The following is a 144,179-nucleotide window of genomic DNA, read 5'->3' on the forward strand; positions in this document are numbered from 1 at the left end:
AAAACCAATAACTATGTATTATGGAATTCATAGCAAATATAGATGTAAACTGTATGCCAACAATAGCACGAAGGACAGAGGAAGGTTAGTAGAATTATACTGCAAGGCGTTGACATTGTACATGAAGTCGTAAAGCACTAATTCAAGGTAGGCTGTGGGGAGTAAAGAATTCATATTGTAATCTCTAGAGTACCAACTTTAAAAATGTGGTACAAAAATGTAAACTTTTCCAGGATGATGATAATGTCTATTTAGGTTGTACTGGTACATGGATATATTAAAAACAAAATAAAAAACTAGAAAAGTTATAGTGTTTTTCCTTTCTCCCCAGTTTATCTTCCTCTGGCTGAACCAGAAGAGAATCCAACTCTTTCACTCTGATTGCCTCACCTAGTTCACCCCAGACATGAGCCCCTAGGTCCCTCTAACCCAACTTCTCCTAAGTCCCCACCTTCCTCTAATAACATATAGTTCACCAGGAGTTTCCGCTGTGAAAACAGCAAGAGAGGGAGTATCGGGCAGTGGGGGTGGAGGGAAGGGGTCTGAGAAAGGCTTGTTCTCTCCAATTGCATCGTTAGCCATCCACATGTTTGGGCAATAGGCTTGCAAGGACCTTAACGTTGACATTCGAGTTGATCATACCCATGGGAAGTTGGGCACAAGTTGTTTACAACTCATCCACATATCCACGTATTTTGCTTGTATAGTTCTCACATAGCCTTTTTTAGGCTGTTATATTTTTGTCCTTTTTCACATGAGGAAAAGGAAGCTCAGGAAGCTTAAACAGTATGCTCAAAGTCACACGGTAAATCCCAAACTGAACCCATTCTTCTGAGTCTGAACTGCACTGCCTGTCTACCTTCTTAGACGCTATCTCTAAATGACCTGGGCACCAGAAACCCCCAAGAGGGCTGGTCCATAAACTTCTGTCGGAGAAAAATGACAAATTTATTTCTGATAACCTCTAATTGAAATGTAGCATTTCCTTCAATTGTGAATGTGGGCAACAGAGCACAGCAGCGTTAGCAGCATCTGTGACTTTGTCTCCAGTAGAAACCACAGATATTTTCATATCTATGCTGTTGTTGCAAATGTCTCAAAATACTGTTTACACTTATGGGAACATCAAAAATTATGGTTATTATTAGGTTCCTGCAGGATCTTGTTATATAATGCATTACTGAAAAAGTACATGTATTACTATGGTACCGTGTTAATTTTTTTGTTTGTTTGCTTGTTTGTTTTGAGACAGGGTCTTGCTATGTTGCTCAGGCTGGTCACAAACTCCTGGCCTCAAGTGAATCCTCTTGCCTCAGTCTCCCAGGTAGCTGGGACTACAGGCATGTGCCAATACGCCTGGCATTTTAATATTTTAATAACTGTAATTTGATGCCATTGGTTTCTTTTGTAATGCTATTATTTGATGCATTTAAAAACATTATTCTGAGAAAGGATCCATAGGTTTCACATGACTGCCCAAGGGGTATATGAAGTGTACACACACACACACACACACACACTTACAAGGTTGAGAGTTACTGATCTAAAGGATGTATGACATGGTCAGGAACTGTCCACAACTTGTTCCTGTTCACCATATTGTATTACAGATATTTATGTCATTCTTTCCTTGCTAGCCTATGAGTTCTTACAGGGCTGGAATGGTGTCTTATATTAGTATTTGTTTGGGTCCTCAGTGCCTAGAACAGGGCTTGGCATTCACTGAACAATTGTTTATAGAGTATCGATTGTGTATAAGGCTCAGGTGCTATTGGGGAAGGCAGAAGAATGGAGAGATTCAGAGGAAAGCAATAATTCATTCATGTGCTGATTTGAGTATTCATTCATTCCTTCATTTAGAGAACTGTCCAATGGGTACCCAATGCCAGCCACTGTTGTAGGCTGGGGATAGTCGAAAGAATGAGACCCAAGTCTTTATTCTCCTGGAGTACCTAGTTAATGGGAAAAGAGAAAGGATTTCTTTCTTTTTTTTTTTTTTTTCTTTGAGACAGAGTCTCACTCTATTGCCTGGGCTGGAGTGCCGTGGTGTCAGCCTAGCTCACAGCAACCTCAAACTCCTGGGGTCAAGCGATCCTACTGCCTCAGCCTCCCGGGTAGCTGGGACTACAGGCATGTGCCACCATGCCCGGCTAATTTTTTTTTCTATACGTATTTTTAGAAATATATATAGCTAAATATATATAGCTAAATTCTTTCTATTTTTTTTTTTAGTAGAGACTTGCTGCTCTTGCTCAGGCTGGTCTTGAACTCCTGAGCTCAAACGATCCTCCCACCTCAGCCTCCCAGAGTGCTAGGATTACAGGCATGAGCCACCACACACAGTGAGAAAAGATTTCTTCCTTTTATTATTATTATTATTATTATTATTTTTTTTTTTTGAGACAGAGTCTCACTCAGTCACCCTGGGTAGAATGCAGTGGCACCAGCCTAGCTCACTGAAACCTCAAACTCCTGGGGTCAAGCAATCCTCCCACCTCAGCTCCCAAGCCACAACACCCAGCTAATTTTTCTGTTTTTAGTAGAGACAGGGGTCTTGCTCTTGCTCAGGCTGGTCTTGAACTTGTGAACTCAATCAATTCTCCTGCCTCAGCCTCCCAGAGTACTAGGATTACAGGTGTGAGCCACCACTGCCAGCCAAGAGAAAAGATTTCTGAAGAAAGACAAATGGAAATGAAGTCACTTGTTCTGGAGAAACAGAGGCACGGGGAAAATCTAGTTCTTAAATGAAATCTATATTCATCAGCTCTTTGTGGGCAAAAGTTTACTGGGAGAAAGTACCAACAGAGCTAGACATTGTAGACAAAGTTACCCTTCTTAAGAGGAACAGTCTTTGGGGTTCTCATGAGGACAGTTTACCTTGTATGGTTGCTGGTCTTGCCTAGTAAACTTTGAGGAGAGGTTAACCCTCCATCACCCCAGCTGTTTTAGGGGCTGCCCATCCAAAGATGGCAAGAGAGATGTGTGCCCTCTTTGGAATTCCAGTTCTTGTCTAAGGATTCTGTGATGCCATCATTTAGTCAGAATGCACAAGTTGCCTAGATACCTTGGGCTCCCGTTTTTTTTTTTTTGTTTTTTTTTTAATAAGAGACCAGAGCTGGGAGAGAAGCAGGCTAGGTAACCTCCTCTAACCTGCCAAACATGTGCAGAGTGAAAGACCAGGTCATGGGAGAACTTGGTGGTCCAGCAACCTGAAATCTCTGGGTCAGCTCACCTGTCAGGAAGAATGGCAAAGAGAGAGACCCCCAGCAGAAGCAGGGCAGAAAGGGACCAGAAGCTGAGGGTGTCGTACCAAGGAATGGGAGACCCGGGGAGAGATAAGGAAGGTTTTCGGTTGACTAAGACAAAATCTGATAAGGTGAAACATTTCTCCACAGAGACATAAGCTCAAAATACAAAAAGATAAATTTAATAAATCCATAAAACATTTCTCCAGAGAAGTATAACCTTCAAATATAAAAACGATTAATTTTGGTAAATCTAAGACCTGCTCACAGTAGTATCATCATACATGCTTACTGAATGTGTGAAAAAATATTTCCCAGGGAGCTGCTTCATCTGTCCCCAGCCCTGGCTGGCCTCTCTCTCACCCTTTAGACTCAGCCTCCTCTATTCTGTCTGGACGTCCTGCTTCAGCAAATGGTGACACTTAGAGCTGGGAATCACAGCCTTATGGAGAGGCAGCCAACAACCCCGTGTGGACTTGAAGTTGTGTATAATTAAGTATATAATTAAGCACATAAGTCAAAACGAAATCAACCTGGATGATCTGGAATATAATTTAGTTTGTTTCCCACAATAATGGTCTATACTTTTTCCAGGGAAAGTTCTTTTAAAAAGTTCTATTTTTCAATCATGCCTCCTCCATAAGTATTTAATAAGAATGGCATGGGGCTGAGTCCACTCGGGCAATACAAAAATGTGTCTGACAAAGAGTTTAGTAATCTACATGGCCAGATAAGAAACTCATACAGATATCTGTGTGACAAAACAGAAAGTCACAGGAAGTTCAGATAAAGGAGCAGATGAAAAGAGAGAGAAAGAGAAAGGATGTCTGCTGGAGAAATGGCCAGGAACAATGTGGAATGGAGACTGCGGGGTGTGTGGCAGGGACCAAGTTCCAAGGAAACAGAGGTCAGTTCGAAGGTCAAAAGGACTCCGGTCAACTCCAGCTGTCCAAAAGGGGTCACATGGTGAATGCCCAGTTACTGAAGTACTCAAATGAAATTTGGATAATCTGTTAGGGAAATTGTAGAAAATATTCCGTACACTCCCCGCTGTTGGTAGGAAGTTTGGACTAGAGATATGCTCAAGCTCCTTCTCACTCTACACATCCTTTATTCCACCAACAGAGCGTGGAGTTGCCACGTGGGCCTCCCAGAAGAAATTTCAGCACCTCATACAAAGTTTCTTGGAAAATCAATATTTTTTTATTAATTTACTGAATTTCAAATACCTAACAGTCCTTGAAACAACTGTCAACAGCAGCAACACAAGCACTTGTGAAATGAAAAACAGATGCCCCAAATAGCACCCTGGCCCATGGCACACACTCCTGAAGGAACAAGATCCTACAGGGCGCTGGCATAACTCACTGTAAGCATGGAAAGATTCCCACAGGCCTCCCTGGCAATCAACCTCTCTGCACCCTGGGGCTGGGCAGGCCAAAGTCTTTGTTCTCTCTTCGGATTTGAAGGCAACGTGACAAGTTAGATGAGATTCCTCCTAATTAATTACATGAGTCCTTCTTCCTCTCAAATGTTCACCCACAAGTAGAGGGCCCAACCTACTGTAAGAGACGGCTTAAACGTCCCGGTGGGGAAGTCAGCCAGACAGGCCCACACGACCAGACTCTATATGCTTCCAAGTCCAGAAGCCACAAGCCCTAAAGCCACCGAGAACTGACAGCTCAGGCCTCAACTGAAAAATTTGCTAAAAGGGGATCTCTCAGGACAGACACTTTGATTTTACAAGTCGGTCCGTCTTTGGCCCAAATACACCAAATAGAGATGTCATGTAATGCCACTGCAAAGCCAGTAACAAGATGCTAAGAGTAGCTAAGAACCTGGGCTTCTCTTTCAGCCACCCAGAAGGTGAAGTCGGCCAGGAGTTTGCCTGTTGGTCTCTGACCGACTCATCTGCTATTGGGAAGGCTGGGCAGTGTCCAGGGCACCAGGCCCAGCCCTGGGGCTCCTAGTTCTCATTCCATGGCTGCTGTAACCTCTTGGCCACGGCGGTGATCAGAGCTGCTCCCTTCCCACTGCCATCTTCCGACAGTATGAATGCCACGTCGCACCGAGGGGCGAGCTCTTTCACAGTTTCCTGCAATATCCGAGAAAAGCTACAAAAAAGACAGAGAAATATCATCAGCCCTTACGTGTGGGATCAGCATGTTTATAAATGATTGTGATCTAGTTTCTTCCTCCCAGCTTGATTCTCAATGCTCTAAACAGCTTCTTTTACTCAAAAATGTTTTAAAATTTGTTGCATTTATTTTTTAGAGATGGGGTCTCATTATGTTGCCCAGGCTGGACTTGAACTCCTGGGCTCAAGCGATCCTCCTGCCTCAGCCTCCCCAGTAGCTGGGACTATAGGCATGAGCCACCATGCCCAGTCTTTTAAAAAAAATACATGAATGTTATTGTGCATATTTGAGGTTTACAAACATGCTGCTATGAGATACATATCGATAGTAAAATGGTCACTATAGTGAAGCAGATTAACATACCTGTTATCTCACATAGTTACTTTTTTCTGACAAGAGCAGCTAAAACCTACTTATTTAACAAAAATCCCAAATACAATACAATATTATTACTTACAGTCCCCATGTTGCACATTAGATCTCTAGACCTGTTCATCCTGCGTATCTGCTACTTTGTATCCTCTGACCTGCAATCTCCCCATTTCCTCCAACGTATATCCTTGGTAACCACCGTTTCATTCCCTATCTGTGTGTGTGTGTGTGTGTGTGTGTCTGGGTGTGCGTTTAGATTCCTTAGGGTTTTCTATGTGCAAAATTATGTCATCTACAAATAAAGATAGTTTTACTTTTGCCTTTCCAATATGATGTCTTTTATTTCTTTATCTTGCCTAATTGCCCTGACTAGATTTGCTCTTGATTTTTCCCTTGGGATCATATATTTTTGGTCTGCTTCCTACAAGCCTCTCCCTTGAATTAAGACTTTACTGAGAGGCCAGGCACCTGTAATCCTAGCACTGTGGGAGGCCAAGGTGAGAGGATTGCTTGAGGTCAGGAGTTTCAGATCAGCCTGAGTGAAAGTGAGACCCTGTCTCTACTAAAAATAGAAAAAATTAGCCAGGCCTGGTGGTGAGCACTTGTAGTCCCAGCTACTTGGGAGGCTGAGGCAGGAGGATCACTTGAGCCCAGGAGTTTGAGGTTGCTGTGAGCTATCATGACACTACTGCAGTCTGGCCCGGGCAACAGAGGAAGACTCTGTCTCTAAGAAAAAAAAAAAAAGACTTGACTAAGGGATAAAAACCAAGTGATGATCTGGAGGCAGTACTAGAGGCAGTACAATGTTGAGCAGCGGTGGTGAGAGTGGACATCCTTATCTTCTTGATTTTAAGAGAAAAGCACCCACTCCCCACTATTTCACCAGTAAGTAGGATGTTAGCTGAGGGTTCTGAGATGCCCTTTATCAGCTTAAGGAAATTCCCTTATTCCTAGTTTAAGGAGTGTTTTTATCATGAAAGGGCATTGGATTTTATCAAATGCTTTGTCTGCACCTGTTGAAATAATCATGTGGTTTTCTTTATCCCTTGGTCAGGTCTTGGTTCAAGGGAGAGTCTTATAGGAACCAGACCAAAAATACGTGGCCCCAAGGGAAAAACCAAGAGAAAATACCACTCGGTTATTTTGAACAATTAGTCTGCAGCGCACGAAGGGCTAAGGATTAAGGATTGCAATAATGGTAAGCTCATGAATACAATTCAGCACAATTGGAAATGTGTATATTTTTTCTCTTCACCAAAATAAAATGTAAAAAATTGAATAAAAATAAAAGCTTTCATTATTGATGCTTTTGTGAAGTGCCACACACTCTACAGATACTGTTTAACTTTTAATCCTCACAACAGCCCATGAAATAGATATAATTTTTGTTCTCGTTTTAGAGGAAGAGGAAAAGAACTGAGGCTCAAAGATGGCGAGAAACTGGCCCTGGGCCCCCAGCCTCTAAGTGGTGGAGCCAGGATTCAAGTTTACACTGCCTGCCAGGGCTCTTAATCCTTCTGTCCACATCAAGGCCAAACTCGGAAAATTATAACAAGCTTAGACTTGACAAATGCTTTGTGCTGTGCAAAATAATCAAGTCTCATTACTACCCTGTGAGGTTGGTTGGGAATATGATAACAATAATAATAATAACCTGTATTTCTTGAGCTCTGCATGAGCACTTTACATAGATTAACGCATTTAATCCTCATGCATTTAGCTCCAGGAGGGAGGGATTATCACCGCTGGCCTTTTACAGATGCGGAACCCAGGGTGCAGAGCTGGCTAATATTCCCACATTGTGCACTCCTTTCCCATAAAAGGACAGGGACACATCTTCCCATTCTGTAGCTGGGGAGGCCATGCCACGTCCACACTTGGCCCCCGGCACCTCCCCTGCCCCCCACCCCCCACCCCGCCTCTTGTGGGCACTTACTGAGGGTGCAGCTTGTACAGGGTGCCGTCCACACCCACGGTGATCCTCAGGTGCTCGAGCCCCTGGTCTTCCCTCCGTTTTTCCACCACGGCAGCCAGGCCAGCACCACAGAGCTGGGCCGCCCGCCGGGACACCGCTCCGCACACCTCCTTCACCACAATGCTGTCCTCACACGTGCTGTCCAGGCCCAGCTGCTGCAGGATCCTCCTGACCTGGAGGAGGGCCAGCCGGTCGCTGCGGGCAGCAGAGCAGCACGTCAGGACCTGCTTCCTGGGGCCCCGGAGCCTGCTCAGCATGACTCACAGCCTCCCCAGTCTCAGACACCCTTGCAGGAGGGAGGAAAAATGACCCAGGCAATGGCTAAGCTGGAGCAGAATGCCTTAGAAGCTGAAACTCAAGAAGGTTCACCACCCCAGGAAGTTCCATCTTCTTTAAAAAATAAAGTGTGAGCTCCTCTTGTATTAGGCACGTTCATATCTATCATCTTACTAGAAGCTATATTAGAATCAGCAACCAATATGCCGGGTACCCATTTTCAGAAGAGAAGTCTGAGGTTCAGAGTGCTAGAGCCTGGCCCTCCCAGACAGTAGAGAGCCGGGGTTTGAACACAAGCCTTCTCACACGAGCTGTAGCACTTTCTCACAAATCACGCCAGCTCCTGTACTCTGGCCCCATTCAATTGGAGGCCAACGTTCCTTCTATTTCACTTTTTTCTGATTCTCTGATTTTTCTTCCCTTTTTCTGATTTCTCTGCTCTTTGAGGGTGAGACTATATTTTCAATAGTAGCCAACATAGCCTGGGTACATTCAATGGGCAAGTGAATAAATCAGTATATAAAATACAATCAGCACCTGAGAGAATGGGAACCGGTAGGAGCATAAACACACGCACAGAAACACCCGTCATGGGGATAGGCTGGCCTCAAGTCTAGTCCCTGATCATCTCACAGTGAGCCAGTGGTACTTAACAGAGCTCTGACTCCAGAGCTAAACAATATGAAATTATATCCTTGACTGTCTCAGGTAAAACTTAGGGAAGAAGAGTGTTATCAAGCACGAACAACTGAGAAACAACAACAGTCATATAGGGGATTTGGCGGGTAAATAGTAGTATAGCCAGAGGATAGAATTCTTTGTAGACCTTAAAGATGAGTTTGCATGAGAATATTTCATGCCATGGAAAATGTTCATGATGTAAATGTTCATGTGAAAAGAGAGATTATAAAATCCTATGTGCTGTGTGATCTTGGTTTTTTATTTGTTTATTTTCACGTTTGTCCTCGCACGGAAAAAAAAAAGGCAGAAGATAATCTATTCAGATGTTGGTAGGTTCTTATTATCTTATCTTATACAGGGAAACCTTATTTTCTTCCTTTTGCTTATGTGTATTTTTTTAGACTTTTTAAAATGAATGAGTAATAAAAAAAGGTTTCTTATTGGTGTGTAGAAAGAGGAAACCTGTGATTCCTTCCAGGGCCCAGACTTCACAGTTTACCCAGTTCTTTCCTGGACATTCCCCTACTCAATTCTCAAAGCAATCCTGGGGGTTAAGCAACAGAGCAGTTATTTATCTCCTAAGGAAGGACACCGAGGTCGAAATAGGTGAAGCAACCTGTTCCAGGCCACACGGCACAAACAGGTTAAGCAATAGACAAAAAGCTTGAACTCAAGATCTGAGACTGTAAACTCAGGGCTCCCCCTGAGAATCACTATCCCACCCACCAGACGGCTTGCTTTGAAATGGCCCACGGTCAGCACCTGCACCTACCACTTTCCAATTGGCACTAGGTGAATGTGATTTCCTTTTTATTTCATGAAGGTTTTATTTGTTTTTTAAAAAAGCCCTGGCCGGGCGCGGTGGCTCACGCCTGTAATCCCAGCACCCTGGGAGGCTGAGGTGGGAGGATCGCTTGAGGTCAGGAGTTCGAGACCAGCCTGAGCAAGAGTAAGATCCCCATCTCTACCAAAAAATAGAAAAAATTAACCAGGCAACTAAAAATATATAGAAAAAATTAGCTGGGCATGGTGGTGCATGCCTGTAGTCCCAGCTACTCTGGAGGCTGAGGCAGGAGAATCACTTGAGCTCAGGAGTTTGAGGTTGCTGTGAACTAGGCTGACGCCATGGGCACTGTAGCCGGGCAACAGAGTGAGACTCTGTCTCAAAATAAATAAATAAATAAATAAATAAAATGCCCTGTAGAAATCAAAGCATCTAAAGAGGATACCTCGGTTGGTCGGTTGGTCGAGTGCAGTGGTGTTTACAACTAATTGATCACAACCAGTTACAGGTTCCTTTGTTCCTTCTCCACTCCCACTGCTTCACTTGACCAGCCTTAAAAACAACAACAACAACAACAACAACAACGAAGAGGATACCTGTTGTGCAATAGAAGCAAATATTCTTGGAGGCATATGGGTGTTGCCACCTTGCACTTGCCCAGGAACTACTTTCTTTGTATTCAGGTGAAAAAACAAAATACAAAAACCCAAGGCAAAGATAAGTAAACTTGCTTATCTGTTGCACAGGAGGGAGAAGCTGTTTTCTTTGGCAAAAAAGGATCCATCTGGTCACCGAAGGTGATAACTTTTAACCTGTTTGTTCAGATCTGATGGGTTGAAGACTAGACAGAAGGAGGCTGAACCCCTGCTAATCAACACTTCAAAAACACAAAATGGCTGCTGCTGTTATTGATCCTGCCCCATCTCCTCAGAAGAGAACTCCTCTGCTACAGCCTGTCTGATTGCCCTCATTAAGCACACGGTTTCATTTAAAAAGTGTTTTTTTTCCCTATGCAAAGTGATTTTTTGCTTGTGGGCATCTGACCGTAAAGACCAGGAGAATTACATGAATGAATGCAAATTGAGAGAAAAATCCAAACACAAAACATCAGATAACTTTTAGTGTTAGTACAAAAGGCAATGAAACTGACACATTTGTACCTAATTAGTGGGTTAGAAACTGGACTGCCTTTTTATTTATTCATTCATTTATTTATTTTTGGAGACAGGGTCTCACTCTGTTGCCTGGGCTAGAGTGCGGTAGTGTCACCGTAGCTCACAGCAACCTCAAACTTCTGGGGTAAAGCGATCCTCCTGCCTCAACCTCTGGAAGTACCTGGGACTACAGGCCCACGCCACCATGCCTGGATGATTTTTCTATTCTTTGTAGAGATGGGGATCTCACTATATTGCTCAGGCTGGTGTTGAACTTCTGGCCTTGAGCGATCCTCCTGCCTTAACCTCCCAAAGTGCTAGATTATAGGCATGAGCCACTGTGTCTGGCCTGGAACTACCTTTTTGAAAAATAGAGCATCCATAGGGAAATGCTTCTTTTAATCAAATGTTTCTACCACTAAGGAAATAATTCACAATATGCAAATGAGTATGTGTATAAAAAGAATAACTGGTGTTACTCAGGATAGTGGAAATTTATAAATTACAAGCTAGACATCCTATACTGAAGTGAAAGTTTAGTAAATTATAGTATGGGAACATAATGTAACATTATGCGACCATTCAAAATGACAATTACATCAAAGAGTTGAAAAGGATATGTCCCCCTTTCTAAAGGTATCCAGCTAATAAATGCATAGTGATGGCATTAAATCATCACCATTTTACAATCTCTAGTGAAATAACAGATCTAGGCAATATGCACCGATGACTGAAAACATCCTAGAAGAAAGAGAGATAACTCAATGCCACCTATAAAATATTCTTGTCCAAAGTTCAACACTGAATCTAACCCAGCATCTGGGTCTAATGATGAGTTTTCAGGAAATAGAAGAGAAAAAGGAAAATGCCAAATGCTGCAATCAGCAAAATCTAGAATACAGGAAGCTCATAGGATAAGATAATAAGTTTCTTCAACAACATGTTGTAAAGGAACACAAGAGAAAGAGGGGAAACCTATAGATTACAAGAGATTTAAGAAACATATCAGGCAGCTGTGGTGGCTCACATCTATAATCCCAGCACCCTGGGAGGCCAAGGCGGGAGGATAGCCTGAGGTCAGGAGTTTCAGATCAGCCTGAGCAAGAGCAAGACCCATGTCCACTAAAAATAGAAAAAACTAGCTAGGTGTGGTGGTGCATGCCTGTAGTCCCAGCTACTTGGGAGGCTGAGGCAGGAAGATCCCTTGAGCCCAGGAGTTTGAGGTTGCTGAGAGCTATGATGGTGCCATGGCACTCTAGTTCGGGCAATAGAGTGAGAGTCTGTCTCAAAAAAAAAAAAAGAAAAACAATGAAACATATCAATCAAATGCAACCTATGGACCTTATTGGATACTGATGCAAACAATAGAACTGTAAAAACCATTAATTTTTGGCAATTCAGGAAATAGAAACACTAACAGGATATTTTATGAGATTAAGGTTTATCATTAGCTATTTCAGGTGCACTAATGATACTGTGGCTATTTTTTTTAAAGAACTCTTATATTTTAGAAATACATTTTGAAACACTTATAGATGAGCTGACGTAAAATGTGAGATATGTTTCAAATTAACCCAAGCTGGGGGTGGGGATGGCAGGAGTATAGATTGAACCCAGGTTGGCCATGAGTTGATCATTGTTGAAGGTGGTGATGGAAACACTGAACTCATTTTACTTCTTCCTCTGCTTTTGTATATGCTTACAACTTTCCATAATAGAAAGTAAAATAAAAAAAGAATTGTAAATGAAAATTTCCATAAACAAACACTGAATAAATAATACACAGAGTGCTATATGCAGTAGGATTGCGATTATGCATGCAGCCAAGAACTTAAAAGGGAACATCATCTGCAAAAACCACAATAGCTGTATTTGGTAGCGAGCATATGGGTGATTTTTTTTTCCAGACTTTTCTTTCATATTATGGACACATTACCTTTTCAGGAATAAAATAGTATTATTTTTTAGTCTTACCCTAACTCCTGCCTTAAGCATGTAGGCACCTCGGTGGAGGACTTGGTCATTTCTCTAAGCGCTCTGCGGCCCAGGCAGGCTGCTGGCCCCACTGCTGTGCACATGGACCTCAGCGCAGTGACCCTGATGCAGCTGGAGAGACGAGCAGCCCCGGGAGGTGACTCCTCGCCTGACCAGGGCCTTTCTGTTTTTATTTATTTTTTTCAATTTGCCCTGCTTCCTGGAGATTCTGTTTTTATTTTTAAATCTCAAATCGGCCCGACCCCAGCACGATGGCAGCACATCCCAGGCAGAGCCTCTCACACTGAGCTTGATCACACATCACCTTTCGATCTGGGACAGGAACTTGGTTTCGAAGATGCCCCTGGTCCGGAGACGCTCTGAAATCTGCCCTCGGAAGAGGAGGCCCTGCTTGGTCAGGTCGATCAGGATCTGCCGCACGATCTCCCCCAGGTACATCCCACTGGTCATTTTCTCGTATCTGTTTGGGGATGAGGGATAAGGCTGGGAGGGCAGAAATGCAAGGCAGAAGGCCGCATGACGTGGGAAAGCCAGGCTTTGCAGCCACACTGACCAGGACCCAGGTCCCAGCCCTGCTGCATACTAGCTGCACGAGCAGAGTAAGCCCTGTAAGCTGTCATCTGCATTGAGGAGCGGAGCGGTGCCCCCGCAAGCCTGTGAGGTACCAAGTATCTGGGTATACGGCAGGTGCTAAGCAAAGGTTAGTCCTGTTCCCAGCCCCAAAGCCAGTTCTCCTTGGCTTTGTGTTACCAATCTGCTCCACTAGAAATTCTGCTCTGTGAGATAGCACATTTGAACTGTCTGCACACACCAGGGGCACTAAAAGGTGTTAGTTTACTTCCCCGTTTCCATCAGGCTGTGAGCGCCATGAGGGAAAAGGGGCCTTGTACCGACCAGGCACTGGGAAGGCTCTCTGCACAGGTATGTGTCACAGTGACACACGCCATCATTAATGGCAATGACACAGAGCGGGACTGCCACTGCCTGCCGAGACAAATGGAAAGCACTTACATGCGGGGCTTGGGTTCTCTTAACTGCTCAGGACCTCACTGGTCTAAGCAACCAACACCAAAAGAAACAAACGATGGTGGCTACAAGGCAAGTTCAAGTGTGCTGCCCCCTTAAGCTCTCGGTCCAAAACTGCCAGCCCTCGGTAGATGCCAACACAAAACTGAGTCAGAAGGACCCTGTCTCTTGAGAAGAGTCATGATACTCAGTTGTCCCAACTTGGGGCTCAAAGATAAGGTCCCTTCTTTTTGGAGTAATCCCTGGTTCAGCTGGGCTTGCTCCCACTCACCTGCCTTCCAGTTACAAAGACTAGTGCCAAAGGAGGGTGAGGGACCACCAGAGCTGGTCTTGCCATCCTGCTCGAGCTTCTTCCTAGACAGCATTCCCAGTCCAGCAGCTCCCGAGGTGTCCACAGCCCAGGCATCCCGCCACGGTTCCCAGCTGCTCAACCTCTCACCCGGGAGAGCACAGTGAATCTGTTTTCCCTTATTTTACACACTAAGGTGCTGAGTTTGGTTGTGATAAAGACCCTATGGCTTGCAACACCTAAAACATTTACTATCTGGTCTTTTCTGAATAAGTGTGCCAGCCCCTGTCCCAGCGGGCGGGCCCAGGTAATTACCAAGTCCTGGCATGCTAGCTCTGCCTCTATCTGCCGTTTTCTCTCCTACTCAGGAAGGCATGGCAGAGTGCAAGCGAAAATCTACTCTAATTGATTTTTAGGCCATTCATTATTTTCAGTATTTTTAGTGTGGTTAGTAACTGGAATACACCTCACAAGTGATCATAACCCATAGTAGGACATGACATCACGGTTGAGAATCAGCACTCCCATCCGTCACAGGCAGCCACTCTGCCACCCCCAGGAGAGGTCACCAACCGCGGGCAGCCAGCTCTTGAAAGGCTGAGCATGTTGACCTGTAAACTAGACCTACTAAAAGCCCATCCCGAGAGGGTTTACTAAGTCACCAGGCCCCCAGCTAATGGGCATTCTGACAGCCTCTGCCTCACTTCTAGAGCCACCACTAGCCCTTATGGTATCTTATGGTAATTAGAAAAAAGGGATCCCTCCCTTCTACCTGCTGGAAACTTGCCATAATATTTTTCTTTTGTTCCAATAAGATGCTTCACTGACATCTGATAGAGTGCGGTAATACACATACAAAGCTATGGTGTCTATGGTATGAAATGGTACCCCCACCCCCGATCCGGTAGAGTTGCTCACTGCGCAACCTGCATGAGTGTACACATTCACCCTCTTCACCTCTGCTTGCCAGGATTCAAGGACCCCTCGTCCACCTCGGTGTCGTACTGGGTGCGGATGTCGTCTATGCAGCCATTGTCTCCAAAGCCCCCCCACTCCGTGTTGATACACATCTTCCCTTCGTCCCCCTCCACCAGCTCGATGTTCCTCATCTCCTCCATGTAGCACATGTTGCTGCCTGTTCCTAGGAAGAACAGTGAAGGGACTTTAGTCTGCAAAGACAGCGCCAGATCCCAGAGCGGCAACAGAGTGCAGTCAACAGGAATGTAGGCTTGGAGTCAGATACGACTGGGTGTGATTCCAGCTTTACTCTCACAGCTGGCTGACCTCAGACAAGTCTTGGAGTCTCAGTTTCTTCATCTGTAAAAAGGAAATAATACCTGCCCTATGGATTTGTTAAAAAGAAACACTGAGGTGATATTTGTAAGTTTCCTCCACATGGTAAGCATTCCATAAAGGGTACCAGCCATCTTCCTCCTCCCCTTTCTCCTCCTCCTCACCACTGTTAAGCTATAGGCACACAAGCTTCCAAGTAGTCATGGAATTAGCAGTCAGAGCTGGAAGGGACCAGGAGGAATCATCTGGTCTTGGATTCACAAACGCTTGGCATCTGTGAGCCACCCTCTTCCTCCTCGCCCCTGCCCTGGCCCCAGAACTATTGTTAACACAGTAGTCTCGGCAACTGTTATACTCAAACAAGCCTCACCTCTTTGCCCTGTTACATCTAGCCCAACCCCTGCCACAGATGAGGAAACTCAAGTCAGACAGAATAAGCAGCCTGCCCAAGCTCACAGAGTGGGTAAGAGACTGAGATGAAACTGTACCTGGCATCGAAGGTATCTCGGCATAGCCCTACCTCCTTGTTCCACCTGCTACTTACATTCAGGAAGCCCAGACAACCACATGGAACAACTTGGCCAGATTCTATCATTGCTTAGCCACCTGCCTGTCACCTGGAATGCCCTTCATCCTCATCTCCACCCATCCCCCACCTCAGAGAGAGTCATCCCCTGGAACCCACCCTGGGCCTTAATCACTGCCAGACTTCTCCCAAAGACCTGTGACATGCCTGTGTCACCTCAGGCTCTCTCTTTCCCACTTCTAAGTTTCTTTCCTACTCTTCCCCTTCCTGTGCACTCTGAGAACCAGAAGAATTCAGAGAACAGAGGAGGTGCACACTGGAGCCAGAGTGAAAATCTAGCTCCCTCAGCCCCAGGCCAACCTGATCCAACTGTGGTCTTCTTCCTCCCATGACAATCTACCCCAAGGCCCTAACTTGAAAATCCCTTCTTCATACGTAATTTTTCTTCCTCAATGGAAAGGAGGACCTTGGCTTAAGATCTTCATGGAGAAAGATGTTAAGTAAAGATTTAGAAAGTAGGCAACTGAGAATCCCAATCAACTTTTATCTCTGCCGTGGACAGAGCCTCTGTATGATGGAACAAGGCCCCCCAATTCTCACTATGTTAAAAGGGAATCTCGAAAGGACCAGATGGGATTAGGCCAAAGGGCTATGCCCGACCACATACCTGCAATCAGGCCAATTTCACAATTAGGATCTTCATAGCCACAGGTCATCAAGGTCCCCACCGTATCATTCACGATTGCAACTATATCTAGGTCAAACTCCTGCAAAAGAAGCAGCTCTACTGTAAGTAGAATGTGCACGCCAAACAGGGTTGGGGGGGGCACACCAGCCCAAGGTGAGCAGGGGCCAGAGTCACAGGGACTGGGCACAGGATGGCAGAGCAGAGGGGCTGGGGGAAGGGGCAAGGTCAGGCAAGAGCCTCAACACCATATCCTACATTTCTCCTCTTGATAGCTTCTCTGAGCATGTCCACCACGTCCTCCCCTTCACAGTCAGTGGCCTTGAAGCCTTTGGTCCAACCTATGAGTGTTCCCTGAAAGAAAGGAGGGGAAATGCATTTGAACAATAGTTTGCTAGGGCCACTGCACAGCGTCAGCATCCACCAGATCCAAGGCACTACGGCTGATTGCTAGTCAAGTGCAAGTGCGTGTGTTCTTGGCTCTGCCTCCACCTCCCAGCCCTAACCCTGGGCTCAGAGGTGTCACAGAGCACAAGGCTCAGACAAGGTCCACTGCTGAGTGGAATCATTGCAGAAACTCATACTGTATTCTGACCATGATGCCGCAGAACAAAAGCCTGGGATCACAGTGATCCCACTTCTAATTTAGTCAAGGACAGATGGAGATGTGATCAAAGGCAAAGTTGCAAAATGCTTATTAAAGCATGTTCCATAGTGAAAAACTAGAGGCATCCTATAATTCCAGCAATATGGTCTATCATCTTGTATATCAATATAGGATGTTATACACCCATCAAAAATCATGCTGTAGAAGAATGTTGGATGCTAGAGAAAGATGTTTACCATACACTGTTAAGTGCTAGCATATCAAACAAATACAGATAATGAATTATTCTGTTTTTATTTTAAAAATTACAGACATATACACTTGGATCTGGAGAAAGGTCTGGAATAATATATACAGCAAGGGGGTTGACAGTGGTTCCCTCTAGATGCAAGATTATGGGTGACTTTTAGTTTCTCCTTTTTGTTTGTCCATATTTTTTTATATTTCTAAAAGTAACATGTATAATTTTTTATAATACTGAGAAAGTAGTATTTTTAATTTTTAAGAGAAAGCCCAAAGTTACACTGTTAGCCTGAGGCAGGAGTTAGTCTGGCCCCAGACTCCACAGCCTAGAAAGCGGGGGCTGGGGTGAGGGCAGGCAGGGCTGGGGTGCCTAGGCCAGCAGAGGCCCTGGGACAGCGACCCCAGCCCCATGGCCAGATGCCACCTCACCTGAGGTCCAAAGCCAGCAAGGTCCAGTCCCTTCCTTTTCTCTAGCCCTTGGGAAACTGGGCCCCTAGCCCCTTTCCTGGTTGATATATGCCCAACTGAAAACCTCTCTCTCTTTTTTTTTTTTTTTGGAAACAGAGTCTTGCTCTGTCACCCTGTGTCACAGTACAGTGGTATTATCATAGCTCACAGCAACCTCAAACTCCTGGGCTCAAGCCATCCTCCTGCCTCAGCCTCCCAAGTAGCTGGGACTACAGGTGCGCACTACCACGCCCAGATAATTTTTCTATTTTTAGTAGAGATGGGGTCTCGCTCTTGCTCAGGCTGGTCTCAAACTCCTGAGCTCAAACGATCCTCCCGCCTTAGCCTTCCAGAGTGTGAGGATTACAGGCGTGAGCCACCGTGCCCAGCTCTCTCTTTGTTATTAATTGCAATTACACAAAAACAATATACTTTTGAAGTCTTCTCTATTTTCTCCTCAGCCATCAGTGGCTTTGCTTCCAGCTGTCCACTAGCCTCCCTCTCCCTCTTAACTGTGTCTTCACAGACCCGTTAGAACCACTGGCAGCAGAGGCCCGAGGCCCAGTGTCCTAGTCAGGAGCAGCAGCTGCGGCCTAGTGCCCAGTCAGGACCTCGGACAGCTGCACACGGCACCCACCTCCCCCCTTCCCCACAGCGTATTAATTATTAATGGCAGCAGCAACACAGGAAAGCATTACCAGTGTAAAAATTTAAAATGATACTGATAAGGATAAAGTTTCCTTTAACTTCCCATCCCCCAAATCTGAGAGGTAACTTCTATTACCAGCCTGATAGGAAACCTTCCAGACCTTTTTCTCTCCACTTACACATATTTTTAAGAAAATAAATTCACACTGTGTGTGAACTGCTGCAATTTGTTTTTCTCATTCAATCATGCATCTTCTAGACCTTTCCATGTTAGTTAATATGGACCTGCCACATTGCTTCACTGAGCAAAATATTCCTCAACTATAATTGCACAGAAATAAACAAATCCACAAAACACACCTATAAAATAAGTACTATTTTATTCTCATTTTCCAAATGAGAATAAAACACTCTGCAGGCCGGTGTCCAGGGTTGGAACCCTCCACCACCATTTACAGCTGTGGCAACATGAGCTACTTACGTAACCTCTCTGTGCCTCCATTTTTCTCAATTACAAAATGGTAGTTGATTAAAAATGGTGTTTAGCCATATCATGGGATATTATTCAGCCTTTAAAATGAAGGAACTTCTGACACATGCTACAACATGGAAGAACCTTGAGGACATTTTTTTTTTTTTTTGAGACAGAGTCTTGCTCTGTTGCCCGGACTAGAGTGTCATGGCATCAGCCTAGCTCACAGCAACCTCAAACTCCTGGGCTCAGGTGATCCTCCTGCCTCAGCCTCCCGAGTAGCTGGAACTACAGGCATGCACCATGCCCAGCTAATTTTTTCTATATGTATTTTTAGTTGTCTAGCTAATTTCTTTCTACTTTTTTTGGTAGAGACGGGGTCTCACTCTTGCTCAGGCTGGTCTTGAACTCCTGACCTCGAGCGATCCTCCCGCCTTGGCCTCCCAGAGTGCTAGGAGAGGACATTGTTATAATATTATGTTATAGGTAAGCCAGACACAGAAAGACAGATTCTGTATGATTCCACTTACATGAGATACCTGGAGTCATTGAATTCACAGAGCTAGACAGGAGAATGGTGGCTGCCACGGGCTGGAGGACGGGGGATGGGGAATCTGTGTTTAATGGCTACAGAGTTTCAGTTGAGAAGGATGAAAAAGTTCGGGAGATGGATGGTGGTGACGGTTGCACAATAGTGGAGTGTACTTAGTGCCACTGAACTATGCAATTTGAAAAATGGCTAGAGTGGTAAGTTTTATGTTATACATATTTCACCACAATAAGAAAATTGTAAAAACAAAAACAAAAAAAACCAGTGTGTTGGCTGGGTACGGAGGCTCACTCCTGTAATCCTAGCACTCTAGGAGGCTGAGGTGGAACGATCACCTGAGGTCAGGAGTTCGAGATCAGCCTGAGCAAGGGCGAGACCCCGTCTCTACTAAAAATAGAAAAAAAAATTAGCTGGGCATGGTGGCACATGCCTGTAGTCCCAGCTCCTTGGGAGGCTGAAGCAGGAGGATCGCTTGAGCCCAGGAGTCTGAGGTTGCTGTGAGCTAGGCTGACGCCATGGCACTCTAGTCCGGGCAACAGAGTGAGAGTCTGTCTCAAAAAAAAATAAATAAATAAATAAAATCAGTGTGTTCATCATGGGGACATTGAGTGGATTAGACAAAATCTTAATAAGTCTTTGGGGTTATTCTACTTACTATTGCCACGAGCTCTCTGGCTGCCTTGCTGTGCTGACCAGAGTTCTCTTTGTAAACTTAGGAAGTGGTTTTCTGCTTTGTGCCAGTTTTTGGAAGCCTGGTTGTTGTGAGTCTGTCAGAGAGAGTGCTCCCCTGCACAAGCTGGTGAATCTGTCTGCAACAGACTCACTGTGTGCCAGGCAGCGTGCTGTGCATTTTACACACAGACATGCTTTAGTGCATTTAATCCTCACCATTATCCTAACAAGGGTGACTTCCACTTTCACCAGTGAGGAAACCAACCTCCGAGACATGAAATGGCCACTCAATCTTACTCGGGTGGGAAGCAGGAGAGACAGATTGCAACCCAAGCAGCCTGTGACCACAGAGCCAAGCTCTTGACCACTGTGTTTCCCTACCTTGGGCAGGACACTGGGCCTCTCTGCTGCAGCCACATCTGGGCCTGCTCCTGAGCCACTCAGGAGGGGTGCATCTCTGCCCCGAGCCTGCTTAGGGGCTGCGCTGTGTGGGTGCTGGCAGAGACTGTACCCCGTCTCTGTCAACCTGCAGCACAGACAGCTCTGCCCCAGCCTCTCCCAAAGACCCAGCCTCACCCGCCCACTGTCAGCTCCGGGCCGAGGCCTCCATGACCCAGTGGTACCTACCCTGGGGAGTCTAAGAATGCAGCCTGGTGTCCAGTCCCCACTTTCTCAGCTCTACCTCTTGGTCAAGCTGGCTTAGCAAAAATACTATGTGCCCAGCAGACCTGAGTCTTAGATTCCCAATTAAAAACCTTTACTCCTTCATTGGACATAAAATTAACCCTGGGTGTTTTTATCCAAGAATTACAAGAAAGATCTTATAATAACTGTTTCCAAATTATTATGAACTATCTATTAAACATTATGCATGATGTTTTTTAATGTCAACTAAAGTGGCCACATGATCAATTCCTTCTGAGATGCTAACATCAGGAATGAAACGCATTTCTCATGCTGCACTGGTCAGCTTTCTTTCATCAGACACAGCAATCCTACAGCCTACTGGGTTTCCCCGTTTACACCAGCTGTCTAGGAACATGCAGGTAACACTTTTGCCCATTTGTTATAACTGGTCTTAACTGATCATTACCTCTTCCCATCTCTCCATAATATAATAAGACCTCTCTTTTATCAGCAGTATTATGCATGAGTCCCTTCGTTCCATACTACTCTAAATTCTTTCGTGAACTTCAATCCAAGCAAGAGTGAGAAATGGAACCTAATAAATAGAAAAAAATGAAGTGGTTGAAATTCTCTACCATGTGTCCCCAGCTGTCCTGAACCTGAGACCCCTATGGAAATGAAGAGTGACTCAGAGTTACCTTGAGATGCCCCTGGTGGAGGAAGGAAGCCCCCCGGGCTGGCTGTGAGCCTGGCGGGGCGCTTACCTTGTCGATGCTCGTCTGCCTGCAGGGAAAGGAGAACGTGAAGCCCAGAGGTAGCTGGGCTCCCTTGAGGCCCATGTAGTCCAGGAAGTCGGCGATGCACTGCACGATGTGGTCAAACAGCTGCAGGGAGAGAGCGGCATTCAGAGCAACCCGGCACTGATTCGGGGTGGCAGGCCGGCGCCCGTGGGCCACAGGAGCCCCAGCTGGCATTTACCTCCTCGCCAGTGCCCTGCATGATCTCCAGGGGGATGGCGAAGATCTTGTTGTACATTCGGACCGACCTCCGTCCACTTCTGATCTTCACCAGGAGGACCCGGAAGTTGGTTCCCCCCAGGTCCAGGGCGAGGAACTTTCCTTTCTCTGTGGTGGAGAAAGTGGGGGCTGCATTCCACCAGCAGGCACCAAGCAGGGACTCACGTCAGGCCACTGGGAGGAGGAGGAGATGCAGACCCAGACACTGCCCTCCTGGGGCTCACAGACCAGAGGGTCATGGAGGTCACCGTGCACAGCGTCAGGGCCCTGGGCAGCTGCCTCAGTCTGTCTGCAGCCAGATTGCTTTCGTGGCCTTCACTTTGGTAGCAAAGGCCCAGACACCACCTACACCATCGCCAGTGAGCTGCCATGAAAACAGCCCAGAACCGGGGTCCAGGGATCTGGGATTCCAAGCAATAGCTTTCTATCTTGAGCAAGAGGGGCAGGTTCTGTCCTTCCCCATCTGCAAAGTAAGGAGGTTGGACCTCCGAAGGCTCTTCCAGCTCTGGGCTCTGACGCTCTGACGCCCTTCTAGGGCGCCCCAGGTGACTGTGTTCAGGTGTAGGATATCTGCTAAAGGACATGCGTGATACTTATACTCGAGGAGCCTCCGAGAGTGAACCTGGGCCAGGCTACCCTGACTGCAAGGGGCTCTGGAAGGTGTTTCCATCCTGTCCGTCTGGCCTGGAGGAACTGTTCATTACAGGCATGAAATGATTCTTCCTGCCCCCCTCCCCTTACCCAGATCCCCACAGCACCGCCTGACAAATACGAAACCATACCAAGTCCTGCCTGTACGGTACGTACGGGCCACCGAGTGCAGTGCCTCTCCCCTCTCTGACAACTCGAGGCATCTGTCTGTTCTATAGAACCCTTCACCCTGCTGTCTGCCTCACTCACTCCGTTCTAGCCACACTGGTCTTTTTGCTATTCCTTGAATTTGCCAAAGACGTCACTCCCAGCCAGCTCTCTGACCCCTTACCCTGCTCTATTTTTCTTCATAGTGCCTGCCACGACCCGAGGTCTCATGGCACTCCCTTGTTCCCCGTCTGCCAACCCACAGACCATGAGCTCCCTGGGGGCAGGGCCTGCGTTTCCCTGCTCTGCTGCTGTGCCTGGACAGCGTGAGAGGGCCGAGGTGCTTAAGGAAACTCTGAGGAATGAAGGCAGAAGGAATAGAGATAAAATAGTGAATAATTGAAGAGTATCTTTTACTGTTCTCAGTTTTGTTTCCCATGTTGCCTCTGGAAAAGATCTCTGTTGTTAAGAGATCCAATGTCCAGCCGCGCGACCTTGAGTAGGCCATCTAACCTCTCTGAGCCTCAGTTTTGGCATCCATGAAATGGGAACCGTTCTCCCTTTAGTAACATACAAAGTGGTTGTGAGGCTGAAATGAAATTAAAGGTTCGAAAGCAAACGATAAGATGTAAACATTTTACTAAGGACATTATTTCTGGAAGAGGCTCACCAGCTGCAAAGAGGTAAAATAACTTGTCTAAAGAACTGACTCCACTACTTAGTGGCGGCTCTCGGCTGAGCACCAAGGACTAGAGGGATCAAGGGTTGGAAAAGTCAGGGGCAGAAGTGACGAGAGGAGAGGAAATGAGCCAAGCCCAGGAAACAGAGAAGCAGCAGGGTGACAGGCCCAGACAACAGCAGGTGTCTGGACGGGAGCTCCAGGGACAGGTGCTGGGTCTTCTGTCTGCTCACAGCGTGGGGTACACACACGTGACCTGACTTAGATATTTTTTCACTGCACATGCCTCGGATTAACCAAGGCCAACAGGTTCAGAAGTACTAACCTTCTGCCCTACTCTCCACAATCCATTACAGACATGAATCCAAGGCTCTAAAAACCAAAAACCTAACTGGCATTAAGCAGTTTTGACAATAGCTCTTCAGAGAAGGGGGCTGTGCCCGGCCCACCTGTGCCGTCTGGCATCCCGCAGACATAGGTGGGCAGCATCTTGACTGTGGCCAGCGGGTGGGTCTTCCTCTTCAGCCCGTACTCGAGCTCAGCCCGCATCTTGCCCTGCACGTCCACAAGCTGCTCTCGGGTCAGCTGGAACAGAGCCAGCACTTGGTCGATCCGCTTCCGCTGGGCCTGCACGCGGGAGGCCACCGCGGTCACCATGGCAGCCCCCTTGGTGCTGCCACTCTCCGACAGGAGGAAGCGGACATCACAGTTTGGGACCAGTTTTCTCACCACCTTGTGCAGGCGCTTTGGGTACCTGAAAGCAGGAGTGATGGCAAAACATTTAGCAATCATAAAGGCCAGGCTCCGCCAAGGGGACAGACTAGGGACGGCAGTGGGCCGGGTCCTGGAGGCCTGCCCGGCCAGAGCCCAGCCTTTATTTGCTGGGTGGTGGAGGGCAGGGCTGCTAGCAGGGGCTAACAGAGCTGGGCAGTGGAAGGGCACTTGGGAGGCTCAGGGAAGTGCCTAGTTCATCAACTGATATTTCAACCAGTAGGACGTGTCCATGCATAATGTATTAACTGAACATCATGTCTGTACGAAGGGAAGGATTTTCTTTCTCAGCTCTTTCCAGAGTGTAGCCACTTGATTCCAGTTCCACCTCTGTTGGCCAAAAAGGGGCTTTCTCTCTCTTTCCTTCTGGGAAATTTCCATTTCACTATGTCTCCTACCAGGATCCTTATGTGAACTTAGACACCTTGGCCATCCCTATCTTTCCTCATCTATGCCTAGCTGTACCTTACCGTCCAGTCTAACCACATAGTAGGTGTTCAATAAACAGTGCACAGATAAATGAATGGATGGATAGATGGATGGGCAGATGCATGGATGGACAGCCTTCCTAATTGGGCAATTGACTTTAGCAGAATGTTTCTCTCTCTTTTTTCAACAGTGTCTCACTCTGTCACCCAGGCTGGAGTACAGTAGCATGATCATAGCTCACTGTAACCTTGAATTCCTGGGCTCAAGTGATCCTCCTGATTCAGCCTCCCAAGTAGCTGGGATGACAGGTGCACACCACCGTGCCCAGCTAATTTTTAAATTGTAGAGACAGGGGTCTCACTATGTTGCCCAGGCTGTTCTTGAACTCCTGGCATCAAGCCATCCTCCCAAAGCTCTGGGATTATAGGTGTGAGTCACCACATATGGCCAAACTATTTCTTTAAGAGTGATTCCCAAAAGCAACCCAGCCAGCTAGATGAATGCAGGCCCTGGATTCACCCTTTCCCTGGTAATCTCAGCGCCAACAAGAGGAGGTTGGTTCGGTATAAGCCGTATGGACCAGAGAGAACACTGGGACCCTGCTCTGGGGAGACTCATCCATGCGGCGTGGGCTGGCAGGTGGCACTCACTGAGGGTGTATCTTGTAGAGGGTTCCGTCCATGCCCACCGTGGTCCGGAGCCGCGCCAGCTTCTTGTTCTCCCGCAGGCGTGTGAGGATGGCCGCCAGGGCCGCAGCACAGAGGTTGGCCGAGCGGAAGGAGACGACAGTGCAGACGTGCTGGACGGCAATGCAGTCGGCCTCGGAGGGCTCCAGGCCCAGGTCCACCAGGATCTCCCTTGTATTGGCAAGGCCTTCTTTATACCTGCAGGGGACAGGAATGACAGGACCACACTTCTCCATCGCTTGAGTATCCTCCTGAGGGAACCAGCTTTCCCACCTCTCAGGATCGTGAAAATAAACAGGCTGGCACAGGGTAATAAAATAATAACAACATCAACATTGACAATAGCAGCCACCATTTACTGAGCACTCCCCCTGTGCCAGGTACTTGTCTAAGGATTCTCCATGTATTAATTCATTTAATCCTTGCAACAATCCTGGGGGAAGTACTGTCATTACCCTATTGTACAGATGAGGCATCTGAGGCACAGAGAGGGTAAGTAACTTGTCCATGGTCACACAGCTAGTAAGTGCTAGAGCCAAGATTTGAACTCAAGCAGTTAGATCATCGCATCCACACTTTTAACCACCCTCGCTATCATGTCTTTCACAGAAATTCCATCCTGCCAAGCTCTGCACAGACAGACTCCTGGAGTCAGTGCCCCTCTGCTGAGCTCAGAATCTAAACTGAGTACAAAGCTCAGGGCAATGCCAGGGTTTCTAAGCATGAGGAACAGGACCCCGAGTTGACTGGGGCCAGCCGCCTTCACCAGCCAGCCAGCTCCCCATTCCAGGGACCTGTGCATAGGCCTCCAATCTCCAGACCCAGAGCCAGTCCCCGCCGGAAGCAGATGGAGAAGGCTCTGTGATAGCAGGAGTTCCTAGCTTGGATTCCACACCCGGGCTTTAAGGGGCCCACACATGCCCTATATCATAAGCAAAATTGTGTGCAAATGTGCATTTTGGGGGTGAAGGTCCAGAGCCTGAATAAAGTTCTCAAAAGGATCTGTGGCCCTAAATAAAGTTACAAAACAAGAAGGCAACAAAACACGGGGAGAGGGTGGCCCTCTGACAGCAGAGTCCCCGGCTGATGACACCGACAAGAATGGCGCATCTGAGTCAAGGCAGAAATTGCTAACCCACCCGAAGCCAGGCCCAGATCTGAAATCCTGCTGGTGAAGATCTGGTCCCTGCTTCTGTCCCACCACCCCGAGCACACCAGGCCTTGGCCACCGCCCCCCCGCTCCGCGCAGTCAAGGGGGAGGGGCCCGGCGCTGCTTACTTCTCCATGGCGGCCACGTGCCGTGTTTCGATCTTGCCCTTGATGTGGAGAGCGGAGGATTTCTCGCCACCGAACAGGAGGCCAGCCTTGGCCATCTTCAGCAAGATGAGCCTGACGAGCTCCCCCATGTACAGGCCGCTGATCATCTTCTCGAACCTGTGATTTGGTGAACGAATCAGCGGCAGCAACCCCTGCGGTTACGCAGCACCATTTCCCGGAGACCAGGAGCCACAGCCCACGGTCAGGAGCATGCGCAGTGCAAGGGCCGCGCCGTGGACGGGGAGGCCCCAGTCCAGCCCCAGCTTGGTGCGCCCTTGAGACACTATCGTCTCTGAGCTGCACTGTCCTCGCCCATAAAAGGAAAGGGCTGAGCTAAAGAAGATCTAAGACTCCTTTCTGCTCGGGAAGCGCTGGATTCCAAGAATCTTTATCTCAAACCACCCCCGGCCACGGGGGTGCCATTCTTGCCATTCTCATGCTGGCATAAGGAACCTCAACCTCACAGACTTCAGGCACTTTCCCCAGATCACCCAACCGTGGCACGACAAATGCAATTTCACACTCAGATGCTTCCAGCTCCTGCATCAGCTTCTGCTTAAGAGAGAAAGACGCAGTGTCCGTGAGACAGGCTGGGGTAGCCCCAGAGAGGTTCTACAGTAATGCGGGTGAAACACCCCTGAGGCTCCCTAACACCTCCGCTCTGAGTGTGCACAGAGAGCTACTAGTTGTTTCCTAGGTGAACTATTAAATGCAAATTTTATTCTCCAAACGCAATAAGACACAAAACCAAGGCTAATCTATTTCATAACCAACCTTATATAGTTCACTCTAAAAAGTTTTAGCTCATGGAAGAAATAGAAGACAATCAAAAGAAATTCAGGTTGAATTTAGGGGAATGGAATTTGTTTTAAGTGAAATGGAAATGAGTGAGGATGATAAAATCCAAAAAGCGGACACCACGTCTCTGGGCTGTCACCAGTGCCCCGGGCATGTGCTCAGAGCAAGTACCAATGCACCAGTGCGCTTTCCAGGTGTGCAGGTCTAGTGTTTGGCTCCTAGGAGGTGCCTAAAATTCACCAGTAAATCTTGGTAAAACGATTGACTCCAGGGCTGGGGCTGGGGAAGTTCGAGAAGAGCCCGGAACTCCTCACTGTGCCAGAAAATAAGGAAGTGCTTAAAGGAGTGATGGAACATGTCAAAAGGACAAAGGAGCCAACTTGAAAGGGCTTACTTTGGCCAAATCTGAAAAAATTTGAGCATCAAAATGAACAATGATAGGAAGAAATGAGAACCCATTAAATTAAAAAAAAGAACTCATGAGTCTATACTAGTATAGATAAATGAAGGAGGCCGGGGGCGGTGGCTCATACCTGTAATCCCAATGCTTTGGGAGGTCGAGGCAGGAGTATCGCTTGGGGCAGGGAGTTTAAGACCACCCTGGGCAACAGCAAGACCCTGTCTTTACTAAAAATGAGAAGTGGTGTGAGCCTGTCGTCCCAGCTACTTGGGAGGCTGATGCAGGAGGATCACTTAAGCCCAGGAGTCTGAGGTTGCTGTGCACTCTGATGACAACACTGCATTCCAGCCTGGGTGACAGAGCAAGACCCTGTCTCCATAAATGAATAGATAGATAGATATAGAGAGAGAGGTGATAGGAAAGCTCTTCCTTACAGTAGAAAAAGAACTAGTAAACATGGTAGGAATGATGGGTTTAGAGTTTCACCAACGGATCAATGCATGCTAAAACTAGCGAGCGAAAGCTTGATGAGGAACAGGATATTTACGTAGTCACAAAGTATCTCTTCACCAGATATTTACTCATTATAACGGGAATAAGAGTAACCTTATGGTGGAGAAACCTGTTGGGTATCCCCTTAACCAAGCAATTCCAGTTAGCATCACCAGTAATGGAGCCAACAAATGTCATGTGTCTCCTGATACAACGCACTGGGAAGGACACACACTGTGTGTGATGTTCCTGCCAAAAAGGCATAGCTTGAATGTCAATGTGATGAAACATCAGACAAATCCAGATGAAGGGACATTCAGTAAAATGAGTGGCCTCTGTGGTTGAAGGTCATGAAAGACAAAGAGATACTAAGGAACTGCTCCAGGTTAAAGGAGGTTAAAGAGACACAGCAGCAAAATGTAACCTGCGATCCTGGATTGGAGCTCAGATCAGACGTTTCTTTTTTTCTATTTTTATAAAAGTCATTAATGGGGCAGCTGGTGAATCTTGCATAACATCTGTAAATTGGATGTTAGAAATGATTAAGTGATAATTTTCTAATTTTGATCATTGCAGTATGGTTCTATAAGATGTGTGCTTGTTTTCCAGTAATATACCCTGAAGAATTTAGAGGTGAAGGGACACTATGCCTGCAATTTAGTTTCAAATGGTTCAGAGAAAATAATTTGTTACACACATACATGAGCATATTCCTATACACACATACATACAGAAAGTGTGTGTTACTAGTTAGGGAATCTGAGTGAAGGGGGCATGGGAGATTTTGTACTATTTTTGCAACTTTCCTATAAGTCTGAAATTAGTTTAAAATTAAAAAAAAATTTAGATTTGACAAACACGTAATGAGCTGCAATGTGTAAGACACTGTGTGTAGAAAGGATAGGAAAATCAACGGCGCAGGCTGCCTTCAGGGAGCTCGGCTCGCACATAAAGAGCCGAGGCCACCGCCTAGGTGTCATCAGACTGCAGGTGCGTATGGGATGAGAGCTGGCAGTGGACCTCAGGCATGTGGACAGGTCGCAGGGAGGGAAGGCCCTGCCAGGGCCACCACCTGCCATGTGACGGGGCCTCGGAGAAAGCGGGGTGGCCTGGGGGCCATGGAAATGCAAACTTGAGGAATTCATGGCAGTTCTGCCTGCTCACTGCCCTGGTTTGTTCTGTGGCCACTTGTCTAGTGCTCCAAGAGAGCAGGACCCGTGTCATTCGGTTCATAGACTTATCTCCAGTGACTTGTGTGCGCACACGAGCTCCAGAAATATTCACCAAATTAGAATTAGGGGTATGACCTGGGAGAAATCACTCAGTGTTCTTGGCTTCGATTTCCTCATCTGTCGAATGAGACTGCAATACAAGCCTTGCCTTGCAAACGCATCATGACGGGTAACTAGTGACAACTAGAGCATCTCCCGGGCAGAGGGGACACCTGAGTGACAATGTTGCAAGGGTGCACTCACAGTTGCTTCCCTGGGTTCAGCGAGCCAAGGTCCAGCTCCCTGTCGAACTCGGTGCGGATGTCCTCCAGGGACCCGTCGTCTCCAAAAGCCCCCCACTCCGTGTTGATGCACATCCTCCCCTCGTCGCCTTCCACCAGGTCGATGTTGCTCATGTCCTCCATGTAGCACGCGTTGGTGCCGGTTCCTGAACGAGGGACGGGGAAGGATATGCAAAGAGAGCCGGCTCCGGGCTGGGGACAGACAGAGAACTCTTGACTGCCCAGGAGTCCTGCTGAATGGACCACAAAGTGCTTTTGACTCACTCCGGGGCCGGTTCTCGCCGAGGCAAGCAGCTTTGGCAAGCCTCAAGTTCATGGGGAATAAAGCTGACATGTCAAGTCTGTACTTCTCAGGGTGTTAATGGTTTGCTGTTATGAATGGAGTCAATTGTGAAGCAGTCCCTGCTGAATATGTATGAAAGCTGACAGAGCACACTCACAAGAGGAGGAGAAATTAAGCTAACCTTGTAAATTGAAAAAAAAAAAAATCAGAGTAATTTTTTAAATTCTTTCCCTAAGCTACTTAGCTTCCTCTCTGTTTGATGCTAAAAATATTCTTTACTTATGGCTGCCAGAAATAGTTCCTAGCATAAGCTACATCCTTATCTTTGACAGTGATTAGCGACCGCCCAGGACAGCGACATCCCAGCACTCAGATGCATCACTCCAGGCAATGCCTCAAAAGCTGGAGCACTGGGGAACGGCTGCAAATGGGCACGATCTTTCTGGAATCTTTTGGGATGGTGAAAATGTTCTAAAATTGGATTGTGGCAATGGTTACGAAACTTTAAATTTACTAAAAATCATTGAATTGTACACCTAACACAAGAGGATTTTTATGCCTCAATAAAGCTGCTTAAAAAAAATTTTTTTTTGAGCATCTTCTCCTGGCTGATACTCTGGTCTGAGTATTTTAAAGGCCAACGTGAAAAATGAGAAATGGCAAAAGGCAGAAGCTATAATAATATTTGGTAATGTATAATAATATATAATGCATAATATTTGGAAAAAAGCTTCTCTCGGGCAAGTCTGGCGCTGTTGAGGGCCAGCACGCAATCTATGGGTTCCCAGACGCAGTCGCAAGGACAGACACGGGGGACAGCCGCTGATGGCCGGCAAGCACCCGTCCTGTTCTTGAGGGGTTGGGGCCAGGCAGACGAAGGCACTCGGGCTGCAAGCCCTGCCCTTTGGGAAAGTCGGGGGGGGAGGAGGGAGGGTGCTGTTGGAAATGAAGAAAAAGCAATTCGGAAAACTTCCCCCAATAGTGGTAAAGGAATGAGAAAAGGGGAAGAGATACTCAAAAATGAGCTGTAAGTCAGAGCAATCTGGCTTTATTGTACCCCAGACTGTCTTCTCATGGGCCCCTCCAGCAGCGCCTCGACCACCCACTGGGCACCGTGCTGCCCACGACCTCCCTGGTCTGGGCCTCCAGGGCTCCAGTGCCTCTCACCTGACGGTCCACTGCTGTCCCCAACAACGAATGCTCCACACAGCAGCCAAAATGGGTTTCTTAAAAATGCACATCCACTTATCCATCCTCCACCCAATGCCTTCGTGTCTCCCTTGGGGTACAAGCTGGTGACCTTACAGGGACTGTGTCCCACACCCCATGTGATCAGCCCAGTCCCTCTTTCCCTGACTTGCATCGCCTGCAACCCTCAGCCTGTGCTCACTTGAGTCCGCCACCATCCAGCCTTTCGGGGTTCCCTGAGCACCGCCTGACTCCCTCCCATCTCAGAGGCTGTCAGTGTCCTCTGTCCTTCCCAGAGACTCCCTTCACTTCATGCTCCGTCCCTGAGCTCCCCGCTCTCCCCTGACCGCCTGGCCCCACTCTCAGTCACATCACCCTGCTTTGTTTTCTTTCTTTCACTAACCGCCGCCCAAAATTATCTTTTCAGTTTAGGCCTCTTTGGCCTCGCCCCACCTCCCCACTGACAGCTCCAGGAGCACCAGAAATCACCCCTGTGACCTGGTGCCCGGCACACAACAGGTGCTCAGTAAACACCCGCAGAATAAACACACGAATGGAGGAATGAGTGTACTGATTTCCCATCTTTCGATGTTGCTTCTCCTAAATAGTCAGGGCCCTTCCCGCAGAATTTACTAAGAGTTTGCAGAAACTAAGCCCCCAAACAGCCCGTTTCCCACGCCCCTCAAAAACAAGTCCAGTTGAGTTACCAATGATGACACCAACTTCACAGTAGGGATCGTCATAGGCACATGTCATCATGGTCCCCACCGTGTCATTGACCAAGGCCAGGATGTCCACATCCATGTCCTGCTGAACACAAGGCCAGAGGGCGTCAGTGGGTGGCGGGAGGAGTTCCCTGCATCTTGCCCCCAGAGGAGGCGAGAGCAGTGAAGGTGACTGGTTGAGACTGGGTACTGCCTGCCTGGGAGGAACGAGGCCTTTTCAGGGTTCAGGGTCTAGGGCAGCAAAAGAGCCACTGGGAGTAGAAGAGGAGAGCCCGTGCTCTTGCTTTGTGGGTGAAGGCCTCTGTGCAAGGGAGATATGGAGACATGTGAGGCAGAGCACCAGGCCCCTAGCTTTTCATGTTTTGGTTTTTAAAAATTTTTATTTATTTATTTATTTATTTAAGAGATGGGGTATTTCTCTATCACCAGGCTGGAGTACAGTGGTGTCATCATCTCTCTCTGCGGCCTTGCACTCCTGGGCTCTAGCTATCCTCCTGCCTCAGCCTCCCAAATAACAGAGACTATAGGCACATGCCACAGCACCCAGCTTTCAGCCCTTGTTTGAGGGACCCTGAGATGACACTGAGGAAATCGTGTTTATTCTGGGAGCAATGGCATTTCCAGAGGGAAACACCAAAGTCTTCGCCTACAGGGACATCTTAGCCAGCAGGTGCAGCCTAAAGCCAAGTCCTCACTGTGTGCAGCACCCCGGCTTCCCGTCTGGGCTTCCTGTTCTGCTGAGTCAGCCTGGGTTATTGCACCAAAACCCCCCGAGGTTTGGAGCAACATTTTAAAGTCAAAAGAGGGCAGGACTGGTGGTGCACACCTGTAGTCCCAGCTAGTTGGGAGGCTGAGGTGGGAGGATCACTTGAGCCCTGTAGTGCCAGGTTGCAGTGAGCTGTGATCATGCCTGTGAATAACCACTACACTCCAGCCTGGGCAACACAGCAAGATCCCATCTCTTAAAAAAATAAAAAGTAAGATGAAAACAGTAAGAGAAAAATGCAGGCTACACAAGAATATGATCCCAGCTTTAAAGAGAAAAAAGACATGAAGGGTATGCAGCAAAATATGCCTCCTCCTGCTGGGGTAACAAGCAATTTGGGTTTATTCGTGAACTTTTTGGCTCAGCAAGGAGCAGGTCTTGCTTTTCCAGTTATTTAAATTATTATAAAATATCTTCAGTGAATAGAGATATTCAATGAATAGAGAACAGACTGGAAGGAAAGTGATCTTTGCAGCCTCAGAGAGGAGGGTGGGGGCTTATCCACGGCAGAAGGAGGCTCAGGGATGTGCCAGGCCACCTTTCAACGGTGACTGCTTCAAGCCCCATGTAGCAAGGCTGCTGGTGGGTTTATCTGAATTGGCCACATCTGTACTATAGTGTGACCTTCCCTAAGAACTGCTCCTTCTCCGAGTCTCCTTCCAGATGGGCATAGTATGAGAATCCCCCAAGAGAAAGGGGCTGGGACTGGAAGAGCCTCCCACACCGGGGCGAATTCCTCACCTTGTGTTTTTTCATGGCGTTGGTCAGGCGGCTCACTACATCTGTGTCTTGAACTCCTCGGGCCTTAAACTTCTTCGTCCACGAAATCAGGACACCCTGTGGGAAGATTTCAGATCCAGTCCAAAGGAAGGAGGCGCTCAGATGTGGAACTGAGCTGCAAACTTTTCATGTCTACGGCGCATCCTCCATGGCCCTTTCTTGTCTGAGCTGAATCACCCAATTCTTTTAACATTGCTCGTGAGGCCTTTTCTAGTAATGTAAACAACAGTCTGGGCAGTTCGAAGCAATATATATGGTAGCAGAAAGAGCAATTGCTGAAGAGTTAGAGCACTTGGATTCATGAGACATTGAACAAGTCATTTAACCTCTCTGAGCCTCAGTTTGCTCATCTGTAAAGTGAAAATATCACCTCCTTGCCTGGTTATATATGAAAATACTTGGTGTATTATATTTGCAGAATGCATGGTTTGCTAGGTCCACTAAACAGAACTAACACGGTCTAACTTTAAAGACTCTCTCAAGAACTTAATTTCAATTTAGAAAAATGGTTCTCAGCCAGGTGTGGTGGTGTCTGTGCCTGTAGCCCCAGCTACTCAGGAGGCTGGGGCGGGAAGATCCCTTGAGCCCGGGAGTCCAAGGCCAGCCCAGGCAACATAAAGAGACCCCAGTCTCAGAAGGAAGGAAGGAAGGAAGAACAAAGGAACGTTCTCAATCTGCATGATCAATTAGCTGCTTATAAATGGTGTTTCCCAAGAGTTTGGTGATTACAATTGCAAACAGTAATAGAATTTTTCAGACTGGAAGAGAACTTGGAAGTTAAGAGAATCACCCATGTCGGCTCAGGCAAGAGCAGCTGACCTCAAACTCACAAACTCCCTGACCGCACCTCCTCTAATCCCCTCAGTTTATGGATAATGACACTGAGATTTAGCCTGGTGTGGTGGTGCACACCTGTAGTCCCAGCTACTTGGGAGGCGGAGGCTAGAGGATCACTTGAACCCAGGAGTTGATAGCGCCACTGTACTCCCGCCTGGGAGACAGGGCGAGACCCAATCTCTAAAAATAAAGTAATAATAATAACAATTAAAAAAAAGGAAAAAAGAAAAAAAGAAACATACTTAGAGAGGAAGGCAATCGCTCCAGGTGGCAGTGAGTAAAGGACCGGGCCCAATCAGACGCTGGTCTCTGACTCGCCACCAGTGCCCAGGGATTTTTCCCTGCACCACAGCACCGCCGTGTGGCAACTGCCCCTAATTTCTGTCCTATGAGCTATGGCAATGTCCTGCTTCACCCCACTCCCTGCAGGAGAGAGGTAGGGGCAACTTTCCCCCCAAAAAGGGTGCTAGAGACCATGTGAGACCTTTTCGGGGGAATATGTATGGGGAAGCGAGGGATAAGTGCTTATGATATAATGATAAATTTTTAAAAAAGCAATGACACACCACTATATATTTTTTAACCAAGGATATGGTGCGTAACATCAGTATTTAATACAGATATGCCTGGAAGGAGACCTCACAATTCTAGTGGTGAGTATTTCCAATGTCGGGATTAAAGGACATTCCTATTTTCTTCTTTAAACTTCCCAATTCCTATCCTATTTTTTTTAAGCTTGAAAAAGTATTACAATTTTATCATCAGAAAACACACACACACAAAGAAATTTCTCACTGGCTAAGTCTTTTGGGTTCTCTTATTTAAATAAACAAACAAAAAAGTGAAGAAATGTCTTCCTTTTAATTCTCATGCCCTGAAATAATATCTTTTGCAGCAATCTGGATGGAACTGGAGACTGTTATCCTATGTGAAGTATCTCAGGAATGGAAAAACAAACATCACATGTCCTCTCTAATAATTGAGAGCTAATCGATGGGCACACACAGGCACAAAGAGATGTAAAGGTCATAGGAAATCAAGAAGGGGGGGCGAGGGGAGGGATAACACCATTTGGGGGATGGGCACACTAAAAGCCCCGACTTAAGCATTATAAAAGGTGTCCATGTAACAAAACATTTGTACCCCCTTAATATTTTGAAATAAAAAAAAATTTGCAATCTTCCCTCCTTTAATCATTTTTAATTTCTCAAAGAAGCCTCCTGATCACACCTCGTTGTGAAGGCCCCCACTTCCCACCCCCACCACCTTCTGCACTCACGTAGCGCGACAGAGCCCCCCTTCCCCAGGAGCTCTTGTCTCCGTGTCACAGGATGTACGTCTGCAGCAGTCTTTTAGATGGCCGCAGAGCAAGCCCATGTTGCGGTGTTATTAGTAATGAGCTTGCCTGTGGTTGAAGATTTTCTACTTAACTTTAGCTTTCTTGAAAGGCAGTTTGGGAGGAAACTTTTATCAAATACAAGTCATTCAACTATGTTTTGATGAGAAAAACCCTTTCTTGATAAAATCAAGTATCCTAGCTTAAATTTTACCTGAAAATCTTTATTTATATGACACAAAATGGGCCAGGCAACTGCTAACATTTTTTTATTTTTTATTTATTTATTTATTTATTTATTTATTTTTTTTTTTTTTTGTTGTTGAGACAGAGTCTCACTTTGTTGCCCAGGCTAGAGTGAGTGCCGTGGCGTCAGCTTAGCTCACAGCAACCTCAAACTCCTGGGCTTAAGCGATCCTACTGCCTCAGCCTCCCGAGTAGCTGGGACTACAGGCATGCGCCACTATGCCCGGCTAATTTTTTCTATATAGATTTTTAGGTGTCCATATAATGTCTTTCTATTTTTAGTAGAGACGGGGTCTCGCTCAGGCTGGTCTCGAACTCCTGACCTTGAGCAATCCACCCGCCTCGGCCTCCCAGAGTGCTAGGATTACAGGCGTGAGCCACCGCGCCCGGCCTAACATTTTTTTAAAGAGAGGGGGTCTCGCTCTGTCCCCCAGGCTGGAGTGCAGTGGCACAATCATAGCTCACTGCAGCCTCAAACTCCTGGGCTCAAGCAATCCTCTTGCCTCAGCCTCCTGAGCAGCTGGGACTACAGGTGTGAGCCACTGTGCCTGGCCCCAACTGCTGACATTTTTTTTTTTTTGAGACAGAGTCTCACTCTGTTGCATGGGCTAGAGTGCCGTGGTGTCAGCCTAGCTCACAGCAACCTCAAACTCCTGGGCTCAAGCAATCCTCCTGCCTCAGCCTCCCGAGGAGCTGGGACTACAGGTATGTGCCACCATGCCCAGCTAATTTTTTCTATATTTAGTTGTCCAGCTAATTTCTTTCTATTTTTAGTAGAGAGGGGGTCTCGCTCTTGCTCAGGCTGGTCTGGAACTCCTGAGCTCAAACGATCCACCCGCCTCAGCCTCCCAGAGTGCTAGGATTACAGGTGTGAGCCACCACACCCAGCCCATCTGCTGACATTTTAAACAAAGTTCTAGAGCTGTGTCCTTCTGGAAAGGCAGTATGACTGGGGAGTTCATGAGCGTGGGCTAAGCCACTTTTGGCTGTGTGACCTTGGACAAGTCTCTTACCTCTCTGAGCTGCAATTTTTCTCAAATATAAAATGAAGATAATCATATCTACCTCATATAATTGTTTGGGGATTTTAATGAGACAATATAAAGAGTTCAACACTGTGCAAGATACAATGTCAAAACCCAAGATACAATGCTATTATTATTGTTACCACTGAAAGATGCTGGTGGGTGTTTGACATAGATAAATGACAAACTATACATTCCCCTTCCCCCAACTTATCAAGAAAACATGTAAGTTTGGCTCTCAAAGTTGAATTAATTCCCACAGAGCTTGAGAATTTTCTTCCTTTTTGCTGACGTCTCTGTTCCTGAGCTCTCGAATAAGAGGTGTTTAAGGATAGGGTATGCAGCCGGCACACACTTATGCCACCACCTGCACTACGGCATCCAAGTGCAGGCCTGATGCCCGGCCCCTCCTCTCACTCCCTCTTGACTCCTGGGACCTCTGCGCTTCCAGCCAGCTCCACCTGGCCTCATCTAAACAGTCCCCGAAACCTTCTTTATGTTATCTTTTCCCAATCCCTTCTTCATAAAGAATGAAAAAGTAAAACTCAGCCTGTCTCCTGTATAGACGATGACAAATTCCCACTCAATGGAATCAAATGCATGATTGATAGCACCTTCCGATTGTAAGATGGTTAGTTATCAAGCGCCTATTAAATACACCACATTGTGCTGGAGACCATGGGGCGGGAAAGGGAATTGTACAAAACAGCGTCTGCCCTCAAAAACCTCTGTGGAACTGGGGACAAGGTACAAAAGCACAAAAAGACAAGTACAGCTAGGATCTGGACGCACCAGGCACAGCCCAGCAGCCCAGTGTCTGCACCAGGCACAGTGTTGGTGTATTTCAAGTGCTTTGTCTAAGCTTCACCTCAGCTCAGCGAGTAGACACCATTAGCCCTCTTTTACAAATGAAAAAACAAGAGGCTCAAGAAGTTACGGAACCAAGGGGACACAATTTGTTCTGAGCCATGATTCAAAGCCACATCACGGAACGTGAAAGCCCATTCTCTTTCTACTGTTCCACACCAATAAGTGGCTCAAGCCAACGACATCACACACATCCCAGGGTGGTCCATGATTTCAAGGTGGCCCACGATTTGACTGTCAACTGGAGTCGTAACCAGAATGTGCAGTCAGATATCGGGGCCACGACCCCAAACAGGAGTGGTCTGGGGAGTCTTGACTCTTGACAATAACCCCTGGCCCCAGAATGTCCCCTTACTTATTGTCACAGATTCCCATAAGATCAGGTTAGTCTTCCCCTAATTACAAATAGAGAATCTGAGACACGCCGAGATGGGTGACCAGGAGCTCCAGCCTGGGTGGCACAGCTGAGACCAGATATCCCAGGCTCTGTGTCTGCTCAGGAACATTTCACTCCAACAGCCCCACCACAATCCTCCTCCCAAGGGCTCCCTATGGAGGGACGGTCCCCAAGCCTCCCTGCTGTCACTCTAGTCGGCTACGTGAGTGGCTCTCAGTGCAGTCCTTGGACAGGCAGCAGCGCGCATCTCTCAGGAAGCTGTTAGGCAAATGCGGGGCCTCCATGCAGAACCAGGGATGCCGGGGGAGCCCCGCAGTCTGTGTGGAGCAAGCCCTCCCGGGAATCTGACGCACAAGGTCTGAGAACCAGTGAAAGCCATCACGCTCCCTTGCACTGTGCCCACGCTGCGTGTAAAATCAAGGCTGCTGTGTGCACCAGTTATCTGCAGCACACTGCCACCTCATCGTTAACAAAGGGAAAAGAAGCCCAGCCTGACTCCTGCACCTGCCCACGCCCCCCGGACCCAAAAGCCTGCATGGCTTCTTGCCTCCCCTGGCGCTGGCCTTACCTCTTCCAATTTAGTCTGTCTGCAGGGGAAAGAAAAGGTCAGGCCAAGGGGCAACTTCTTATGCTTCAAATCTTTGGTCTGCATGAAGTCGGCCAGACAGTCAGCTACGTATTCAAACAGCTGCAGAGAGGAAAAGCGAAGGACATGGGCTCAGGGACGGTGCCTCACAGAACGATGCCAAGGCCTTCCCCGCCTGCCCGGTACCTCCGAGCCGTTCCCTCGGATGATTTCATTGGGTGTTGGGTAGAACTGACTCTCCATCTGGACCTGTTGCTTCCCCTCTTCCGAGACTTGCACCTTCAAGACTCGAAACTTGGATCCTCCAAGATCCAGGGAAAGGAACTCCCCATTCTCTATTAAAAAACAAAATCAGTGACCATTTATTGAGGGTCTTCTACTCTATGGCAAGCTCTGTGTTAGAAGTTGGACATGTAATACATGTCATTAAGTCTTGCAGCCACCATGAGCTGGGTATCACTGTGCCCACTTGCTGAGGCCGGGGGGTGCAGCCATTTATCAGAGCCCCCGAGGTAAGGGGCAGAGCTGGGGTGTGAGCCCACATCTGCCTGACTCTGCAGCCTAAGGCTGTCCCACTGGGCCACACTGTAGGACGTTCATTTGCAGGAGGCCAATGTGAAGGCACTTCATGCAGGCGGTGTGAGAAATGGCCGTGAGGGTGGATCCTGCCCTAGGACACCACGACCGGGAGGAGAAAGCTGGTTCCGCAAACCTGTGGGAAACCCAGATAAAGGCCTGAGGAAGATGAGAAACCAGCCTCACCCAGCGTCATTCTGACGGGCAGAGGAAAAACACTCCAAAAGGGGAGAGGAAGCAGGGACCAAATCATGGCCCTTGAAGTGCCAAGGATGCCCAATTTTTTAGGCCAGAGCCACTCCAACCCAGCCCAGCCCAAGATAGATGCTATTAATAAAAAGGTGAGGGCCGGGCAAACTGGCTCAGGCCTGTAATCCTAGCATTCTGGGAGGCTGAAGCAGGAGGATTGCTTGAGGTCAGGAGTTTGAGACCACCCTGAGCAAGAGCGAGCCTTCATCTCTACAAAAAAGAAAAAAGAAAAATTAGCTGGGCATGGTGACGTGCACCTGTAGTCCTAGGTGCTGGGAGGCTGAGGCAGGAGGATCACTTGAACCCAGGAGTTTGAGGTTGCAGTGAACTGTGATGATGCCACTGCATTCTAGCAAGACTCTATCTCAATATTAATTAATTAATTAAATAAATAAAAAGGTGGAAGAGATCGTGTGTTGGGGGGAGGCAGCTCACCCTGAGGACTTCTGCTCCGGACCCCTGCCAGTGCCTCCAGTGACAGCCACAGATGTGGGGTGGGAGCTCAGGGTGAACCAACAAGCCTTTGTATAGAATTACCTGTGCTGAGAAGCGTCTGCAGGTACCGGTTCTGCTTCTGAAGCACGCCCAAGGCACGCATAAGTGCAACTCCATACCCATAAACCCGGCACCCGAGTGGCCTTGTTTTATACCAAGTGACCCCAGCCACAGCTGCCTGGACCTAAGGGCCCAGCAGACCAATCCAAGTTACTCCTTGTGAAATGTGAAATAAAACACGGACGGAAGTCAATAATAGGTGGCAAAAACCGAAACAGAAGCATCCCCAAACCCAGAGGTCAACTGGGCAGGCGAGGCGGCCACAGGCAGGCTGACATCATGGCGGGGAGAACTCCTGAGGTCCAGTTCCCTTGAGACCCAAAAGCAGCACAGCTCCTGCCCTCAGTTTCCCTGAAGATCCCTGTGTCTCCCTTCTTGGTCCATGTGCCCTCACACAACAAACCTTCCCTTGACCAGGCTCCAGTGGGTCCCTTGTTCCTGGCAATGAATGAGCTGGAGGCAAGCCCCGACCCTCCCATGGCCCAGAGCAGTCTGTCCAAACTGTAATGTCACATGCCTCTCCTGGGAATCTGTGAACATGCAGATTGCGATTCTCAGCGGGATTCTGCAATTCTAAGCAAGCTCCCTGGTGCTACTGCTGCTGCTGGTCTGTGGACCACAGTTAGGGTACCGAGGTGCAGAGTCCTCATCTACAGACCCAGCCGGCTCTATCTTTTGCTTTTGTGGAGCCACTTGGAAATTGTGGAGACATCTGCAGATTCTCACCTTCCCAGAGCAGCTCCAAGCGGAGCCTGAAGGAGTCATTTATTATTTAGTAGGGACTTCAGGGAGCTAATCCTATGCAACTCTTCTAGTGCTTATTATGTACCAAGCCAGAGGAGATTTCACGAATGTTATCTTGTGCAGGAAGCAGGGTAGATCCCACAGCCCATGGACAGACGTTTACTGAGCACCTACTTGGTACCAATTAACATGTCAGGTGCTAGAGATGCAAAGGTGAAAGAGTGTGCGCGCCCTGGGGAGTCCGTCAGCACTACAGGCACCTAAACCAGCCATTTCCACCTGGGCTCAGATTGCGGGAAGCACAGGGAGAGCTATCCCAGTCAGAGACAGGAGTCAAAGGTGGCTGTGCCCCGGCAGTGACACAGCACTGAGCGCTGAGGATGAGAGGGACTCGGGCTGCCAGACTGGGGCGAGCAGGGGTCCAGGGAGAGGAAACCATGAGTGAAGGAATGAGAGAGCAGGGCGGCGTGTGATTTTGCTGGGGTGCAAATGACGCTGGAAGACAGTCTCGGGTAAAATCAGGAAGGATGAGAAAAGCCACCCCCCACCCCGAGGAGCTCGGGCTTGATCCAGAGGTGAGGGTGAGCCACAGACAGACTTTAAGTGAGGGAGCGCCAAGATCTGATTGAGACTTTAGGAAAAAAGCCTCTCCCACCACCCAGGATAGACTGCGGGTTTGACAAAGAGGAGGCTGCTGTGCCGCAATGCAGCCTGGAGGTGATGCGCTGAGACCTGCCCGCGTCTGCACGGGGACACTCCTCCCTCCCGCCGCCCGCGCCGTTATCATCGTGCAAACACCTCGCTCCACTGGCGACTCAAGATGCCATTTCACGGAAACCATGTGGTGTGATCCCTTCCGTGACTCTGACCCCAGAGAAAGGATCCAGTGGACCCTGGGGGAGGGAGGCCCTCCCAGGCAAAAGTGGGGCCTTCAGGGTCTTAACAGCAAGTAGTAAGAAATCAGTCAAAGGAGAGACAATTTGCTTGCTGTGACCGATCCTCTGTGACCTGTCTTGGATGCCCAGGGTTTCCTCCTCCTAAACCACTGCCAGGGCATGTGCCTCCCCACTGCACCCCCCTCCCCCCAGTGCAGTGTCTCCCAAAGGCGCACAGTGGCTGGGTAGGTGGGTTCCTGGACATGCAGCCTCCAGGGGGAGAGGCTGGGAAGCCACGTGTTTAGGAAATGCTCCAGGTGAACCGTATGCTCAGGCAAGAATGGGACCCTGTCCTTGTGCAAGACCCAGGCCCTGGGCTGACTACCGCAGGGCTCCTGGGCTCACCCCCAAGGCCTACTTGGGGGCCTGGGAGGCTGCCTGGAGGCAGAGGCTGAGAAGAGAGCCAGCTGGGGTCAGGCCAAAGAATTCAGTCACCTTCCGGCTTCCCTCCATGGCTGGTAGAGGCTCTAATGTTAACATAACGCTTTTAAGGACCTTGATGCTAAGTGAGCACTGTCCCCCTACCAAAAGGCTGGGAAGTAACCAAGGCTGTGACAGGTGACTCCCTGCCAGGCAGGTGCAGGTAAAGGGAGGAGAAACTGCAGGGAGTAGGCAAACTCAGGTTTCTCTGGAAACTGCATATATTTCTGAAATGGAAGTGACAAGGGATCGGGAGAGATTTATTTGTTTGGTCTTGTTAGTAATCGTGAAATCAGAGTGCCAGCTCACAGGAGCTATGGAGGACTTTGGACATTTTGGAGATTTTACAGCATTCCTTCCACATGACCTCACGGGGTCCTAACGACCATGCTGTGGCTCTGGCATTTACCAGGGGCACCCTGGGCCCAGGGACCTTGCCACAGCAGCGTCACTGGTGAGACTTACTGCGCGGTGGGGGTTCCGAGGAGGCAGTGAAGAAAGGAGATGGGTGTCTTCCAGCCTGAAGAGGGGAAAGTTTCTAAAACTTAGTTTCATTTCTAAACCTCCTGAAGCCGCCAGGGCCAAGAAGACACCTCCTGCCCTACAGTCTCCATCCAAGGCCACTGTCCCTTGCTTCCGGGGACACTCCTTGTCCATATCTGGAGGAGCGGCCGCAGCACAGGAAGCTGGGAGGACTTAGCCCTGGGTGTCTCACCCCCCTCAACCCCTCATGACTCAGGTGCTTCTGCTGAACGGCCCCAGATGACCTGTCGAGGACTATAGTCTCCTCGGCACTCTCATCAAACTGTGTCAAGGACAGGGCCAAGATTTCAAAGTGGGGCTGTCTCTCTCCAAAGCTACGTTCCGCCAGGGCGGTACACTGGCAACCCCAAGCACCCACCCACTGGTGAGGGAACAGGCCTTTCCCACCACAGTGTCCCAGGGGCCTCTCGACCAGCAGAGCCAAGCCACTTTGACCCAGGCACTGCTCCAGAGGGGTCCAGAACCCAGCTAATTCAAAGCCCCCCCAACTGCGAGAGCTCCCCAAACTTCGGTCCCTGTTCCTTCAGTCCCTTCTTGCAGGAGCTTGGTTTGTGCACTGGGCCCTGACAGCGGGAATGCCCTTGGTCCTTGGTGCTCTCCTCTGACCTGGGGACTACAGCTTTACCCCAGAGTTCTTACGTGAGTCAGTGACACAGTAAGTCCCTTGCCCCCCATGATCACAGGAGGTGCTCAGAATATCAGTTTCTTTCCCTGTTATGGCTTTACCCAGAGCCTAAGAATCGAATAGTTGGCTGGGACCTCATAGATCCCCTCTAGAGAGATCTGGGCTATGGTAGGCAAAACAATGTCCCCCCACCCCTAAAGATGTCCATGTCCTAATCCCCAGATCCTGTGACTACGTTAGGGTACATGGCAAAGGGGAATTAAGGTTGCAGATGGACTCAAAACTGCCCATCAGCTGACCTTGAGGTTGGGAGATTATCCTGGATTAGCGGAGACGCCTAATGTGATCACAGGGTCTTTACACGTGGAAGAGGGAGGCAGAGGTCGGTCAGAGAGACCTGAGGATGCTACAATGCTGGCGCTGAAGACAGAAAGAGGCAAGAGCCAAGGAAAGCAGTGGCCTCTAGAAGCTGGGGAAGTCAAGACAACGTTCTCACCTAGAGCCTCCAGCAGAACGCAGCCCTGCCACTCCTTGGTTTTAGCCCAATGACACCCATTGCCTAGTATGCATCCGGCACTGTGCTGGGTGCTCGGAACACTGTGGTGAGTAGGACCCTGGCCTCGTGGAGCTGTTGGCCCGGTGGGGACTCACACACAGCAGGATGACAAGTGCCCTGACAAGCACCTAGCCCAGTGTGCAGATGCTTCCCGGGTGAGGCAGCAATTGTGACTCTGAGAGGGAAAAGTTGCCTCGGCCCCTCCCCGGGGAAGAATGTTGGGATACTCCAGCAGCAGAGGGGGCAGAATGTGCGAGGCCAAGATGGGCAGGGAGGGGACAAGGCGCCCTGGGCTGTGGAACTGGTGGCGTTCAGTGCGGCTGGAGTGTGAGTTGGGGGAGAGGGCTTGCGAGATGAGCCAAGGCACAGGATCAAACTGGGGCACTTTAGGGACCTACCAGCAGAGAGGAACCGGGGGGTGGGGGGTTAGGGTCCCAGCAGCCCAGCCCCACTCACCTGAGCCGTCGGGGATGGCCCTGACAAAGGTGGGCAGCATCTTCACTGAGGCCGTGGGGTTGGTGTCCTTGGCCAGGCCCCTCTCCATCTCACCCCGGAACCGCGCCATGATGTCCAAAAGGGTCTCATCTGAGAGCCGCATGTGATACAGGAACCTGTCCACCTGGAACAGACGGCGGTGACCGGGGCTGGCTGTGGGGTGCCCGCCCTCCACCCAGGCTGCGCACTCCCACTCCCCTCACGAAGCTCATGCCTTGCTCTGGGGACAGCTTTGTGATGTGGACTCCCAAAGGCTGCTTCCCTGACCTCCTCCCAGGGCAGAGGACAAGGCAGGGCATTGGGACAGCCGCATGGAACGGAGGACTGAGGTGTGGGGTTATTCCTCTGAAGGGCAGACTCCGAGGAGGAAGTGACTCCCCCATTATTCTGATGAGATAATGGAGGGGCAGAAACTACCAAAGATTCAGGATCTAACTCCTGGTGCAGGGCCCTCACCATCGTCCCATTGCCTCTCCGCTGGAGAAGACTAGCCGCCGCTTACACCTTAGCTTCCTAAACATGAGGACTCTCTTTTGCCCAGTGATGACAACAGATATGTTCAAACATGTTTCCCTTTGTTTACTGGCTGCTAGGAAGCTCAGGTTCCAGAAGCAAGCTCTAAAATCTCGTCCTTGAAAATCGCATTTCGGTTTAACTGAGGTGTTTCTAATTACGACGAAGTTTATTTTTAAAGTCAGCTCAAATTGCTATTGAAAATGAGTGGATGTCCTTCAAGTAACCAGGAAATTGGGGCAGAGGACACTGCCCCAATAGATGGAAGTTATAAAAATCACTATGTGCTTAGTCCATGTGTAGGTAACGTGTCACATCAGGAGCAGCCAAAAAGCTTCCTCCCCGATGTGATCCGTTGGTGGTGGCAGTGTGGATTGCCAGGGCTCACTGGGATGGGTTACGGATGGGGCCAGGAGGACAGACGGCAGCGTATGCAGACTCCCCACCCACCCAGGTTGCAGGGAGGCTTGGTTCCAGGCACATTCCCGTGGGGAACACACTTTCATCTACGGCTAAGAACGTGTGCTACAGTATACAAAATGCTGTCATATGTGCCACTTCTTCAATCTCCAGAACATTCCTTTGGGGCCGCCCGTTAAGGCCAAAGTTCTGGTCTCCAATTGAGAGATGAGAAATACGAGCCTCAGGGCCATTCAGTGCCATTAATAGAGCTCTGGACGCAGCCTCCACACTCGTCACGCCCACAGCCTGGTTTTGGTTCACAGCCCCTTGGGGCATCCATAGACTCAACAGACAAATTATACCAAAACACCAGGCTCATGTCACTTTCATCCTAGGACAGCCACCAGCCAGACCTCAGAGGACAGAAGGACCCAGCTCAGTCGGCACCAATACAGAGACCGAAGACAGCGAAGTGGCCCCATGGCTCCGGGGACTTGGCAAGGGCCAGAGGAATGCCCGAAAACCATCAGAGAGCCATTATCAAGAAAAGGACAATCGAGCTTTCAGCATATTGGGGAAGACAGGGTATAACCAGGTCATGCTTCATTAAGGGCTTCCTGCACACCCTGCGTCTGTTTATGACTAATTGGTTGGCACAGCCACACACAGATGGAGAAAATTGGACAGAAGGGACATGACCCAAGTAACTGGCGTTGGGGAAGGGTGGGATGCCCCACATGGGAACTGGACTTCATCCTTTCTCACCCCGAAGCCCCTCAAACAGTGCCCCCAACCCTACTGATCGCTTTTGCTCGGCCTGAGAGTATAAGGAACCCCTGCAGGCTTCCACGGCATGTGGACGTTAGGTCGGGCTTTTTCCCTTCTACGTAAGCAATGGTTTCGAGGCCCTGCTGGGGCATGTGTGAGCTGCTAAAAGTTTAACTGTGTCATTTAGCGCTTTGGGCAGCTATTGCTCTTTCATTAAGTTACAGTTATGATAGAAAGAATGTCAACTCTGCAACAATATCTTCCTTATCATTTGTATCTTCCACGGCACCTGGCACAGTCCCTAGATGGGAAGAGGGAAACATATGTTGGGATAAAAAAAAAAACAACAACTACATTTTAAATCCAAGCAAGTGATTTGGGGCTTGTGTAACCAGGGACACACAGGGAGGGTACTTGAGTTGCAGAAAACCAAGCACACTTTTGGAGAGAGTCACAAACCACAATAGTGGATATCTTCTAAACAAGAAAGCCAACGAGCAGCGTATTTAACTTAGAGCAAATCAAACAGTGAAACTCAGAGCCGCTGAATTACATAATATGGGAGCCGGAAGTTGCCTTAGAGATCATTTAGTCCAAAGGTCTCATATTATGAATTGAGCCATAAAAAGTTTCCACGCTTTGACCCAGTGATTTTACTTCTGGGAATCTATTCTCAGGAAATAATCCTAAATACAGAGAATAATAAATATATACCAGTGTTTATCATAACAATATGAATTTTAAAATGTTTTTGAAAGTACTCAAATGTCCAGCAAGAGGGAAAAGGTTAAATAAATTATGGCATACCCACTTGATTGAATATTAGGAAGACATTAAAATGATGATTATGCAGATAAAGGAGAAATGTACATAGATAGTGGTTATGATATAACAATAAGTGAAAGAAGCAAGATTTCGAACTGTGAGTACATTATAAATATAACTGTAGGCTGGGCGTGGCGGCCACGCCTGTAATCCTAGCACTCCGGGAGGCTGAGACAAGACGATCACTTGAGGTCAGGAGTTCCAGACCAGCCTCAGCAAGAGCGAGACTCTGTCTCTACTAAAAATAGAAAAATTAGTCGGGCGTGGTGGCATGTGCCTATAGTCCCAGCTACTCGGGAGGCTGAGGTAGGAGGATTGCCTGAGCCCAGGAGTTTGAGGTTGCTGTGAGCTAGGCTGACGCCACAGCACTCTAGCTGGGGCGACAGAGCGAGACTCTGTCTCAAAAAAAAAAAAAAAAAAAAAAATTAAGCTTGGGAGTAAAGGTAACATTTCCACTTTTTCGTAATGTTGACTTACTAAACTGTAAAAAATACACATTGAAAACCTAACTAGTTCTTCTCGTGTGAATGAACAATCTGAAGGTCAGTGACCAGGGCAGCCCCACATTATCAATAGGTCAATAATATCAATATATCAATATATTGACTTGGAAAAGAAGCTGTCAGAGTGGTCTCTATTTTCTTTCTTTCTTTTTATTGTTGTTTTAATGTTGGTATGGGGAGATTTTTAAAAATTGTTTGTGGGTGTGAACAGTAGCCCTGGTAGGCAAGCATGGCCCGGGGTCTGGACAACCCCAGAGGCAGGAAAGGATGAAGGGGACTGACCACCTGACCACAGAGCCAGTGTGAGCTGTGCCTTTTGACCAGGACAGTTGTCACCACATGGAGGGGTGTTCTCAGAACCATGACTCAGCTCAACCATAAAGCACCCTCCCACACCCCCAGACCTGCTGGGTCACTTGCTTAAGGTAGCTACAAAGTGCTCCCAGGTTTCTTGCCCCCGTGGGGGAGAGGGAAGTCAACTCCAGGCACGGACAAAGGCTGACCCTCCTTCCAGAAAGACCTGGAGCACACCAGTGGAGGCTGTATTTTCCTCAAATGGGCCTCCCGAGCCTGCTCCTGGGCTGGTAGGCAAATATGTCCTGCCTGCTCCCAGAGTACAGCAAAAGGTGAACCACCACAAAGGGGCCCAAGGAGATGAAATGAATTTGCAAGTCTAAAGGTTCAGGGTTCCAAAGACTCCCCCTTGGGGGTGCAGGCTGCACCTCTACTGAGCAGGGAATAACAGAAAGTGGATTCTTAAGCAGTGCTGTAGGGGACTTTTTCCCCTTCTTAAGTAGCCAGTAGAGGGCTCTGTGAATCTAATCAACAATTGAAAATTAAGACAGCTTAAATCTGATTGATTTATAATATTTTAAACTTTGCTGTAACCTCTAGCTAACCCACTAATGAACAGAATTTAGCTGGAGTTTATGCCACCAAGCACACGAAGGCTGCAAGGGCCACACTTCCTCATTGTGAAAAGCAGGGAGGCATCAGGCGGGGTCAGCCCGCGTGGGTTTAACTCTCGTTCCACCTTAAATACCTGGTGACTTTGCCTAAGTCGGCCTGTTAGGAGGACCTCTGTTATCTAAACTGAGAGATGCTACTTGCCCAGGGCCCTGACAGCCAGTGGCCAGAGGAGCTGCCTGGAGAGAATCCGATGACCCCCAGTTGACCCTTGGTAACCGTTAGCCAGCCCACCTTAGAATACATTTCACAGACAAGTTTCTTGAGCAAAGTGACAAAATAACGCACGCCATCAATAGCATACTGTTGGCAAACAGCAGGTGCCAATAATGAATACTGCAATTATTGTACATGGCAACTCACATCCCTCCTGGTGCCCCTATTCGTAGGTTTCAAATACATGAATAATCAGATCTGCTCAAAAGTTCTTAAAACTTCTTCAAAAATGAGTCTCTTCTCCTTTGTGGCCTTTCCCAGCAAACACTCCTTCCGTCGAACACAACCGTCTTTAAGCTTTCTAAAGACCGTCCTCACCCCCTTCCTCCTCAGACACCCACCGAGAAGTTCCAAGTGAAATTTAAGGTTCAGGACAGGAATGCAAAGCCCAGGGGTGGGGGAGTTACTTCCTCTTCCCTCTCCGTGAGGTTTTTCCTGGTCATGTGCTCCCGGTATCTTTCCTAACAAGCGCTCTTAAATCCTTTCCGAGGTAGGCAGGGAATCAGTCGGTTCTGCCCGTGAGGAACGACCGAGGCATCTCCCCGCGCCGGGAGTGCTTACCTTCTTGATCTGATCCTCCTTCAGCTTGGTGAAGTAAAACGCCATCAAGTGTACCGCAAACATTTTCCCCAAGTTTGCTTCCTCCCGAGCTGGGCAGAGATTTCTGTGCAGTGTTTACTCCCACGCCTCCAGAGCGCTGCACACTTCCAGTTCGGGCTGGAAGACCTCCTGGGGAGCTAGGTGTTCCGACTAAATACTTCCAGCCTGCTTGGTTCAATGATTAAACTTCACGCCCTCTGGCTGGTCCCTCCCTCCGGTACACACTTGATTGATGGGAGGCTCCGGAGGGTAGTTGAGGGCTGGCGAAGGAGGAGGCAGGGAATTGATGGGTTGCTTGATTATTGGAGAATCGGGTGCCACAAAATCTTGTTGCTAAGCAACACTCTCACACCAGTGCTCCACCAAGCCCACTCAGCCGAGGAAAATCTGAGAAGTTGGGCACTGAACAAAGCCAACTTTTAGCCAGTTGAGCTGCTCTGCAAATTTTCCCATCCGAGGCTTTTCTCTCTTACCTTTTTCTCCTCAACCCAGTAGCATAACTCTGCGACTCTCTGCTCCTCTGAAGCCCTGTCTTAATTAAGATTAAACATTGCTTTTGGGCAAGGAGATTTCAAGAATGGTGTGCATGTCCCACTGCTAAATCTGGCTGGTTTTAAAAAAAAAAAAGAATGTTGGGGCAAGTTCTTCCATTTGTGAGAAATCTGATCTCTTAGCTAACAGCCCGTGGTTAATGGAAAACAACCCATAAAGGTTTATCTATTTACAATGTTAAGCCGGACAACCTTTATTTTACAGGTAGTGACCCAGAAAAAAATATGTATGAGAAAAAATGAACTGAAGTCACCAGTACTCACTGGGAATCCGCTGCCGGAGAGAAAAATTGAAGTTACAGATGAGAAATGCCTCCTGCCACTGAGATATTTGGTTCACTCACTTATCTCACTCATTATACTTGATGTGAGAAGGACCCAGAAAGTGGCCAACGTGTGGGGACAATAAAGCTTGCACTCTTCCCACAGTCATTGGCTGGCTGAAATCCACGCATGTCAACCACAGTAGCCAACATGGATGGAGCACTTACCATCCCCATTTTATAGATGAGAAAACTGAGGTCCAGAGAGGTTAAGTGACTTACAATCAGAAAGCTTGTAAATTGGGCAGCACTGAATCAGTCCTAGGAGTTTGATTCCAGGGCCCAGCTCCTAACCAATGCATAATATTGGCTCTCAAAATGTTCTTTCTTCACACAGTAGATACTAAAACAACAACTATTAGTAGCAGCAGCATTCTGTTGGGTTGTTAAGAATTTCAACTACATACTAACTATATGCTTGGAATACTAAATACAGAGCCATCAGTTCAACAGTGTCTTCCTAGTAGGAGGAAAAGTCAAATGAAGAAATTCCTGACCATAATGACCCAAATACTAACCAAATGCTCCCTAAAATTGGCGACCGACCAGATGTTAACAAAGATCTGCCGGGCACTCCAATGTTTCTCACTCCCACGTGGCACCTGCTCTTCAATAAGAGGAACGTCTAAAAAAAAAGTTCAGCTTAACAGCCTCAGCTTCATTTGCTTTTCTACTGCACGATCTCATTAATCAAAACAATTACCGAATGATCGCCTGGCGAGGGGACCTTCAACAGCTGCCTCTTCAGGAGCCACTGATTCTCCACTCAGTGCTCTCTGCCCATCCGTCACAGGGAGGAGCTGTCAGGAGCCCAGTGTCAGCCCCCAGTGCGGGGGATGTGTGATTAAATTACTCCAGATACTTTTCTCAGATTGATGTAAAGCTGTCTCCCAGACTGAGAACCCCTATCCTCTTCAGTCTGTTTATCCCTCGGACTATCACTTTTAGCTCCTTTACTTTATTACACAAGCAAAGGTTAACCTTTACATCCCAAAACCAGTCCGTTCTCCAAATCAGGTAGAACTGTTGGTTTTCTGCAACAGGCATGCTGTGTTGAGCCTGTGCTGACTCAGGACAACATCCTGGGCCAGGTCACCTGCCCAGGTGATAATACTACTTGTCTTCATTCCTGCATTGATTTTTTTTTTTTTTTCACAGATAGGGTCTCGCTATGTTGCCCAGGCTGGACTAGAACTCCTGGGCTCAAGCAATCCTCCCACCTCAGCCTCCTGAGTAGCTGGGACTGCAGGTGTGCCCCACCGTACCCAGCTTTTAATTCTCCCATTTAAAAAATAACCTCCGTCGTGCAGTATGGCACCAACTGTTGATTTATTCAACATAGGGATAAGAGGTTACAATGACCAGTGGACAAAAGGACACAAGCCGTAACCAAAGGTCTCTGCAATCTCCTGGTTGCTTGTGTGAGTCAGATAGGCAGCCTTTGGAATTTTAATCAGGCATTTGACACCAGAGGATTTTCATCAGTTACATCATTCCATTTTTAATCTAGGCACATTGGCATCTGCATTCCCGGTCTGAGTAAGCTGACTAACCAATAAGTTTAATGATTATAAAAATCATGTGCATTTGCAGTCATCTAGCTCAGCCCCCTCACTTTACAGAATCAAGACAAAATAATTAGATTATTTTACCATTCCTCATCTGATTATTCCAATCCAACCCTTGGAATTTTTCACCCTTACTAAAGCTCTATGTAGCTATTCAAGGATATCTGGGTGTAAGTCTTTTTTTTTTTCTTGACACAGAGTCTCGCTCCATTGCCCATACTAGAGTGCTGTGGAGCGTGCCACCACGCCCGGCTAATTTTTTCTATTTTTAGTAGAGACTGGGTCTCGCTCTTGCTCAGGCTGGTCTCAAACTCCTGACCCCAAGCAGTCCTCCCACCTCAGCCTCCCAGAGTTCTAGGATTACAGGTGCCACCGCGCCTGGGCCCTCTGGGTGTAAGTCTTATAAGCACTTGGATTCTGCCTAGGAACACCCATCCGAAGGCTGACACTGACAAATGTCATTTTAGTTCAAGTGTATCACCCATCTGGCCCAAATCTTTCATGTAAGAAGGGAAACTCTCGTCTCTATACACATCTGTTTCATGAAGCTCCACTTTAATCCACATGGTCCCTTTGGCAGGGCCCGAGGATTGTATCTGCTTTCCTTTAAGCACTGAGCATGGCAGGACGTTTTAGAAGTCCAATAAAATTTACCTATTTATTTAGCAAACACGTATATAGTGTTTCCTAGGTGTTTTAATTCCCATAGCAACTACTGTTCTTGCCATTTTACAGATGGAGAAACAGAGGCCAACTAGGGCACGGTGGAATGGAGATTTGAATGCAGGCAGCCTGGCTCCAGAGTCCATGCTTAACCATTGCGCCGCACTGGGGAACCTGGAAGCCACGCACAGCGGGAAGGGGGGGGCCCCCAGACCTCGGTAACACAGTGGAAAGTGCACAGGCCCTGGGTTCCCATTTTGGCTGTTTTCACTGAAGATGAAGGTGCAAGTTCATGTTCAGACCTGTGAAGCGTTCACAGCTCCCCCAGTAGTCATGGTAAGAATGAAGGTGAGTGAGATCACAGAAGGATGCGCATGTGACCTATAGTGCGCACACTAAAAGCATCTCCTGAATCTCCCTGGCTAGGGACCCCTTCTTAAAATTCCTATTTCATCTCCTCCCATTTGGCCCCTTGGGTTAAGACAATGTGCGCAGGCCAGGCGCGGTGGCTCACACCTGTAAATCTAGCACTCTGGGAGGCCGAGGTGGGCGGATCGTTTGAGCTCAGGAGTTTGAGACCAGCCTGAGAAGAGCGAGACCCCGTCTCTACTAAAAATAGAAAGAAATTATATGGACAGCTAAAAACATATATTGAAAAAATTAGCCGGGCATGGTGGCACATGCCTGTAGTCCCAGCTACTCGGGAGGCTGAGGCAGGAGGATCACTTGAGCCCAGGAGTTTGAGGTTGCTGTGAGCTAGGCCAAGGCACTCTAGTCCGGGCAACAAAGTGAGACTCTGTCTCAAAAAAAAAAAAAAAAAAAAAAAAAGACAATGTGTGCAGCCCTTTGAGTACTTCCAGTAACATATAACTGTAAACCGTTAGAAGGTCCCAGTTCTATTTACTGGGATTATAAGAACAGTTAGGAATTTTATAAAAATCTTTTCCTATCACTAAAGAAAACAGATGTTGAATTCTGCTCTGTATGCTTTTTAATGGTAAATCCAAAGTTGAGTTTTCCATAGCATAAATCAGTCTGACCTGCTGCTATTCCACTTGCTGCAAAATAATAAGAAAGAGTGTGTGAGAAAGCAAACTTCCATAAAGAGAAAATCAGTGTAGAAACTTCCAGACTCTGCCAGTGGTTACAGTTACTATGGTGTATCCATGGGAGCAACCACAAATGAAACAGAAATGTTAACTTCAGCAAGTTTCAAAAGAATGCTACTGATCATTTTTCATAGGTTTATTCCTAACCTAAGAGAAGAAACGGGGAATGCTTATGAAGAAATTACCACATAATCTTTTTTACCACAACTGTGCATTAAGAGTCATACTTACAAAAGACATATCAAGGAAAGAAAAGCCATACCAAAAAAAAATGTGATTCACATAGCTTTTAACATTTTCTGTGTAATTACAATTTCAATTGCACAAAATAATCAACTTAAATTTTTTTTTTTTACTTTTTATATTATTTATTTTGGAGACAAGGTCTTGCTATGTTACCCAGGCTGGTCTTGAACTCCTGGGCTCAAGCGATCCTCCCACCTTAGCCTCCCTAGTAACCGGGACTACAGGCATGTGCCACCACACCCAGCTTTATAATCTACTTTTAAAAGCAAACTAGACTTCTGGTTAAACATGGCATTAACCCCCAAGGACAAAGATAAATAAAAGGAAATAGTGATCAACAAGAGATCTTAAACATAATTCTGGAAGACAGAAAGCTGACAGAGAAATAACAGGTTAGCAGAGGAAACACTGAAACCTAAGTGCCGGGAGAGAGTGACTGATTCTGCTGCTAAGTCAGCTGATGACAGTGGTAAAATCTAGAAATGTTCAGGAATCAGAGGCCCAGATACCTGAGAAAAGCAGGAGAAAGACATGGAGGTGCAGACAGGAGATTGGTTTAAAATCTACATAAAATAGCAGTTAGGCCCCAGGTACCCCCCTCCACCGCAAGCAATGAGATCACCCAATCCCCAACCCTATAGGAGACTGGGTGCTTATTTATTTATTTTTTTCAGCTTGTTATGGGGGTACAAACGTTCAGGTTATATATATTGCCCATGTCCTGCCCATTCCCCCGAGTCAGAACTTCAAGCATGTCCATTCCCCAGACAGTGCGCATTGCACTCGTCATGTAATTATACCCCCCTCCCCTCCCGCCATGGGTACTTATTTTCTGGAGAGATTGAACCCAGTAGCTTCTGGCTTTGGGACCATCAGGCACCACAGGAGTGAGGAACAAGACTGAAACCAGGGCCACTAAGTGAAACCCTGAAATTGAACAATGGGACCCCCAATGGCTCTTTTCTGTCCAGCTTCCATCAGCAGACGTCTATCCATATACCTCCCTTTCCTCCCTCACTGGGAGGAGACGGGGATCCCATTTTTCCTCAGCTAAAACTAAATGGCCTCAGAGAAAAAATTTAAAACCTACAGATACAGAGAAGTCAAAACTATAGAGACAGTAAACAGATCAGTGGTTACCAGGGACTTGGAGACGGGGAAAGGTTGAATAAGTGAAGCACAGGGGAGTTTTTAGGGCAGTGAAACTATTCTGTATGATACTCTAACAGTGAATACATGACATGATACATTTGGCAAAACCCATAGCACAGCACAAAGAATGAACTTTAATGTATGTAAATTTTAAAAAATATCTAAGAGGTCAGGAATGCAACACAAACTCGAAAGAAGAACCTAACTGTATTATAAATGTGTGAAATAGCCTCACTGAAGGGGAAGGGGAGAGAAAAGATGCTGACCTAAGTAACTTTGGAAATGAATAGAGCCAGCAGACCACAAGTGTAAGGTATTGTATGTGGCATTGTACTCTGGCTGATAAAGTTGTTTCCCAGCAGGGCACACACAGCCTAACAACTCTGAAACCATTGTACATGTATACTGGAATTGAACAATTACGTAAACGCATGGTGGATGGTACGAGGTAGGTTTCTCACTATTGGAGTGAGAGGATTCAGACAAGCAAAGGAAAAGGCTAGAATGATCCATGTTAATGGATTAGAGTTGAGGACATCAGTATAAACTCATGTTTAGCTCATAATGGATGGATATATACATGTCTTTATATAAATATTTGAAGATGTATATAAACATAGGTCAGTATACACATAAATTTTCTTGTTTTGACAGCTAAGAGTCCTAGAAGCAATGATACCCAGTAGCAACGAACACACCTAGTGCCCTGATCTTGATTTCTAATCATTCTACAAAAAGAAAGGGGGAAAAAAAAAAAGGAACCGGGTAGCACTCTGGGAGGCCAAGGCGGGCAGATTGAGCTCAGGAGTTCGAGACCAGCCTGAGCAAGAGTGAGACCTGGTCTCTACTAAAAATAGAAAGAAATTATATGGACAGCTAAAAATATATATAGAAAAATTAGCCGGGCATGGTGGCACATGCCTGTAGTCCCAGCTACTCGGGAGGCTGAGGCAGGAGGATCGCTTGAGCCCAGGAGTTTGAGGTTGCTGTGAGCTAGGCTAATGCCACGGCACTCTAGCCCAGGCAACAGAGTGAGACTCTGTCTTAAAAAAAATAAATAAAATAAAAAATAAAAATAATAATAAAAAAAACGAAAAAAAGGAACCAGGTATATACAAGATGATCCTGGAGACATGACAATTAATAATGTAATTTGGTAACCTGGATGGAACAGAGGAAGGACATTAGGTAAAAACTAAGGAGATCTAAATAATCTGCAGACTTTAATTAATAATAATGTAGCAATCTTGGTTCACTAATTGTAATAAATGTACCAAAAATGTTAACAGTAGGGGGAGCTGGGTGTCAGTATATGGGAATTGTTTGTACTATCTTTGCAACTTTTCTGTAAATTTAAAACTTTTCTAAAATTTAAAGTTCTAAATTTAAATGTTAAAGTTTAATTCTAAAAAAAACTCTACAGATACTGACATTTGGGGAACACGCTAAAAAAAAGCCAGACTACCATCCAATCATCCTGTATCAAAACCCGAAAGGCAACAAGTCTGTCAACAAAGCTGGCCAGTAGCTTAACTGCTCAATTTTAAACGTGGACATAGCCAAGGATCACTAGACACTCGAGAATTCTCAAGTTTCCAACAATAAAGTCAGAAATCAAATCAAACAAGAAAAAAAATTAGAATGTAGGAAACAAATGAAAACTGAAAACAAAAACTGTAGTATCTGGAGATATCACAGGTAGAGGTTTATATATTTTAAAGCATTGAAACAGGGAAGGGAAACCCTGGCCCGATTCCCTTATTCACTTGCTCAGAATAGGTTTGAGTTGGACACAGAGTGACTGCATCATAATTACAGACTCCCAGTTCTGAGCCATAAGACTTTGATGATTTGTGATGATAGTTTTGTGTATTTGTGATGCACAGTAAGTCATTTTTCAGAAGATCAGTTTCATTTTGTAGACTTACACTCTTCCACAAATATAATGTACAAAACATTACAAGTCATCGGTTATTCCCAGACAGTTATGTACCAACCACATTTTATTAAGTCACCCAGGTCTGTGGTGATAGAACTGAAATCATCATCTAAGCCTCAGTCCACACCCCAAGTTGATGTTCAGCGGAACCTCCAATAACCCAGACAGTTGCTTTCAGCCAAGTACCTCAAAACCTGTTAGAAAACTGCAAGGAAGAAAAGGGCTATGTTTTAGAAAGAGAATACAACCATAGTGAAATGAACCCCTGGAACTTAGCTGGCGCTGCAGCCTGCCAAGAAAGATAAGTGACATCTCAAGCTTGTTGCAGAGAAGGAAGACAAAGCTGTTTTCTTAGTGACAATTTTAAGCACATTGCAGAGAATTATCCAGGGCCACGCCAGTGTTGTTTTGCTTCACATAATGCCATCTGTCTTTAGTCTCTTCTGCTTAACCACAGTGTCCTCCTTTCCTTGCAAAGAAGAGAAAGGTGAAAGGGCAAAGTATTGATCACTATTTATTTATAAAAGCTCTTTAGCTAAATGTTTAAGCAGCCTTTCCCTTAAACATCCCTCACCCCCACCTCTCTTATTTGAGGCTTTGTAAACTTTTAACTCACCTAAGTTTGCAAGTGTCTTGCCTAAGTCTCTTCTCTGAAGTACTTACTCTGGTCCCAAACTAAAGAAAATGGGAGAGTTAATAACACTCTCATCACTTAAATACAATGGGACCAAATCCATTATGCAGTTCGGTTCATGGGTATTTCTTGTAATCACCTGTACAAGAAAGACTATGTCTGTTATGGTGTATAAGTCACCAAAGCAAATTCTAGAAGCTGCAGTTGCCCTAATACAGAATGTCAAAGAGAGATATGCCTTTCCAGGCATTTCATTATTTACCCACAAACAAGGGAGAAACAGAGTCAGTTCCATCCATTCAGCCTTTATTTCCGTGAAGGCAAAGGTCAGAAGAATAAATTGTTATCTCAATTAAATGAAATACCATCTTACCTCTGAACTAGCAAAGCAAACGCCAGAGAAAGATGACTGCCTCGACAAACCTTGGCTCTGTCCCCGACCAATCTGAACGAAATCGGGTTTAATCGTTACTCAAGTCAGCCTCAATTCAGCAGTTGCTCGAGAAATTCATGCAGTTCTCAGAATAAGAGCTCAATTCACAGCCCAGAATGAACCTAAACCTTCAGGTTCATTTATAAAACGCTCCTTGTGTGCAGGCCCTGTGCTAAATGGCACGTCATCGTATTTAACCTCTGGAACAACTCTAAGTAGCTGTACTGAGCATCCTCCTCAGATGTGGCGAGCCACAGAGGGCAATGTCACAAAGCTAGCAGGGATGACACAAACTGAACCAGGTCTGTCCAACTCCAAAGCTTACGGCTTACTTACTTACTCATTCATTCATTCATTCGGAGTCTCGCTTTGTCACCCCAGGTAGAATGCAGTGGTGTCATCATAGCCTACTGGAATCTCAAACTCCTAGGCTTCAGCGATCCTCCTGCCTCAGCCTCCCAAGTAGCTGGGACTGTAGGCACACGCCATGATGCCTGGCTAAATTTTTTCTATTTTTAGTAGAGATGGGGTCTCGCTCTTGCTCAGGTGGGTCTCGAACTCCTGAGCTCAAGCCATCTTCCCGCCTCGGCCTCCCAGAGTGCTAGGATTATAAGCAGGAGCCACCATGCCCGGCCTCACAGCTTATATCTTTAAACTCCTTTTAGCTGTGTTTCTAACCAGGGTTAAAAACTTTGTTGCACAAGTAGAGGCCACTATGCATCAGACTGGCCTTTGGACAAGGGAAGATCACGCTATTAAATAAAATAGCCCACTACCACCACCCCTCATCACTCTTTCCTTATTCTTTCTAGCATTGACTTCTGAAATTTCACCCATTCGGTTCACAAAGACTGACTGTGCTACTGCTATATTCCAGACAGTGAACCAGACAGACAACAATCTCTGTCCTCATGGAGCTGACATTATTTATTTGTTAACTTATTCATACCTGTTTCCCCTACCAAATAAGTGCTCCATGAGGGAGCTCTTGCTTACTGAATATTTCTAGCACCCAGAACAGTCTCTGGTACATGGGTACAATAGACAGCAGTATTTGTCAAAGAATTCCACCCATGACATCTTCAGCAACAGTGTAGGAAACTGGTCAAACAATTCATCACAGTGATTTATCCCCATGCAGGGTTCCTTATGGTGCCTTGTCTTAATGCTATGTTACAAATGGCCATTATATAAAGATCTCAATAAAATCTCTAAGACATCCTAGTATTTTCTGAATGTTGAAATAAACAGCAGTTCAGTCATCTTTAAGAGTTAATTTATCTGTGCAAAAAAATCCCCGTATCAGACAGTCACAATACTATAGCAAGCAGTAAATACATATGAGGAAAATAATTTAAAATAGATTTTTTTATTTGCAAAATTAAAAAAAAAAGACAACAAAAAACTACTCTGAATCAGGTTCCTTCTTCCTCCTTCTTGTCCCTTTTGAGTAAGTCCCAGAACCTGTTCCTTCTTTGCCCTGTTCAGTTTGCTGTGTCAACCACTCTTGTTCCAGCTGTTTGAGCATGTCTGGGGTGAGCAGTCCTTGCTGCACCAATCTGGAAGCAAGAGATCTCTCTCCTGCACTGCAGCTGGGTGGCTCAGTGGCTTTACTCTCTCTTTTGGTGCTGCGTGTCCTTCTAGCTTGGCCCTTTAAAGTTTCTGACAATCGTGACTGGCTCCCTGTTGACAAGCTCTGCAAATTCAACAGCTTATGTGTCTCAGAAATTTTAATCAATTTGGTGATGTTGTGCACACCATCTTGAATAATGCCATCAAGTTCTTTCTGGAGGTGTCGAACAAGGCTGGCATCTGGAAACATATCCATGAATCGGTAGCTGGGAAAAGGACACATTACATTATGGCAACAACTCTTATCACAGTCACTGCATTAATCGCAATGGCATTTACCTACATCTTGCCACCGATTAATCCCAAATGTTCTCTCCGTTTGCAAACTCTGTCCAGTGCCTTTGCTCAAACTTTATTTCTGCCCCAATATACCTGAGGAATACATCATTATGGGGGTGGGTCAGCACTGTACCTCAATTGATTCTGACATACTCCCTGAGGGGGACATGCCCCTCCTTTGAAAATCACTAGACTAGGCCGGGCGTGGTGGCTCACGCCTGTAATCCTAGCACTCTGGGAGGCCGAGGTGGGCGGATCGTTTGAGCTCAGGAGTTCGAGACCAGCCTGAGCAAGAGCGAGACCCCATCTCTACTAAAAATAGAAAGAAATTATATGGACAGCTAAAAATATATATAGAAAAAATTAGCCGGGCATGGTGGTGCATGCCTGTAGTCCCAGCTACTCGGGAGGCTGAGGCAGGAGGATCCCTTGAGCTCAGGAGTTTGAGGTTGCTGTGAGCTAGGCTGACGCCACGGCACTCACTCTAGCCTGGGCAACAGAGTGAGACTCTACCTCAAAAAAAAAAAAAAAAGAAAATCACTAGACTAGAGCAGGTATTCTTAAATGTTAACGTACAAATGAATCACCTGGGGATCTTGTTAGAATGCAGAATCTGATTAAGTCTGGGAAGGGCCTGATATTCCTAGTTCTAACAACCTCCCAGATGACACCAACACTTTTGGCTGAGGACCATCCTTTGAGTAAAACCACTCATAAAACCTTTGATTTGCCCTACTTTTCAGAAAAATGAGAGCACACGAAGGAAAAATTTGAGTACCTTAGCCACAGGTAAAGATCCAAGACATCATGAACTGCCTCAAGATCCACGAGGTCTTTAATATTCTTAGGTGGCAGTAAAGGCCATTTGATGTATCGGCGTAACCACGCAAAAGTCAGGGGCTCATTCCTGCTATACTGCCTGGCAAACTGAGAGGAAAAAAAGGAAAGAGTTAAAAAGCATCAGCATTCCCTTAAGTTTGTGATTAAAAAGAAAACGAAAGCACAAAAGAACATTAACTGTAGTTGTTTCAATAGGCTGGTTTCTTTTTTCCTTTACATTTTTCTATATTTTTAAGAACATTTAATACTTTATAAAGATACTTTTTTTTTAAAAAAAGAATGATTTGCCTCTTTTGACAAAACCAGGGCAATATTATGTACATCAGAAGTTGTTCAAGGACTAACTTTCCAGAGCCTAAGTCTCTTAACTCTTAGACTCCCATTCCTAAGTCAATATGTAATAGTTCCATAACCTCAAATATGAGCTTAAGTTTCTCTATCTTGTTAATGTCCTCCCTTATTATAAAGAAACTGTTTGAAGTGGCTTGGTGCAAGCCTGGTCACAAGCCAATCTAGAACCTGCCTCCTACTAGCGGTGTGGCTTTGGCCAATCACCACTCGGTGCTTCAGCTTCCTCATCGGAACAGAGATGCCATACTCCCGTCCTCCACCACGAGACACCTTGGGGAATGTGCTTTGAAAACCACAGTGCACCCTAGACAACGCTAGGCGTTACTATACATCACCTGTACTACACAAGATAGAAATTACAACCGTAAAAGAAGACTCCTCTTGTAAGAGTTTAAATAAAATCTTTAGCTTCAAGAACATGATGATTTCAAATTGTTCATGGCCAAATTAGGGAAAATTATCTTTAAATGCTTAACCTAGGCAAGGTCAACTGGTCTAATTACTTAGACCAACTATGGTTAAATAATACCATGATTTTTATTAAATTCAGTCTTGTGCATTCTACAAAGTTTAATGAATACCAAGTAAGATACCCATGAAGGATAGAAATGTGACCATATTAACCTGCTAAGCAGGACATGCCAAGCATGGGTTCTCAAGTTCTCTCTCTTTTTTTTTTTTGAGACAGAGTCTCACTCTGTTGCCTGGGCTAGAGTGCCGTGGCGTCAGCCTAGCTCACAGCAACCTCAAACTCCTGGGCTCAAGCAATCCTACTGCCTCAGCCTCCCGAGTAGCTGGGACTACAGGCATGCACCACCATGCCAGGCTAATTTTTTCTATATATATTTTTACTTGTCCATATAATTTCTTTCCATTTTTAGTAGAGACGGGGTCTCACTTTTGCTCAGGCTGGTCTCGAACTCCTGAGCTCAAACGATCCACCTGCCTCAGCCTCCCACAGAGCTAGGATTACAGGCGTGAGCCACCGCGCCCAGCTTCAAGTTCTCTTATAAAAGGTAGTGGCTTTATTATTTTTGGCCACAAACAACTAGTGGAAGTCCACATTGTACAAGAGCTAAGGAGCTGCCGACAGAGGACAGGGAGATGCCCGTCCACCCAGCAGCCGACCCTAAAGGAGCTCTCTGAGCACAATTTCAAAACCACAGTCCTAAGGGACATCAGAAGTTATGGATGGGCCAGGCCTGGTGCTCACGCCTGTAATCTTAGCACTCTGGGAGGCCAAGGCAGGAGGATCGCTTGAGCTCAGGAGTTCAAGAGCAGCCTGTGCAAGGTGAGACTCTGTCTCTACTGAAAATACAAAAAAAAACAAAAACAAAAAACCCCCCACAAAATACAAAACAATTAGCTGGGCATGATGGTGTGCACCTGTAGTCCCAGCTACTTGGGAAGCTGAGGCAGGAGGCTTGAGCCCCGAAGTTTGAGGTTGTAGTGAGCTATTAATGATGCCACTGTCCTCTACCCAGGGTGACAGAACAAGACTCTGTCTCAAAAAAAAAAAAAAAAAAAAAAGAAGCTATGGATGGAATTGAGCTCTTTTATAGTTCAGTAATGAAGGAGATCAAGAAAAAAAAAAACTTCTAGATTTCACATTCTAATCTTTTAATAGAAAACATAAGCAACTAATGACCTGCACTGTTCCAGACACTGCCTATTCTTTAGTACAGAGCTTCTGCTTCATTAGAACAGCTGCTTGAAGGATGGTGTGAATGAGGCCAAGGCCATGGGATCAAGCTCCACTCAGGAGCTTAAACAGCAGTCTAAGATTCTGTTCATAAATTTCACGCTTAGCTAGCTAAGTCTTTCACAAATGCCAGTTCTAAGAAACATATTTTCTAGGTAAACACCTAGACATGGAAGACCTCTAAGACATACTGTTAAGAGAAAAAGAAAAGGGCAAGTTGCAGAAAACACACCTGCACAACAATACTAGTATTTCCACATGTACATGTATGTAGGAAAATGCAATGGAAAAAGGTGCGCAAAGTAGTTATTTCAGACGACTGAGATTAGGAGAGGTAGTCAAATTTAACCTATCCGTAATGTTTTAATTTTGTACAAAGAGAATGTATTTATGGATTATTTATGTGATTTAAAAATAATTTTTAAAATAAATTTAGAAATAGATTTGATTAGAATAGAGCTAGTATGCAGAATGCTAACGCTTTTAGAGGAAATGGCAATGTACCTCAATGAGTCACAACAAGATTCAGAGAAGAGGAGGCCTTTGGGTTTAGTGGGGTGGGGAGGACACACCAAGCAGAAGCATAGGGTGTGCAAAGGCCCAGAGGCGTCAGAGAACAGCCAATGGGGTCAGGAAGTCTGGCCTCCCCAGAATCCTGTGCTTCTCCAAAGTCAGAGATTTGCATCTCTACCCAAATGGGTTAAGAGAAAAGGGTGTGGAACCTTTCCAAGACAGCCACCCCTGGCTCAGTGCCTTACAGTTAAGAAAAGTAAATACTATTGCTACTACTAACCCCTAATCCCTCTCTTTCTCAACGTTAATATTACCCAACACTAAAAAGGAAAAAGTGTATATTAGGCAAAGCCCCCTCTCTCAAACAATTTTATTTTTTTTGTTTTAGTTTTTTCACAGAGGGTACCATATAACCCCAAATATAAGTGTTCTCCCCACCCCTAAAAAGTACCTGTAAGAAAAAGAAATTCACTTTATATGTAAGTTTTTACAAAGTCTCTCATATTACAGGGCACTTTCTCGATTGTTTTATTTTGAACAACAAAATACTGTGGGGGGGAAAATGCACTGACCTGAAACAACTCAAAATATCTTAAACGTGAAGGCTTACCTGTAACAACGAAGAGCAGACAAAAGGCTGCTTCTTGTTGATAGGGGCTGTGCAGAAAACATACCTCACTCGGAGACTTAATGGAATATGCTGGATCAACTCTGCAGAAAATTTAAAATCATCCATATTGCAGACAAAATACTGCCCATCAACTTGTGAAAAATCTACAAAAATATCCTGGGGAAAAAAGATACATGAAATTACTGGACTGCCTAATTGGGCATGAATAAAGCACTCAAGTCTACAAAAGATGATCTCTTTAATCTATGACAGACTTCCAGAGAGGCCTGCTTTACTCACTGCTTCCTGAAGCTAACATTTCCCCCATATCCTTCCCAATCTGAAATACTCAAAGAGAAAATTCCTCAGTACAAAAGTTCCAGAAGATTTTGAAAAAGTTTTTACTTACAAGATAAATTTCATAAATAGCAACTTCACAAAAGTAGACTATCCATTCATGCCCATGAGGTTAACCGGTAATTGACATATTGATATTTTTAGAAAAGATTGAAAAGGGAGTTTCCACTTACAATGAGGTTAGACAGTGTCGTATCAGGGAGATGGTAGGCAAACATTTCAATCTGCTCAGCTGTTGGATGAAGACCAGCTGCCTTTTAGTAAAAATAAAAGAAAAAAACAACCATAAGCTGATTTGCTTTATAAAAAGGACAAATTTTCTTAAGTTATTTCAAGAGAAAGTCCTACATTCAGGCTAAGCTCTCATCGAATGAGTTAAATGCCAAGAATTTGAGTAAAATAGAAAACCCCATCATTTTACCATTTATTACCAACTATTAATAGAAAAGCTGATGAGATGATTTAGTAAAAATGACAGATTATGGTCACTGAGTAGGTGTTTGTTTACATTTTAGTCATATTTCTAAAACCTAGGATAATCTAATGGAGTATCAAAAATACTTTCTAGGATAAAACCCTTTTCCAAGTCTCGATTCTTCCTGCTGAATAAAAATGAACCAAAAAACCACCAGTCACTTTACCCAGAGCAATAAAACTGACATACATACATAAGTACATAAGAAAAATTTTAAACTGGAAGTCAGTTATCTCTTTAGCTGTACACCACAGTGTTAAGAAATGCTCACAGCTAAGTATAAGGAATGAAACATGAAAAAAAGAAAGTAAATAGAAAAGAGAAAGAGGAAAAGAAGAAGAGTATGAGTATAAGAAATGAGGCACACTGAAGGGAAACAGGGTTGTGTCACTATCAATTGCACTGGGAGTCACCCATGAACCTAACTGTACTCTTTTTATTTTATTTATTTATTTTTAAAAAGCAGGGTCTTATTCTGTTGCCCAGGCTGGAGTGCAGTGGCATCATTATAACTCACTGCAGCCTCGAACTCCTGAGCTGAAGCCATCCTCCCACCTCAGCCTTCTGAGAAGCTGGGACGACAGGCATGTGCCACCACACCTGGCTAATTTTTCATATTTTTTTTGTAGAGATGGGGGCCTCGCTATGTTGCCCAAGCTGGTCTCCAGCTCCTGGCCTAAGTGATCCTCCTGCCTTGGCCTCCCAAACCGCTGGGATTATACCTAACCTTACTCTTAACAAATGTTACGGAAATAATTTCAACCACAGCTTTCCTCCACGACCCATGAACTTTTTCTTTCATCATCTCATATACACATTCCCTTTTACCTAGAGTCACTGACAAATGAGATGAGCCATGTAAAGTGAATTTTCCAGGCAACTTTTAATTTTAACTATTCTTTCAAAGATACTTTAAAATATGTAAACTTCTGACTCATTAACTATATAACCAAAATTTTTTTTTTTTTTTTTTTTTTGAGACAGAGTCTCGCTCTGTTGCCCGGGCTGGAGTGAGTGCCGTGGCGTCAGCCTAGCTCACAGCAACCTCAAACTCCTGGGCTCAAGCGATCCTACTGCCTCAGCCTCCCGAGTAGCTGGGACTACAGGCATGTGCCACCATACCCGGCTAATTTTTTGTATATATATATTTTAGTTGTCCATATAATATATAACCAAAATTTAACCTTTGTCCTCACTGGCTTGAAGTCATATTGCTTAGTGCTGTACACTAAGAATATGGAACACTCAATGGTTTCTTCTATATTCAAGCTTCTGGTAATTTTTTAGTCCACTGACATGGCTCTATGTGCCCACCTGCTGCTAGATCTAGGAAGAACTAAAGGAAAATCAGGTTAACTAAACTTGCTCAATCTGGGTCTTTCACTTGCACACCATTCAACAAGCAAGAGTCTGTCTCTCCAAAGCAATTAAAGTAGGGCTTTCTTGATGTGGTTTCCATGGCAAAAAAATTTCTTTTGCTTATTTCTATTTCCAGGTGTCTGAGGCAAGAGTCTGGATAGTGAATGATGGAAGGATGACTGTTCTCCACAGAAAAGTAGTAATTAACATGTTACACCTTACCCTTATAGGATCCACAGGCCTATTCAAAATTTCCTTCAATAAACCGAGGTCTTCACGATTCATTGTTGTAACCTCTCCTTCTTTAAATTGTGTGCTGTATCTACCAGCTCTGCCAGCAATCTGCAGGGCTTGAGAGGTGGTGATTGGTTCTAATTCTTTCTCTCCCTTTTCATTGATACTGGGCTTTATAAGGGAGTAAAAAATAATTCTCCTTATGCTCCTGAAATAGAAATAAAAGTGATCCACAGATTGCATGAAAAACCCTCCATTGCTTGGGTCATCTAAGAAATGCTCACTGCAATTCCAGTTCAGGCCCACTTGCAATCTTGCCTGCCATTTAAAAAATAAGGAAAACAGTCTGCTGGTAATTCTTTTTCTTCCCCTCAAATAGTATTTTTTAACAACTGTGCATATTTACTAGAAATCATCAAACTATATACTTACAATGGGTGAATTATATGGCATATAAATTATACTCTAATAAAGCTACAGAAAATGACTTGTTTACAAATAACCCAAATCAAGTGTTCCCATACTGCTTTTAGAAGTTGGGTGCCTGGCTGGTCCGAAGGTAGTGAGTTATCTCACTTGATTGTTCACAGTCAGTTACAGATTGAACTCCTTGTTCTACTACTTTCCCCCCTCCTCATTACTGCACTTGACTAGTCTTAAAAAAATAAAATAAAAAAAAAAGAAGTTGGGTGCCATTAAAAACAGCTTTTAATAGTTCTTTGATTCATAGAGGTATAGTTGCCTTAATTACCTAAGGAGGAATATTTAGGCTTAATCTTGTTTTTAATTTTTTTTTTTACATATCCACAATAGGCTTAACATTGTTATCACCAGAGGTAATGGGTACCTCCACATGCAAAATAGGCACTTGGACACCTGTTTGTTGACTGAGACTGAAAATAAAGTGAGGTGATATGACAGAGTAGCAGCAGTGGGGGACAGTTCTCCAAACTCCTAGTGCTACATAATATGTTCTTTTCATCCCCTCAATAGGTGTTTGCAAGATAAATCTCAAATCTATACTATATCTATTCTCCTAAATCAAAGTTTGATCATTAAAGCCAATTAGAAAACTGAAAAACAAAAAATTGTCATCTAACCTACAGAATATCCTTGCTTATTAAAAACAAATTACTTACAAATTAAGTCCCATGCCAATGGCATCTGTTGCAACCAGGATTTTGCATGGATCATCGGGATCATTAAACTTTTTTGCTTGAGCAAGTTTGGTCCCTAAAATAAAAACATTTTATGTTAAATCAGTGTTCTTCGTCTCTTACTACATTACGCTAAGTACATCTTGGAATCCCTCACACCTCCTGCTCTTCCCATTTTTAATAAAACTTTGACTGTTTTAAACTTTTTCTTTAAATCCTCAAAAATCTCACTTCCCCTTTACTTCCTCTCCTTTAAATACCCCTCATATAGATCACAATCCCCCACACCACACTAGCCTATCATTCCTGAGGACACTTACTAACAGATTTCACGACTACAACTTGAAGATTATTACCACATCCATAGTTTAATGACATTTCTGTAAAAAAATCATAAGCTCAACATTTAAAACACAGTCTAATAATAGCAGCAAATAAGAACTATAATAATTAAAATACTTCTATTCCCATCAAGATGAACTAGAAATGTATTTATTTTATATGACCTATAACTGATTACTAATACATCAAGCTGCTGAATTCAGTATCTTTTCATGTATTTTCTACTCATATCCCAACATAAACTGCAAAAAGAAGAGATTTCATTTCCTGCCATGATGAAAGCCAATAATTACCAGGTGGGAGACTGCCATATATTACAGCTGATTCCAATCCCCGAATTTCAATCTGTCGACTCACAGAATAAATATCATTCTTGCTAAAACAGACAATGCAGTCCCCAGGCCGAAGGTTATCTAAAGATTCTAGTGCATGATTCAGCACAGAAATGGGGGTAAGCCGCTCATAGCTTCGAACCTACAATAAAGACATGAAATGGTCAAGGATTATAACACATCCAACTCTACTTCTTGAGACTATTAAGTGAAAAGCTTGCAATGCAGTCAAGAGTAACATAAAACTAGTAAGTACCAACATTTTTCAAAAGAAAACCCAGAAAAACATTTATTTTGATATTATAAGTGTTATCATCAGTTCTCATTGGCATTTCTACATAAGATAAAATACAGTGCTTCAGAGATTTTCAAAGCACTTTCACATATATTTTATTTCCATGGCAATGTAGTTAAGTTTAGAAGGGTTATTAACTGTTATTTCCATTTTAGGAAAGAGTAAAATAGAGCCCAATAAAAGAGTAGGTCTGAGGCTTTTCCCAGTCCTAGCCTTCTGCGATATGCTTAAGAGTGCAAAGCTAAGAACAGTAAAGTGTAGACTGAAATCCAGAATCTTCCATCACATTCCACTATCTTTCCCTGACAGCTGAGCATAAAACTAAAATAATGGGCCAATTTAAAAATATTTCTTCATTTTATTATAGAACTCTGGCAAAGAAAAAGTAAAGTAGGAAACCAGTTACTTCCTATTCTAGGAGAATTTGAAAAAGGGATACAAACTGTGTCCAGGAATTAGGTGTATATCAAAGGCCCCAATAACTGACATAAAAGACTTTGAAAACCACAAACTATTGCTGGGTCTCCAACTTCCAAAAGTCCTGATTTATTTATTTTTAAAGAGATCTGCTCAAGCCCCAAAAGGTTTTGTTGAGAGAAGATGAAGAATATCCTGTACTCTTGGAAGGCTTAGGGTGCGAAGGCCACTCTGACAGACTTCAGATCATGAGGTTCAACCAAACATATATGATCTAGTCAATCACAAGAAAAGGGAGCTTGCTTTTTAGTTAAGTTCTGATTTGGGCACTATCTAGGGCCTACGACGCCAGCGCCTAGGTACCCTGGGCTGATACGCCACCTTGAGGATGAAGCATATGATCTAATCTAGTACCTCCACTTCCTCCCCAGTTGTGTACATAAGCTCAGTAACCAGGTCAATAGCAGCAGATTCTCCACACAAATGAACTTCTTCAGCACAGAGTCCTGTAAATGCAAAATTGAGATTTTTTTTTTTAATTTTAAGGATTTATAATTAAATATGTACCACTTCACATAGCAAAAATATATTACATTTGCTTACCTGTTGCTTTACAACTTTGCCAAGTGTTTTCGTAATTACCTCTTTGATGCAAACTTTAAAACTTTGCCCACCTTCTAGTGGGCAAATATTACCCCATTTTTATAAATCTCAGGGCTTTTAATTGCTTTGGCCAAGGTTTCAAGTCTATTTATACAGTGAAGCCAGCCAAGACTAGAATTCTGGCATTTTCATGCTCAGTACTGACACAGGTCCTATACTAGTGTTTTTCAAATTAGGCTCCCTAGAATCACTGAGCCATTTGTGAGGCTGACGGCTGGAGGCAGAAGAAACTCCAAGCTCCTTATCCTTGAGCACATCCACTTTCACCTATTCTACATAATGGGCTTCAATGGATACTCTTTGTTTGAAGAAAGAGTTCAGCTACTTATTTTTAAATTTGAAAATCCCTGCCCTAAAACATGCTGATCAAAAATGCACTCCAATATGAAATAGTAGATATGTTCATTCATGTCCATGAACCTCAAGAACTCCACTTCCAAGAGTCTATCCTAAAGAAATAACAAAAAATAAAAAATAAAAAGCTATGGGGCCACAAAGACTTTTACTGCAATATTATATTAATAAATAAGAGGAAAAAATGTTCAACTCTATGGAACAAATAACAGTACTGCTCTTCAATGGAGAATATGCAATTACATTAATATGTGGTAAGAAAAAATGTCTATGAAATAACAGAACTGAAAAAAGCAACACATACAATTAAATGTTCTCAAAACACCACATGCACAAGAAAAACAATTGGCAGGAAACATGGCAAAATATAAATAGTTGTGCAAATATGGTGAGATTTGATCATTTTAACTTTAATTACATGGTTATGCTAATTTTATAACAGCAAAAATGATTTCCCCCCCTTTTTTTAAGAGACAGAGTCTTGCTGTGTTGCCTAGGTTAGAGTGCAGTGGCACCATCATAGCTCACTACAACCTCAAACTCCTGGGGCTCAAGTGATCCTCCTGCCTCAGCCTCCCAAGTAGCTGGGACTACAGGTGTGCACCACCATGCCCAGCTACTTTTTAAACTTTTTTATAAAGACAGGGTCTCGCTGTATTGCCCAGGCCAGTCTCAAACTCCAAGACTCAAGTGATTCTCCTGCCTCAGTCTCCCAAAGTGCTGGGATGATAGGTGTGAGCCACCATGCCCAGCCAAGATTTCCCATTATTAAAATCATATTTAGAAATTAGAAACTCACACTTAGCTGAATTTTTTGATTGATTTGTGTCAAAAAGAGATCTGACTATTTGGCAATGTCAAGCAAATAAAAATGTATCTAGTGTAGATAGCATGAAGCACAGTTCTTATAACATTAGCATCACCAACCTAGAAGTGCTCTGGTCCAGGCCCATCCTCTGGCTGGATCTCTAATCATCTGAATTTCATCAATTACGGCCACTTCATCTTAAAACAAAAAATTTATCATGAGCAATACAATCTACTTGAATAGTATGACAAACAAATTACAACACCAAAATTCAAGCTTTCATCACCACCACAATGATCATCATCATCATCATCATCATCATCACTTACTGGGTACTTCTTTTGGCAGGCTTATTCTGAAGTGTTTTATGACTGTACCTCATTTAATCCTCACAGCAAACCTATGAGGTTAAGTATTACCATTATCTGCATTTGACAGAAGAGTCAACTGAGGCCCAGGGAAGTCAGTTGTCCAAGGTTAGACAGTTAGTAAGTGAATAGCCTTGCACAAACCCAGGCCACCTAGCTCCAAAGCCCATACTCTTAACCACTTTCCTGCACTGCCTCCCAAATTGAGCAGTTCCATTTGTCTATTTTCTGCAGTCTCAGAGACACCCTGGAGAATGTGCCTAATAAGAACTATCACATCTACACAGTAGTCAAAGAAGAAAGCAAGTATCTATGCTTCCAGAACAAGGAGTAGATTTATTAATGAAGCATCTCTACAACAGGAAACCAGACCGCTCTCAGGAGCAGAAAGTGAAGTGGAAGGTGTAATTCCTTGGGCCCCAGCAATGTTCATTCTTAGGTGTTTTAAACCCATCCCTATGGCAAAAATTATTGCCTCATTTTATTTCTAATGTCAAAATGCTTCCAACTATATTATTTTATTCTCTGTAAGTATATATAAAATATACTGTATTTTTATTTTCTTTCCAAAATACCACAGAATTGAGAAAAAACATTTAATATACTTACAATAACATTTAGGAAACTAAAGAAAACTAATTTTATTCTGAAAAACTATCAGATTAAGAATTACTTATTGCATCTGGATATATACAAATAAGACTAGAAAACACAGAGCAGAAGAAATTTTGATTTATAAACTTTTTCTTTTCGAGATAGTATCTTGTTCTGTCACCTGGGCTAGAGTGTAGTGGGGTCATCACAACTCACTGCAGCCTCAAACTCCTGAGCTCAAGCGATCCTCCTGTCTCAGCCTCCCAAGTGCTGGGATTACTGGCCTGAGACTCCACACCCAGCCTGATTTATAAACTTTTGTGCTGTTTGAATTTTTATAATGTATTACCTTTATAATACATTGATTTTTTTAAACAAAATCTATCCACTTAGAAAGTTGATTACTAAAATGATAAAAGCTACCAAATAGTAAATAATATATAGTCCCTATTTGTTTAATATATACACATATAATATATAGATAACCATATTCATATACAATATGAACACAAATATAGACAAAGTCTGGAAAATATACACCATAGAGTTAATTAGCACTTGTTGATTCTGGATAGGTAGGATTGGGAGATTATGTATGTTTGTTTTCTTCTCTTTGCTTATATTTTTGTATTTTCTATAATGAAGATATGATTGCTTATATAATAAGGAAAAAGTTAATTTTCATTTAAAATGTTTTCAAAACTATTTAAATAGAAGTTCATTATGGCACTGTATATAATAGGGAAAAATTTTAAATAACCAAAATATCCTTTAATCAGGGAATGAATAATTTTAGTTATAAAGTGGAATACTACATAACAGTTTAAATGAATATACTTCAGATATATATAGCTATCTCAACAAAACTAGATCTGAACACTTGCGTGGAGTAAAAAAGCAAGTTGGAGAACAGTAATACAATATAATAATCACATAAATGTTTTAAAACATGACAATTTGCAGTACTGATAGGTAACATATATCGGTGATATAAAAACAGACAGGAAAGCTATACACCAAATACTTGATATCACTTACATCAAAAGAGGGGAGCAGAAGTAAACTGGGGAATGGTACAAAGGAAATTTCCCATACTTATGAACAGTTTAGCTCTTTTAAGAGAAAAAGGAAAAGAACATTCAGAAGTTTGGCACAAGAGAATGCATGGCATTTGTTAGTGCTGGCAACTGGCTGTTTGTTGTACTATTCTCTTTTTTCTCTAGATTAAAAAAAAATTTTTTTTTCATGATTAAAAAACATATTTCAGTCGGGCAGGGTGGCTCATGCCTGTAATCCTAACACTCTACGAGTCAGGAGTTCAAGGCCAGCCTGAACAAGACACAGACCCTGTCTCTACCAAAAATAGAAAAAATTAGCCAGGAATGATAGCATGACCCTGTAGTCCCAGCTACTTGGGAGGCTCAGGCAGGAGCATCACTTGAGCCCAGGAGTTTGAGGTTGCTGTGAGCTATGATGACATCACTGCACTATACCTGGGGAGATGGAGGAAGTCTCTCTCTCAAAAAAAATTCATATGTTCAACTGTGTTTTAAAATTAAAAATACCAAATCATAATTTTTAAAATGGTGTATACATACAAGGAGTTGTAACACTGCACATCTCAACAGTACAAGCAACATGGCCAGCCTGTTTCCCATCTGGCTCAACTGTCACACGTTCTTCACCTGTTACCAAGTCACATGGCACACCCTAGAATAATGAAAAGAAACCCAGAATTAATTCTATCTTGAAAACAATGGCAAAAAGAAGCTTTAGATGCTTAATAGACTATTTTCTCCATTACCATCAGATTTATTTAACAGTTGCAACAAAATATTCCCAATGCTTTTTTCCCTTTTTATAAAAAACAAAAGAAGAGCCATTCTCTTATATAGCTCAAATCAGCTAAATCCTCAGGTCACAAACGCATGAGAAATGGCAGCAGTTTCACATTTTAACTTTGTACATTTCTGTACTACCTGACTTTATTAAAATGAATATGAATTGTTTCTATATTCAAGAAGAACATCAGAAATAAAATTTGAAACTGTTAAGACCTCCCAATATAATTCCCTAGGAAGGACCAACATCAATGTTATGGTATGTTAGGGTGATCAACAATCCCCGTTTGTCCAGGACTAAGGGGATCCCCAGAACAAAGGATTCTTGGTGCTAATCTGGGAAAGTCCAGGCCAAACTGGGATGGTTTGTCACCCTATGGCCTGAATCTAATAATGAGGGAACATCAGACACCTCCAAAATGAGCAACAGTTTACAACACAACTGACCTGTAGTCTTCCGAAATGTGTTAAGTTATGAAAGACAAAGGGAGACTGAGGAAATGTCCAAGATTAATGGAAACTAGAGACATGACAACTAAATACAGTGTGAGACTCTGGACAGAATCCTGGAGGAGTGGTATGTAATTGAACAATGGACAAAATTTGAATATGGACTGTGTATTAAATAACAGTATCCTATCAATATTAAATATCCTGTGGTTATGTAAAGTCTACTCTGAGGAAATACATTCTCAAGTATTTATGGAGAAAGAGGCATTGTTTGCAAATTACTCAAATTATTCAGAAAAAAATAGAGAATACAAATTACCTACCAAAACTGGTTAATCTCACATTATAATGTCATAATAAAACAATGAACCAAAATGTGGCCCATTTAGTGAAATGAGGCCTCAGATCACAGGGCTTCAGTCCCTTCAGTTCTGAAAAGGTGGCTTCAGTCTTTATCATTAGTTCTAGCTGATAGCATCAGAGGTCTAATCTAAAAAAAGGTAAATTAAACATCATAACAGAGTAGTGGTTAACTCTGAGGAGGCAAAGGAGGAGTTCAGAGGGAGTTCCAACTCTATCAATAATATTTTATTTCTTAAAAAAGTAAGTGAAGCAAGCATGACAAAATGTTAGGATCTGATGGAGTTGGGTAGGCGTTCAAGGTTATTTGTATGTTATTCTCCGCATTTCTCTACATATGTGAAATATTCTGTAATATTGTATTTCATTCATTCTACTGTGTACATTTTTTCACATTTGAGTATCTCTGAAATCAGGATGCATCTTAAGAATTGATGGCATGTCGGAATTCAGTTGGCAGTATCTTTCCTTCTTAATTGTACATAAAGTAATGGTACATCTTACACTTGATAGCTTCTTAGATACAATGAAATGCGGCAATTTTTTGTTAACAGTAAATAACTACATGTCTTTTCCCCAACCCCACCTTCACTCCGTCCCCAAAAAACAAAATTAACAAGAAAAAATGAACAAATATCTGGTAATATACTGACAGCAGTATTACTCTTTTCGAAGATCTCATGTGCCAGTAATTTTAAAGGGCCACAGTACACTCCAGATTTTGCTGACAAGTATTTCTGGATTGCATGATAAGTCTTTCCACTGTTTGTAGGGCCCGAATGGAATATTATCTTCCGCTGTACGGCTCTGGCTTCTGGGTACCTAAAACACAAGTAAGTAAACAACTTAATCCAAGTAACCTCGAAATCCATCCTGCTAAAGATAACCATTGAAAAAAATTCCAAATGAACACCCTCTTAACATTCACAAGACAGTCTTTGGAAAACTAAACGAAACAATGGGTTTTATATCCACATTAAAATAATGACTGATTTCCAAGCATAACATTTACTAATTAAAGGACAGGAAAACCCAAATGCAAATTAATGTCTTAGATATTTTTCCCATTATACAAATCTTTTTCTCAGGAGTTACTAAAAATAAGTTTAAACTGCTATCAGTTCCACAGATATATTCACATCATTACCACAGCTCTGAACACATGACCCTAAAAGCAAATATTCCCAGGCCTCTGAATTGCAGTGTACACAAATATAACTGAGTCTTCTGCTTCTGGCCATAACAACAGGCACTGGACTTGCCCTACCACCACAAACAAGTACAAAAATAGACAAAGTACATGCAGGAACTGTTGTGGGGCATGGACACACAGACAGTGCAGGACTGCAACCCCTCAAAAAAGGGAACACTTGAGATAAGCCCTACTGCACCCCAGGAGGGCACAGCGAGGTCACACTCAAGCAGAGTACAATAGTCCCACTGAAGCAAGCAGCAGAGATCAAATTCAGAGCTGCCGAAAGCAGCTGGAATGTGAAGGACAGAGTGTGGAAGAGAAGAAAGAGTGCAGGGAGGGGGAGTCCTGAAGTCTGTACAGGGGTTCCCTTTGAGTTCTTGGTCAAGGACTGGGGTAAGCATGTGCAAGGGAAGGATGAGCAGGGCCTAGAAAAGAACAGCTTACCAAAGGTTTAAGCAGAAAGTCTCAAAGAGGTTTCAAAGTGCAAGGAGATATTGCAGTTCCAGCCATGATGGAAAGAACTCATTAATGCTCAGACATTCAGCTAAGACACCAGAAAGGCCATACCTTAGACGTAACGACAACACTCATACAGGCTGCTTTAGATCTGTCCTAATAAAACCTAAAACCAAGCTTTTGGTGTCAAGGGGAGACACTAGTTAATTGTCTGACAGAATTACCTGCCTATTTTTTTTTTTTTTTTTTTGGGAAAACAACATAATCCAGACTCCTTATAATCTGTTATCTAGAATACAATAAAGAAATAATGATCACTTAATCACCCAAAATTAGAAACTGGAGATTTCAAATCCACAAATGATGAAACTAACCAGTTAGGTGGTATTCTTAAGTCACTGATTTTACGTAGATCATCCTTACATTCCAACACAGGAAATATTTGTTTGGCATGTCTCAAGAAGAATGGAAATAAATCATCCACATGAGCTGGAAAATACAATGGTGCATTAACATGTGCAATCTACATGTTATCCATAACTCAATTTGGCGAAACCTCTTCATAGTGAGCTAAGCTAGAGGGGCAATGCCTGGATAAAAGAAAAGTCCTGGAGCAGGAGACCCTGTATCCTTTTCTGGGATACTGCTTTGACTTACTTTTTCCTTTTAATTTCACTTATATTCCAAAGAAAACAGAAAATCAACTGCCAACCACCATATTCTACTCCTTCTAATCTTTGCAAACAGGCAAAGATTAGCACTGGTAAAAGTTAAATTAAAAATGAAGAACCTAGAAATATACATTAGTGAGAAGGCCTGAGGTTACATGAAGAGAGTTGAAGGTGCAAACGTTTTTTAAACTTTGAAGATCATAGAGAGACAAAACATGAAAGTGAGTTGGTTCCTCAGTAAGAATTCCTCTACATCTTAGTGGCTCTGAAAGAAGAGTGGGGCCATGTCCCATTCTGTTTTGTACCCAGGTTCTCCCTCAGTGCCTGACACAGGGTCAAGGTCTAACAGTTAAATACATTTAAAAATTAAAACCCAAGCGCAAATGTTTGTGGAAATGAAATGATATGTTCTTACATTTTCTTTTATGGTAAGAACTCTATTCTGATATGAAGAAGAAAGAGGTCAGTGGCAGAAGCAGATGGAATCTGCTATGTACGAACTCCATCTTGCGGGAGAGCTCATTTCACTGTGACCTGTATTAACACACAGTAGAGAGCTCATGAGAACAGATCAAGGCCCCAGTCTTCCTCCAATCTAAGACATATGGGTGATTTAATTACTAGCTAAGGGACCCAACATAAAGCAAATGACCCAGAAGGCCTCCCAGCAAAGCACTGAATTACTTCGAGATTGTTTACAGGACCTATTCTAAAACAAAAAGCCCTGCTAGAGAAATAAATATGAAGTATGGGAAGAAATAGAAAGTATGTTCAACAGGATTTAAAAAATTCTCGAAACACTTGCCTGCACTGAAGCAAATATCATTCAAAACAATGTGAATGTCCACATCCAGGGAATGAGACTGCATAATATAATTTCTAAAGCTTATGAAAGCTTGGTGGAAGAGACGAGCTGCAGAAAACACAAAATCCAAATACAAAAAAGCTTAGTTTTTCATTTTAAAAAGTACACACACACCACACCAAACTCATACAAGTGTCTTTTTTTTTTTTTTTTTTGGTAGTACAGCTAGTTTATCATGATCTGTATTAAAACTGAAATACGAGCATGACATGCAGGAAGGCTCGGCATGCGGTTCCACTGGGTACAGTCTGCCTCACCAGGTGAGTCCTGCCAGTCTCTTGCCCAGGCAGAAGCAAAGGTCAGGGACATGTCTCCTGACCACAACTATGTTCTTATTTCCAGGCCACATGAGGTCTCACACAATCCTGACAAAACTGTACCCGAAGAAGTAATCTCTCTATAAAGATGCTATTCGCCTTACCATCGAGTCCATAATCAGCACCCAGTTTCTGAATTTCTTTCCTCTTGTAAAATTTGTCTAAGATCTTCTTTACTTCATCTAGAAGAGAGACATCAAAGTTTAACATTTGTTTCCTACCTTAGATAGAGAAATGCCCAAAAAGCAAAAGAAACTTGAAATCATAACACTAAAGCCAATAGTCTAATGAGTGTTGCAAAAACTCGAAGGTTTGGGTTGATTCCTCTTTATAGGTTGATATGTGACGAGTGTTCAGAAAAATGATAAAGTCAAATAATACAACACCCTGTTGCGCTGCAGAGGACTGAGCAAGACACTAGGGAATCAGAGACAGCCTCATGCCTTCACAAAACCACTCAGAAAGACAACCAATACAGCAAGGACCACATCATCATGCATTGTGCAAGTGACTAAATGATGATTTTAGGGAGGACACATTACACTAGTTTTGCTCTAGATGGCATAACTAGAGCCAACAGAAGGTGAGGGAAGCAGATTTCAGTGCAATGTAGGTAAGAACTTCTTAACAATTAGAATAGTGAAAAGTGAGAGCTCCTTGTGAATGGAAGTACTCATGCAAGGGTTAGATGACGGTATTTTAAGGGTGACAGCAGAGAAATGTCTGTGCTATGGGAGGGAGGTTGAATTAGATGCCTGCTGAGGCAATATGCCATTATGAATGGATACTTTTATAGGTGAAAATATTTTAAATTCATCAAGCTGAGATTATATTAAGTACAAAGGTTGTACATGTTAAAATACTACAGCACTATTCTGTGGAGACAAACATTTTCCTGACCCAGCCACACACTATGCATTTCTGGGAAGAGAGGCCAAAATTGAGGACGCAGTCTTTGCCCATGAAACAGAGAAAGGCCAAGTGGCTTGTATTTTTACCTCCCACAAATGTACCAACCACATCTTCATGCAGCCACAACACACACAACATTCACTGAAGAAATCAAGCCTGAACAAAGCATCCCACTAACAAAACTTTGTTTTGTAGAATGAGGGAATTTCAAAGTTGCTGGTTTAGCAAGTAGATTTGCCCACAACTATATATGAGATACACACACACACACACACACACACAGTATATATATATGTTGGATCACAGGCAGCTATCCTGATTATCTGTGGGTCTCTGTTACTTTGTACCTAGTGGGGGCAATAGTTTCTTTGTATAAATAGTGGAAAAATCAGTAACAAGTAATAGATTGGAAAAAAGTACATGCAATTGCTTGAGAAAATTCTGCTGAACTATAAACTCAATACAAACTAAAGACAGATCACATTTATTTAGAATTGACCTATTTTCTGTAACTAACACTCGGTGTTATGTAAGAATCATACTACTTTACTAAATTTAAATGCTTTAAAAATGTGAGGTTTCGGCTAGGCATGGTGGCTTATGCCTATAATCCTAGCTGTTTGGGAGGCCAAGGCAGGAGGATTGCTTGAGGTCAGGAGTTAGAGACTAGCATGAGCAAGGGCGAGACCCCCATCCCTAAAAAAATAGAAAAATTAGCCAGGCATGGTGGCATACGCCTGTAGTCTCAGCTACTAGGGAGGCTGGAGCAGGAGGATCACTTGAGCCCAGGAGTTTGAGGCTGCAGTGAGCTATGATGACGCCACTGCACTCTAGCTAGGGCGACAAAGTGAGACCTTGTCTCAAAAAAAAAAAAAAAAAAAAAAGAAAGTGAGATTTCTCAGTGGTTGCCTGCGGTTAGGAGGAGGAGATTGGGGACTGGGAGAATGGAAAGTGACTGCTCATAGATACTATTCTTTTTGAAGTGAAGAAAATGTTCTAAAATGAAGTTATGGTGATGACTGTACAACCCTGCAAATATAGTAATATTAAAACCCATTGAATTATATACATTAAAGGGTAAGCTTTTTGACTTGTTTTTTGAGACAGAGTTTCACTCTGTTGCTTGGGCTAGAGTGTCATGGTGTCAGCCTACCTGGGCTCAAGTGATCCTCCTGCCTCAGCCTCCTGAGTAGCTGGGACTACAGGCATGCGCCACAAGTCCCCGCTAATTTTTCTATTTTTAGTAGAGATGAGGTCTTGCTCTTGCCCAGGATGGTCTCGGACTCCTAACCTCAAGCAATCCAAGGGTGAACTTTTTGAAAAGTATGTAAATTATATCTTAACAGAGCTATTTTAAAAATTTAGTATTGCCCACAAAAAAAGAGAGAATTCTCTGTATCAATACTTTATATGGCCAGGAGCGATGGCTCATGCCTGTAATCCCAGCACTTTGGGAGGCCAAAGTGGGAGGATGGCTTGAAGCTAGCTTAGGCAACATAGTGAGACCCCATCTCTACAACAAAATTTAAAAATTAGGGCCGGGCGCGGTGGCTCACGCCTGTAATCCTAGCACTCTGGGAGGCCGAGGTGGGCGGATCGTTTGAGCTCAGGAGTTCGAGACCAGCCTGAGCAAGAGCGAGACCCCATCTCTACTAAAAAATAGAAAGAAATTATATGGACAGCTAAAAATATATATAGAAAAAATTAGCCGGGCATGGCGGTGCATGCCTGTAGTCCCAGCTACTTGGGAGGCTGAGACAGGAGGATCCTTTGAGCTCAGGAGTTTGAGGTTGCTGTGAGCTAGGCTGACGCCACGGCACTCACTCTAGCCTGGGCAACAGAGTGAGACTCTGTCTCAAAAAAAAGAAAAAAAAAAAAAAAATTAGCCTGGCATGGTGGTGCACACCCATAGTCCCAGCTACTCTGGAGGCTGAGGTGAGAGGACCACTTGAGTCCAGTAGTTCAAGGCTGGAGTGAGCTATGAATGAACCACTACATTCCAGCCTGGGCAACAGAGCAACACCCTTGTCTCAAAAACAAACAAACAAACAAACAAACAAACCCAATTTATTTTATCCAAAAGGATTTTCCAAAACCCATTATCAATTTTTAAAAAATAACTTCAAAACATGAACACAATGGAAACAGTGCTGAAAAAAAATTTTTAATCTACTACATAAGTATATGGAAACATAGCTTTGTTTTTCATAAAAATTAAGCTTTATCTGTTTCATTGTTCCTAATATTCAAAAATCAGAATGAGATCATGCTCTGGAAGTGCATCTGTCACCTGTGGACAGCCAAGAGCTGACCTGGCTGATCTGAATGTCTCCTTCACTGCTCCACCTGAGATGCCCAGAGCTCCCAGATTAGTCAGCTCTCCCAGAAAGTAGAGGGCCACTCTGCCATCACAGGTAGCTGTACTTCACTGCTAGAACACTTCAAAATTCATAACAGTGCTTAGGAAAAAAATCAAAAAAAGCAAAAGGTTTAAAAACACTGCTTTGAAGCCAGCTGACTCTGAGTAGAAATACGTCCAAAGAATTTTACACCAGCTATTAACAGCCTAAGGAAAGAGAGGCTTAGAAAAAAATTCTGTTTCTTTAACAATGTAAAAAATATACATTACTTTGTTAAATCTTCACATCAACCTTTTATATAGGTGGAGCAGATTATCTGGGCCCCTAGAAGAATAATTTTCCCAGTTTCCACACATCACAGGTTCTACTTTAGGGTGACAACCTAGCAACTTTTTATTCCATTTCCCAAACAGCAAATGTTTAGTACAAATGATAATAGTTTACATTTGTTCATCTCCTTACAATTTTCAAAGTGCTTTGCCAAACATGTTATCCAATAATGATTTTCACAATCCAGAGATGTAGGAGGAGAAAATATTATTCTCATTTTACCAATTAAGAATAAAGAAAAGGTAAGAAAATTGCAAATTAGGCCAGTCACTTAAATGCTGTATGACTCTCACAGATATGCATCATTTTTCTAGCTGTTGTCAATCTATATCCATGTGGCTAAATGAGTTACAATCAACTAGAATATATATACAGATACACACATATACACACACTGAGCACCTACTGCATGCCTAGACAGTGCTTAGTACATAAGACATCCAGTAAATATTTGTTGGAGAACTGAATAAATGTGTCCAACTGGAGATAGAGCAGTGAACAGACCCTTCCTTGTGGCCATGTCCTCCTGAAGCCAATATGGAACCTGGTGTATGAATACAATCACTGATCAACAGTTACAAGTGTGATGAGTGTTAAGCAGGGGAAATAGAGGATGCTAAGGAGAAGCTTGGAAACTTAATCTACTTTACTAGTCAGAAAGAAGTACTTAAGCTACTTTAAAGAAATCAAGAAGAATCAGCTAGATTAAAAGTGAAAGTGAACGGACACACATGGACTGGGAGAAAATATTTGTAGACCATACATCTGATAAAGAACTAATATCCAAAATGTGTAAGGAACTCAAACTTAATAGCAAGAAAAGAAATAACCCAGTCAAGAAATGGGCAAACGACCTAAATAGACATTTATCAAAAGAAGACATACTAATGGCCAACAGGTATATGAAAAGATGCTCATCACCACTAATCATCAGGGAAAGAGAAATTAAAAGCACAATGAGATATCACTTCACACCTGTTAGAATGGCTATAATCAAAAAAACAAAAGAAAACAAATGTTAGCAAGGGTGCACTGTTGGTGGGAATGTAAATTAATACAGCCATGATAATCCAGCAATCCCATTTCTGGGTATATTCCTGAAGGAATTGAAATCAACATGCAGAAGACATAACTGCATTCCCATGCTCACTGCAGCATTATTCACAATAGCTAAGATATGGAAGCAACCTAGGTGTCCATCATCAGATGAATGGATAAAGAAAATGTGGTAAATATACACAATGCGATACTACTCTGCCTTTAAAAAGAAAGAAATTCTGCCATTTGCAACAACATGGATGAACCTGGAGGACATTATGCTACATGAAATAAGCCAGGCACAGAAAGACAAATAGCACATGATATCACTAATATGTGGAATCTAAAAAGGTCAAACTCTTAGAAGTAGATAGTAGAATGGTTGTTACCAGGGACTGGGGGAGACAGGTGGAAGAGAAAAGGGGAGATGTTAATGAAAGGGTACAAAGTTTCAGTTAGAATGAAGGAATAAGCTTTAGAGATTTACAGCACAGAATGACTGTGATAAATAATAATGCACTGTGGCCAGGTGTGGTGGCTCACACCTGTATTCCCAACTACTGCAAAGGCTGAGGCAGGAGGATCGCTTGAGCCCAGGAATTTGAGGTTGCAGTGAGCTATGATGACACCACTGCATTCTAGCCAGGGCAACAGAGAAAGACCCTGTCTCAAAAAAAAAAAAAAAAATGCATTGTATATTTCAAAACTGTGAATAGATTTTAAATGTTTTCATCGCGCACACAAAAAAGTAGGTGAACTGATGAATTTATTAGTTTGATTCAGTCATTTCACAATGTAAGTGTGTGTCAAAACATCACATTGTACCCCATTAAATATATACAATTATTATTTGTCAATTAAAAATAAAATTTAAGAGCTGGGCACAGTGGCACACATCTGTAATCCCAGCTACACGGGACGCTGAGGTGAAAAGATCACTTGAGCCCAGGAGTTCAAGACCAGCCTAGGCAACATGGCAAGACCTTGCCTCAAAGAAAATAAATAAATAAAAATAAAATAAAATTTAATCCAGGCAGAAGGAGCAGCATGTGTAAAAGGCCTGGAACAGAAGTGCACATTTCATCCATATAACTGAAGCATGGACAGTGGCAGGCAATGAAGCTAAAGAGGTACCCAGGCTAGAACAGGCAGGGCCTTTCAGGCCATGTTAAGGCTTAGAGACCCTTTTAAACTAAAGACAATAGAAAACATTAAATAATTCTTTGCAGGGGAGCAATATAATTAAGATCTTTTTAAGAAAACATTCTGACTGCAGGTAGAGAATGAAATGGAGAGATCAAAGGGGTACAGGAGACATGTGAAGGGCTATGTCAACAGTCCAGTCAAAAGACATAGCTGGTAATTTAGGCTAAGTCAGTTGCAGGGGAGAAGGAGGGAAATAAATGCTTAGACAGGCTAAGGTGAGGTGTAAGAAATCCAAGAGACACCTGGTAGGCAGCTAGATATGTTAAGCCCAGGGTGAATGAGAGAAGTCTAGGTAGAGACAAAGATCTGAGAAGAATATTGAATTTAGTGGAGAGGCAGAGAACGACACACCCTATAAAGTGTACAGAAAAAGGAGGCAAGGTGCCATAGGACAGAGCCTTGAAGTACATCATCTTTTCCAGCAAGGAGCAAGCAAAAGAAATTGAGAAGTGATAGCTTCTCATCACAATCTATGTGGAAATCTGATACCTTAACCATGTAGCTATATAAGAGTATAGTAATTCACCATCCTCTGCAGTTCCTCTTGCAATGCTGAAAAATTATTCTAGTAAATTCAACATCTGGACCAATCCCAGCCAAAGGAGATGAAAAAATAACCCAGCACATCTGGTACTGACAATCCTATGTCTTCATTCTGTCTTCATACTGGGAACATCAAAGACATTTACATTTTCAGGTAAATTCAAATAGTTGCACAAAATAAGAATAAGAGTTTTATCAATATTTGAATACAACAAATAGGCAAATTATCTCACAAATTACCTTATGCCTTCACACAATATAAAATAAATGGGAAATTGTTTAATTAAGTAAATAGCTGCTTAACTGAGGTTCAATTTTGCAAGATGAAAAAGTTCTGATCTATATCATAATGTGACTATACTTAACACTACTGAAATGTACACTTAATGATTAAGTCAGCAAATTTTGTGTTTTTACAATTTAAAAATATAAATCATATAAAATAATTACATCATTAAAATTATTATTAAAACAATACAACCCCTGCTATGGTTTGAATGTCCCCTCCAAAACTCGTGTTGAAATTTAAATGCCATTTTAACAATGTTGAGAGGTGGGACCTTTAAGACCTTTAGGACATAAGGGCTCTGCTGGCATCAATGGATTAATGCCATTATCTTGGGAGTGGACTCCCAATAAGAGGAAAGACCGGCTCCCTTTCTCTCTCTGTCTCCAAGGCTCATTTGCCTTCCGTCTTCCACCATGGGATGATGCAGCCCAAAGACCCTCACCAGATGCTGTTCCTTAATATTGGACTTCCCAGTCTCCAGAACTGTGAGCCAAATAAACTTCTATTGTTTATAATAAATTACCCAGTCTCAGGTATTCTGTTATAGCAGGAGAAAACGAACTAAGACAATCCCCCACCCCAAGTAAAGTGAAAGGCTTTGCCTAGCCCTGACTTGGAAGAACAAGTCAAAGAGTAACATATACTATGAGTTCCATCACATTTTGAGTGAAAGTACCGTACTTCTGCTCTGAAAAACTAGATCTGACCCACAGCCTGTTGTAGGCTATATTTTACAGTTACAGTAGGCACCAGTGTTGCTTGTTGAGGTGAACTGCCCAGAGACTTCCTGGACAGCATTCCCTCAACCTCCCAGACTTCCACTTGGTCAGAGCACGCTCCCTCAACCCCTAATCGCCCAGAAACTAGAGTACAGCCATATAATCTGAAACCCACCTTGATAACATTCACACGCCTCTCTGTCATACCTACCCAAAGTTAGTTTTGCAGAACAAAACCCACTGCCACTCACTGGAGCTACACTTTCCCTTTCTCTCTGGAGCCCGGGATGAATAGTACCTACCACCACCTTTGGCTAGGACACCCTACCTTCTTCTATCTTGTCATGTTCTACCTTGTATTACAGCTGATTATCCATATGTCCTTCCTCCCCACGAAACCATTAGGTTTCTTGAAAAGAAGAGATCTGGATCTGAATCTGGTTCCTCTTGACAACCGCCATACAGCTTAACAGTGTTTGGTTTCCGTTGGCGCCAAGTCAATGACAAATAATCCTGAAAGAAGTCCCCTGCTGGCTTTTCACTGCCTCATCCTCTCGCCCCTTCTCACAAGCAACAGTTCTGGGGACGGGGGAGGAACAAAGAAGAATAGGAGAACAAGCGGTCGGCCCACCTAACGACTCAAACTCAAGTCGTCCCCACACAAGAGTGTTTAAAACATTCAGAGAGCAGGGCAGCGAAAAGGAAAAGGCCACTTCAGGCACAAGACGTTAAGGATGAATCAGACAGTCTCAAGCGTTGCCGGCTCGCAAACCAGCGAGAGAGGCAGACACTGACACTCACGATGACAACGCTCGAGGAGACCTGGGTGGCCCAGGCAAGGAGATGCAGCTTCCTGCCCGCCCGGCCCCGTCCGGCAGGCACCACCCCCGCCGCCCTCGCTAGTTCCCACTCACTCTTGTCCAGAGGCCGGGTCAGTTCGGCCCCGACGTCGCCGTCGGCGCTGGGGCCTTGAGGTTTCACAGTCAGGGGCACGAACAAGGACGTGTTCGGGGCTTTGGAGCCACCGGAGGCAGAAGAGGAGGCAGTGGCGACGGCAGGAACGCGCCCCAAAGCCCCAGGAAAGGGCCCAAAGTGGGGACGAAGGGCAGAGCAGACGGCTGCCAGGTGGCCAGCCTGGCGCCCCGCCGGGAGCCAAGCCCACAACAGGGCACACCGGGGTAAAGACATCGAGGCCGCAGGCCCTAAGGGAGCCCGGAGCAGCCCGCGGACACGGCCGCTGACAGTGACGCACACCCGCGGTGCCGGCGGCCCGGAAAGCCCCAGGCCGCGCGGATGAGCTGCCCAGGAAAACGCCCGATCAGAATGGAGAAAGTAGCGCTGTAAGACTTCTCTCACAGGGACAGAGAAGCTTCGACGGGAAACCCAGTAAAGATAAATCTTGTTCTCTTTCTCTCTTTCAGCGATTGAGGCCAGCTTTCTCTAAAGAAGGGAAAATAAACAGGCATCTTTGGGTTGTCACTGAGGAAAGGAGGGGGCCTGCCAGCTGTGTCACGTGGCACAAATTGGCGTGTTTGGTCAGCACGTGCGCAGAAGCACGTGGGCAGTGAGGTGAGCAGTGCTCGCAGGGCTGGTGGAGCAGCCGCTGCCTGTGCTCAGAGCATGAGCTTGGCTTGCTGACTCAGACACTAAGGAGCATTTCCCCAAAGTTCTTGCATTATGAACCATCGTTTCCTAATAGGATAACGTTGGAGAACATAACTTGACCTGCACCTCAGTATGATTGCTGAGAAATTTTGCTGTACTATTAAACCCCTTCTATGAAACGTGTGTAAGCACTTATACGTTAATGCGAGCAGTTAGTTTATATCATCCTAGCAGCTGATGTGTCACAACCACATGGCAAAAGTATGTGCTCTGCATTCTTGCTATAGTTTTATTTGCATGAGTTGAATACTGTGTCCTTATATGAGGTTGTAACATACTAAATTCAAAACAAGCTTAGCTTTTCCTACTTAAATCATTAAACTCTTGCAACTAGAAGGAATGTGTTATGTAACATTGTGTGTCAAATAGGATTCCAGTAACAATTTACTATGTGCCTTTGATGCACAAAATAATTTTTAACATCAAGAATACAAGATGATCCCTTGCCCTCAGTTTCTGATCTGGTTTTGTAATAAGAACAGCACACGTTAATGATACAAATATTTATTATTCTAATAGGCTAATGACAGTTTAAAGAAAGAAGCGACTTTCGAACCATAAGGTGATTTGTGCCAGACTTGAACGCAAATGAAACAAGACATAGAGAAGTGGTAAGTAAATGCTAGGCATGGAAAAGGCATATTGAAAAATTTTAAATAACAGAGTTGAGGCAGGCCTCGTTCCATGGTTTACAAATAGTCATTAAATTTTTAAGATGAAAAATTAGTTTAGGAAGTGCGTAGGAAAGACTGGAACAAACAAAAGTATGGAGATAGGAAAACCAATTATAATCCTAGCAATAAGTCTAGCTGCAGGTGGTTGGTTAATGTGTCTGAATTAGAGTAGAGACCATGCATGTGGAGTGGAGAGACTTTACAAAGGCATCGGGTGGGGAACCTGCGGCCTTAAGGTGAAATATGGGCTTCTGTAGGTCCTTAAGTGTGACCTTTTGTACAAATTTTGCAGAACAAATCCTTTTATTAAAAGGGGTGCAGCAGAGAAAGATGAAGCCTTTCTTGCCTCCTTCGGTGCTTAAAAAGAGTCTTGAAATCAGAAGGCTGCAGTTCCCCCACCCTGAGAATGTGATAGAAAATGTCAATAAACAAGGATGTCTCATAGGTTTGGAAACTGAGAATGAGGAATAAAGCAAAGATTTAACATGCAATTGAGGAAAGCACTATGTTATTCCTTTTACTGTGTTAACAATGCTTGATAACTATTTAGAGGTATTAGTCTCAATCTGTAAATAGGTTTATAGGTAGGGTTCAGTGAGGTTAAGTAACTTGCCACAATGTTATATATTAAGTGGTGGAGTCAGATACTAATCTAAATCTATTTGGCTTCAAAGGAAATATGCTTTTCACCATAACATACTAACACTGGCAGAAACAGTCCAGATGATGAGCTGGTGTATAATTATACTCAGGGGTGATTACTGCATAGCTTTTAGCATGTTTTTGGTGTTTTTGTTTGTTTTTAACAATATTATTCAAACCATATGGGCTTTTTGGCCAAGAGCAGCATACTAATTATTGGGCCAGAATCAACAGTTGTAACTGGTCTTGTAGATCTAGTCCAACCCTGGTATAGTTTTGCAAAAAAAAAAAACAAAAAAAAAAAAAAAAAAACCTCTCAAAACTATTTTAACTGTAATTTTGCACTTTCTTGTATGTATAAAGTGCAGTCTGAATTTTATGATAATGCATACAGGTTTTCCCCTTCAGCCATTCAGAGCTCTGCTATAAACAATGTTTATATGAATGTTTATGTGAATTTTTATGTTGAAAAAATTCAACATAAAATCTTTGCTAAACAAAATAAATAACTGTCATATTATTAGCAGTGTGTGTCATTTATAGCACTAAGTATAAGCAGTACCTAACACATATTAGAATAGCCATAAATGTTTTGCTTATTGAATGAATCGATGAATGTGATAACCATGTAACTGGTATCCTTCTGTGTTCTAAAGCATCCTTCCATACATTGCAGTGACACCATAATGATCTTTTGAAAACACAAATCTGATTAAGTTACTCCTGATTAAAATCCTTCTGTGATTCCAAGTGTTCAGATAAAGCTCACACTCCATTCATTCGTTTGGCATCTGAGCCCTGGCCTAAATTGGTTCTCCCTATAGGTCTCTTTCAGCCTCATTTCTCTACTCCCCACATTTACCATTCTGTTCATGCCAGAACTACACACCAGTTATGTCATCATTTCTCACCTCTGTACCTCTGAACACATTGAGTGCTTCTCTTACACCCCATAGGACCTAGTAGAGGCTCTATCATAGCACTAAAATTGTATCATAATTGTGTCTCTAGATCAGTGGTTCTCCAACTTTAGGTTCCATCAGAATCATCAGGAAAGCTTGTTAAAAACAAGATTGTTGGGCCTCATCTGTTAAATTTCTGATTCAGTAGGTCTGGGGTGGGGTCCCAGAGTTTGCATTTCTAACACATTTCCAGGTGATGCAACTCTACTGCTCTGAGAGACCACACTTTGAGAACCACTACTCTGGATTATAGTTCCTTCAGGGTAGGACTGAGATAGCACTTAGTCCATTTTATATTACTATAGTAGAATACCACAGACTGGGTAATTTATAAAGAAAATAAAATTTCTTACAGTTCTGGAGGCCAGGAAGATTGAGAGGCCAACATCTGGTGAGGGCCTAGCATCTGGTGAGGGCCTTCTTGATGTGACATAACATGGTGGAAGGCATCACATGGCAAGAGAGCAAGAGCTTATGTATCAGCTCAGATCTCTTTTCCTCTTTTTATAAAGCCACCAGTTCCATCACGGAGGTCCCATCCTAACAACCTCATCTAATATAGGAACATAGTTAACATAGGAACACATGAAATTTGGGGGACACATTCAAACCACAGCAAGCACTAACAGATACTCTGTAAACGTGCCTAATACAGGCATGACTATAGAAATAAATAGGTACAAGGGGAAAGGAAGAGTAGATAACCCAGGTGGGTAGAAAATAAAACAAGTTCTTCCCTCTTCTCTGCCTTTGTGTTTGCTATTAAGAAAATCTGGTGTAAAAGGTCTCACAAAAGCACATCCTGTAGATTTCTCTCCCTCATACCTTGCCTGCAAATTCTTTTAGAAGTTTCTAGTATTGGTCTGACATAAAGGTCATTATGATCTAGCCACTAAATTTTTTTTTATCCTAAGTGAACTTTTATGATTTACTCTAAAAACCATGGAATATTAGAACAGGAAGGGATCTTGGAGATTATCTGGTTACAGTTTACCCAAACCTGAGGTGGGGGCAACCTATCAGATGCATTTATACAGATCACACCCACATGGTCCCACTCTGCTCTGACTTGCTTTCACTCCTGGGCCTGATAAACACTCCTAGAAAACCTGGTCAATTTCTTTTATTCTGATGCTGAGGTGCATAACAGTTCTTACCCATTTTATTACATTTTGGATCAGGAGGGCACCTTTAGTTTTATAATCACTAGGTAAATAAGGTTCATCCATTTATTCAATTATTGAGTGTGAGGAGCAGAGTGTATCAAACAGTCTGAGCCCTCAAGAGGCTTAAAATCCATAGAATTAAACAATTTCTTTTTTTATTTACACCACTTCAGGTACCAGAAAGAATTAAACAATTTAAAAGTCTTTTAAAAGTGTGTTTAGGCCAGGCGCAGTGGCTCACGCCTGTAATCCTAACACTCTGGGAGGTCAAGGCTGGAGGATTGTTTGAGCTCAGGAGTTCGAGACCAGCCTGAGCAAGAGCTAGACCCCATCTCTACTAAAAATATATAGAAAAAATTAGCCAGGTATGGTGGCACATGCCTGTAGTCCCAGCTACTCGGGAGGCTGAGGCAGAAGGACTGCTTGAACCCAAGAGTTTGAGGCTGCTGTGTGCTAGGCTGATTCCACGGCACTCTAGCCCAGGCAACAGTGAGACGCCGTCTCCAAAAAAAATAGATAAATAAATAAATAAAAGTGCATAGCATGCCTTGGCAGCACAGCAAAGGGATAACCCTGTCTTGGAGATGCAGATGGTGTCAGGCAAGATTTGCCAGGACAGTCTCACTAGAAACTAGTCAGCTGGAGTACAGGCAGAAGATTGGGCAGTATTCAGGGAGTTTGGCATAACTGGAGCTGATGGTGTATTTTGCAAAGTGGAATTTGACCCTTATCCTGGAAGTAATTTGGCCATTAAAAGATTTTTAGATAGGGGAGTGACATGAAGAGAATTATGCTCATAAAAGACCCAAGACTAAAAAGAAAAAGGATATCTTAAGGGTACACATTTTCCTCATTATGCTTTTATCTGATTGGAAACTTAAAATGTTAAGTTCCAGTCCAAACTAGTATAAACCCCTGAAGGGAACCTTTATACATGCTCAACAGATTGAAGTAAATATAAAAGGAATAGCATAGGGGAACCTGCCTCCTTCTTTCAATATTCTTTTTTAAGCACCAAAGGAGGCAAGAAAGCTTCATCTTTCTCTGCTGCACCCCTTTTAATAAGAGGATTTGCTCTGCAAATTTGGATTCAGTCAAAAAGCCACACTTAAGGTCCTAGAAGGCCACATTTCGCTATAAGGCCGAAGGTTCCCCACCTGTTAGACTTTACTGACCCACAGGAGAATTAGAATTGAGTATTCCAACTACTACATCTATATTAAAGGGGATCCAGAATACACCTCTGAGGCATAAACATTATTCTGAGCAGAAGGCATTTTGTTCTTGAAATCTTTTTACATGTCTAAAAGCCCAGCCTCTCAAAAGAACTCCATTTGTCATAAATCCTCTTACCAGGACCAACCAGGGAAGGTTGACTTTTATCCTGAGCATTAACATCTCCCATCTGTTCTCCTAAAGGCCCATTTATCTTTCCTAAAAGTCATTTGTCTTCCTGAAAAGTACCATTTCTCCCCACTACTTCACCTATTAAAATGGTATATGAGCCACAAATTCGACCCACCGCTTTGAGTCACATTTTTGTGAACTCGCATAGGCATGTGATTGAATCAGTCTTTTCTCTTGCATGTCTCTTATAGTTTAATTGGCAGGCCCTCAAGCACTCAAACTAGAGGATAGAGGAAAAGTTTTTTGTCCTCAACAATACCAAAACAATAAAGAGAAAATTCTTTGTTAGAGAAATAAGAATTTAAGTGGTTTAGATCAGTGGTTCTCAACCCTGGGTGGCTCTCTTAAAAATGCTGATGTCCCGGCCCCTCAGCTTCTGATTTTATTGGTCTGAGTAGGACCTGGGTGGGCATGGTTATTTTTAAAAGTTCCTAAGGTGATTCTAACATGTAGCTAGAGTTGATAACCACTGGATTATTAGACATTGTACTTTTTATTAAAGACACAAATTTCTTTTTCAGTTTATTATTTCTAATTCACTGGCTGACTTTTGACTGAAATCACCAAATACTGATTCAAATTTTTATTTTTCAAATTGGCTATGTAACGGAAAGTCTTGAGCAAAGGGAATAAGCATCCTGTGTATAACAGTGTTTTAGGCCAGCTAATTAAAACCATTATATAGCTAATTTAAAATTGAAACCAGTAATATTTATAAAAACTTGTCAAAATTATAGCTTCCACAACTACTGAGCAATCCTATCCTCAACTGTAAGTCTAACAATGAAAAGAGATTTGAGAATACAGCTATCTTTTTTTTTTTTTTTTTTTTTTGAGACAGAGTCTCACTCTGTTGCCCAGGCTAGAGTGAGTGCCGTGGCATCAGCCTAGCTCACAGCAACCTCAAACTCCTGAGCTCAAGCGATCCTCCTGTCTCAGCCTCCCGAGTAGCTGGGACTACAGGCATGCACCACCATGCCCGGCTAATTTTTTCTATATATATATATATTTTTTTTAGCTGTCCATATAATTTCTTTCTATTTTTAGTAGAGATGGGGTCTCGCTCTTGCTCAGGCTGGTCTCGAACTCCTGAGCTCAAACGATCCGCCCACCTCGGCCTCCCAGAGTGCTAGGATTACAGGCGTGAGCCACCGCGCCCGGCCGAGAATAGAGCTATCTTAATCATTCAAATAGCAAGCTCAGTTTCTGTTTCAAATTCTTTATTATACATCATGTTGCACAATTTGAGGCTGGTTAAATACAATTGGTTTTCAAAATCTCTTTGAATATTTTCTAGATTACTACATGCAAGTGACCATGAAAATATTTGGCATTTTAAAATTTTGTAACTCTGAATAGGCACTTACATGAAGGAAAACATTACCATTCATAGATATCCACATTTAAAATAGATGTTCCAGCACATGGTACATGGAAGGTTTTGCCAGTAAAGAACTTGTTACTATTTTATCAAAGTGCCATAGTAGTAAAACAGGATTAAAGAAATGTAATTTGGATTATTTAGCTTACTCATAAAGTAAGGTTAACTGACAAAACTTGCGCTGAAGAGTATAAAAAATATTGGTACAAAAACCAATGAACTATAAGTTAAAGTAGTTTCCATACAGCAGGCTTCATTTTGGTTCCCACACTCCACATTTAGTGTATTTGAGATCAGACTCCATGCATATGAACGGATGACTGCAACCTTTTTTAGAGACTTCTAAACAAATGACTTGAATTTAGTGTTTAAAAAATTAAAAGCCTGGGTGATGTTTAAATATGAGTTTGAACTAGCCAAAGTTCCAGTTAGATAAACATGAAGTTGTCCAGATCTAGATAACTACATGCTTCACAGGTCCTCCTGGGTCCCCCTTCCCCAAATTTTCCCCTAAAAAGTAAAGAGAACAAATTTGTGAAGAAAATGATATTTGCATTCCCATGGCAAAAAGATTCTTTAAATTGAAATATATGTATATTTCAAAGTATTTATAGAAAAATTAAATAGTTTTTACAAATTCTAAAATGCCAACATAAGTCAACTCCACACTGCAGAAAACATACAGTGGCACTACTGGAAAGTAGTAGCAAAACAGTGACTTAATATGGCAAAACATTAAAATAAAATAAAAAGGCAGCCACAATGACATGCCACCTAATCCCTTAGGGAAAAAATTTAATATTCATACCGGAGGAGACTTCAAAGAAGATAAATTCAGGAAGCCATGGAATGGTACTCAGAAGCACCCACAGTGAGACACTTTGTATGCATTTCTCAAAACACCTATGTAAAAACAAATGTAGTTCTCAAAAATATTGAGATGCCATGTTTTCAATCTTTGCAGGATGTAAGGGCCACTCAGATTTTCTAATTTTATTTAAACACAAAATATTTAATTTTTTGCATGTAGAGAATAAGAGGTAATCATTAGCATAAAAAGGAAGAAAAAAAGGATTTCTAATTAACATTATGCAGAAAAAAGCAAAATTACAAATACCAGCCTACTTACATGAAAATCTTTAATGTTTATGCTGATGCATATCTGAGTGCTTATCATCAAATCAAAGTGTGCAGTAAAAAAAAAAGGCAGCTTAAGAAAGTTCCAGTGTTTCAAAGAAAGCACTTTTTTAAATGTATATACATGAAGAACATTTCATTATATCATAAAATAAATGCAGCACTGTATAATATAAAGGAAGACTAATATATATGGAATTTTGGCCTTTTCCCCCCTATGTGCTGCAACCATCTTTAACCTGCTGAACTTAATCTCAATGGTTATAGGAGCTTTTTGTTTTTCTTTTTTTCTCCTATTCAGTTCACATTTCAGGCTGTTCAGCAGATGCCTGTGATTCTGGAGATTCAAATCGCTGGTGAAAATTTGTTCTCTGTTTCCTCAGTTTTTCAGGAGCTTTTCTCCATAAGATGATCTCCTAATGAAACAAATGCAAGATATTAACAAATTAGTATTCTCTATGATGCCTTAAATTTTCTCCATTGAAATACTGTCACTTCACCTTTAACCATAATGAAATTAAATTCTTCCCTACAAAAGCCTTCATCTTTTCTGATTCCTGACTACCCTTCTGTCTTCTGTGCTCCCTACGCAAGCACCCATGCATAACACCACCACCAATCCAATCTGGCAAGAAGTCCTAGCTATTACTGCTTTAAAGAATTCCCAAAATCTGTCTTTTGATTTCTGTTCCATTGCCCTCATCCAAATTCAAGCCCTTGTCTCTTAGATACTAAAATAGCTTTCTGGTAGAGGGTTCACAGCCTCTCTTGCCTGAGAGACCTCTTTTCTAATCAATCCCTTGTTATCACTATCAGGTTAATCTTCTGAAATACTGCTTAGATTGGTCTTCAATAGTTCTTAGTTCCTCCAGGATGAATCTCCAAACAGGTATTCATGGCCCTCCATAATCTTTATTCAATTTACCAACAATATCCCCCTTTCTCCCACCAGCCAAACTGAGTTACTCTCAGTCTCCAATGCGCTCCAAATAAACATGCCCTGCATCTTCCCCTAGTCTTCAAATCCCTGTTCCTCTGCCTATTTAAATCTTACCCTAACCAATTCATCCTGAGATCTTCTTCTCTTCTAAATTTTTAAAATCATTTGTCTCATAAAGTCATGTCTGGCTGGGATTTTTTTTAGCCAATATATCAGAACTTAAACATCTAAAGGAGTGCCCATAGGAAACAATACACTTACTCCAGCAGTGCCATGGTATGCAATTGATTTTGAAATTGTATAAGTATCATGTTATTTATTTTGGAGTTATAAATTACCTAGGTTTAATTATACAGCATGTGGCAGCATTACAAGAGTAAGTTTTCTCTCTTCTAAATTACTGTCAAACTATTAAGTTTTCTGTTAGTTGTATATTTTTTTTTTCCACATATCTGCAATGTGAAGACCTGGAGGACAAATCATGTTTATAAAAAGTAGCTTTTCTATTCTTCACAGTATTTTCTGTTCTAGCGCAGTATAATTTCTAACTTAGCTTTGAACACTCAACTGACATTCAAATACGTATTTATTAATCTGATTCAGAATATAAAAGGCCATTCTAATGACAATCTTCATTCAAAATTCAGCAAAGGTTTTTAATTGATTTTCAAATGAGAACAAATTTTATGATAAATACTTTATATTTAAAAAGTATTAGAATTGGGTCATCTCATGGACATTCATAACAGAATTGTTTAATAAAGGAAAAATGAGCTGGGCACAGTGGTGCATGCCTGTAGCCCCAGCTACTGGGGAGCCTGAGCCAGGAGGATCACTTAAGCCCTAGAGTTTGAGGCCAGCCTGGGCAACACAGCAAGACCCTGTCTTTAAACAAGAAAATAAAATAAGGGAAAAGTTAAAAGCAAAAAAATCTATCAAGTAAATAAGGCCATTAAAAGTGATAATCAGCTGGGCGCTGTAATTACACCTGTAATCCTAGCACTTTGGGAGGCCCAGGTGGGAGGATTACTTGAAGCCAAGAATTTGAGACCAGCCTGAGCAAGAGCAAAACCCCATCTATACTAAAAATGGCATGGTGGCATGTGCCTGTAGTCCCTGCTACTTGGGAGGGAGAGGCAGGAGGATTGCTTAAGCCCAGGAGTTTGAGGTTCCAGTGAACTATGATGCCGCCACTGCACTCTAGCCAGGGAAACAGAGCGAGACCCTGTCTCAAAAAAAAAAAAAAAAAGTGATAATGGAGATCTGTATTTGCTGACAAGAGAAAGCTATTCAAGAGAATAAGAGTAAAAATGCAAATTAAAGAACAACCCATGTTATATGATCTAAACACACATATACAAATTTGTCTGGAAAACTAATCACAATGGTGGTAGAATTCCTAATGACCTTTACTTCATTTTTTGTTCTTTATTGCCTGATTTTTTTTTTTTAAACAAACAGATGTTTTTATTTAAAACAACAAGAAAAACCCAAAACTTTTAAGAGAAAAATAAAAGCCCTGACAAATTATAGCTATTCTGAGTCCTGCAGAATGATCACAACACAATTCCATTCTCATCTACTTCTTTATCATACCCTCCGTATTTTCATTTACTTATTGACTCCCACTTGCTCAGTACAGTAAAGCTTAGAAACAAGCTTTCTAGGTGTTTCTAGATCTGCCACAGAACAAAATACCAGCCTGGGTAGCACCATACCTGCTGCTTGAAGTACCTTCTGTCTTCCTCATCAACAAGCACTAGATTCAAAAAGTACCTTACTGAAAATTTTTTGTTCACATCTCTCATTGTTGGAGTTGGGTCATATCCTGCTAAAAATAGTCTTATTGGAATTGATTCACCTGAAAGAAAAGGAATTTCCATTTAATTCTAAAAGATGATTAAATATAGTTACATAACATTTAGGACTAAGCATTATAGAATAAACACTAATGCTTTATTCTCTCATGAGGTACAGCATAAAGACCAGGGTTTCTCAGCCTCAGGCAGCACTGACATTTTAGGCTGGATAATTCTTTGTTGTGGGGAAGGTCCTATCCTCTGTAGGATGTTTAGCAGCATCCATGGCCTCTACTCACGAGATGCCAGCAGCACCCCCCCAGTCATAACAGCCAAAAATGTCCCCAAACAAGTTGCTCCTTGATGAGAACTACTCTAGAAGCCAGAATGCCTGGCTTCAAATCTCAATTGCATCGCTCACTGGCTGTGTGACCTTGACCAAATCACTTAACCATTCTGTTTCGAGTTCCTCATCTGTGAAATGGGGAATAACAATAGTGCTCACAGGGAATCTGTAAGGACTATATGGGTTAATATAGAACTTAGAACAGTTGCCAGCAGGTAAGTGCTATATAAGTAGTTGTTATTTTCTGCTTTCATGAAGTTTACCATAATTTCTAATCATGTATATAAACTCTTGAATCCTTATTACTAATACATCCAAAGCAACAAACATGTACAGAATGATGATACTCCTTCATTACCAAAAATACTGCCATTCAGCTTGTCATTGCTTCTATTTTCCCAAGGGTAATTACATGCACATTCTCTTTTGAATATTTTTTATGTAATACTTTTCTCATGTACATATATTTGCTGAAAGATATAAAAATTTTATGTAAAAATATTTTTGATATAAAAATTTTATGTAAAAATATTTTTTACATAAAAATCTATGGCTACTGGAATTTTAGAAAGTAATGTTGCATTATACAAGAGGATATATATACATGGGTCATGGAGTCAGAAAGAACTGGGCTCAAACCTAAATTCTGCAATGATTAGCTGTATCACCTTTGGTGAGTTTTTTAACCTCCCTACATCTCAGTTTCATCTGCAAAATATGGAACCACCACCTAACTCAAAGAGTGGTAAGGAGCTTTCGAGCACCTGAGATTACAATGGCTCATCTACACTTGGCCCTCAATAAATACTCGCTGCTTTCTGAAGTAATTACAAACAGTGAGAAAAACCCAAAGACATAAATTTAACATGATAAATACTGGCTTCATTGTTTCAGACACTGTAAATTATCTAGTAATGGAACTGCTTATTTTCTCATGGGGCTGTAATAACTCCAAAATCCCACAGGAATTAATGCTCAGCCATACTGCATCTGTGGTCAGCATTAGAGAAAAGATTTACAAAGATGAACTATTATAACAGAAGACAATACAGATATTAAAAATTCAGAACTCTATCTATATGTATATAATAAACACACACATACACAACTGTCTTATCTAAATTCTAAATTTAGTAATCCTAGCACTCTGGGAGGCTGAGGCGGGTGGATCCTTTGAGCTCAGGAGTTCGAGACCAGCCTGAGCAAGAGCGAGAGCCCATCTCAACTAAAAATAGAAAGAAATTATATGGACAACTAAAATATATATAGAAAAAATTAGCCAGGCATGGTGGCACATGCCTGTAGTCCCAGCTACTCAGGAGTCTGAGGCAGGAGGATTGCTTGAGCCCAGGAGTTTGAGGTTGCTGTGAGCTAGGCTGACGCCACGGCACTCACTCTAGCCTGGGCAACAGAGTGAGACTCTGTCTCAAAAAAAAAAAAAAAAAAAAATTCTAAATTTAAACTGAGTGAAAAATTAAACTTTATTTCAGAATAGGAAGTACGATTGCAGTCTTCTTAGCAGCTATACAAAGATGACCTTAAAAACCATCATTATAACAATAGTTTTAAGAATTCACAAATAGTTTCACACTAAATAAACACAAACTAAACACCACAAACACTGCTGTTTGCACTACACAAAGAAGTAACTGAAAAGTGTGTTACCTTTTACTGGTGCACCATCCATTATTTCATATTTGGCGATTGTTTCTGTTTCCGTTGTGGTACTGGGTCCTAATGCCACAATATAAATGATATTAAAATTTTTCTATAATAGCATATAATTTTTATAATTAGAAAAAAGCTTAAACAATCTCTTTTAAAACAACAAATTGGAAGCTGAAGTTTGGTTTTAGTATCTTAAAATCACTTAAATTTACTAACAGGTAGAAACATAGAACTTAAGAAATCACAAATGTTTATAATTATAAATTCCTTTTTTTTTTAAAGGCAGAGTCTCCCTCTGTCCCCAGGCTAGAGTGCAGTGGCATCATCATAGCTCACTGTAACCTCAAACTCCTAGACTCAAACAATTCTCTCACCTCAACCTCCTGAGTAGCTGGGACTACAGGAGTACACTACCATGCCTGGCTAATTTTTCTATTTTTTTGTAGAGACCAGGTCTCATTCTTGCTCAGGATGGTCTTGAACTCCTGGCCTCAAGCAAACCTCCCATCTACGCCTCCCAAAGTGCTAGGATTATAGGCATGAGCCACCATGCATGGCCTACTGATTATAAATTCTTAAAAAGTATTGCCTAAAATTATTTTGAGCAAAAAATGAACAAAGTTAAAGGGGACAAAGTAAATCTATATGCTAAATAAAATTAAAAAGTAGTGATGAAACAATAGATGATATTGGGGCAACTAGTCAGCTATCTGGAAAAAGGTAAAGCTGGATCCATACCTCATGCTTACATCAGAACAAATTCCAAATGAATTAAAATTTAAAAAAAAAAACAAAACAAAACCCCCAAACCACAATTTATTATTTTAGTAGAATCAAGCACAGAAAATTATTTTTAGAACTTCAGTGTGAAAAAGACCTTTCTAACCATGGTACAAACCCCAGAGGCCATAAAAGGAAAAACTGATAAATCTGACTATATAAACACCAAGAACCTCTATATGGCATAAACCACCACAGGCAAGACAAACTGGGGAAAATTTTTGCTACTCTTAATACAGATAAAGGATTGATTTCTCTAAAATATAGTTTCTACAAATCAGTAAGAAAAGAGTAATAGTCCCATATAAAATGGAGCAACAGATAAGAATAGTTTAGAGAAAAGAAATACAAATAGTTTTTATACACATGAAAAGATGCTCACCCTCAATCAGAATGAGAAAATTGTGAATTAAAACTACAATGGGATATGCTGATTAGCTTAATTGTGGTAATCATTTTACAACATACGTATATATTTATCAAAATATCCCATTGTACACCTTGAATATATACAACCTTTGTTTGCCAATTATAGCTCAATAAAGCTGGGGGGAGGGGAAGAATCCATAACAAAAGATTTTGGCTGGGCATGGTGGCTCACTTTGGGAGGCCAAGGCGGGCAGATCATTTAAGGTCAGGAGTTTGAGACCAGCCTGAGCAAAAGCGAGACCTTGTCTCTACCAAAAATAGGAGGCTGAGGCAGGAGGATCACTTGAACCCAGGAATTTGAGGTTGCACTGAGCTATGGTGCCACCACTGCACTCTAGCTGGGGGCAACAGCACAAAACTCTTGTCTCAAAAAAAAAAAAAAAAATCTCAAAATGACAATGGAGTACTTTTTCCTCCTTATCCATGAGATTGGCTTAAAGTTTTTATAACACTGTGCTGGTGAGAATATGGGAGAAAAAAGGCTTTCCTACATTCATTGCTGATACCAATGCAAATTGGCATAATTCCTAAAGAGAACAAACTGATAATATGTAACAAAATTATAAACAAATATACCCTTTGACCTAGTAATTCCACTAAGATTTTATCTTGCACACATGTCCACATACATGCAAAATGACATTACTAATTAAAGCATTATTTGTAATAGCAAAAGACTGGAAACAACTTGTATGTCCACTAACAGTGGACTGATTCAATTCCAGTATATCAAAAAAATGGAATACTATAAAAAAGATGAAATACTCTACACATTGATGTGATATTGATCTCTAAGATATACTGTTAAGTGAAAAAGCAAAATATGTATTATACATCACCATTTAAGTAAAAAGGGGTGTGTATAATATATACGTACTTATATAATCACCTAGAAAGACTTTAAAACTTATAAATACCTATGAGTAGCTAGAGTGCAGAAATAGGGCACTTTTTACTGTTTAGTCTTTTACACTTTATTTTTGAACCATGTGAATTTACTACCTATTCAAAAATTAATTTTTAAAAAAGGATTAACTTACTGACAGTTTAAATAATATTTTGTGATTTCAACTAAAACAAGGAATTTTAATTCAACTTACCAATTCCTGTGATCTCTTTTTTGATCAGTTGTAACTCCATATGTTGTATTTTTATTCTTACTAATAAGAAGTAAATTTTCCCAACAATCACATCCTTTAAATGATATCTATTGGGAAAGAAGGTATCTTATTAAATATCAGTTTAAACAAAAAGAGTGAAACATGTCCTGAAAGACTGAGCTAACTTTAGTATAATAATTATTTAAGATTACCATTTTCACTATTCACATGTTTAATGTCCCCTTTTTTCAAAAAAGTACTTATTTCACTATGCTAATAACTGAAACTTGACCATCAATATACCTCAGAGGGAATAATTAGCCTGATTAATTGCTGGTCCTACTTAAATGTTAACTTAGTTTCCAGAGAACCTAAGCACTTAATGGAAAATTAAGATTTTTGGGCCGAGTGTGTGGCTCACGCCTATAACCCTAGCACTCTGGGAGGCCAAGGCGGGAGGATCGCTCGAGGTCAGGAGTTCGAGACCAGCCTGAGCAAGAGCAAGACCCCATCTCTACTAAAAATAGAAAGAAATTATATGGACAGCTAAAAATATATATATATAGAAAAATTAGCCGGGCATGGTGGCACATGCCTATAGTCCCAGTTACTCAGGAGGCTGAGGCAGAAGGATTGCTTAAGCCCAGGAGTTTGAGGTTGTTGTGAGCTAGGCTGACGCCACAGCACTCTAGCCCAGACAACAGAGTGAGACTCTGTCTCACAAAAAAAAAAAAATTTTGTACTTGAAATATTTATTTGGTGTATAAAGATATTTTTCAACATTAAAAGCTCTACATGAGAGTGTAGTATCATTATCATTCTAAGTGAAAGAATAGTTCAGCTAATGTAAATCATCTGGCTACAGAGAGAGAATTAATAGGTGCTACCTCCATAGGTTTGAGTTTTAACTCAAAGACTATTCCCAGGTACCTTGAAATGATGTGGTATTAAACCTGGGAATCCCTATAATACCTAGAGGACTTTTTAGCCTCCTCCCAGGTTTGGATCTCAAAATAATATCCTAAGAGTTGATTAATACAATTGTGTTAGTCTAAAGAGAGGCTTCAGTGATAAGTTTTAGGGCCCAAACTATCTGATAATTTTATAAACAATATAATTTTAAGACACTGAAGGCATACTTATCACATTTTCAGTGATATAAACCTGAGAGTGATAACTAATAAAAAAATCACATAACAGAAGAATGTGTAGGAGGGGAATAATACAGGTTACATCTATTTCTTCAACAAATAAAGTTTAATGAAAAAAATAGGGGGAAAACTTAGAGATTTAAGACCCAAACAACCAAATGCAATATATGGACCTTGTTTGGATACTGATTTGAACAAATCATGTGAGAAAAGACATTTATGAGATAATTAGGGAAATGTGAACACTGAATATATGAAGATAGTAAAGAATTATTAATATTTTTAGATATAACAGTATTGTAGTTATATTTATAATGATACATAATGTTTTATTTTTAAAAACATTTTTCTGAATAGACAGAAGATAAACTTGTCATAGAACATTCAAATAACAGAGCTGTATATAGTAAACACATAATTTATCCTCTAAAGATAACCACTGTTATCAGCTTGGTGTATATATCATGGCAGGCTCTTTTCTATTCATATTTAAATACATTATTATTTTACAAAAATGGAATACTATAATACTATATATGCTGTTTTTATGGCTAGCCTTTTCACTTAATAATATATCATGGGTACTCTTCTGGAGAAGTAAATACACATTTATCTCAATCCTTTTAACTTTTTGGCATTCCACAGTATGGTTGGACCATAATTTATTTAACTGTTCTCCTACTGATGGGGATCTAAATGGCCTTTGATTTTTTGTTCTTACAAATAATATTTCTGAAAACATGTTGGTCCATGTATGAAATGATACATACACTCCCCCTATAGATTATACTGAAGCAAATTATGAATTAAATTATAAATCTGGAATTTGCTTCAATATAATCTATGTGGAATGTAGAAGCTGAATACAGATAAAACAAATCCGACCATGTATTGATAACTGTTGGAGCTGGGCAATGTTTACATGAGTATTCATTATATTATTCAGTATACTGTTCATATATTTTGGTATACGTTTGAAATTTTCCATAATTAAGTTTTAAAAGGCATGAAACAATAAACAAAATATAATCTGATTTTATAATAATACAATGTATATAAACATATATACTCTCATTCTCCCCCCATGGAAAGATATACAAAAGGATATTAGTAATGGTTTAAGTGGTAACAGTGAAAATATGTGAAAAGAGATGGCCAGGATGATGTGGTATCAAACCAGTAAGATAAAATTTTACAGACACAATAGGATTGGCTGCCTTCTGAGATGGTGAGATCCTCTACAAAAAAGTAGCCAAGCAGAGTTTTCAGCAATAGAATATGAAAGACATCTGCACTGGGTGGAAGCCAGACGAAACCCTTGAAGGTTCTCTTAGCTTGGATACTGTTGGTGTGTTAATATCAGATTAATGTCAATTCTATCCTTATTTTGATGAATTTACAAAGACCTGAAAAGTTCAGTTTTTAATTTTCCCTGAACATTTATCTGTGAAAGGTACTTACTTTGATTTATTATATTCAAATTCTATATGTAGACAATCTTCAATGCCCACTTCCATCTTAATAGAGTTGTTAACATCAGGATAGGTGGCAAGCTGGTGAACAATAAGATCATATTCTTTTACCAAGTCTGTCAGTCTTCTTACTATTGTCACTTTAAGAAAATACCTACAAAATGGAGAGGACGAGTTAAATCACCTGTGATAAATTTTAGTGTTTTAAATGAGTAAACATTAACTGCAACTCAGCTTTCTCCTTACTGGAATTCCTTGGGATCAACTTACTTCATTACTTCATAAAGAAATTCTAATTGTCTTTTAAATGCCCCCAACATGAAAAAAATACAAAGTTCAATTTTGAAAACAGTATATATGCCTTTCAGATGAGTTAAGAGAGCTTTCATCAAGCCTACGTGAAGAAATCTCTCCAGATAACTTCTTTTTTTTAAAATCCCTATCTGGTTAAGGCACTGCTACTTGGAATTTTGGATCATTCTAGATGGATAACCCAAGTTCAACAATGAAAGGAGGATCTCAAGACCTGATACATTCATATTTCCCTGGACTCTGAGGCATCCCTGGCTTCCTGCTTGAAGACTTGGTGAAGGGAAAGGACATTGGACTGAGAACTTAGAAAACAGGGTTTCTACTCCGGTTCTGCTACATAAGTCAGATAGCCTCTTTGGGGTTTCAGATCACTTCTTAACCATATACTAAATGAGAATTGCTGAGAATCTCATGGATTTAGAGAGTAATTCAGTTTACACGACAAATGAAGTGCCTAAGGAACAATTCACACAAGGGAAGTGTATGATTACAACTTCTCCTAAAGGGTTCTCCAAATCTACAATGTTTGAAAGCTCTCAGTAAACCTCAGATCAGCATTAGCCATTCAAAATATGTGACAGACTTTTTAAGAATCTTAAGTCTTTTTTTTTTTTTTTTGAGACAGAGTCTCGCTCTGTTGCCCGGGCTAGAGTGAGTGCCGTGGCGTCAGTCTAGCTCACAGCAACCTCAAACTCCTGGGCTTAAGCGATCCTACTGCCTCAGCCTCCCGAGTAGCTGGGACTACAGGCATGTGCCACCATGCCCGGCTAATTTTTTGTATATATATATTTTAGTTGTCCATATAATTTCTTTCTATTTTTAGTAGAGACGGGGTCTCACTCTTGCTCAGGCTGGTCTCGAACTCCTGACCTCGAGCGATCCACCCGCCTCGGCCTCCCAGAGTGCTAGGATTACAGGCATGAGCCACCGCGCCCAGCCAAGAATCTTAAGTCTTCTAATCCAGAATTATAATTAGAAGTTTGAATAAGATATCAATAATAGCCATTACTTTCTGGTTTTGACTATGTTTACAGCTTCTTTAGTTTTTTGAGATGGGGCCCTCATTCTGTCACCCAGGCTTGAGTACAGTGGTGTCATTATAGCTCACCGAAGCCTCAAACTCCTGGGCTCAATCGATCCTCCCACTTCAGCCTCCTGAGTAGCTGGGACTACAGGTACACGCCATCAGGCCCAGCTAATTTTTTTTTTTGGTCTTTTATAGAGATGGGGTCTTGCTATATTGCCCAGGCTACAAGTGCAGTTTCTGATACACATTCATACCTCAAGCGGACATTGGCACCGATGTAAGATTCATATGGCTTTTCAACTTGCATGAATTCAAAATCATAACTTCTGCTCTGAGTCAGTTCTCCAGGTAGGGCTAGTTCTTTCACTAGGTTTACAAATTCATGAGTATTACTCTTGTCATTGAAAAGTTCTAAGAAATTTAAAAAAGCAAAAAGACCAATTATATTTCATATCCATTTCAGTAAAACTCAAGCTTCTACTTCCAAAGCAAATAATTTTTACCAAAAGAAATGCTGTATTTGTCTCTACTTTAATAAACTAGAGCTATGATCTAAATATCATTATCCTTCTCATTATTATGCTCTACTTAGGCATAAAAAATTCAAGTAGCATAGCACAATGAAAATTTCTATTAAAAATGAGTTCATTTCTTTGATGAAAATGAAGCTGTCTGACACATTACCAGCAATTATTTGAACTTCCTCCAGACAAGGCAAAAATTGTTTTGTTTTAGTTAGGCAAAAATATTACCTGGATAAAACTACAAAACACAAAAGACTAAAGCCAACTATTAATTAATTACTATAACTTGCCCCAAGTACAATCACATTCTGAATAGATATGTAAACAAATATCCACCCATTTCAATTTCTAAGTTTTACTGTACTTTAAAAATGCAGAGTAAAACTTAGAAAGCTAGATTTAAAATCCCATTATGTAGACAGTCTTATAAAGACATTTTCTCTTTTCTGAATCTGCAGTACCAAAAGATTTATATATAGTTTAACTCCCTGCTAAATCAAGCATGTCTCTGAAATACATGTATGGAAATGTACACAGGTTGATCTAAGTCAAGAAGACATTATACTTTTCCTTTTCACATGGAATTTTCTGACAGGTAAGTCTGGCTACAGGCACACACTACATCAGGAAAACAAATGATATGAGTAATCAGAAAATGAAGGATGAAGGTGAGGCTGCTAATTAATTGTAAGGCTGGTAAAAAATGTAGGCAGATGGAAATTTCAGTAAGTCAACTAATTTACTTGAATTATTTTTCAAGGCTGGTAGTTTACTTAACTCCTTTCACTTTTAGTAATGAAGCCCAATAACAAATAAAGGCAGGATGAGTCACATATTTAATACAAGTAAAAGAAGCATGATTTAATATATTTATAAAATAAGTCCTCTCTTTTATTATGCACAATCAATTCCTTCCTTCCACAAAGCTAAGCTCTAATGCAGTCAATTTCAGTGCCAAATCCAACCCTCTTCAAACTGAAGTTATCAAAGAAAAAAAGTAATACTATTTTAAAACTCACCAATTTGACCTACAAATTCAATTCTAATTCCTTGGTGCTCTAGCCTCTTTCCAGGTTGCTTAAAGGCTAGGTTTACCTGCCAAAACATGAAATTATAAGAGATGTTAACAGTCCTTTGAGTGGGCCTACTAGTAGATTCCTTCCAGATGAATGAAATCTGTAAGTATTTCATGTATTCATTTATGAAGTTTCAGATACCACCATATACTTAGATCAGGATGATGTTATATCACCAGAGTAGGTATAATTTATGCATACACAATTACTAATGAACCTATTATTTACATATACACTTAAACCATCAGTTTTGTCAGGAAGGAATCCTTCTTTACAGCTGGAGAAGTATAAAAACACTCAAAGAAAGGAAAACCTTCAACTATTCATATGTGTTTTCTGGTCAAATAAACAACTCTATGACTAGTAATAACATTTTAATGTGAAGTAATTACTAATTCCAAGAATTGACCTAAAAACAGACATGATCCCAGGATATTTAAATCAAGCAACCCTAACATCCACACAGCCAGGACTATATTATGAACAATGCACAGAAGTCTATGGGTCAAATCATAGCTTTATACCTACTGTACCTGAGGTATTAATATCACTTTTAGTTTTTTATAACCAAGAATATATTGTTTTAATTCTTAACCTTAAAAGCAATGCTTATTGCCCCGAGTCTGCTATTCATCCTAAAAGCAGAATGTCTAAAGATTTAAATTTGAGTATGATTTATCTTATGTATTTCTGAAGTAAAATATATAATCTCAAAATCTCTAAATTCATCTATCTGCCAAATGGAAACCTTCAATTTATACTTTTTAAATTTGAAATGATATCTGTCGAATACATATATTAGAAATAAAATTTTAAACATTAAGAATTATCTAACAAAGAATCCTTTTGTATACAAAAAGCACACTTCCAGGTTTATTCTTTAGTATAAGGAGTATTAGTAATGTGACTCTTAAAAAGTTTTTTTTCCACACAATGCTTCCCAGAAGAAAATAGGAATCAAAGGCCAAAAGTCCCAGAGGTCTAATTACTTATTTGTAAACTTCATAATTAAAATATTCACTCTTCTCTGTCTTCCACATCTTATAATCAATATAAGTTACATACTTGCCTGCAAAATTAATAGCTCAGAAAAAGAAGTAAATAAACTATGGTACATTATATGATAGATTATTATTAAAAGTTTAAAAAGAATAATGTCAAAAAATTTTTAATGATGTGGGAAGATGTGCATGATATGTTACGTGAAAGAAGCATGATCAAATTTTATGCAAGTATATGCCAATTATATTTTTTGAAACTATAGAAAAGAAATACTCTTTTTTTTTTTTCCGTTGAGGCAGAGTCCCGCTCTGTCACCCTGCCTAGAGTGCTGTGGCGTCAGCCTAGCTCACAGCAACCTCAAACTCCTGGGCTCAAGCAATCCTTCTGTCTCAACCTCCCAAGTAGCTGGGACTACAGGGATGCGCCACCATGCCCGGCTAATTTTTTCTATATATTTTTAGTTGTCCAGCTAATTTCTTTTTATTTTTTAGCACAGACGGGGTCTTGCTCTTGCTTAGGCTGGTCTCAAACTCCTGAGCTCAAACAATCCTCCCGCCTCAGCCTCCCAGAGTGCTAGGATTACAGGCATGAGCCACCGCACCCAGCCCGGAGTTTTTACTTTCTTTACTTGGCTTTTACTTACTTTACTTGGCTTGGATCGCAAGCCAAGATCAGAACTCAAAAAAAAGTAAGCTGTAGACTAATAAGAATTTTAATATTAATACTTTTGGGTTTTTGTCCTTTTAAAAAAAATATCTTGGTTAAGAAATTATAATTTATGAACCCCTCCCCACAAAAAATTCCCAGATGAATCACTACGCAAATTTTCACAATTAAAAAAAAAACTATACCTCAATACTTAATTAAACACAGTCAACCAAGACTCTCAAAATTACTCAGAGGTACAAGGATATAAGGCCTATTTTTAAAAGGGAGAACCTAAGTCAGATATAGTCTTAGAGCATAAAAAATTTAGGATACAGTCCAGTTGAACTAGATTTAAGGAAGATTGGTTACTTGACATGAACCAAAGAGTAAATACTCTAAGTAAGGATAAAAAGAACACAAGTAAGTCACTTTTAAGAATTTCCCTATTGATTTTGTGGTAATCTAAATATTTCCAGTAGTCTTAAGGAATACTTCAAAAACACTCCAAAAAACTTTTGCCAGACAGCAACTAGTTCTAACTTTTAAAAGTATATGCCACAGGCATGCCAAGATAATTCAATGGGGAAGAAATATTCTTTTCAACAAAAAGTGCTAAAACAACAAGGTGTCATCATGCTGGACTCCTACCTCTCACCACAGACAAATAATAACTCAAAAGGATAAAATACCTAAATGTAAGAGCTACAATTACAAAACTCTGAGAAATAAAAAAGATATTAATCTTCATGACCTTGGATTAGGCAATGATTTCTTAGATTATGATGCCAAAAGCATGAGCAACAAAAGAAAAAAATAGATAAATTGGACTTCATCTGGTCACCCATCTTGTAGTTTCCAATTACCTTTTCATAACTTTTTATTTCCTATCAGTCTTCTTTGTTAAGTGGTGACTTAATAGCCTTTTTGGAACTGTCATTCTGGTATTTTCATCTTACAACTCACTAATTCTTAAAAGTGCTATGTGATATATCCTTTTAGTGTGTTAGTAAACCTTTTATTAAAGTAAAGCAAACATACAGAAGAGTAAACATAAAGTATGTGAGTCATAAGTATATAGCCCAATGAATTTATTTATTTATAAACATACACGAAAGAAGCCATGAAACCCAATGAATTTTTACCAAATGAAGTCACACAGGTAACTACAACCCAGATCAAGAAATAGAACATTACCAGCACCTCAGGAGCCTTCCTTGCGACCCTTCCATTACTCCTCCCTACCACAAAGGTACCTCTACCCTGGCTTTTATCACAATTTGTTTTGTCTCTTTTTGAACTTTATACAAATGGAGTAATTCAATACGTCATGTATTTCTAGTATCTGGCTTCTTTCACTTAGATTGTAAAACTCATCCATGTTGTGTGAAGTGGTAATTCTGTTCCTTCTCATTGGTGAGTAGATTTCATTGTATAAATATACCACAATTTATTCATTCCACTGTTCTTGGATGTTTAGGTTATTTCCAGTTTGGGGCTACTGTAAGTAGTGCTCCTATGAATTTCTTGTATGTCTTTTGATGCTCATATGTTTGGATTTCTCTTGAATATCTATGAGTAGAACTGCTAAGTCATAAGGGTACACATATATTAAGCTTCAGTAGATAATGCCAACCAGTGTTCCATAATTTGAGTTGTTCTGCATTCTGGCCAACACTTGGCTTTGTCTTTGAACTGGTGGGTAAGTAGGGGTGTCCATTATGTTTTGTTTTGTTTTTAAGCAGACTTTAACCTGTTTAAAGCAGTTTTAGTTCACAGAAAGATTGCGTGCAAAGTGTAGAGAGTTCCCATATATCCCTTGTCCCACACATGGGGTCTAAATGTTTGTGTGCCCCCCAAAATTCATATGTTGAAATCCTAACCCCCAAAGTGATACCTTTTTGGAGGTGGTTAGGTCATGAGGGCAAAGCCCTCAGTAATGGGATTAGTGCCCTTACAAAAGAAGCTCCACAGAGCTGCCCTGTCCCTTCTACCATATGAAGATGCAGTGAGAAGGCACCATTTATAAATGTTAACCAAGAAGAGGGCCGTCACCAGACACCAATCTGCTGGCACCTTGATCTTGGCCTTCCCAGCCTCTGGACCCATGAGAAATAAATTTCTGTTGCTTATAAGCTACCCAATTTATGGTATTTTGTTATAGCATCCTGAACAAACTAAGACACACACACAGCCTTCTCCACTATCAACATGCCCTACCAGAGTTACATTTTGTACAGTTGACGACACTATATTGATACATCATTATCACCCAAAGTCAACAGTTTACATTAGGGTTCACTCTTGGCAGTGTACATTCTATAGGTTTTGACAAATATATACTGACATGTACCCACCAACAGAGTATTAAAATAGTTTTGCAGCCTCTGCCTCTGCCTGTTCATCTTCAATACCTGGCAACCACTGATCTTTGTACTCTGATCATAGTTTTGCTTTTTCCAGAATGTCATATAGTTGGAATCATATAGTATGTAATCTTTCCAAATTGGTTTCTTTCACTCAGTGGTGTGCATTTAAGGTTCCTCCATGTATTCTCGTGGTGTGATAGCTCATTTATTTTTAGCTCTAAATAATATTCCATTGTATGAATGTACCACAGCCTATCTATCCATTCATCTCCTGAAGAACACCTTGACTATTTCCAAGTTTTTAGCAATTATGAATAAAGGTGCTATACACATTATGTGCAGGTTTTTGTGTGGACATAAGTTTTCAGCTCAATATGGTGAATACCAAGGAGCACAATTACTGGAATGCACAGTAAGAGTTTTGCAAGAAAATGCCAAACTGTCCTTTAAAATGGCTGTACCATTTTGCATTCTCACCATCAGTGAATGAGAGTTAATGTTGCTCCACAAGCTCACCAGCATTTGGTATTGTTGGTGTTTTGGAATTTTACCATTCTAATAGGTATTATCTCATTTTTGTTTGAATTTGCAATTCCCTAATGATATAATGTTGAGCATCTTTTCATATATTTATTTGCCATCTCTATATCTTTGGTGAAGTGTCTGTTCAGATATTTTTGCCCCTTTTTAATTGGGTTGTTTCCTATTGTTGCATTGTAAGAGTTCTTTGTATATTTTGGATACAAGTCCTTTATCAGATGTGTTTTACAAAGATTTTCTCCCAGTCTGTGGCTTGTCTTTTCATTCTCTTAATGTTGTATTTCTCAGGGCATAAGTTTTAAATTTTCATGAAGTCCAACTTATCTATTTTTTCTTCCATGGCTCATGCCTTTGGTTTATATCCAGAAACTCATTGCCAAACCCAAGGTCACCTAGATTTTCTCCTGTTATCTTCTAGAAGTTTTATAGTTTTGCATTTTACATTTAGGTATATGATCCATTTTGAATTTTTGTAAAACGTATAAGATCTGTGCCTAGATTCATATTTTTGCATGTACATGTCCTATGGTTTCAGCACCGTCTGCTGAAAAGACTGTTTGTTCTCCACTGAATTGTCTTTGCTCCTTTGTCAAAGAGCAGTTGATTATATTTGTGTGGGTCTATTTCTGCGCTCTCTATTCTGTTCCACTGATTTATTTGTCTCTTCTTTCGCCAATGTCAGACTGTCATGAGTTATAACTTTATAGTAAGTCTTAAAGTTGGCTAGTGTCAGTTCTCCAATTTTGTTCTTCTTCAATATTATGTTGGCTATTCTGGGTCTTTTGCCTTTTCATATAAATATCAGAATCAGTTTGTCGATACCCACAAAATAACTTGTTGCAATTTTTATTGGGATTGAGATGAATCTACAGATCAGGTTGGGAAGTACAGACATCTTAACAATATTGTGTTCTCCTATCCACAAACATGAACTACCCCTCTACTTATTTAGACCTTCTTTGATTTCTTTCATCAAAGTTTTACAATTTTCCCAAATATTATATATATTTTACTCAATTTATACCTAAGTATTTCATTTTTTGGGTGCCAGTGTGATAGTAACCAAATCATTTTAACAGTAGAGCAGCAAAATGCTTCCAAGAACCTAGAACTGGCTCAGAGGCCTTTTGTTTTTGTCTTGCTATGTTGCCCAGGCTGGTCTTGAACCCATGGCCTCGAGCAAACCTCCCACCTCAGCCTCCCCAAGCGCTGGGATTATAGGCATACGCCCTGCATCCAACCTGGCTTAGAGTGTTAATAGTCATCAGCTCCATTTTCTCTGAATTAAGTATGGCTGCACGTTCTTCCCATGACACCTAGACACATGGGAATCCCAAAATCCTCAATTCCCTATTTAAAAGAAAATAATCAGAGTGATTAAGACTCAAAATCCATGTTTCTTGAGCAATAATTAAAGGAAATAGCATGTTTTAACTTAGAGAAGACTTAGGATGAATAAGACAGTGGTGTGGAAAATGTTTAAAGAAAACTCCTACATAGAAAAGGGATTAGATTTATTATGTATACCTCTAAAAAGCAGAATGTATAGTGTTACCAGGATAGTAGAATCCCCATACCATGAAAAGTATGCATAAATAAGCTCACACATCAAGAATATTGTAAAAGGAATTTACTCTCGCTTTGGACAGGATGTCAGACCTCCAAGATCCAAGATAATATCTAATATATGAAGGATTTTCATGCAGAGAATCCTACCAATGCAAAGGTGCGTTTGGAAACTAATGATAGAGTCCAACTTCCTCAATTTACAGGTGAGATCCAGGAAGCTAAATGACTGCCCAGGGTTACCTACCAAGACAGTGGTAAAGTCAAGGCTAGATCTTCCAACTCTAGCCCAGTCACCTTTTTAGTCTACTAAACCCTAGACTGGTGTGACAAGATTTGTTCTTAGTGACACATGCTGGGTCATAGATAACCAATGCTTTTTTTCTTCTCTTTCTTTTAAGCCTTCTTGTCAAAGTACTCAAAAATCATCTATTTAATAATCTGTTTTAGAGGTATGTGAGGAATCAATATTAAGTTTACCTGAAATGAAATCTTTTGAAAATAGGGGCTTTTTGTATATTCTAGAACTGTTCCCATTTTCCACAATTACTAAAGGTAATTCTCAGAATCTCACAGAGATTCTGTGATCAGTTCTACAAAATTCTTTCAGTACTATAATACAACATTCATCTGGTCTGGTCACTAGAATGTTTGAAAACTAATTAACTTATTTTTAATCTCCTTAATCATAATGAGGCTCCCATTCTCTTTTAATGTTCTACCTTTCCCAATTTAAATATTTTTGGGGGGATGAGAAAAAAAGCTTTCTTTTACATTTATTATATTAAATTATGTGCTAAACGAGCACATTCTTTCCTTATTTATCTTCTTATTCTAAATATAATGTTTAAAATGTAATTTTCTTAGCTTTAAAAGCCTCAAGCTGATTATCAAGTCTTTTTTTTTTTTCTTTTTTTTAATTTTTCTCATATGGCACAGAGAGAGAGAGAGAGAGAGAAAGAAAGAAAGGGAGCTCAAGTTAAGTCTTTTTTAGGTTATTCTTACAAATCCATACCATTTTTTTCATTTTCCTTAGTTATCCTCATTTTATTGAGCACAGCATTATCTTCAAAACAATTAATCCTTGTTCACAGATAGCAACTAGAAATAAAAGGGTATTTTTAGGCATTATAAAAAAGGGTGGATAGCCACCCTTATCCGAAATAATCACTAACTTCTTAGTATATATCCATGTAGATTCTTTTCAATGCGTTTAAAAAATTTTTCAGTTTTAATTTCGAACACAGTGAATATCAATTATATACACATAAACAAAAGCTCTTGTAGTCCTTAATAAGCTTTAAGAGTATAAGTGGGGTGAGGCCTTTTACCCTGTTTGTTAGAGTTTGGGTTTTCAGGCCTTTTCTGGGCTAAAGAGTTCTTTCCAGGCTACTCTGTAGCAATTTGAGAGTCTAGCATCACTTTCTCCTGGGACCCAAAGATCCAGGAGGCACTTACAGCTGTGACTGGACCACTGATGGAACCATCACAAAAGCTTAACCCAACCTTGATCCTGGAGTCTTCATAAATGCTTGCTGAAGAAAATTCCCAGGACAGTTCAGAGGACTCTCATCCCATCTGAATCAAAACATTAATAAAGAACTTTACCCTCAACCCTGGTACCAAATTCCCTTCCCTCAACCAGAAGGTTCACCCAAACAGCAGGAGAGAAGAGAAAAAAATCTTCCAGGAGATCAGAGATGGCCTGCCCTACAGGAGGACAGGAGTAAGGACACTGTTATCTGTGTGGAAAGAAAGGATAATAAAACTGAGATAACTCTTACTCAACAGATTTTCTCAGCTCGAAAGAAAACTAATAGACACTGGACTTAAAGGAGTTCAGAATGAATCAAGAAATGAACCATTCAAATGTGGCTGCAGTTTCTGCATTTATCATAGATGGGATGGACACTTCTAAGAATGCTAGAATAGGGAATGACACAGAACCAGTTTAGCCATAAACCTTATTCTTGTACTTTTCTTTCTTGCTGGTAATTTTTTGCAGCAGGTTGAGAAAGCTACTCTATGCTAGGATAGACTGTCTACCAATAGTCCAAAAAGCTATGATGAGGTGTGATGTCTTCTTGTATCTTTTCCTTCCTACCTTAATACCAGTAATTTATAAGGAATCTGTGTAGTTTGAATGTATTTGAATGGCTTCAATATACTTTAGTTCCACTTTTTGATTTAATCCAAAGAAGCACCAATGGGTCTCAAGTACTCCCATGAGTTTTAGAAGCCCAAAGTCATTGAGATGAAACTTAACATAAAGAATCTGAAGCAGGCTGGGCACAGTGGCTCAAGCCTGTAATCCTAGAACTTTGGGAGGCTGAAGCAAGGGGATCACTTGAGGCCAGGAGTTTGAGATCAGCCTGGGCAACATAGTGAGAACTGTCTCTACAAAAAGTAAAAAAAAAAATTAGCCAGGTGTGGTGGCATGCACCTAAAGTCCTAGCTACTTGGAAGGCTGAGGTGGGAGGACTCCCTGAGCCCAGGAGTTCAAGGCTATAGTGAGCTGTTATCGTACCACTCCACTCCAGCCTAGGTGACCAGAGCAAGACCCTGTCTCTATTAAAAAAAGAAAATTTGGCTGGGTGCAGTAGCTCACGCCTATAATCCTAGCACTTTGAGAGGCCAAGGCAGGAGGACTACTTGAATTCAGGAGTTTGAGACCAGCCTGAGCAACAGCAAGACCCTGTCTCTATTAAAAAAATAGAAGAATTAGCCAGGGATCGTGGCACGTGCCTGTAGTCCCAGCTACGAAGGGGAGGGGAGGGGAATTTGAAGCAAAGTAACTTGTGGGGAAAGAATGTAGAGAACATTGGGTAGTTTGCTAGAGCATAATAATTAATTAGATTTTCTGGTTTTCAAATATTTGAATTGTAATAAGAGGAAATTTCAATGTGCTATTTTAATTTTTAGTAGCAAATGAATGTATGTATAGAGAAACGGTAAAAATGATGCATCTGAGTACCTTTAAAAAGAGTCTAAATGGGTCATGATGCTAAAAATCTTGGAAATTAATATACAGGTTATCTCTTATATGAAATGCTTGGGATCAGAAGTGTTTTGGATTTTTTTTGGATTTTGGAATATTTGCATTATACTTACTGGATGAGTATCACTAATCTGAAAATCTGAAATCCAAAATGCTCCAATGGACGTATTTCCTTTGAGCATGACTTTTGAGCATCATGCTGGTGCTCAAAAAGTTTTAGATTTTGGAGCATTTCATATTTTTGAGTTAGAAATACCCAACCTACTGTATTAATGTATTTGCTCTGTTAAGCTATATGTAACATGAAAGAAACATAGAGACCATGTAAAAGATAAGTGGTCCCACATTTCTACAAAGATGTGCATCTTATTTACTCCAACTTGTTTTTACTATTAGTTTCCTACTACACTAATCCGAAGTACTAATTTTAAAATATGTAAAACTAAATCATAATGAAAATCTTCTATGCATTTCTTTACAAAAAATGAAGACACAGTATATTGTCCTGTAACCCATTTTACAGATGACATTAACTGTACAATCTTGAACAAGTTACTCAACCTCTGAGCTAACATTTCCTTATCTATGAAACAAAAACAATTAACAGTACCCACAACTCTAAGAGTTGTTAAGAATAATAAAAATGAATTATTGTGAAGAATTTAGAGGAATACCTAGGTCATGGGAAGTATTCGATAAATATTGTCATTATACCAAACCTCTTTTCATATCAATACAGGTCTATATCATCACGTTAATGGCCATAAGTATTTAATGGTTATTTATCATAATTTAGAGTTTTTTACGTTTGGACATTTAAGTGGCTTTTAATTTTTGAATATTACAAACAGTGCAAATAAATTCTTATCAGAAGAATTTTGGAGTCAAATTAATACTAATCATTATTAGCACTGCTCAAATATTTCCAGCTCTATACATTCTGAGTGCACAGTATGATTGTGCTCCCCGTCCCCCTTGTAGTTGGGTGATATATGAGACTGATTCTAGAAATAGTGAATTTAATCAAAAGTAATCTTTGTTACTTCTAGGATGGGGCGTTTAATTGCTTGTAAGAGACCCTGTAGAAATTTCTCTTCTTCTACCATGATGACTGTAATGTTCCAGGTGGTGGCTGCTCCACCAGTGGACATGGCACAGAGCAGGGCCCTCAGATGACTCATAAGGGACATGTTGCCTGGGCAAGAAAGAAACCACTGTTGTTTTAAGTCACTGAGTTTTGGGGTTGTCTGTTAACACAGTATAATCCAGCCTATTTTGGCTACTATAAATGATATTCATTTTGTAAGTTTTTGATACATATCACTAAACTGCCAAAATGGTTTACACAGGGTTTTTTAAAATCTCAGGTCAATTTCTGAGAAAATAGCAACATAGTCTTTGAATCTACCCAGATCCCCACAAAAAAAAAAAAAAACGAGACCAACTAGACAGCAAAACCAAAAAAATCTAAAGACCATATTTACCACACACACACCCACACACACACACACACAAAAAAACACACAAACAAACAAGGTATCCCCACAATCCCAAAATACAATGAGTAGGAACAAACTATTAATACCTGCAAAATCTCCATGATACCAATGGCTGCATGATACCAGGAAGAATTAAAGGCAAGCAATAGAGTGTCTCATGGACCTAAGAACCCCAAACCTGCTATCATATTTTCACTGGAAAGCACAGTGGGTCAAACAGAATTAGAGCTGAAACTGGAAGGGGTTTTGCACAATCCAATAATAAGTGAACTCTCAAAACTAACCAGCCAGGTCTACCATCTAAGACAGCTGGTTAGAAAAACTATCCTAAATCAAATCTTCAAAAGTTCAGGAAAACTAATTTCACATAAAAATATGAAAGTCAAATCCCATAAAAAGTTATTTTAAGGAAAAAGTGAAGGAACATATTAACATCTCTACAGACAAGACAGATCAAAACGGTAACCTATTTCAAAACAGGCTACAAGATATTAAGAAAATGATACAATACATAAAAAAAAATTTTAGGGTAAGAAAAATCAGAAAATAATTAGAAACAACAAAAAAAAAAAACATTTTAAGCCTGGCTGTGGTGGATCACGCTTATAATCCTAGCACTTTGCAAAGCTGAGATGGGAAGACTGCTTGAAGTCAGGAGTTTCAGACCAGCCTGAGCCAACACAGCCAGACCCCATCTCCACAAAAAATAGAAAAAATTAGCTGGGTGTGGTGGCACAAGCCTGTAGTTCCACCCTCTCGGGAGGGTGAGGTAGGAGAACTGCTTGAGCCCAGGAGTTTGAGATTGCAGTGAGCTATGATGATGCCAACTGCAGTCTGGCCCAGGCAACAGAGAGAAACCTTGTCTCAAAAATAAATAAATAAATTTTAAAAAATCATTTTACAAATGAACGGTGAACTAGATGGAATACAAGAACAAAAAAATACAACGTCTTAAAAATAGAAGGTGAAAAGAAATTTTGAAATTTAAAAAGAGATAAAAAGGACTCAAGAAAAAGGGACTAATATTGAAGATAGTTAAGTAAGATACAAAATATTGATAATAAACGAAAAAGAAGGCCGGGCGCGGTGGCTCACGCCTGTAATCCTAGCACTCTGGGAGGCCAAGGCGGGTGGATCGCTTGAGGTCAGGAGTTCGAGACCAGCCTGAGCAAGAGTGAGACCCCGTCTCTACTAAAAATAGAAAGAAATTATATGGACAACTAAAATATATATATACAAAAAAATTAGCCAGGCATGGTGGCGCATGCCTGTAGTCCCAGCTACTCGGGAGGCTGAGGCAGTAGGATCACTTAAGCCCAGGAGTTTGAGGTTGCTGTGAGCTAGGCTGACGCCACCGCACTCACTCTAGCCCGGGCAACAGAGTGAGACTCTGTCTCAAAAAAAAAAAAAAAAAAAAAGAAAACCAAAGCAAAGGAATGGAACAAATACTAATGGCTACAATTCAAGAAAACTTTCCTTAAAAGAAAAAATTAGGCTATTTAAGGAAAATACATACCAGGGATCTGAGACTATCACCCCAGAAGAATAACATCAAGACATACCCTAGTAAAATCACTGGACCTTAAAGCAAAAGAAAAAGAAATCCTTTGGGCATCAATGCAAAAGAGCATGCCATGTTAGAAGGAAAATTAAATTGGGCTTTGTCAAGAATACTCTATGCCAGAAGACAATGGAGTAATAGATTTAAATACTCAGGAAAATGTAATCCAAGTTTATTATATTCAGTAAAACTAACCTTCAAATATAAAAGACACAAAAAAGCCATTCTCAACATGCAAAAACTTAAGGACTATTGTCCTCATGAGCATTTCCTGAGAAATCTATCCTACTCTATTAACTAGAAAATGAGTTCAGACAACAAAACAACTAAAAAGACAAAGACATAAGGACTGGTGGTGAGCATTATATAAACAGTTATTTATGAAACAAAACTAAATGAGGACTAAAAGGAAGTATGCTCTGACAATGTACTTATGGTATACTTATGAAAGAAGGGTAAAATAGAGATAGCAGATGCAAAATAGTTTTTAATTTTATAATTATATTGGTAGTGGTAATATTAGTATTGTTATTCTGAGACTATTGTGTATATATGTGTGGAATAAAGCAAATGAGTAAATTATGGGATATGCTAATTGTATCTTCCCCTATGTCTCTGAAAGCCAGGATTCTTGGTGCAGAAGAGAGGAGATACATATGTAATATAAAAGAGGTTAAGTAAAAAACCCTATAGTTCTGAAATTGAATAGGAAATGACAACATGAACTCCTGAGGTATTTTATCTCAGGATAAAATCTATCCACTGAAAAGCCTAGAAACAATGACCAATCCAGTAGCGATGAACATTCCTAGCATGCAAATTATGGTTAAAAGATCTGGCCAATTTCAGGTCTGAAGTAGGAAATGTATTAAGACCCTAGAACATCTTGTCATACCAGTTAGCAAGGAAACCACCAAAAACTCCTACGGTCCTTGGCAATTTCTTAAAAAGTTAAACGTAAGTTTACCTAAGACCCAGTCATGGCACTTCTAGGTATACATACCTAGGAGAAATGAAAATTAAGTCCACACAAAAACTGGTAAACAAATGTTAAAACAGCCAAAAGGTGGAAACATCCAAATACTCATCAACTGGTGAGTAGATAAATAAAATGTGGTATACCCATAAAATGGAATACTATTCAGCAATTTAAAAAATGAAATACTGACAACAAATGCTACAACATGGATTGGCCTCAAAAACATTGTATTAAGTGAAAGAAACCAGATAGGAAACATCACACATTGTATCATTTCATTTATATAAAATGTCCAGAATAGGTAAATTCTTATAGAAACATGAAGTAGATTAGCGGTTGCCAGGGGCTGGAAGGAGGGGATACAGGGTGACCACTAATGGTATAGGGTTTTGTTGTTTTGTTTTATGGGATTTTTTTTTAAAGTAACGGAAACATTCTGGAATTAGGTAAATAGTGATGGTTGCACAACCCTGTAAATTGACTCTAAATTTTAAGTATACTTAAAATGGGTGAATTTTATGGTGTGTGCATATATCTCAAAAAAGCTTAAAAAGAAAAAAATCCAGCCAGGTGCAGTGGCTCAAGCCTATAATCCTAGCACTTTGAGAGGCCAAGTCGGTAAGATCGCTTGAGGCCAGGAATTTGAGACCAGCCTAAGCAACATAGCAAGACCACATCTCTACAAAAAAAATAGAAAAATTAGCCAGGTGTGGTGGCACGCACCTATAGTCCCAGCTACTCAGGAAGCTGAGGTGGGAGGATCCCTTGACTCCAGGAGTTTGAGGTTGCAGATGCCACCGCACTCTAGCCCAGGCAAAAGAGCAAGAACATGTCTTCAAAAAAACAACCACCAACTATTTTTTTAAAAAACACATTGAAGTAGCTTTATTTTTATCTTAAACATTCCCTTCTTCCTTTATCCCATAAACATTAGCCTTGAACATTCAATTGGCCCAGATGATATTAAGATTACTTCGAACTAGACAGGAAATATTCTCTACTAGCCTAAAAACAGTAAATAAAACAAAACCAGTAAATAACTGAAATAAATATTTAGTGAAAGCCTATTATACAATTAACACTATATTTTAAGGAGACTACAGAACACTCTGATCCCCTGATCTTAAAAAGCTTACAACTTAGCAGAAGAGATACTTACTTGTTCTATCTATGAATGAAATACCTATTTATTAGCAGGTTCACTCTCCCTAGAACGAAGATTAGACTGGTATTCCTACCCAAACCATTAACAAGTTGTCTTTTCCATAGGCCAAACACTACTTCTTTTACTCTTCTTTCATTTGACATGTTCCATCCCTTTTTTTTTTTTTTTTTTGAGACAGAGTCTCACTCTGTCACCCCAGCTAGAGTGCAGTGGCAACATCATAGCTCAATTGCAACCTCAAACTCCTGGGCTCAAATGATCCTCCTGTTTCAGTCTTTCCAGTAGCTTGGACTACAGGCACGCACCACCATGCCTGGCTAATTTTTCTATTTTTAGTAGAGACGGGGTCTCACTCTTGCTCAGGCTGGTCTCGAATTCCTGAGCTCAAGAGTTCCTCCGGCCTCAGCCTCCCATAGTGCTAGAATTATAGGCGTGAGCCACCACACCCAGCCTTCTTCCATCCTTTTGATGATTTTGTCTGCTCTCCTTTAAGCCTCTCTCTTTCTCTCCATCTTTTTAAAGGAAGAGTACCAGGGAAGTAAAGTTCAAAACCAAAAAAATTTACTTTCAGATACAACACTAAGACCCCAACTGGTAATTTGGCAAAGGACCACAATAGACAATGCAGTAAAAAAGTAAACTCTATTGGCTAAAAAACCTAAGTCTGACCTATTTGGTAACCAAAAAAAATGCAAAATAAAATAATAAGATCATTTTTGCCTATCAAACTAGCAAGTACTAAAAAGTGATCATATTCAGTGCTGCTTTGGGTAAAACAAGACACTACAGATGACAAAGTTACTTGATACAAATAAATTTTCCAGATTAATGTGTTTAAGATCCTTCAAATATTCATGTCTTTTGGTACAGCAACTCACTTCCAGGAATCTATTCTAAGGAAACAATCCTACAGAAGTCTGGAGAAAACGTATGTATATGATGTCCATATTACCAAAGATATGATGATATACTAAAAGCCATCTGAGAAACAAAAACTAAAATATCCAACAATAGGGAAAAGGTATGCTTAATATACTACATATACATAGTCACTAATTAATGTAGAGAGGTTAGGAGGAAACATACCCAAATATTTTTTTTTTTTTTTTTTTTTTTGAGACAGAGTCTCACTCTGTTGCCCGGGCTAGAGTGAGTGCCGTGGAGTCAGTCTAGCTCACAGCAACCTCAAACTCCTGGGCTTAAGCGATCCTACTGCCTCAGCCAGCTACTCCCGAGTAGCTGGGACTACAGGCATGTGCCACCATGCCCGGCTAATTTTTTGTATATATATATTTTAGTTGTCCATATAATTTCTTTCTATTTTTAGTAGAGACGGGGTCTCACTCTTGCTCAGGCTGGTCTTGAACTCCTGACCTCGAGCGATCCACCCGCCTTGGCCTCCCAGAGTGCTAGGATTACAGGCGTGAGCCACCGCGCCCGGCCTCCAAATATTAACAGTGAATTATTTCCATATGATAAGACTATACATACGTTACTTCCCAAACTATCTACCACATGTATGTATTACTTTAACAAGGGAGAAAAATCTTAATATTTTATATTTTAAAAATTATTTCACATGTTTTGTGGCTTGCTTTTGTCTCTGATGTTACCATTCCCCAGTATCACAGACTATTGATTACCACTACAGAGTATTGATCATAGCCCCTAAAATATAAGGATAATCTTATATATCACTGGATAAGGAAAAGGGGAAAAAAGTGAAACCTTATAGAAGGCATCATAAATGTATCTGACCATGCACAGATACATTCCAAAAGTACTTAGGTCCTCTACAGAGTAACAAGAAATGAGATCAACAGACAGGAGAAATAAACTTTGGGTGGATCACAGCCCCATTCTAGAGAAACTTAGAAGCTAGACAGATACACACAGTCACAAACAGAAAATTCTGCATGAAATTTAGAGACTCTACCCCTGAAAGCCTTCCTGGGTAAGAATCTTTCCTGTAAGTGTTCTAATCAATCAAGGATTTTAGCTGACCTTCAGAAAAAAATTTCCATCTCTAATAAAATCATTCAAATTTAGAAAAAGCAGAGACCATTTTGATGACTAATTCTAATATCCTACAACTAGGTAATTTTGCCAAGCAAAAGATTTACCTTCCCTGAAACAGATTCTCCATCATAGAAGAGATAGTGTTTTTCTACTTTGCCATCTTCAGTTTTCATTTCTGCCATTTTCCTGGTTTCTCCATCATTAAGGACAATATCGATTTCACAAATCGGACCAAAAAAGCCTCCAAGAAAACTCTGAAATAGAATGAAAATGCTCATTATCATCATGTTTAGTCACTACATTTTGTAATCCAAATTTAATGACCTATGACCTATCAGTAGACTGCAAATCTGTGAGTTCAAGGAAATGGTTAAGAACTTAAATGCTACAACAAAAATGTACAAATTGAGTACAACAATATATATATAGTTAACAATACTGTACAGTACACTTAATTAAGAGGGTGGATTTCATGTAATGTGTTTTTTGCCACAAAAAAAGACAAAACCCTAAACAAATTTAACCATGCTATAATTTCAATCATTTCCATTGGTAACCACTGTAAATAATCAAATACTAACATATCAGAAATCTAAGAAATTAATTCTTAACATCTGGACTTGAAAAGTTACCTTTAGTTATACCTGTATCAGGTGCTTTCATTATAGTAGAACTTATACAATTCAAATTACTCATACAAACCCAAATGAATTATCACAATGTACTGCTTATTATAAAATCTATTGCCATATTAGATCTGAACACGGTGTGTTACACTGTGTAAGCCCTTGGAGTAAAATTGGCTCTAATGTAGGAAACTAATAAAATTTCTGTTAATTTTTCCAAAAAATAAAATACAAACTTTGTTCTGTAAATCCTAAATATGACAAAAACAAGGGACAAAGATCAATTAATTGTTTATCAATACTAAAACACAGTAGTTGGTAATAATGCAGCATTCATCAGCAATTTTGATATTGGATATAGTTATGGATTATTTTTGCCACCAATGAAAGCAAGTCTTCTAGTCTTTTTAAATTTACATAGAGAACAATTTCCTATTATGTCATCCCACATCCCTTTTTTCTTTGTCCTACACAACAGCGAGAGCAATCTTTTAAAAACATAAATCTGATATCATTCCTTGCTTAAAAATGCTTCAATGGGCTAGTGAGTGTGTAAATTGTAACAGCAACTATAGAAAATAGTTGGGCATTACCTAGTAAAGCTGAAGATGTACATATCCCATGACCTAGCAATTCCACCCCTCGGTATATATCCTAGACATAAACTCATACATACATACATGCACCAGGAGACAACTATAACAATGTTCATAACAGCATTGTTCACAAAAGCTTCAAACAATCCAAATATCAATCAACAAGAGAATGGATACATAAATTTTAGTATATATTCATACCATGGGAATACCAAACAGCAACAGAATTAAAGAGCTACAACTACATACAAGGATGAATCTAATAATGTCCAGTGAAGGAGGCCAGACACAAAAGGAATATACACTGTATGATTCCACATATACAGTAAGTCAAAAACATGTGATGTACATTATAGTATTAGAAGTCAGGAAGTGGTTGAAAGAAAGCACAAAGGGAGCTTCTGGGGTGGTATTAATAGTAATCTTCTATTTTTTCTAGCTGAGCACTTGACATTCAGGTATGCTTATTTTGTGAAAATTCATCAAGCTATACACTCGTGTACTTTTTTATAGTTTACTTCAATTGTTATTTTAAACACACACACACACACACACACACACACACAACGTATTCCCTATGTGGCCTACATATATCTGGCCTTATCCATCTTTCCAGCTACTCAGCCTCAGATGATCAGAGTTCTTTCTGCAACAGCTCCTCACATCTGCCAGTGTTCTTGTTGTCCTAGAGCCAAGCAAAGTATCCTAACTAATTTACCCTTTGAGTTTCAGTTTGACTGATCTCCTTTAAGAGGCCCTGACTTCCTAATCAAAATTGGACTCTCCAAACTCAGGTCTCACAAGGCTTATTTATACAGTACCTGACTCTCCTACTGAACTGTAAACTCCATAAGGACAAATACCTTATCCTTTGCTCACCTAAGGCAATGTGTGGCATTTAGTAGAAGGCATTCAAATATTTGCTGAATGTTAAATTAATTTTGAATAAACACATACCATCCTAATAATAATAAATGAATACACAAGTGAAATTAGCTGAAATCTGGAATAGTTGTTAAGATTAGCCTTTTCCCAGCAAATCAGCATTGATGTAGTAGCAAAGTAGAACATGGACCTTGTGTTAAATCTCAGTTTTGTCCTCAGGTGGCAAGGTAGCTGCAAGCAAGCTAATGACCTCCTAAAGCTACGTAGTGCACAAAGTGATCAAATGAGATAGAGAGTTTTCCTAAATCCTTTATTAACAAAAGGGACTATAATTTTAAGAAACCAACTAAACGAACTGCCAGATTAGTACTTTTGACATATTCCAAAGACACAAAAAGCAAACCTTCTTTTTGACAAGATGTTTTAACCTTTTCTGGCAATGTTACAAATAATAAATTCAAATTTAACCAGAAAACTAATATTAATCAGAAAAGTATTCTGAATTAATTTAGAAAAGAGAAAATGAAAAGTATCAATGATAGGTCACATGCACTACCCATTACTAGTTAGCTTTCATACTCCAAGTCTTAAACTCAAAACTTGCTCAAAATGGCAAATTTTGAAATATTGTAGTACATTTTCTCCTAAAGGATAGAGAAATGAGACATATAAAGCAGCTCAAAATCAACCAGCTGATATTTACTAATTATCAACTATGTGCAAATCACTGAGCCAGCAAGGAAGGGGGCTGTGTGGGAGGAGCAATTATGAAAGGGTGGAAGACACCTTCAAGTAGTGAGTTCTGTTAGATGGGGAAACAAAATCAGATATATTAAAAGATAATACCAATTGGCAGTGAGGGCAGTAAGAGAATGAGCTCTTCTTCCTATGATACCCACAACATTAACTAGTGTGAGTTATAAAACAAGAGGCAGGAAAATTAAAATTAATGTTCTCAGTCCCCCTGAAATGTCCCAGAGGTACTTCAAAGAAAACCATAAAAATTGTTTTACAGATAAAAGGAGACACTATAGTAACTTTTTCCACATACGTATACTTAATACATAGAGCTGCACTTAGGATTTGAAAGCTGACATTAAAAGATCAAATAATCAAAAATTAAACAAAATTTTAACAAAACTAAAATTGACACTAATTAAAGCAGTATAAAATGTACTGTTTTATAAAACTTCACAATTAACTAATAATGTAATTATAAACAATTAAGTCTTATTTTGACATCATTTTTAAAAATTAAAAATTCCTAAGCATTAAAAATATATGTAAAACTATATGTTACCATTATTTTCTGTATGCACAAAACATTTCATAACTAAAAAATTGACTTACTTTTCAATACAATCAAAAAACTAAAATTGGGAGAGATCAGAAGGTATTTTTTAAAAAACCTAGTATAGCATATGCAGAAAAGTAATAGGTTAGCATTGCGTTAACATTCAGTTTTTTACATTAGGACACTTCAAAAATGAACTAGTTTTACTAAAAGAAGCGTCCAGAAAATTGTGGATGCCTTAGATTTTAACAAGTAGACAACAAAAAGAAAAAATATCTGCAGGGGGTGGGGGGGAAAGCTTGTCTTTTTTATTTTCCTTCTAAAGAGAGTCAAAAGAAAAAGATTCTCTACCCAAAGTCTTGCTGTCGAAGTTTTTTTGTCAAGATGTGCATCTTCTGTCATTTCAAATAAAAGGTCATGAAATTAAATTCTTTTTCTAACTATTCACAAATCAAATCATAATACTTCTCCTGGTATGTGAAAGAGGAAGTAAAATACAGAATTGTCAAGACTAGAAGGGAATAATAATTGTAAAAGGTTATGCTACATTAATGTAGACTTTTGCTGAAATTACAGAAGGCAGTTTTGAGATCTTTTAAGTGTAAGAATACCACTCAGTTCTTTTGGAAAAGATATCTTCAAGTAAGCATTTAGAATATGAGATTTTCAAGAGCGATACTAGACAATATACAAGTTAAAACTCTTAGGGAGCACTAGATTGCAATATATATGACCATGAAAACATAGCAAGTGTTTTCATGGTTTTCTAACCTTGGCCTAAACATCCTATCACTGACTTCAGATTAATGTAATATTTTTCATATAATTTGTAAGCCATCTAGCAAAATTATATGTAGGACATAAAAAGACAACAAGCTTTTTAGCCCTCACTGAAGAAATGTCACTAAGTCTAATGGATGTAAAGAAATGCAACTCAAGGTGAGGTGGGAGGCTGTCAAAATTTATTCACTTAGCCCATACATAAGCAATGAAACAGCAAAATTTCACATATATATTACATTTGTATCCATTTCAATGTTCTAAAGCTCTATAACTTTGCTTGACGAAAATATTAAAAATAAAAATAAACTGCTCTTGAACATAATTCAAAAAGCTTATTAAAATAACTACATATATAACCAAAAAAAAGGAGGACTTTTTAAGTTTTCTTTTCAAAGGTTATATTCACTTCAAGAAGCCTTCCCTAACTCCCTGACTAGGCAAGGTCCTCCCCAATACTTCCTTCTAAGTATTTGCCACAACTGTACTTTCCATGTTAAAAATATAATTCACACAAATAAATGTTTCTCTCTCCCTAGGTTCTAAGCTGTAAGAGAGCAGGCAGGGGCTGTTTCACTTTTACTCCCGGTCCCTGGACACACCTAAGTAATTATTTCTTGAATGAAAGAAAGCTCCAAGAATGAATACGTCTTTACTTTTTTTTTTTTTATATGAAAGCAACACGATTTCTGACTTTAAAAGTTATCTATTCAAAATACTTTTTTTTTTTTTTTAAATAAACCTGGCTTGGCCTTTAGTCAAAAGCCCCAAGCAGTTTATTGAATCAGTGTGCTTTGGGAAAGCAGACAGTACGAGAGTACACAGTAAGCGCTCAACGTACGCTTGCTAAATGAAACGAATTAACAAATATTACCATAAAATGAGCCAAATGAGATCCAGTCTAGAAAAGATTGCCGACAAACACGAAGTTCACCGCCACCACGGCCAGTTAGTGGGAAGCACCATTTCTCGTGCTTCCCATTAACAGTGGCTACAGCGCTCTGATTTCCCTCCCTCTGATTCCTAGGCCATTTCAGCAGCCCAACGCGTAAAGTTCATAGAATGGCTTGGGGAAGAAAATGAGAGCCAATTCTAAGCAGGTACCAAGCTGGTGTCTTTTGAGTTAAAGACGTTCCCCATTCCAACGTCCTTTTATTTTTCCCCTCCCATTTTACAAGCGTCAACATAAAGCCTGAACTGGGGTAATGCAATCAAAGACTATCACCATATCCAGGTTAAAAAATATCGGAGTTTATCAAGCTTGTGACACACTGAGTGACCACGTCCCCGCAGAGTCCGGAACTGGGGGGACTCTCGCGTCACCCAACCTGTATGGAAGCAAGGCTGCCTGGGAGGAGCGGAGGGACTGGCTACCTTGGAAGGGGAGGCAGCGACAAGCCCCCGCACAGGGGGGGTCCGAGTCCCCAGCCAGGGCCCCCACAGCCGGTCGAAGAACGCTGGTAGAGGCTCCGACATGGCAGGAGAGCGCGCCGCCGGCCGTAGGTGCTCCGGCCTCGCGGAGACCGGGAAGAGGCGGCGCCGCCCGCTCTTCCCCGACCCCAGGGTGGCCCGACAGGCCTAACCCGGCTCCCCACCCTGCTCGCCCGTCCCCTCCTCCTGCGACGCCTGGCCCGCAGTTGGCCGTCTAGCCGCGCGCTCCGGGAGAAGGGCGGGAGGCCAGCGCGCGAGCCACCGCGCACTCACCATTATCAGCGCCGCTGCCGCTGCCGCTGCCACCGCCGCCGCCGCCGCGTCCCCCCCACTTCACTCCTTTTCCCTCAGGAGAACTCCCAGCCCGGGCTCCCTCAGCAACTGCGCCCCGTCACGTGACCTCGGGCCGCCAGCCACACGTGACCACGCCCTTCCTCTCCTCCCCTTCCCCTGCACCCAGCCCGGCCTCCCGCCCCGCCCAACGCCCGGCCCTCTGAGGAGAGGCCGTTTGGAGGCGGGGCCTCCTGCTCCCCCTTCTGAGGACGGGGCGGGGCCGCGACGGATGTCGTAGAGTGGGCGGGGTCTGCGCGGCTTATTGGTAAGCTTGGTCCTCCTTGTCCTTCCTTCTGTCAGGGGACGAGCGGTTTGCCGTCGGGCCCTTTGGCCACACCCGGTTCCTCTTCTGGGTGGAAGTTTGAGTGGCTGGGAAGAAAGGAAGAATGGAAGGCTTTGTTCGGGAGGCGCTCTCCTTGGGCTGCGTTGCCCGGTTGCCGGGTTGCTGAGGGTGGGAGCTGTTACCTGGGCCCTGCTTCCTTAGGCCTCACAAGAGAAGTGCTCTCTTAATCCAGGAATGAGGCGTTGGTCCACCTTTCTGGACCGCAACCCAGCCTCTCCCTCTAAGAGCTTATGGGTTTTGAGAACTCGTTAGCTTTCTCGCTTGTGAACAGAAGACCAATAGGAAAAAAAATCTTAGGGTACAACATCCGTGGCTTCCTAAAGTCCACAGATAGCTCGTGTAGAGCTGCGGTCCCCAACCCCGGGGCCGCGGACCCGCGGACCGGTACCTGTCTGTGGCCTGTCAGGGTCTGGGCCGCAGAGCTCCTCCTCCCCGTCTGTGGAAAAATTAACTTCCATGAAACTTAGGAAAGGTGGGGGGGCGCACAGCAGGAGGTAAGCAGGGGGTGGGGAAGGTGAGCGAACGTATTTACAGCCGCTCCCCATCGCTTGCATCACTACCTGAGCTCCGCTGTCCCGCCCCCAACCCGTGGAAAAATTGTATTCCATGAAACTGGTCCCAGGTGCCAAAAAGGTTGGGGACCGCTGCTGTAGAGGGCTCACAGGTCAACTGTTCCGCCCTGCTCTTCTAGGGGAGGAAAAGGCCTTCCTAAAAAGTCCCGCGCTGCTGCTGAAGACTAGTTGACTTTAGCTGTATCCTCATCACTGTAGTATACGGCTAGAGGACCTCCAGATGAATATAATACTGGTTAGGATTTCAGAACTTAGTGTGGAATCACCACACTGGACTCTGTACATAATTAAAGCCGAAAAAGAAAAAATTCATACTCTGAAGGCACTGTAATTTTTTCAGCATAACAAAACAAAATCCAGTTTGTGAAGCAGGGCCATAAAGCAAATCTCAAATTTAAGAAGATTGAAATCAGAGTACTGTCTCTAACGACAATAGAGTTAAACTAGAAATAAAGAAGATAGAAATTTCCATAAATATTTGGAGACTAAGCAACATAATTCTAAACCTCTAGATCAAAGATCAATGGAAATTTGAAAATAGTTTGAACTAAAAGATACTATAACTTATCAGAATTTGTGGGATGCAGTTGAAGTAGTGCTTAGAGAGAAATCCGTAGCTTTAAATGTAAATATTTGGAAATTTTTAAAAAATCAGTAATCTAAATTTGTTCATCAAGAAGCTTGAAAAAGCAAATCAGTGTGTGGGTGGTATAGGGAGTATATGATTCAATTTTGCTATGAACCTAAAACTGCTCTAAAATACAGTCTTTAAAAAAAAAAGTCCAGGCCGGGCGCGGTGGCTCACGCCTGTAATCCTAGCACTCTGGGAGGCCGAGGTGGGCGGATCGTTTGAGCTCAGGAGTTCGAGACCAGCCTGAGCAAGAGCGAGACCCCATCTCTACTAAAAATAGAAAGAAATTATATGGACAGCTAAAAATATATATAGAAAAAATTAGCCGGGCATGGTGTTGCATGCCTGTAGTCCCAGCTACTCGGGAGGCTGAGACAGGAGGATCGCTTGAGCCCAGGAGTTTGAGGTTGCTGTGAGCTAGGCTGACGCCACGGCACTCACTCTAGCCTGGGCAACAGAGTGAGACTCTGTCTCAAAAAAAAAAAAAAAAAAAAAAAGTCCTTGTGTATGTGGTCAAACGATCTTTGACAAGGCCAAGGCCACTTAATGGAGACAATTCTTCAAAGGAGAATTCTTCAAAAATGATGTTGGGAAAACTTAATATCCACATGCAAAAGAAAAATCGGACCTTTATCTTACAATATACATAGAAACTAACTCAAAATGTATTAAAGACCTAAAACTATGAAACTCCTAGAAGAAGACATAAGGGAAAAACTTCACAACATTGGACTTGCCAATGATTTCTTGGATATGACACCAAAAGCACAGGAAACAAAAGCAAAAATAGGCAAATGGGACAACATCAAAGTTTAAAACTTTTATGCATCAAAGAGTACAATTGGCCAGGCACAAGGGCTCACACCTGTAATCCCAGCACTTTGGGAGGCTGAGGCAGGAGGCTTGGTTGAGCTCAGGAGTTTGAGATCAGCCTGGGCAACAAAGCAAGACCCTGTATCTACAAAATTCTTTTTTTATTTTTTCAGAGTAATACAGGGGTACAGATGTTTTGGTTACATGAATTACTTTTGTACAGTTTGAGTCAAAGTTATAAGTGTGTCCACCCAGATAGTGTGCATTGTCATTGTACCTGTTAGGTGTGAATTTACCCATCCCCCTGCCACCTGCTTGATTTCCATTGAATTTTACTACCACATGTACACATGAGTGTTGATAATTTAGTTTCAATTTAATAGTATATCTGGTGTTTGTTTTCCGTTCTTCTGACACTTCACTTAGGAGGATGGTCTCCAGTTCCATCCAGGTTGTTACAAAAAGTATTAATTTACTGTTTTTTTTATGGCTAATACTCCATGGTATACATATACCACATTTTATTAATCCACTCATGTCTTGATGGGCACTGTGGTTGACTCCACATCTTTGTGATTGTGAATTGTGCTGCTATAAACATTCGAGTATAAGAGTGTTTTTTTAAAAATGTGTTATTTTCTTTGGGTAAATACCCAGTTGTGGGATTGCTAGGTCAAATGGTAGGTCTACTTTTAGTTCTTTGAGGTATCTCTGTACTGCTTTCCACAGAGGTTGAACTAGTTTGCAGTCTCACCAACAGTGTATAAGTGTTCCTTTCTCTCCGCATCCATGCCAGCATCTGTTGTTTTGGGACTTTTTGACAAAAGCCTTTCTCACTGGAGTTAGGTGATACCTCATTGTGGTTTTAATTTGCATTTCCCTGATGATTACAGACATTGAGCATTTTTTTCATATGTTTGTTGGCCATTAGTCTATCTTCTTTTGAAAAGCTTCTGTTCATATTTTTTGCCCAATTTTTAATAGGGTTGTTTGATGTTTTCTTGATGATTTGCTTAAGTTCTTTGCAGATTCTGGTTATTAGCCCTTTATCGGATGTATATTATGCATGCAAAAGTTTTCTCCCCTTCTGTAGGTTGTCTATTTGCTCTATTGTTTATTTCTTTGGCTGTACAGAAGCTTTTTAATTTAATCAGGTGCCGTTTATTTATTTTTGCTGTTGCTGTGATTGCCTTTGGGGTTTTCTTAAAATTTTTTTAATTAGCTGAGCATGGTGGAACACACCTGTAGTCCTAACTACTAGGGAGGCTAAGGTGAGATCACTTGAGCCCAAGAGTTCAAGATTAGTGAGTTATGATTGCACCACTGCAGTCCAGCCTGGGCAACAGAGCAAGACCCTGTCTCTATTAAAAAATGAAATGTCAATAATGGGGACTGAAAAATCCTAGTTTAGTATGTATAAACCTAAGAAGACAAATAGAGTTCTGAAAGATCAGTTGTATTAATAACATTTTAAACAGTGACTCAAATGGTAAAACAGACAACATACTGAGGAAATGGAGACAAAAAGGTTCTGCAAAATCAATCATCCTCTTTGCTACCTCTTTATAATTATTATAAATTTAAGGAAATATCTATAATGTAAAATATCTGATAGTTATTTGGGTTTCCTTCACTAAGTTGTGAGTAGTCTCAACTATTAATTCCTGGTGGCTTGGTCCTCAGTAGCTTTTTGTTGATCATATAATACCAGATAAGAAAAGTGACTGTGAATTAGACTGTTACTCAAAAGTACAGATTGAATGAAGCTCCCAATCCTCCGCATGCACCGCCAAAAAAATCCTTGTAATTATGGTAAATGGTTGATTGACAAATAGAACCCAAAATGTAACAGCGTAAGAGTTAGAAAAAACCTACACGAGTCATATACTATTTCCTCTGTGTGCCTGATAATATTTACTGCCAGCTATCTACCTTCGTTTGTGCCAGGCAAGACTAACGTATTACATTCACTCTCATTCAATCCCTTTTAGACTCAAAGCTCAAGAACAAAGACCATCTGGTGTGTCTGTTTCTCTCTTTATCCCCAGAACCTAGCACATAGATGGCATCTTTAAAATAATCTTATGAAGTAGCTATAACACATATTTTCATAATTATAATTTTCTAAGGGCCTTCTGTGTGCCAAACACTGAGCTAACCATATCACATATGTTGCTTCAGTTAATCTTCACCACACCACTATGGGCAGATATTGTTAACCTATAGTACAGATAATGATGATAGCCCACATTTATTAATCACTTACTCAATGGCATTGTTCCTAGCACTTTACATACATTAATTTATTTACTCTTCTCAACAAGTCTAAAAGGTAGGTACTTTCATTATCCTCATTTTAAAGAGGAGGAAACTGAGGTACAGAGAGATAAAGTACTTATCTAGGGTTACCTGTTTGGTAAGTGACAGAGCTTTGAACCCAGATGATCTGGCTCCAGAGTCCACATGATTAACCCCTTTGCTATACTGCTCTCCCCCGACAAACTTAGCTAAACTAGATCACTTTTCTAAAGTTTCATAGTTGCTGGGGTGCAGTGGCTCAGGCCTGTAATCCTAACACTCTGGGAGGCCAAGGCGGGAGGATTTCTTGAGTTCAGGAGTTCAAGACCAGCCTGAGCAAGAGAGAGACCCCATCTCTATTAAAAATAGAAAAATTAGCTGGGCATCCTGGTGCACGCCTGTGGCCCCAGCTACTCAAGAGGCTGAGGTTGCTGTGAGCTATGATGACGCCACTGCACTCTACCCAGGGTGACAGAGTGAGACTGTCTCTAAATAAATAGTTAGATAGATACATAGCTAATGAAGAATGAAGCTGGTATTTAAGCCAGGACTTTGCAGTGCTAAAACTCATACTCTATCTACCAGTCTCATTCTCTCTCCATAGCTTAAAGTTCAAGAGGACCCTTACCATGTCCCCTGATGCAAACATTTCCCACAAGGAAATACAACATCTAATCTGCAAAACACAGAGTTGCAGGAATGGGAAGCACAAACTCCTAAAGTAGTTTTGATGTTAAATGAGTCCTCTCATACTTCCACTCCTGGGTTCCTGGACTCATGTGTTGTACCTGTTAGGGACACAGCGCCATATAAAGGTTATTGATTTAGCATACATACTGCATCATGGACAATATCCTAACCTCAGTATATCATAGGCAAGCTGGCATCTCAGTTGTGCCTTCAACAGGCCCATCATTCTGTCACGTTGGTGGCATCTTGGTGATGTGACGGATTCCATGATTGTGTGCCCACTGCTGCACCTCCTTGTAATGCTACTATGCCGTGTTATATGTGAAATCCTATTGGTGAATCATACACTCTGTAAGCCCTTAGATATTGATGCTGCTGGAGACCCATTAACAGGAAAGGCAAACCCATACCTGGAATACGTTCTATTCCTATTAGAACAAATCTCTGGCCCCTCTAGGATAGAAGGGACCTAATATAGCCAGCTTGCCACCAAGGTCTCCTTCAGGGATAGTGCCATATGAGTGGCTCAGCAATGAGCTCTGTTGCTAGCATATTGGACATTTGGCAGCATTAGTGGCTAGATCAGTCTTAGTGGGAGCCTCCAACCCTGCCACTCTGGTCACTCTTCCAGACGTTCATTGTGCTAGCATCAGGGTGGCCTATGACAGAGGCTGACATCCACCCAAGTCATTTTGTCTACCTCGTTGTTAGTGTCTCTTCTGTGATAGATGCTTTCTGATGGGCATTAACATCTGATACAAAAATATTCACATTTTGTGTCTTCTCTCATTGGTTCATTCACATACCTTTACCCCAGACTACTTTTTTTTTTTAAGACAGGGTCTCACTCTGTCACCCAGGCTAGAGTGCAACAATGTCATCTTAGCTCACTGCAACCTCAAACTCTGGGCTCAAGCTATTCTCCTGCTTCAGCTTCTCAAGTAGTTAGGACTATAGGCACACACCACCAATGCTCAGCTAATTTTTCTATTAATATTTTTTTGTAGAGATGGGGTCTTGCTCTTGCTCAGGCTGATCTCAAATTCCTGACCTCAAGCGATCCTTCCACCTCTGCCTCCCAAAGTGCTAGAGCACAGGCATGAGCCCACATGCCTGGCCCATTCTACAGGTTTTTTAAAGGTGATACTAATCTCTGACATTTCCTTTTGGATGAAATATTGTTTTTGATCTACTGATGGGAGAAGAGTAGCTTCAGAAATTTCCACCTGGTCTTCCCCATTACAATAGCTCCTGTCACACAGGGTCAGGAAACCAATGTGGGAGTTGTACTAACTACCAAGTAATCCCATTCTAATTATATACTCAAGGACTGGAAAAATGACCACTGTGAGCCAGACCTGGGTGAAGATTCCACTTATTACCTGATCCCATATGCCCCCACTAACGGGGAGGCCATGATGATGCTTTGGGCCTGTGTATCAAAATCAATTCAGATCCTGTGACCAACTGTCCTTGAGACATTTGAATATTCCCCTTTTCCCCAGTAGAAAGTACCTGAGTGAATGGCCATAGGTCCCTTTGGCTAAGCATTAGGGGAATCAGCACTGTATATACAGGGTGTCACAGGGTCCTTAGAGGAACTAGCCTCTCTCTAGTCAGTGGGTTCCACGTCTGAAAACTGACTTAGGTAAGAAAACTGGTCAAAGGCATCACACTTTTTTTTATTGAGGTAGTTGCCCTAAAGCTCCTGATCATCCATCCTTGATTTTTCTGGTTGAATGATGTGATGGTTTATTTTAGGTGTCAACTTGACTGGACTAAGGGATACCTAGATAAAAAGTAAAGCATTATTTCTGGGTGTGTCTGTAGGGGTGTTTCCACAGGAGATTAGTTTGCAAATTGGTGGATTGAGTGTGCAAGATCCACCCTCAATGTGGGCAGGCACCATCCAATCAGGTGGGGGCATGGATAGAACAAAAAGGCAGAAAGGGAATTCACACTCTCTCCCTCCTGAAGCTGAGACACCCTTCTTCTCCCGCTCTTGGACATCAAAACTCCAGGTCTTGCACCAATGTTCCCCCAGGTTCTCAGGCCTTTAGCTTCAGACTAAGAGTTACACCGTTGGCTTCCCTGGTTCTGAGGCCTTTGGTCTTGGACAGTCACACCACTGGCTTCCCCGGTTGTCCAGCTTGCAAACGCCCTATGGTGGGACTCCTCAGCCTCCATACTGGCATGAACCAATTGCCGTAATAAACCTCCTCCCATCTTTCTATCTATATCCTATTGGTTCTGTCTCTCTGGTGAGGCCTGCCTAATACAAATAGATTGAGCAATACCTTTGCTGGCTACACAACTACCTAGCCCCTAGAGATGCTGCCTCCTAACTCGGTGCCCATCAGTCTCCCCTGGATACCACTCTGACCTTGCTGCTCATTATGTTAATTGCACCACTTGGCTCCCTATGGCTGAGCACTACCACTTGGCCTCTATTATTTTGGTACCCATCATTCCCACTGCTATTAATGAGCACAGTTCTGTAACATCTACCACCAACCCTGCCCTTCAGAGGAGGGCCACTACCGATGGCTCCGAGGTGCTGGTTCCTCTCACCAGTATGTTCGTTGTTGCTTTGGCCTTCCTGCAGAATGGTCATCTGGTGGGTTTTCAAGGCTTACATAGTCTGTTCATTCTAGCATTCTCATTTCCTTAAACTTTTTGACCCCTTCTTCCACAGCCTGCCATGGCAGTTCTAGTATTTCTACTTCACTTAAGAGTGGGCTGTCACTTTCCCCAGGCTTCTAAGAACCATTCCAGCAGAGTGTCAGCACCTTCTCCTGGGGTTCTTGCCAAGGTGCTAAAACCTGTATCCCAGAGGAGTATTCCCACATTTTATAAGAAAGTAAATTATCAAAGAAAGTAAATTACCAATAAGTCAAAAACAATACTTCATCCTAAGGGGAATGTCCCACATTAATAAACACTCCTTTGTTCAACTTTATGTTCTATCTCCACCCCTGGATCAAGCACTTCTAGAATTAAGTCTTATAGATACTCTCTCAGCGTTATGTATCAGCTAAGTTGTATAGAACCTTCAGAGTATATTACCTTTTCTCCTTAGCAGGCCCAATACTTTTCTGTTGGTTTATATTATAACTTATCTTTGATATTCATCTGGTGGCTAGGAGGGGAGGTGGGGACAGATCTTGAAGGAAGGTGCATACAGTCTTTAAGGGTAGAGGCCTCTTAATCATCTTCAAGAGGAAAGCATTAGTTCTTTATTTAATTTATTTTTTATTTTTTTATTTTGGCATATTATGGGGGGTACAAACGTTTAGATGACATATATTGCCTTTGCCCCACCCAAGTCAGAGCTTCAAGTGTGTCCATACCACACCCATCAGGTGTGAGTGTACTCATCCCCTCCTTCCCCCTCCCACCTGCCTGACACTCAGTGAATGTTGCTACTATATGTGCACATAAGTGTTGATCAGTTAATACCAATTTTGTGGTGAGTACATGTGGTGCTTGTTAAGCATTAGTTCTTAAAGACCCCAAAGGGAGTTCTGCATCTATATGGCCCTTCTAAGTTCAGGGGACTTGGGTAAGGTGGCACTTTTCAGCAGAGATTAATTTGAATAAGTCCTCAGTTCTGAAGAGGGGATCTGGATGATGTGGAACAGAATCCATGACAGTGTGCTGGTGGGCTTCTCAGAACTAAGGGGAACAGAGATGGGACTATCCTTCAGGTGAGGAAGTGCTTTGACAAGTGTAACTCTCTTTCCTTATCTACCTGTTAATATGGCAGGATTCTGGTTGCCAAATTTGCACTCACTGTAGAATAATTTTAAAAATGTTTTATTGATGAGACTTCTAGGGAAATATCTGGCCAAAAATAATTATTTCTAAAAATAATTATTTCCTGAGTTTAGAACAAGAGATTCAGACAGCTTAACCCTTTAGTTATATTTCTGCTTTAATAGAGTGACATTTGAAAATACACAGATATCCAGGAAAAAAAGGTAAAGCAATACGAGGTATTGAGAGCACAACCGTGCTTCAATTTGGGTCTTAAGTGTCTCATTGTAATAGCTATCATACTTCTAGATAAACAGTGTTCACTAGCTCCACAAACACATCCAATGGCAATAGTATAGTGCACTTCACTTTGTAGCACATGTCAAATACCCATTCTATGAATTCACTGTTTCATCTTGTTTTTTGTTTTGTTTTCGTAAGAAAAGGAGCACATCTATAATTCACAGAATAAGGTTTCTGAAGACTTAGATATGAAATATTGCCTGTCAATTTGCTTCTCAAACTGGAATTTTAAAAAACAGTATAATTTATTATTTAAAGCAATTTTGTAGACATGGGAATCTGATTAATTTCACAGTGATATTGGTTGAATATGATACCCAAAAATGCAGGTATTTTCCAGAACAATAGGACAGATAACAGAATTAAAGAACAATTCTTTAAGAATTCATGAGGAAAAAAAAAAGATGATAAAATTTAAGCTTCTTTTTCAGATGTTTTAAAATTTCTATAAAACTCTTTGTCCCAAGATAAATCATTTAACCGTGGTACCCGAAACATGCTGAATACATTGCCTGGCGTCAAGGTGGGGAAACCCTCTCTTTTATATAATAAAATCCTCTTTGACTCCATCTTGATCCAAGTCCTGGTTGTCTGAGGGCAGATTCCTGGCAAGAGACTTAGGGTTGTAATAGAAAGCATCACTTTCATCTACTGGCTGGTACTCTGGTTCCGTTTCAGTTAGGAAGCCACTTCCAGATCCTGAGCCGGAGCCGGAGCCGGAGCCTGACCCAGAGGAGTCTTCAGAAATGGGGAAGATATCATCCACGTTCTGGAATCTTGTTATTTGAAAGTATGAAAGAAAAATGAAAAAAAACACAGTAAAGTTTGAGCTATGAGGAAGATAACTATAATAGCTTTTTAAGATAATGAAATATATGCAGCCACCCAATTGCTCAAATTAACAGTTAAAAGTGTCCCAATTATTCAATGTGTTAAAGCAAAAAAAAAAAAAAAAGTCAAATTTTCCTTCGTATTTACCTATACTTATTGTACCTAACTCATTGCACTCACCAATTCCACATCTATTACAGACTCATATAAACAGTGTTAATTTTCTTATCACTAGCATAGCAATCCTATACTTGAAATTTATTCCTGGAGTCATTTTTGTAAAAAAAAGACCACTTTTTTCATTTTCTCCCTAAAGAAAGGATAAAAAACAACTAAGTCTACCTAGATAGACGGCATTTTTTCTTAAATCAAAATTTCCATGAAACTTCTGATAGTTTACAGTACTTCAACAAAGCTCACTTTTGAAAAATTCTGTATAACAAGTTAAGCATTATATGTACCAGCATATTAACATTTCATTTCTTCCCCACAAAATACACCCCAGTCCAGGTGTGGTGGCTCATGCCTGTAATCCCAGCACAGGGAGGAGAAGTGAAGCCAAATAGGGGATAGGGAGGTAACCCAGAGATTAGATTAGCAGCGGGTGTGAGGACAAAAGAGGCCAGGATCAGCACAGAGGCAGGAACCATTCATCCGTAGTGACAGGAGGGAAAGCAGAATGTCAGAGTGAGAAGCAAAGTTACTGGCTTTGAGGAGGGAAAATAGGTGAGATATGAGGAGAGAAGAAATGGTATGAAAGAAGTGTTTTGGAGATTTTGGGTTATTCCCCTAATGTTTTAGATTTAAATGAATTATTATAGAAACTCATGACTTAAAATAATGGAGCATGCTGTCATATTATGTTCAAACTTAATGGTGTGGTTTTAAAGTCAGAGCACAGGGGTAGGACTGCAAAGTTGCACTTTGAGAATTGCTATGATGTAATCTCTAATGCAGGGAATGCCAGTGATAAACAAAGTCACCAGGATCCCCCAAACAGATCACAGGTTTTCATGGTTTGGGGAATGATGATTTATCTGGTGTTTTTTTTTTTTTTTTTTTTTTTTTTTTTTTTTTTTTTTTTTTTTTTTTTTGAGACAGAGTCTCACTATGTTGTCCAGGCTAGAGTGCCGTGGCATCAGCCTAGCTCACAGCAACCTCAAACTTCTGGGCTCAAGCAATCCTCCTGCCTCAGCCTCCCAAGTAGCTGGGACTACAGGCATGTGCCACCATGCCTGGCTAATTTTTTCTATGTTTTTAGTTATCCAGCTAATTTCTTTCTATTTTTAGTAGAGATGGGGTCTTGCTCTTGCTCAGGCTGGTGCCTGGTTTTGAGGAGAGTGATTTTCTAGGTTTGAGCCTGAAGACTAAAACTTTTATGATAATCCTTTTCTTAATGCATTTTTGCTACATGCTATATAACATTGGTATTCAGTGAAATAATCAATTTGAATATAATTCAATTTTTTGTTACTTAAGAATTTATACTAGGTATTTTTGCAAGACTAAAGTAGGTTTTATTTGATCAAGAAGAGGTTTGATTTTTGTTTTCCAAGTCATGGCCATTTATTCTTCCTTTTCCCAATTTTTTTTTCATCATTACTATCTAATTTCAGAATATTTTAATCACCCTCGCCCAAAAAAACCCATACCCCTTGACAGTCACTCTCTTCCGCTAGCCCCTGGCAACCACTTTTCTAATTTCTGCCTCTAGGGATTTGCCTATTTGGAACATTTCCTATAAGTGGAATCATACAATATGTGGCTTTTTGTGTCTGGCTTCTTTCACTCTGCATAGTGTCTTCAAGGTTCATCTGTGTTGTAGCATATATCAGTACTTCATTCTCTTTATGGCCAAATAATATTCCTTTGTATGGATATATGACATTTTGTTTATCTATTCACTGATGAAATCCTATTGGATTTTAATATATAATATGTTTTCTTTACATAAGTAAAACAATGTTCAATCATTTTCAGTACCTGTTGGTGAAAAGTACTCAATGATCGTCTCAGCCACCCATAAAAAAAAAAGCCTTGCAAAAACGTAGATGAATTATGTATGCTTGTACCTCTCTTATACCAGTATATAAAGTACAATTTTACCATCTACTGCACAATACAAACCAAACTACTAAAGCAGGCGCTTGGAGAAAAACTCTGGACAATCTTCCCACTTCTGTGCCAAGATTTCAACAGAGATTGTGAAATTACAACCATTTTAAAATCAGGCCAGGCACAGTGACTCATGCCTGTATGTAATCCCAGAACTTTGGGAGGCTGAGGCAGGAGGACTGCTTGAGCCCAGGAGTTTGAGATAAGCCCAGGCAGCATAGCGAGACCGTGGCTCTAAAAAAAAAAAAAAATTAAAATCAGAAAGTCCACTTACGAAAAAGGGTCCGTCCTTGGAGGGAGGATCCTGTTGGATTCACCTGGAGCAAGGTCGAACATTGGTCCCTTTTCATCAATGCAGTTTGCAGAATTACTGTTGGGATTGCAGCGTACCCACTGGTACCTGGCTCTCCGCATAGGATAACCTGCCCAAGCAAGGCAACCCACATAGTTAGTAAGTATTTATTACAGAGCTTCTAATCACTTAGTCCCTAAGCAGTTCTTAACTAAATAGATTCTAAACTTGGGAGAAGGTAAAATGTGGACAGGTTTTATGTCCATTAATATAACAGCAGCTGGCCGGGCCCAGTGGCTCATGCCTGTAATCCTAGCACTTTAGGAGGCCGAAGTGGGTGGATTCATTGAGCTCAGGAGTTCAAGACCAGCCTGAGCAAGAGTGAGACCCAGTCTCTACCAAAATTAGAAAAAAAAGATCAGCCGGGCTTTGAGGCACAAGCCTGTAGTCCCAGCTACTCGGGAGCCTGAGGCAAGAGGATCACTTAAGCCCAGGAGTTGGCGGTTGCTGTGAGCTGCAATGATACCATTGAACCCTACCCAGGGCAACAGAACAAGGACTCTGTCTCAACAAAACAAAAAGCCAGGCAATTAGACAACCCTCCTCACTTCCCCCCCGCCCCCCGCCTTAATATTCTTGCCTAGAAGACTCCCCTTCCCCCTTAAAAAAAAAAAAAATATATATATATATATATATATAACAGCAGCACCAACAATGTGCCAGCCATTTATGTACATTGTCCTTCTCATAACACTCCACAAAGTAGCAGAGAGTTTGAGGTTAGAATAGGCTTTGGAATCAATTTCCAGAGTGAAGTCCCAGCTCTGCTACTGACTAGTTATGAAACCTTAGCTTCTCTGAAACTCCACTGCAAAATGAAGATACTAATAGTGTCATAAGCTTGTCATAAAAATTAAATGAGAAAATGCTTATAAAGACCTGAATGTGGTGCCTGCCTCTTTTTATAGAGATGAATTGAATCAGTTCAGAAAGGTTAAGGAATATACTGACTAGTACCTGTGATATTACAGAATCCTAGTTCTTGTGTTTTAGGACAAGATGGTGTCCTTAGGAATGAAAAGTTTATCTAAAAACTTGTCCTCAGACTGGCACAGTGGCCCATGCCTGTAATCTTAGCACTTTGGGAGGCCAGGAGTTTGAGACCAGCCTGAGCAACATCATGAGACCTGTGTCTACGAAAAATAGAAAAATTAGCTTGGCGTGGTGGTGCACACCTGTAGTCCCAGCTACTAGGGAGGCTGAGGCAGGAGAATCACCTCAGCCAGGGAACTTGAGGTTGCAGTGAGCTATGATGACACCTCTGCACTCTAGCTTGAGCAACAGAGCAAGACCCTGTCTCAAAAAAAAAAAAAAAAGGCAGTGAAACTTATCCTCTTTCTTTGCACTGAGACTTCATAAGAACAAGCCTCCTCTATTCACAGAGGAACAGGCAAATTGGAATATCGGAGTTTCTCACAGCTTCTTCTGAATTGAATTTCTAGGGAAGAGGCTCCAAATCTGGTGTTATGAGGTTATATGGGAGATCCTTTATTAGTTCCTGAAATAAAATGTTCATTCCTCAATTTAGCAAGGATGGAAGCCTGGTGTGAGAAATACTTCACCATTCTTCAAAAGGTCATCTCCTCCCCACCCCAAGCACACACTTTATTCTAACTAACAAGTGCTACTAATAATTACCTAGCACGAAGGAACATGTCCAGAATTCTTGAAAAACAGCACAAAACAATATAAAACACTCAGATAAGTCATGCTCCTGAGAGAGAATATCAACCAAATCTTAAAAAAGTAGTTATGGAAAAAACTGTGTAGCATCATGGGAAAACCTACCTTTAGAAATGAGTGGGAAAAATCAGACTACCACTTTTCATGCATAATAGTTTCAACTATACAAACAGATATTGGGGGAAAATGGGAGGAAACACACAAAAATAACTATGATGGTAGAATCTTTCGTGATTTTTTTCTCATTTTGTTTTCTAAATTGCTATAATAAACAAGATTCTTTTAAAAATATAAATATTAAAACACTCTAATGTAGAAAAAAAGTAAATATTCTCCCACTGGTTTGTCTTTCTTTCTTTCTTTGGAACTAATATTCTATCATAATCTTCTGTGTGACTCCTGAGTATAGCTTACGGTGTCTGGGCTGGGACAGCTAGTTGTCCAAAATGGGTTAGCTCTGTCACTGCCTGGAGGCTGGGGACAAAGCAGGCAAGATGACATCTCAATGTCTGCCTGTTACTCGCTGTGTGATCTTGGCCAGCTTAACCTTCCTGTGCCTCAATTTCCTCTTCTGTAAATGGGAACAGTAAGAGATTAACAATGAGATATAAATGTTAGGTTCTTAGAATGGTACCCAGCACCATGGTCAGAGCTCTTTAATGCTACTTCCTCTGATGATGGTGAGGAGGAACACAATCACTTATCTCTGAAGGTAGACAGCTTGTAAATTTAAATTTAAATGTAAATTCCTATTCTACCCTGTAGTACCCTCTAACCATCAATTTATGGTCTTTCAAATCTGAATAATGATATACCAAAGAGTTGCTGTTCAAATGAGATAAAAGAATGTAAAGTACCCAGCA

The 144,179-nt window shown here is 41.8% G+C and overlaps 4 protein-coding genes across 11 annotated transcripts in view; all 4 read right to left on the reverse strand.

Annotated features, from left to right (window-relative positions):
• Positions 1–4,425: 4,425 nt before the first annotated feature.
• On the reverse strand, positions 4,426–49,259 carry HKDC1 (hexokinase domain containing 1). 4 transcript variants are annotated; one of them, XM_069461215.1, is made up of 18 exons: positions 49,093–49,259; positions 44,300–44,462; positions 38,827–38,975; positions 38,623–38,742; positions 33,308–33,403; positions 31,783–31,882; positions 29,567–29,750; positions 26,363–26,518; positions 25,049–25,282; positions 23,648–23,952; positions 21,684–21,829; positions 21,470–21,589; positions 16,698–16,793; positions 16,422–16,521; positions 14,893–15,076; positions 12,925–13,080; positions 7,692–7,925; positions 4,426–5,359 (listed from the first exon to the last, which is right to left on the reverse strand). In XM_069461215.1, exons 1-18 carry the CDS (start codon positions 49,153–49,155, stop codon positions 5,212–5,214), a joined length of 2,754 nt encoding a protein of 917 aa, XP_069317316.1. In that variant the 5' UTR covers positions 49,156–49,259; the 3' UTR covers positions 4,426–5,211. The 4 variants fall into 4 exon arrangements, with proteins under 4 accessions (XP_069317316.1, XP_069317315.1, XP_069317317.1 ...); XM_069461214.1 differs by having other exon boundaries at positions 4,438–5,359; positions 31,783–31,885; positions 49,093–49,241; XM_069461216.1 differs by lacking the exon at positions 49,093–49,259 and adding an exon at positions 48,873–48,902 and having other exon boundaries at positions 4,438–5,359; positions 31,783–31,885.
• A 9,843-nt stretch (positions 49,260–59,102) lies between these two features.
• On the reverse strand, positions 59,103–86,231 carry SUPV3L1 (Suv3 like RNA helicase). The gene is made up of 15 exons (XM_069460064.1): positions 85,898–86,231; positions 77,691–77,768; positions 77,210–77,317; positions 76,108–76,222; positions 74,736–74,904; positions 73,030–73,141; positions 70,589–70,666; positions 69,059–69,150; positions 67,894–68,074; positions 67,241–67,334; positions 66,090–66,309; positions 64,207–64,287; positions 63,677–63,853; positions 60,439–60,587; positions 59,103–59,587 (listed from the first exon to the last, which is right to left on the reverse strand). Exons 1-15 carry the CDS (start codon positions 86,169–86,171, stop codon positions 59,155–59,157), a joined length of 2,361 nt encoding a protein of 786 aa, XP_069316165.1. The 5' UTR covers positions 86,172–86,231; the 3' UTR covers positions 59,103–59,154.
• Positions 86,232–93,577: 7,346 nt separating this feature from the next.
• VPS26A (VPS26 retromer complex component A) lies at positions 93,578–128,955 on the reverse strand. 4 transcript variants are annotated; one of them, XM_069460020.1, is made up of 9 exons: positions 128,870–128,955; positions 123,089–123,238; positions 106,585–106,660; positions 105,296–105,452; positions 103,692–103,856; positions 101,080–101,186; positions 98,768–98,836; positions 96,676–96,818; positions 93,578–94,433 (listed from the first exon to the last, which is right to left on the reverse strand). In XM_069460020.1, the coding sequence occupies exons 1-9, from the start codon at positions 128,870–128,872 to the stop codon at positions 94,320–94,322; spliced, it is 984 nt and encodes a 327-aa protein (XP_069316121.1). In that variant the 5' UTR covers positions 128,873–128,955; the 3' UTR covers positions 93,578–94,319. The 4 variants fall into 4 exon arrangements, with proteins under 4 accessions (XP_069316121.1, XP_069316120.1, XP_069316123.1 ...); XM_069460019.1 differs by lacking the exon at positions 128,870–128,955 and adding an exon at positions 128,540–128,641; XM_069460022.1 differs by lacking the exon at positions 128,870–128,955 and adding an exon at positions 122,694–122,768 and having other exon boundaries at positions 123,088–123,167.
• An 8,882-nt stretch (positions 128,956–137,837) lies between these two features.
• The window catches only part of SRGN (serglycin), an 11,455-nt gene continuing 5,113 nt past the window's right edge, over positions 137,838–144,179 (reverse strand). The window contains exons 2-3 of one of the 2 annotated variants that reach the window (XM_069460415.1): positions 141,564–141,703; positions 137,838–139,128 (exon numbers count right to left, since the gene is read on the reverse strand). In XM_069460415.1, the coding sequence (XP_069316516.1) occupies positions 138,877–139,128; positions 141,564–141,703 (392 nt within the window). In that variant the 3' untranslated portion in view covers positions 137,838–138,876. Of the gene's footprint in view, positions 139,129–141,555; positions 141,704–144,179 lie in introns of both variants that reach the window. The other variant, XM_069460414.1, reaches the window with a different exon arrangement.

This window comes from Eulemur rufifrons, chromosome 28, assembly GCF_041146395.1.
Source record: "Eulemur rufifrons isolate Redbay chromosome 28, OSU_ERuf_1, whole genome shotgun sequence".
Lineage (NCBI taxonomy): Eukaryota > Metazoa > Chordata > Mammalia > Primates > Lemuridae > Eulemur > Eulemur rufifrons.

Excerpts from the sequence above, each read along its gene's own strand:
- SUPV3L1 (XM_069460064.1), bottom strand. The coding sequence starts at position 86,171 with ATGTCTTTACCCCGGTGTGCCCTGTTGTGGGCTTGGCTCCCGGCGGGG. Across the intron at positions 77,769-85,897 it reads GACCCGGCCTCTGGACAAGA|ATGAAGTAAAGAAGATCTTA; the intron begins GTGAGTGGGAAC and ends TCTCTCTTCTAG. Across the intron at positions 63,854-64,206 it reads CGACACTGTCTAACCTCATT|GATATTTTTGTAGATTTTTC; the intron begins GTAAGTGGAAAC and ends TTTTTTCCCCAG.
- HKDC1 (XM_069461214.1), bottom strand. The coding sequence starts at position 49,155 with ATGTTTGCGGTACACTTGATGGCGTTTTACTTCACCAAGCTGAAGGAG. Across the intron at positions 15,077-16,421 it reads TGAAATTGGCCTGATTGCAG|GAACAGGCAGCAACATGTGC; the intron begins GTATGTGGTCGG and ends TGTTCTTCCTAG. Across the intron at positions 7,926-12,924 it reads TTCCTGTCCCAGATCGAAAG|CGACCGGCTGGCCCTCCTCC; the intron begins GTGATGTGTGAT and ends TGCTGCCCGCAG.
- VPS26A (XM_069460019.1), bottom strand. The coding sequence starts at position 128,641 with ATGTCGGAGCCTCTACCAGCGTTCTTCGACCGGCTGTGGGGGCCCTGG. Across the intron at positions 123,239-128,539 it reads TCGCTGCCTCCCCTTCCAAG|AGTTTTCTTGGAGGCTTTTT; the intron begins GTAGCCAGTCCC and ends ATTCTATTTCAG. Across the intron at positions 101,187-103,691 it reads TTTGAATATAATAAATCAAA|ATATCATTTAAAGGATGTGA; the intron begins GTAAGTACCTTT and ends CTTTCCCAATAG.